We start from the raw sequence: 117,490 nt of genomic DNA on the forward strand, positions 1-117,490 counted from the left end.
AGGCAGCAGTGGGACAGGCACGGCAAAGGAAATGTTAATTCCCTGCGCAGGGACACAAATTGGCTGGAGGGATGTTTTCCCCTTCTGACCAGGCAGATGGGAAAAGGTGCCCTTCCCTTGCTCTGAAGAGATTTCATGTCCAAGTGCAATCTGGCAGCTCCACAAGCAATAAATTCTCAAGGAGAAGCGAAGAGGAGTGCTGTAGTTATGGCACGAGAACATTTTATGTTGTCATCTCTATATTGGTACAAGCCCTCCATGTAATTTTAGCTCAGGAGGAGGTTGCTTTTGAAGCAAATATAAAATGGCAAGAAGCAACGGAGCCTCCAACGAAAGGTGTGTACACACCTTCCAGTCAAGTGACAGAGCAAACCAGGAGCCAGGATTGTCACCTTTTTATGGATCACCAGGCAGCTGTGCTGGGAGGAGATCCTTCCATCCCGCTCTGTCCAAGTGCTGGCCTGCTCAGGCTCAGCTCCTGCTGAGCCAGTTCAGTGTGGTGGGACATCCTGCTGCGACCAGGCTGGCAAGGTCACAGCCCTGAAGGGAAACACAGGGAACTGGAAACCCTTCTGGGAGCTTCTGTCAGAGCAGGGGCAGCAGCTGCTCTGCAGCTGGGTGTTCCAGCACAGATGTGGGCACTGCCAGGAGCCTTCCAGGCAGTGCAGATCCTGTGCCCCTGACCTGCCTCTGGCAGATTTCTTCACTCACACAAGTGTTTTACTGATAGGGCCTCAGCCTGCCGGGCTGCCAAGGGCATTTTCCTTCACCCACATTCTGAGCCGAGTGTGTACGTACTTAGAAACCCTGGGTTCCATCTGAGGCTTTCTCAGGTCAAGCCAAGCCATGAAAAACAGGACTAAGAGCAGCCGAGTCCAGCTGTGCTCTGACAAAGCACTGGCCCCTCAGACACGGCGTGCAGCTCCGTGCCAGGGCTGCACCACTACAGCCCAAGAGGCAGAAGGTGATGAGGCTGGATGGTCTTCGGGGAAGCAGATCAGAGGTGGCTTTGAAGGCTCGCCAGCAAACAGCTGGATCAGGAGCTCCGCACATGCAGGACTGCTCCTTTTGGAAAACCAGCACCTCCCATTGCCCAGGAGATGCTCCCCTGACTCCCCTGGCTGCTGCAGCCAGGCTGGGCAGCCCTGGGGAACCACTGAATCCTCAGCAGCACGGGGCTCACAGGTACAGAGAGGTGTGTTTGTGCCTCTGCTCCCTGAACTCCCTGCACTTCATCTGCTTTCCTGGGCTTTAACTCTAAGCAGACAGAGCTCACAGGGGTGGATTTGTCCTATAAAGTCCATGGTTTGGAAGCATAAATATGAGTTTCCCCTAATCTGCCTGTTTCTTCTGCTCATTTCTCCTCTGCCACAACTGGCCAATTTACCTCTGCTGCTCATCCAGCCGAGCATCCACAGCATCTGGAAGACTCCAGAAGTGACTGAGGAGATAAAGGGAAAAGCTGTGCTACACCCCAAGGCCTGATTATGCAAAGCTTTGTGGAAACAGTGTTGCCGCTGCCTTGGAAAACAGGCTGGGAGGAGGGGATGAGAAAGCTTCACAGCGTGATTTAGCCCATTCCTGGGGCTATAATCTGGATTTAACCAGCACCCCCTATTTTATGTGCTGAAATAGGATTTATAAAAACGTACCAAGGGTCATTTTTGTAAGTTGCAATCTCTTTATTTGATTAAGTAGTCTGAGTCAACAAAGTCATACTTTCCTCTATTTCTGACAGTTTCTTCAGCATCTGGCTCAACTTGGCCTCATCGAACTCCAGGCAGAGAAACTCAGATTCCTACAAAAGAAGAGAGAACAATATTTGAGAAAAACAATTATGTTTGATCCCTGTGCAGCAGTTTGGTGAGGAATTTGACAGCTTAACTCCATTTGTCAATGGACTTTCTTGCATTTTCCTGTCTGATTAGGATGGATAATGTGTATCAGTGATAAAAATCCAGGTGGGATCTGCCTGTGGCAGATGCGTTTGCAGGAGACTCCGTAAGAAAGTGGGAAGAAAAACCTGGAGTATCTCTCACAGCATTCCTTGATTAGGAAGCACTGGAAAAGTCAGATCTCAAGCAATGCATGAGTTAACCCCTGAGGCTCTGAGGAGCACCATGCAGAAGACAGGCCACAGACCCGTGCTAAACGAGCCATTCTCCATGGACACCAGCAGAGCCGGGCAGCATCAGCCTACCCCGAGCAACTGCTGCAAGCTGGGACTGCAGAGCCAATGGCTCTTCAGCTCCTGCTGGATCTCCCCAGGTTTAGCATCCTTGCTTTTCCAGACCTGACTAGAAAAGTCCAGAGCAGGCTTTCAAGCAACAGCTCCTGCAGAAGGAGCAGCTTTTCTCACCACCCCAAAGTAATCCCAGTATCTGAAACACATTTCAAGTCTCCTTTCACAGACAAGATCCGACAGGAGCTCTCTGTAACCTGACCTCTCATTGCTCCACGTGTGTTCCAGCCATGGGCTGCTTTCTATCCTGACCTTTGGGGAAGGAGAGGCAGTGCCACGCTATGCAGGGACCTGCTCCTCCATGGGATGACCTCCACGGCCAAGCTCCTGGTGACTTCTCAGGCCTTCCAGCCACAGCTCTGCACCCCGGGCATGTGAGCCCATCCACAGATTTAATCAGGCCAGGGCTGCCCATGCAGCCTTTGAGACCTGCTAAAGCTGATTTCATGGCTTAATCACAGGGGGAATGTGAATGGACAGGTGGAGATGGAAGCACCTGCTTCTGGAGGAGATGTTTTTGCCTGAGCCTAAGGCATAAGGAGGACTTTTTTTTTGGTGAAAAATACGTATTGTATGATTGGCTCTTCGCAAATATTAAAATTAATACTATATGTGTTATGTTGGAAAGTTATACTGCATTAATCGCTTTTAAGTAATGTGGTAAATATAGTTTTAGGCTATAGCATAATATCAAAATAGAAACTATGTGATGTAAGACACTTTTTGCAACTAGCTCAAGGAATGGATAAGATAATTAAGAAATTCTTTGTGTACAGATAATGGCAACAAGACACTAAGATTCCAAGAGAAGAATTATTGCCTCCTTATCCAGAAGACCCAGACTTTGGGGGACCAACACGATTGCTTTACAAGATGAGGGGGGGAGTTGAAACTAAGCAGAAGAACTCTTGTTTGAAAAGAATTTTTGAATATATGAATCTGCAACAGGCAATTGCTTTTAAGGGTTAATCCTTTGTTAACAAGGTGTGCTTTGGGGCATAGCAAAGCACCAGGACTGTCTGTAATTTGCTTTTTATTGTCCTTTATTGTCCTAACTCTGATTGCTCAAATTCTTATCGCTCTAATTTTTATTACTATTTTTATAACTATTTTATTACTATTAAACTCTTTAAATTTTAAAACAAGCGACTGGCGTTTTTCACATTCCCCTTTTCAGGTTTTGTCAGTCAAAAGGAATGTAAGTTGATCAAAACAAAACTCTTTGATTACACAGAACCCTTTGGTTACACAAAGACACTGCCACTTCATACAAGTGTAAGTGCACTCACGAAACATTCTTTTAGCTAGAAAGCAGCTAAAACTCTCCCATGTGGGCTCCACGGTGCCTGGTTATCCGCTCTCATGTGGACCAACCTAAAACCTGACCCAAGAGGGCTGTAAATAAGGCTGCTCAGAACTGAGCTTCAGTTTTATTTAATGCTTTGTTAGTTGATCTCCCCCACGAAAAACGGAACAAAAAAATAAGATGGAGCCGTGGAATACAGAAATCCTTATTCCTTCCCTAAGGCGTCCTCCAGGAGCAGGACAAATGGTATCCCTGCTCATCCTCAGCAGGAAACAAGGTTCTTCTGATCCTTCCCACTGCTAAAAAAGAATTCAGCCCCCTTGGAGTTGAGCAAAACCAAAATCAGTCACAGACTCGGAGTCCTGAAGCCCGGCTGGAGCCTGGGTTCAGCTCCAGGCTGGGCAGCCGAGCTCGATGGCCCGAGGAAGGTGGGGCAAGGGACGCTCGTTTCCCGCAGCCGCCTTGCTTCTGTCCCCGCACTTTCCCACCCCTCCTCCCCTTGCACTGCCGAGCCCCGGCTATAAAAAGGAGCTGCAAAACAAAACATCCAAGAAACACAAACTGCCCCCAGCCTTGAATCGGGTTTTCTAGGAGCTGCAACAACAGAGTGCTGCAAAAATATTTACATGAGAGACTAAGAGAAGCACGACTGTGAAAAATGCATATTTTATGATTGGCTTTTCGCAAATATTAAATTGAATACTATATGTGTTATGTTATATTGATTAGAAGTGCTGTATTAACATTTTAATAGTATGGTAAATGTAGTTTTGTAGTTAAAATAGAACCTATGTATGTGGGGTTTTTTTTACTAGCTCAAGCAAGAGATGAGATAATGAAGAAACTCTTCACACAGAGATGGCAGTGATGGGGGCTGTGAAAAATGCATATTTTATGATTGGCTTTTCGCAAATATTAAATCGAATACTATATGTATTATGTTATATTGATTAGAAGTGCTGTATTAACATTTTAATAGTATGGTAAATGTAGTTTTGTAGTTAAAATAGAACCTATGTATGTGGGGTTTTTTTACTAGCTCAAGCAAGAGATGAGATAATGAAGAAACTCTTCACACAGAGATGGCAATGATGGGGGCCCATAAAGAATTACTGCCTCCTTATCGGAAAAGACAAACATTCTTCCACCTTCTCTCCGTCTTTATGGAACCACCAGGATGAAGGGGAAGAAGTTGACAAAAACCAGAAAAGTTCTTAATTTGCAAGGAATTTATGCATCATGTATGAGATGTATGAATATGCAACAGGCTACTGCTTTTAAAGATTATTCCTTTGTTCACAAGGCATGCTTATTGGGCTTAAGTGCCCGAGAGCATCCGGACGTCCGTAATTCTTTGCTTTTTATTGTCTTGTAATTGTCCTAACTCTAAATTTTCATTACTCTAATTGTATTACTATTTTTATAACCATTTTATTATTATTAAACTTTTAAAACTTTAAAAACCAAGTGATTGGCGTTTATAACAACGACCTTTTCTGTCTCAGTAACTATACTTAAAAACCTCATGTATCTTTTAGAAAACCGACCCTCACAAATTGAAAACTTAAAAAAATTACGATTGTTCTCTATTGTATCAGCTTGGCCTAGCGCTACTTAAAATGCTTTCTAGCTACTTTGATGCACGTCATATTTCTAAGTTTTAGCCACTACATTGGAACAACGGAGAGAAACCCCTCCGAATTCGCATATCATTGCATTCATATTCATTTCCCCTTGATTTGGAGGATCCTACAACAACATTCAGCATTTCAAAGGCACCAGCCAAGGCGCCAGACCCACTCTTAGAAGCCGTCTCAACTCGAGGCCGGTGCTGGTAAGATCATTAGTGGTTCTTTGGAAAGGAATTTGGAAAGGAATGAGCAGGAAAGCGCTCTTCAGCCAGAGCGAAAGCATCAGCTTCGGGTGCCTGCGTGCAAACACAGCCGGGCAGCCGAGGGCCTCGGGCACCCACGCCGCGGTGGGAGCATCGCAGGGGTTCAGCTCCGACCCTTCTGGAGCAGGCAGTGCAGCCATGTGTGCTCTGCAGAGCCTGCCAGTCAATGCAATCGCACTGCTCCGGGAGAGATTTTATTCTCTTCTATTATTTTACGTTTTTACTTGGAGTAGGATGTTTTAGAGATTTAGCTTCCCCTTGCATATGTAAAACTCCAGTCAGTAATGTCACCAAAGCTTGTCTTCAAAACAGCCTGGTACCCTTCATCGTGATTAAGAATCCATATTAATTTTCAGCCTCCCCAATTTTTTTTTTTTTTGGTCATCAGAGACAAAAAAGAAGTCAGAATTCCAATAAAAAAGTAGGAGAGTTCAGAGGTGCTGCCTTTTTGGACATTTTGGCCTTGGCTGGTACCAAAGCGCAGGGCTCTGGTTAAACCAGATGTGTTGGCACAGATGAATATCTCACTCTTCCCATTACCAGCAAATCAGGCTGAAACACCAAAGCCGGTGGGGGATAAATAAAACAAGGAGCTGGTGCCCAAGACATCACCGAGCCAGCACACAGAATTCACAGCACATCAGCTCCCCAGCAACACCCACGGGCACAAACAAATGGCATTTTGGTTCCAAGGCATTCATGAAACACAAAAGACAAAAGACTAGTTTCAGAATAAATCCACTGCTGATATTTTTTCTTTTTGGTCCAATTTTGCAAACAAGTGTTAAGAGATTGCTTCTCCGGAGTAAAAGAAAACACAGGCAGGGGCTTAGGCATAACTTGCTGTTGCCAAAAAGTCTGGCTTATCTGGTAATGTCAACTCTCCCACTTCCTCCAAATGTGCTAATTCCATGTAAATACTTTTCTAATGAAACACCTGCAGGGACTATCCTGTAACTATTATCCCAAGTCATAAGTGTAATGGTATTCCAGCAGGAAAATCAATCACAGAATCACAGGATGACACCTTCCACTAGACCAGGTTGCTTCAAGCCTCATCCAACCTGGCTTTGAACATTTCCAGGGATGAGGCATCCACAACTTCTCTGGGGAAAGTGTGCCTCACCACCCTCTTCCCAGTATTTACTCGAAACCATCTCTCTTTTAGTTTAAAACATTTCCCCTTCTCCTGTCACTCCATGACTGTGTCCTAGGTCCCCCTCCAGCTCTCTTGGAGCCCCCTTTAGGAATTGGAAGGGGCTCTAAGAGTCTTCTCCATGCTGAACAACCCAAACTGTCTCAGCCTGGCTGAGGTCTCCAGCCCTGGCAACATCTTCATCACTTTCCTTTGGACTCATCCCAGCAGGTCCATGAGGATCACTGGTCAGTAATGGTCAACTGTGAGCCGCCATCCTCATGGCTCAGCACCAGAGCAGGTTTTCCATGAGCCAGTACCTGCTCACAGGCTTGCATGGTACAAAAATGCAAATCTTAATTAAAAAAAAAAAAAAAAAGAAAGAAAAAAAAAGGGGGGGAAGGATTAAAAAAAAAAAAAAACCAAATGCCCTCTCCAATACCAAAAAAGACAAGAAAAAAGAAATTAAACACCACACCCCCTGCCCCCCAAAACCTCAACATATCCAGAAATTCAAAATGGAAATTAGACACTTTTTAACAGAGCAAGGACACATTCTCCTTGGAAAAGGCACATCCAGAAGTGATTTTTGCAATGATGCTGCCAAGCTCTATCACAGAAGCCTTCCTTGACTGCAGACTATTCTTACTCATCACTGTGGGAACTGGGTGTTGTGCTGCCCAATGGCAGAAAAGAAACCCTGAGAAATTCACCCCTGCACTATAAACTTGCTTCCAAACCTGGTGCTCCCCATTCCCAGGTGACTCCCCCTGGGTCAGAGGGACCTGTCCTGTCACACGTGCAGAGCTCTTTCCCATCCCCTCTTCCACGAAAACATCTGCTGCAGGAATGTCGCAATACACAACATCCACCTTGCATGAATGATCCAAAAAGAAGAAAACCACTGGAGTTTAGCTTGTATTTCCTTCAAAAATCACAGTAACAGGACATTAAACTGGGTAGTTCCACTGGGTGCAAATATTTCATGTAAGGAGTTTATGAGAGCAATTTATTTTTGCTGTTTAGATTCTCATCTTAGGAACATCTGATAAGTGGTGAAAAGAATATAAAACCACAAAAAGTTGCCCCAAACCAATGCAGAACGATGAAAGTGTGAGATGCTGCATCGATTCTTCTATCACATTGCATCAATCGTGATCCTGTTGCAAACTTCTGGAGTTATTTTTATATTCATTAATATTCTGCAAGATATATTGGGGCATATGATAATGACAGCAAAATCTAGATAATTCCACAAAAAATGCAACGGATTGCAATCCATTGATTTCACACTCCCACATTTCTGACAATACTAAGTTCATTATTTTTAATTCAATTTAGAGCTATTTTTGCTAGATATCTACGATCATGCCCTTCAAAAACTCTAATGTAAAGTGCAATTCATTTCCATAATATTGTATAAAATAAAGCACAAATATTTGTAACTGGGACTGCCTTTTAATTCTCCATTATTTTGGTATTACATGAACCAGGAACCTCTTAAGCAAATTATTATTACATCCCCTTCAAAAAACAAAGTTAACTCGATTGCAGACTTTTTAATACTTTTAATGTAACATCAAGCCTGTAATATCACAGATTAAGCAGATTAAGGATTGCAGAAAACGGAACAATTCCAAAGGATAAAAGTAGGTCCCTGATACTGCAAAGCAAATGTAATGTCATTCCTTTTACAGTATCAGCCTCCTGAAAATAGTCTACCTCATATTTTACATCCTACATGAAAAATGAGCATTATGGATGCAGCTTTAACTTGCTGCTCCCCGTGCCTTTTGGAGGTGCAGCTTTCTTTTCAGGAAGTTTTGAAGAAAAACAAAGCCCAAACCATAATTTAATCAGTGTAAATAATTAGAAGGTAGCATACTCTGTAGCTTTTATACATTTCACATTAAAAAGCTAACAAGAATGACATGATCCTTACTAACTAACAAGAAAAAAGGACAATACTTTCATGAAAGCCTCTACCTATATGGCTCTGGTGATATTAACTTCCATTGCTTTCTGCAGACCTTCCCATTTCTCTCTTTTTGATTTTTAAAAAAAGACCCACACTGATTCACACCAGTTTCTGGTTTCTGACCTTCTGCATTCCCCACATCCCACCCCGGGTGCCCTGCCCTGTGTGCTGCCCCTGCACAGACCCATCACTCCAGGGGTTTCTCATCCACTGTCCCCCCAGAGCCTTCCAGCAGAGCGTGCAAAGGCAGAGGCTGCCCATGAACAATGCTGGCTGTCCAGCACAGGTCTGGGGTTAGTGATCCCCGATTTCTGTTCACTCGGTGCTAACCACAGCTCCCAGATGCTCTGAGGACACCGCTCCTCCACGGGGGATGTCCCCCAGACCCTTGGCTGATCGGGGGAGGCAAACACTCCAGTGCTGAGGGCAGATTGCTGTGGTCAGAGAGGAAAGGTTAAAAAAGCCACAGTCCTGCTGGAACCAACACAATGCAGAAAAAAGGCCCTGTTAGTGCTGACAAAATGCAGATTTCGTCCTCATTTATGGATGACTCTTTGCCTGTGACTTTTTGTGTGGCCTCACCTGATCGATTGCTGTCAGCTAAGCCTGCTCACCTGGTTCCTCCAACACCCTTTCACAACATCTTCAGCTACCTGAGGCTCAGCCTACCCCACAAAATCTGCTGCAGTCACAGGAGCTTCACAGAACAGAAAACCCTGTGTGGCTCTCCCTCACTGAAGAGTGGTGGGTGTTTGACTCCTTATAATGCTGCATCTGCACTCTGGAATTTAGGCTAAATCCTCTTGGAATTGATCTGTTGGACAAAAACTCTACCTTGAGGTGCTCAGAGTATCCTAAATTTTTAAGGCAATTCTTTTTCAATAGGACATCAAGAGACACCTTTCTGACCTTGCAGTCACCTTGAGCTTACTATTTCCAAGGTTTGTTTTTTTTTCCTCAAAACCCTACCCCACCATTACAGCACTTCCTATTAAAAATAAATATATATTTAAGGAGAAACCTCCAAAGTATTTTTTTTTCCCTCATAGTCTTGATCTTGGATATGGACAAAGCAGTCTGGGGAAGGATCCAGCCTGGCATGGGAAATATGGACCATGTAAGCAGGTGATAGCTGAAAGCCACTAAATACAGGGCTGGGTAATCCCAGCCAAAGGCACTGCCACAACTTCTGCCTTCCTGAGATGGGAATGGAAATGAGACAAGGGAACAGAAAATGTTATGATCTAACTCCTGCTGCAGGAATGAAAAGTGAAACCTCTCTGTATCTGATCTGTTTCTAAAAAATAATGCAAAAGCACACACTCCTGTGACCCCCTCTCTGCCCCTACAGACACTGCTTTGTCAAAGAAAGCACATCAAATGCTTCCATTTGAATTCCAGCATCTTTGAAAGCACAGCTGAGCTCCAGCTCTTTCAAAGCCTAAAACAGGGAGTGTGGAATGTTTAATCTTTAACAGGAGCGTTTTTCCTCTGCTGCTTGAGTGGCTTGAGGTAAATAGGTGTGATGGCACACCAAATAAATCAATTAACCTGCTTGGGCTAATGACGCTGTCTTGGAGACCCGGTATGCAACTCTGGTTGGGTCTTGAGCCAGCTGCTATTTAAACAAAGGTGTAAACAGAGCTAAAAATCATTAACTAAGAGATGCATGAAGAGGTTTTAAAAGGAAAAAAAAAAAAAAAAACAAACCACAAAGCAGTGATATCTGCAAGCTTCATCAAACTGTACACGGAAGCACATAAAGCCAGCATAAAAAAAAGTATTAAATTACCTTTGTATCACTGTGAGATTTGAAACAAAACATGTATTAAAAAACTAAATTTAAAATGAAAACTATATATACCCATATAAGAATATATACATGTGTAGTTTATACAGTTATATATATTGCAGGGAAAACCATATAAAAACTATTTTAAAACTCCATTTCTGGCAGGGCATCAGGCTCTCTCACAAGGGTACCAGAGATGAGAAAGCTCCATCATCACTTATTCAAGCCCTGCCTGCTGTGTCAGCTGCTCACTTCCAGAGTCTCTCAGTGGAACCACTGCAAGGTGAGGTGCTCTCCCCTCAGAGTCCTCTGCAGGGGACCTTAGAGGGTAAATGTCCTTCCTCACTTATGATCTACATTTTTCTACCTTGTTTGACAACTGTCCTTGTTTTCTTGTGCTGTGTTTTGTTTGGTTGGTGTTTTTAAAGCTGCTTATGGAGCTGAAATTGCAGTCTCCAGCTTTCCCCAGACGTGTCTCATGTCCCAATAACTAGGCTAGCCTTTGTTTTTTCAGTCTTGTAGCACTTAATTGCAGTGTGAAATTAGTCTAAGAAAAAGAGTCCTTACTGATTCATCTTCTGGCTTTACACTAAATCCAGCTTTTCGAGTGAGAACATTCTTTAGATCCAGAATTAATTTTCATTACATTTACATCCACCTATTACCTAACATGGGAATCATTCAGCATGGCAAATATAAAATTAAAATCAAACATCACTCACTATCATAACCTCCCCCACACTTTCTCAGAATAAAGTTTCAACGACTTAATGTTATTATTTACCTTTTTCTTAAATGTTTCAGGAAGTACCCTATCACAGCATCAAACCCTCCCTGCCACTGAGGCATGTTTTTGTAACAGGGTATCACCAAGACCAGGAACTTGGTTAACTCCTAATGACAAGAAGAAATTTCTGTGCTTTTAATGTAACTTTTTATTTAAGCAAATCAAGTGTCAACCACATTCCTCTCTGTTACTGCAATAAACAATACCAGGAAAACAGGAATGAACTCGAGGGGATAAGAATTACTTTTATACCAAACCAATCAACACAGTCAAAGTAATCTGCATTTAGAAATAATCCCACAGTGAAAGAAGGCACTAAAAACCTGAGCAGAGAATTCCTGACCTTTAGGAGGCTGTGTGACTTGGGATTCTGGCATATTCTGGCTGAGAGTACTGCTGGCTTGCAGGCTGAATAATTTGGTTAGCAGCCCCAAAACAGATCACTCCTGCTCCTCCACAGCTCTTTCATGTTTATGTGTTACACAAATGACTCAGGAATCCATTCACGTCCTGCCCAAATACAAAAGCTGAGTAGAAATGAATATCCTCTCCCAACCCAAACCATTCTATGGTTCTGTAATATTGGGATACTGGGACACAAGACAGATGATGGAATTTGCACCTAGTTAACATAAGAGATTTGATAACGGGAAGCCCTGGCAATAGCAAACAGAACTTTGAGGATTAAATCAAGATTGCAAGAAGATTCAATCAGACTGGCTTGCCGGAAAAAGGAAATGACATCAAGACTTCTGCAAGCAAGAGATGTCTAAAATGTACAAGTTTGTTTATGTGATGATTAACCCAATCATTGTAGTAAAACACTACTGGCCTTCCTAAAATCCTATGTAAGCATTTGTACTTCCCAATAAATTTGGATTCTTTGACCATCACACCGAGTCCCCATCTCTCTCTTCATCACTGATATTGTAACCCTAAAACAGTTTCTTTTCCATGAGAGCAGACAGTGCTGGCTCCTGCTGATGGCAAAGGCCAGAGGATCCTGGCTTGTCCTCTCCAACCAGTCTTCAGTCACGGCCATACCTGGTTTTCTCAGAGAAGAGACCAAAGATGAGAATTACTCTGAAACAGCATTTTGGAGTAAGATGTGTTTAAAACCCTCTTTTCTGCTCCTTTCTAAACCCTGCACATTTGCCCTGTGGCCTGAAAGGCACCTGGATTGCCTGAAACGAGCACATGAGGGGTAGGTAGGTCCTCTTGCTGAAATGCTTCAACACCCAGAGCTGAACTAAAAGTACAAAGGTGTTTATTTTGGTTGCTGTAAGTTTTGCAAGTAGTGAGTAAAGGCCATGCAAACCCTCTGCTGATTTATGTGTCTTAATGGCAACAGCTAATGCCCTCAAAAAGCCTCACTTCAAAAAGTCCCTATATTCTTCACCTAAGCTCTGAGATCAGCATGACCCAGCTACAGCAAATACATTTTTTGCCCCAAAAAATGGCATTTTTCAGAAATAATTTTTGAAGGGCAGCTGTTTGAGCCCTTCTCTCCTGGCCCAGCAAGCAGCAATGCCAAACATCTGTTTGCTCCAGGGCATTTTACCATCAGAGAAGGGAGAGCACAAGGCTGGCACAAGAGACAGGCACACACACCACCAGCATCATCCCCACCTCCTCCCAGAAACATTAACCCTCTGTCCCTGGCACACTGATCCCACACATCTGGAATTACGAGCAAATACACCTTGAAATGGATGGTGAAAAGTCACTGGCATTTGGGCAGAACTGCTCATCTAAAAAGACATAAACAGGGTACCAAAGGCTTGAAAATACGCCTGCAGTCCAGCATGCATTCAGCTGGGCTTTCCTTCCTAAAATATTTAGTAAGACAAAGCAGTCAGACCAAATAGGCTTTTTATTTTTGCTGCTTTTATGGCATTTATCCATAACCTTTCTGATGATCTGAAAATAGAACTTATCAGGACAAAAGAATCTACTCAGAGTTATGTGGCCACTGCAAACACATCTCCTCAGTGGGACCAAAATAACTGTATTTGTTTCTTTTCTGCAATTTGAGTGTGTGAACTTACAAGGGGTCAAAAAAGCCAAATTAGGAAAAAAAAACAAAAAACCAAAACAAACCTGGTCTAAATAATTTTTAGTATTTTTTCCTCATTACTTTTAGAATGCAAACTGCTGTCTTTCAATTCACCATGAGAAACCTCCCACAGCAAAGGGGGCAGCCACGTGTTCAGAGTCCAGCCTGGTTTACAGCCCCTCCGACACTGCTGCTCTTGCTGTTCCAAAGCCTGGGGACAGGCATCACACTCGGATTTATCAGCAAAACAGCAGCTCCTGCTCTCCTGCTCAGTGTGGTGCAAAGTCCACTGAAGATACTGAGAATCTCTGCACTGATCTCAGTGACCTTCAGATCAAATGCACAGAAATATCAGCATTATGTGCCAGCAGGGAGACACCAGAGGAATACAGCTCTCTTCTGCAAATAAAGGAAAAGCTCCAGATTTGCATTTTTCTTTGCTGTTTGTTTTTTTTTTTTAAACCACAGAATATGTCCTTGGTATTATTTGCTGCAGAATACGTAATTCCTTTTTCTTTTTTTTTTTCAGCCTCTTTTCTTGTGTAAGGTGAAAAGCAAAGGCTCACAGTGAAAGCTGAAGCTGGAGGTGCAACCCTGAAGAGACGAGCGTGGGAGGACATTTCTGCCTGAGCAGAATCTCACTGCAGCCAAGGGACTGCCTGCTCTGCCCACACAGCTCTCCTTGCCTCAGTGAAAATTACAACTTTGTTTTATCCAATCTGTGATTTCACAATTCATTCTAGAAATGAATGTGGGCAATAGAATACCAGCTCTGCACTACAGCCGACACCACACCTGGATTAATCTGTCCTCATCAGGACAGATCAGGACACCAGTTCTCAGTATGATCCCCAAACCAGCTTGGCCACAAGGATTGCTTTAAGGCTGGAATGTCATACTCCTCTTGACAGGCATCGTGTTGAAGTGTACTTTTTTCCAGAAAGATAAAAGGTATGAAGAGGAGTTATCTAATTTTGGTTGACCTCCCATTCTCAATTCAAGGGCAAGTGGTACTGAAGTAGAAATCATTTCCATAACTGAATTGCACAGCAGTCATTTAACAATTAATAAGCAATCCACTCAGCATATGAAAACTGAATAGGAAAATAAACACACGAGAATCAAAGACACCTCTGCACAAGGAAAGGCTTCAGCTCTTCCACATCAGATATTTAATTAGTTGTCTCTTTCTTCTTCTCATCATGAACAAGGGGAGAAGAAGGCAATAAAAGACCTTAACCACTTCTCCTGAGGAAAATGAAGATGATGTGAATGGCTCATTTAGTTTTCTGTGCCTTTGAAGCAGAGGAGAAGTCTCTTTTTTACTTATTTTTTTAATTTTTTTTTTATTGTCCACAACAGCAACCTGTCTTTTTGGGCCTGCAGCCAGAGTCTGCACACCAGCCTTCAGCAGAGTGGGCACGTGTCTCCCCATGGCAAATCTGCAACGCCGCAGCCTGCTCCTCCAGCAGCAGGAAAATGTCCCAGTTGTGACTGGCTCCCCTTGGCAGATGTAAGGTCATTGCTTTTGCTGTAGGACTGGGAGAAATAAAATGTATTTCACCTCCTCCCCATTCCTGGGGTCAGGCTAAAGATTTCCTCCTGGGAGACCAACCTAAGCACCAAGGACTTTGCCTCATGGGCCTCATGCTGGCCTGACCACACCGAGGCCACGAGGGCACAGGGACACCACTCCTGGCTTCAGCACCACCCCTGCCTTCTCACTGCAGCTCCTGAGTGGGAGAAGAAGTCACGTAGCAGCTCTCAGACAAAAGCAAACGGAATGCTGCTGTGATTTCAGGCAGGGAGATGAGATGGAGAAGAGCATCACACAGCTCAGAGCCACCCCTCCTAAGGAAGCAGGGAAGGGGAGGATGATGTGCAATGCCAAATGCTGTTGCCTGGTTGTAGACAACTGTCCTGAAGTGGAGCTATAGTAAAAGCTGGGAGTGGACCTGTGTCCCTAAAATGCATGTGCTTCTTCTCTTTTCAAGCACCAAAACACTGCACAGGATTTTTAATCCTGCCAAGCCTAGGGGTTTGTACCGATGGCTGTTCTTTCGGCTGCTCTCTTGACCAAAAGGTGCTAACAAAGCCAGGACAACTGTGCAGCAATGTGATAAAAATAGCTGCTTTTGGTTTGAATATCTTGCTTTTCAAACCCTCTGCCTCTTGGGAAGCTAAGCCCTTACCTGTGAAAGGGCTGGGAGGTAGTGGAAACTGTATGGAAAGATTTTAATTATTTTGAGGGCTAGGAGGAAAAAAGGGGCCTGCATCTAAAGGCAAAAATGCCAGTGAGAACAGGGAATGTCTGTCTGCCTTCCCTGCCTGCCTGCAGGATTTTCATGTCTCTCCTAACCCTGCTAATGCCTACTACTTCTTTCCATGCCTATTACATCTTTCTTTACGGTTAGGAGACAGGAGCTAGCACACATTTTGCAGCAGCAATAAATAATTCAATTCTCAGGTTTATTTCTTCCCATTCTTTAATCTTGCTTTTATCTGCCCCCCTGCTGAATGCCTGACAGGGATTTTCACTGACCAGCCAACACTTGCACCCCTGGTTTTCCCTTCCTTCTCAAGCCTTTCCAACACACACAGAGCTCAGAAGGGTTTACAAAACCCAAATGACTGCTTCTCCAAAAGCATCGTTTCATGTCCCTTCTGGAGATTTTTTTTTTTAATCATACATTGATTAGCAAAGCTGGGTTCAAGTCTCGTTAGCTGTTGTCTGTATCCACCACAGAACAGTTGGAATTCAATTCCCAGAGCCTGCCAAGGCATCTGCAGGGAGAGCAGAGCCCAGGACACTGTGCAGGCACAACACCCACGGGACCTGCCTGCTCTGAGCCTGAGGCAAAGCCAGAAGTGGAGTTTCATTTCCAGAAGGGCCAAACCTGCTCAGAAATTGAAAACAAAGTTTGATAAACAGCTAAAAGGTTCTAGGAAAAAAAGGTGGCATGCTGGGTTCCCTGCATTCACTCTGCTCTGCTGTAGGCTTGGAAATATAGTGGATATTATAAAATGTGCCTTAATTTCCTTGGAGAAAAGGATTATCCTGAGATAAAGAGTGCTGGGAAGTAGCTTTACATTTGGAATGGCCTTTCATCCCACAAGCCCAATTAACATTTCTGGAAACAAGCTGCAGACATGTAAAGACATTTCTAAAATATCAGCCTGAGTTATGAAAAAGGTATTGGTACTGTGGTGCTCCTGAAATAACCAGGGAGAAAATTTGGCATTTCTGACCTCCTTTGATTGGATCCCCAATAAACAAGTTCTTGAAGAGAACTCAGCATTACCATTTTATGGGTTTGTGCTACTTCTGCATGCAGCCACTTAACAAAGGACAGTAATTAAATGCTGATGAAATACCTTAAATTGACATTACAGACCTCAGCTCCTCATTTCAAAGCAGTGCAGTGGCAGTGTTTGGTTGTGGTTTGGGATTTTTGTGGTTGTGTGGCAGCAGAGCAGGGGAGGCACCATGAGCATCCCCTGCACCAAAAAAGCAACAAAAAAAGAGTAACTTCCAAAACAGTAACTTCCACTATACCTTTTAAGAAAGCCAGGCAGTACACAAAGAAATCAAATACATCTTTGGTGTGCTGTAAAACCAGAACAACACACCCTGGCTGAAAAACATCCCAGAGGTGCTTTCCAGAAGGAACACTGAACCCACTCTTGGAATCCTGTGCTACTGCAGAGGGATTACTACAATTTTCAGGCTGAATCTCAAACAATAAAACAGGGACAGACAACATCAGATTTGGATTTCAGTTTTTTAACCTCACTGTTTTTTTTTCCTGTCACAGGGTCTTGCCAAGAGCTGATCCAAGGGGAGTGCAGTCATAGACCTTGGGCTGGAAAGAGTCAGGGGTCAAGCCTCAGCAGCAGCTTCAGGGATGCACCTGCAGTTCAGACAGCGAGGGGCTCTACATCACTTGCCCTCACAAGAAAAATCAAGCAGGGATGAGAATGGAGCTGCCTGTGAACCACTTGAGAGCAGTCATGAGGGATTTCCCTTGCTGGAAACCTCTCCCAGAGATAATGTTATCCCAGGTGGATAATGCACTCCCCTCCCTCCACTGTCCCCCAGCACTGCTCTTCAAGAACGTGTCTGATCAAATTTCCATCACGAAATCTCCAAGAAAACCAAAGTCTTCCAGAACAGGGGACTAATTTTAGTGCTCCCACTACAGATGAGCCTCAAAAACATGAAGTGGTCCTTGCACTGCATCTCTGTAGAGGAATTAAGGAGGAAGCAAGAGGGTCATTGGCCATGTCAAAAAAACCCACCCCACACAATATTTTTCCTCAGGACCAGACCTCTAATGCAACCCCTCTTTTCTTGCAAGTTTTTGGTTGCCTTGGATTCTGTGCCTCAGAATGGTCATGAATAGAAAATGACAAGGAAATACATCTCCACTCACTCCCACCACACATTACACTTCCTTTGTGAGCAAAACTACCAGGACTTGTTCAAAGTGGGGAAAAGCATATTTTTAACTGCTGCTAAAGATATGGTGAGTCATTAATGATCTGGGTGCCAGGAGACCGTGCTTTGTGAAGTCACTGCTGCTCATTATTTCCAGAAAACAATTAGTCAAAATGAAAAACGAAGCTCTAGAGCTTCCAGGAATTGGATACTGTTCTTTGGATCATCCATGAACAGGATGAAGACTGTAACAGCTGTCTGGACCATCCCCTCACCCCTTTAAAATGGGTATAATAACTTGACATAAGCATATCTGTAAGGGACAATAAAAATAAGAGATCCCCTTCAGGAGCTGTGGATGGGGAGGATGGAGGGATAGAAATGCTGAAAAATTATCCTTATTTACTGACCTGGCTGCATCAAACTCCAAGCTACCTACTTGTTATTTTTAAACAAGAGTCTTAAGCATGTAAAAATAATAGCCTGGGAGGGATACTCATGTTGGAAATAAGTTCAAATAACAAAACCCACAGTGGTTAGAATTGGGATTAGACTTTCAAAAGACAACACATTGAATAGAGACTGTATTACCAGAAACAGAACATTTGAAGACATTTTCTTTTCATTAAAAAATGAATCACCATACTTTCCCCCAGCTAACACCCATTTATCTAACTATAATGAGGGGCTGGCATTTGATGTTTTATTTGATGTCTACAGATTCACCCACCAGAACATAACTACCGCAGGAACAAAAAGAGCCTGGCACCTAGGTCTGAAGCACCAGTAGCACTGTGTAAAGTTCTTTAGTCTCAGAATAGCCACATCCATATGGACAGATGCACTCAGCTCAATGAGATTTATTGCTATGAGATAAAATGGCCAGAAAAGCAGCTTTCCTAATTTTTTGTCTTAGGTAAAAGCTCTAATCACTGTCCTCCTAGTTTTCAGCTATGAAGGGCAAAACAGAGTTGTTGGGTTGTTTTTCTCCCTTAACAAAACCCCAAACAAACCCCCAAAACCACAAACGGAAATTTTTGCTTTGGAGCCACCCGTGTGTGACACAGCCAAAGTGTCCAGCACTTAAAGCAAAATATTTCAGGCTTCACAACTCCAAAAAGATGATGCCATGCCACAGGCACTGTCCCAAGGCTGTATTAAATAGAAGGGGGCTTAATACCAGCATGTGCTACACTCATTTTGAGTCATGTCCCCTCTCTCCCTAATTCTGCTGTTCATTTTTTGGGCCCATTATCCATGGGTTGAGCATCCCAAAGCATGCAGCAACACACCACTACCCCCCAAATGCAGACCTGGAGCACTTAATAGCAGCAGTATTTCACAAGTGGTGTCCCACAGGTACCGGTGGATGTGCTGCTCAGTATTTACAGCTCAGCTGAAAGCAGCTTTGAAAAGGCCATTTTTCAGCCACAGGTACAAATGTTAATGATTAACGTGCTTTTGCATGAAGTGAGAAAGAGGAATAGATGTAGCAAAAAGAAAACAATAGTAGGAGAAAGGTTGTTGGGGAAAGATATGGTGTAGAAGTTGAAGAATGAAGGAACGGTCCATCCTTGGAGTAACCAAGTGTAGCAGCTCACAGTAAATGAAGGAGGTACAATTTCATTCTGGGGAAAAGACAACTTGCCATCAGTACAGATGCTTTCATAGGTGACAGAACAGGCCAGCACTCTTTGAAGTGAGTACAGAAATGTTTCTTGCTGAGGGAGAAGAAACCCCTTTCACAACCTTTACAACAGACACAAATACACCAAAGACTTCTGGCTGAAGAAATCAATACTATTTTCTTCTCTTTCCTTTTAGCAAACAATTAGACATGACAAGGCACAAAACTGAGCACTCTGAGAGACTTACTTCCTATAAAGGACAACACAACTTTGGATGGGAAAGTAAAATCTGAAGCAGCCTTTAAACCAAATCTGTCTCAGAAATACACTTCAATACCGTAGCATGATTTTGAAGGTTTGTTATCAGAAAAAGCCTGCAACACAATCAGACCTTTCAGGAGTTTGGTTCCCCGTGGTAAAACACCATGTCTGGCAGGGAGCAGAGGGCTCCTTCTGGATGGCCCTTCCTGGGAAAGGGCCACCAGAAAGCTGCCACTTCTGACTGCATGAGGAGAGCCATGGCAATGAATTACTCTGCTCGAGATCCTTCTCACCTGCCTCTTGGAAGTTTGCTCTTCCTCAACACAACAAGTTGTTTAAATTACCATGTCATGTGCCTGGAAAAGCACAGTCAGGAAGGCTTGTATGAAGCACCCCACTCATATGAGAACAGTAAGACAACCATATATTTTAAATATCGAATCAAGGACTGGGTTTATTACCAGAATTTTATGCTCTGCAGCATCTGAGCGGTCTGCACAAGAAAGCAAACATGCCCAATTCAATAATGTGAATTCTGCTGCAGCAAGGAAGTTCTTGCAAAGCTTTTTCTTTAATGCCTGAGCCGGGCTGGTTATTTGAAAGAGATGCCAGTTCACAGGGCAAGCGACCATGCAGAGAGCTTCAAAACCTGACATTCAGTAATCCATCAGTAGTCATTAGCCTCCCATTTAGTCTCTAATGCCCTTACTGCTCTGTTCATGGATTACTCACTTCTGCTTTAAAACTTGCAGGGATGACATAAGACTCCTGTTATACAAAGCTGTATCACATTCAGCATGGCAACAGTTTGTGTAAGGCTGCAAACCTGTTGCATAAGCTTTACAGAGAACCAGGTTGTATGTGGATTTTATCTTGCTCAATGTGTCTAGTCAGTTTCCAAAACCATCATTATAGTCCCTTCTTGAAAGAAAAAAGACCCTGAAAAGGTTTGAGATGAGATGATGCTACCTATGAATGTTTATATTGGTGATGCTTTCATGTTTGCATAAATGCTCATGTGATACTTGCTTTTTATCCTTCAAAGTGAGCTTTACATGAATTCTAGATTTCTTTACCTTCCACTAATGACAGTACCCATAAATCCAGACTGTTTTCCTTTGAAATAAAAAAAGGATTCTAAAGAAGCAGGGAAAAAGCTCACCAATCAATTGCCACCCACACAAATCAATTGCCTCTGTCAGATGACAACAACTGGACTTGTTTTTAAGTAAATGGACTTGTTTTTAAGTCATTGGTGAGCAAGACATCAATACAAGCAGGCAGCTCACAGCTAAACTCAAGCTTGGATGAATTTTCAGAGCTGCAAGATAGGCTTTGTGTCCTAAAATTCAGAGGAAGGTGAGAGGATGCGAAAGACCCAAGATTATGACCAAGGAATCTTTCAGATTCTCAAATTCACAGAAAAAAATCCCTGCATTTGAGACTTGCCACCTTAGAAACTGAAGGCTTGGCAGCAAGCAGTCCTGCCTACCTCTCCTCCCATCCAAAAAAAGGAAAAAGCCAGTGTCTTTTGAAGACCTCTGAAGCTCCCTATGCTGGGAGAGGGCTGATCATTAATGGCCAGAAGAAACACCAGGCAGAACTAAAAGCAATAGGACTGGCTCCTGTCTGCAACTCCAGACATTATTCCTAGAGCCTGAAGGAATTTTTCATCTGTATTTCAATTTTTTGGTTTTTAAAGGGATGCCATCCAGGCATCCATCAAGAACTGAGGAAAGCATCTTGCCTGACAAAGGCTTTTCTCCTGGTTTTCAGTTTTCTACAGCGTGTGCTTTTGAAATCAGAGCTGTAATCAGAGTTCTTTCCATGTCCATCAAAGGCCAAAGTACAATCCAAATTTTGATCCAAATGAAAACCAAGACTTCAAACTTTTGCTATTACATCCTGCAACCTTGATTAATTCAAGGCTTGAATATTCTCAGTAGAGCAGGGGTGAGTGTAATGCCCTGTGCTGGTTCTCATTTAGAGGTTTCATTAGCAATATTTACTTGTTTTTCTTAAGCCTTTACTTGCACATCTTGGAAAATCTAACAGGTTAAAGGTGGACAGAGCAAAGCACTCCACACCCTAAGCAATACAGCACTCAGTGTGCTGACTTTCAAAAGGTTGGTAGCAAATTTATCCATAAAGTATCACCTGGGAATCTCAGTGCATGGGTTAAGAAGGGCATGGAAGAAGAGAAGAGAAGAGAAGAGAAGAGAAGAGAAGAGAAGAGAAGAGAAGAGAAGAGAAGAGAAGAGAAGAGAAGAGAAGAGAAGAGAAGAGAAGAGAAGAGAAGAGAAGAGAAGAGAAGAGAAGAGAAGAGAAGAGAAGAGAAGAGAAGAGAAGAGAAGAGAAGAGAAGAGAAGAGAAGAGAAGAGAAGAGAAGAGAAGAGAAGAGAAGAGAAAAGAGAAATCTCCTGGTTTCATGTGAGGAGAGCACTTGGGCTGCAGCCCACTGGTCCCAGCCAAGGATTTCATCCCTCTGCAAATATGAAATTAGTTTAGGATCACCAGAAAGCTTCAGCATTTGCTTTTATAACTTTGTTTCTTGGTACCTCTTAAGAAGTTTGTCACAAAAAATGTAGGAAATGGAGGTCTATGGAATCTGCTAATGAAAGGTTTGATCGAGGCTGATGCTGCATCTGGGTTGGGTTTATTTGTTTATACTGCTGAACACTGATGAGCTCATCAGCAAGTTATGTAAAACAATCCATATTCTGTAACATGAAAAGCAAAATTACTTTCAGCAATCCATGTGAAAAAAAGCAAAATGCATCTCCAAAGCCCTTTCAATTTTGCTCCCTGGGTGCATTTGTTTCAGCAGCCTCGCTCACTATCTCTGTCCTGAATCTTCTCACAACTGTGATCCACAAAAAAACGGGGACAGAGTAACTAAACACTGATTCCAACTTACAAAACAAAATTGTTCACATTTGCTGGTTAAACAATCCCTATTCCTGTTGGACTGAACTTCAAAACACCTCCGTTAACTTACACCACAGATAAAGCTCTAAAAATAGCTTGGTGCCCTTAAGACCAAAACAAATGATCCAGTTTAAAAGGCATGGTTCCCTCCTTATCCTCTGAAGGTTATGCACGCCAAAGGAATTAGAAACAAAATTAGAGGGTTTATCCTCTATTTTCCTCAGAACTACCAAACCTACAGGCTCCTGAGAGTGCAGAGGAGAGTGCAGCAGCCTCAGCTGTACAGTATGGGGAAAGAAGGACAGAAAATGGTTGTTCAGCTCTTCAGGTACCTGGAAGTGCAGGATGCATTACAGTCAGCAACTGCCCAGGCTCAACCTGAACTCCTGGTCCTGGACTGTCAGCTGCTGACACTCTCCCCAAGGCACAGGATTACAAATATTCCCTCTGAAGCTTGTCATTAGGCATTCCAAATAAACTTCAGAACAACCACGAACCTGATGATATTTTAAGTAACAGATGACTATGGAAAATACAAAGATAACATAGGAAAAGACCATGACCTTAACAAGGCTTTTCCTTAAACCATCCTTTCTTGAACTATCTGCTTTTCTCCCAAGTGTTTTTAAAAGTTAAATAAAAAGGTTTAAAAGGTTAGTAAAACCTGATGGTTTATTCATGCCAAATATGTCACATAAACATTTGTTACAGGTGTTTTTTCTAAGAGAAATTACAGAGGAGGCAGAGATGGCTTTAATTAAAAGAATGTAAAATGGACTGTGATAATTTACATATGGTTTAAGTACTTATGGGAGGAGTGGGAAGACAGCTGGACAAATATTGAACACTGTCAGCTTCTCCCTCCTTTAGGACAAAGAGTACCCACTCTTACCTAATTCTAGGAACAAGTATTGTTTGAAGAATTACCAATTATTTCTGAAGCAAAGCTTAGTCATCAACTAAGCATGAAATATCAGAGTATTTTTCTAAACATGCAGTGAATTCCAGATTTCTTGAGCAACAGTAAAAATTAAATATTTTTGTATTTTATAAGATGTCGTACTAAAGAAACAAACAGTGTTCTTAGAAATAGGCACTTTCATTTAGAATAAAACATAAATTCATTAAAAACTCCAATTAGAAAATGAAGCTTAGCAGCTCAAGGATGGGTGATGGACACCTCACAGGGGTAACTTGAGGAGATTGCAGTATGTGCCTGACCAATAAACTGGTGTCTTAAATCAAAGGACTGTCATAAGTATGCATAAGTAACTTTACAAGAGAAAAACAAACACGTAATTGCTAATAAAAGCCTTGCCTCACAACTGATGTGTATTGTCCAAAAAACAAAGTCCAAACCAATTAAGTTTATTTGAACAGCAGTTGATGCAAACCTTCCACCCTCAGCAGTGAACACAGCTGAGCCCTGAGGGGTGAGGGGCTGGGTTGACACTCTGAGCATGGCTTCAGGTCACAAAACGTCCCTAAAGCTTTTCAAGTGACCTGGATATGCCTGGTTGAGGAACCACAAGGCATTCTGACACCGGGATGTGTCGTGGGTGGCTACCACAACAGCTGCCAGAGCTCTGGTGCAACAGGATGGTGGGCAACGCCTTGGGAAAACAAGCCCTGTCCCTGGGAAAACATACCCTGCCCCAAAACCTTCTGCAAGGATCCATCTGTAAACAGTCAGGCATCAGCACTGTGAAAAATGCACATTTTATGATTGGCTTTTCGCAAATATTAAATTGAATACTATATGTATTATGTTATATTGATTAGAAGTGCTGTATTAACATTTTAATAGTATGGTAGATGTAGTTTTGTAGTTAAAATAGAAACTATGTATGTGAGGTTTTTTTAGAAAAATGAGATAGTCGCTTTGAGAGAACAATCCCAAAACACCTAAATCTTCCAGAGAAGAGGAATTTATGGTTCTCTTATCAGAAGAAGGTAATTTCTTCAGGCCTTGCTCAGACTCGAAGATGCCGTGGGGATTAGAAGAAGGAGTTGACATATGCCAGAGTTTCTTATTTTAAATAGAATGTATGCATAACCATGAAGTATGTATGAATATGCAACAGTGTATGGTTTTTAAGGGTTATCCCTTTGTTCACAAAACATGCTTATTGGGCTTAAGTGCCCGAGAGCATCCGGACATCCGTAATTCTTTGCTTTTTATTGTCTTGTAATTGTCCTAACTCTAAATTTTTACTACTCTAATTGTATTACTATTTCTATAACTATTTTATTATTATTAAACTTTTAAAACTTTAAAAACCAAGTGATTGGCGTTTTTCACAAGCACCTTGATAGCCAATGTCCTCCATCAGATCCCAGCCCGGCAGCAGAGCTGTGACAATCCGAGACAGCGCTGCTCGGGGACTCAGCCACCAGCGCCTCACCAGACAAACACGCCTTCCTTGGCAGATGTGACTTTACAAGCAGGCACTGCAATAAGGACTGCAATTCAGTGCCCAGAAAGCAACAGGGGACTTGATCCTTCCCACACCAACACGAAGAAATAAAGCGTAAGGCAAGCCAAGCTTTAGCCGTGGTCTCATGGAGAAAAGGCTGGAGGTGCTGAATTGAAGCTCTGATAATAAAAGAGATGCTGAGGTGCTTCCTCTCTGTGAGTGTCTCCCCCACTACTCTTTCACCAGGCACTGAGCCAGCCACCATGAAAGGAGCTGAATTTTGTAGGGAAACATCTTCCCTGCTGGAATGAGGAGAGACTCCTCTGACCTCCAGCTGCCACAACATGAGGCAAAAGGGTTTCTCCTCTCTGCAAAGCATCATTTTGCAGAGGTAATTCATATATGGTTTAAGCCTGGTGTGGAACTCACCTCATGTAAGCACAAATGCTACAATAAATTACAGTGTGTGCTAAGGGGACAGAAGGCAGAATATCATGACAGAAATAGCCCTGCATCCAACATTGTTTACTGTTTTTCTTTCATTTTCATTTCAAATACACTTTAAAGATAAGCATAAAAGACTTTTTTTTTTTTTCTTTCCAGGTCAGATACAATGAACTTGTCCTGAAAGAATTTAACCTTGTTCTCCAGTAACGCTACAAAAACAAAGTTTTCCTCATGCTGAGAAGAACAGAAACAAAACCATAACTTTAAAATCTGGCTGCTGTGGGCTGAGCTCTCCTGTTCCAAAGCCAAACACTTTGCTCATCCTCACCAGGCTGCACCCAACAGCTACAGCTCAGCATTTCAACACCATCTTCTGCTCTCTTTTTTTTTGTCCATGTCAATGCATGCAATATTATGATAACACAGAGAGCTGCTAACATCAAAATGTGAGGATTTGGGAAGACTTTTTCAGTTGGTATCAGCCATAGTGCAGGATTTGGCCAGACAGCTCCTTCCTCAGAAAATCACACAATAAAATACAGAGGTTTCCCCTTAGCCATGAATTATCTGATACATCATTTCAAAGACAAGTATTTACAAATTTCCTAAGAAGCAAAGGCACACAGCTCTTGCTGGTTTATAAGCACAACATATATTCCTGTAAAGGAATATTAAAAATATTACTGATAAAACCTTGAGTAAAATTCCCCTCTTTTTGACCGATGTACTTCCTGGTACACTTTTTTCAGGCAGTTTCTGAATTCTGAGTATCAGCACGGCTGCTCCCTGGCATGAAACTCCCTCACCCAAGGAGTGCACAGGATAAACAGGGAAAGCAGGCCAAGTTAAGCTAGAAGTTCAAGACACAGAGGTCAGCAGGCATTCCTGTGGATTTATCCCTGGTGGAAAAACTCCATAGATAGTGCTGCCTGCTTCCTGCTCAGACAGAAAGGAATTCATGTTGCCATTGTAGGTGATGCTTCAACATCGAATAAATGGCTGGTTTTTAGAACACACTGACATTTTCCAATGAAAGGATAAAACAACCTGGGTTTAATTCTGTCTTCACAGCCATGATGTCAAATCCAGTCCCTCCTGCTCCAAACACCAGACAGTCAGCAACTGGATACATAACAGTTTCCTACAGTTTTGTAAGACAGAATGTCTAGGTAATTTTATTAACCCTATGGTAAACCTTTTATACAGTAACGGGTATTCACTGCAAAAATATTGATATGATGTTAAATTAATTCCATTTAATGATATTAAATTATTCCTTATTTTTAAGATATAAAAATACACTTGTTAAAGACTAATAAAGGCAAAACAGCCTCAGGCAAAAGAAAGAAAGAGAAAAGAAAGCAGAATTAAAGAGGTTTAATTGCTTTTGCAGAAGTGTTCACATCTTTGGTTGCAAGTCTAGAAAACTACTCAGATCCACTCAGAAATATTTCTGTGGGCAACAGATGATCAGTTGGTGGAGGAAGATTTTGTTTCATTTAGAGCATTAGAGATACAAATTCCCTCTTTTTTAATCTATACAAAAGTATTTTTCCATTATTAGTATAACAACTTTTATAAATGTGCAATCCTCACCAAAAATTGCACTCACCTTGAATTTCGTTCTTGTTTTTAAAAGTGAGAAATCAAAGTGTAAAAGACACAGGAGGGAACAGGACACCACTCCAGCTCTGGAGGGGAACAATCGGCAAACTCTCAGCTTTTACCTAAGGATAATGTTACAGGCACAGCTGTTACAATGTCACCGAGTTAACAGGAGTCAAATACCTCACTAAAAATCCCTTTCACAGCAAACCCTTTCATTTCACTCCTTCTCACCTCGAAAAAAGATTAAATAGTGTGACCTCCCAAAAGTGGCTTTGGAGGGATCAAGGGGCAGGACAGGAAAAGATGATGAACCCAGGATGGGCAGCATGGGTACCACAAACAAACTTCTCTGTGCTGCATCACTTGAACTTGGAAGGTGGCTTTTGGAGGTGCTGGCTGAACAACCGACAGGCTTTTACAAATATTTGTGCAATAAACCACACTGAGGAGTATTCACCCCAAGCCCCGCTGGCTGCAGTGCTTAAGGCAGTCTTTGTCAGGCTGAACCTGCCCTCGGAATCGACCCGGGCCACTCCCTGGAGAAGCCTCTCCCTCCACTGACCACACAAGGAACCTACAGAGACAAGACTCAACGCACACCATTCAGAAGCAATTCTGACTGCCAAAAATTAGGTGGGGAATAAATCTTCCCAGATGTCACCTTGTACTTCTTGGAGGCAACCGTTTGAATTTTGTGTTTTGTGTTGTTTGGTTTTCTTTGCTGTTTTTATTCTGACTGCCCATCAGGTCACATTAATTTTGTATCCTCCTAAGGAAAAGATCTCTTCCAAGGACACCTCTGGCACCTTGGATACAAGCTCCAGGAAACTGTTCCCACTATCTAAACTTGAAGAAATAGCCCAAAGGTGTGTATCAGGATCCATAGCACAGAGGGGAAAAACCACCCTGCTTGCAGAAGGACACTCTGTGGGTCCAGCCAAGCTGAAAAAGAATGACGTTCTGCCGTGTCTCAGGAGGACAGCATCTGTCAGCAATTTCACTGATGTGCTGGCACTGAACTTGGGAAACAAATCCCCTCCTTCAGCTGCTGGCGAGAGGAGGAACAAGCTGAACGCTGAGTAATTCCACTGCTTTCACCATAATTCACATTTTCTGACATCATCCCAAGCCCCTGTGTAGCAGGGAAACAGGCAGCCCAGTGTATGGAGGCTACACTAGGGAAGATGAGCATCACATAGAAAAGCTGGAATTCAAGTCCTCATGGAAGCGAATAAACCCCTGCAATATTTCCAGAATTCCTGCTGTAACAACACCTCTCTGAGGCAGCGATATTGCCCCATTTCAGCTACATCCTCAGTGAAACACAAGCCATTAGTACAACAGTAATTCATCACCTCGAGCCTTATCTTGCTCTCTGGACTCCTTTATAAAAAACAAGGCCAGCCTTAGAGACAGAGCTTTAGCTGAATGAACACAAAACCCCAGGGATTTGCCCAGGACGCTTGACCTCAGGTAGGTGTCGCAGGGATCAGCCCCAGGAAGAGCCTGTGGCCTTCTTTTTGAAGCAGGAGATAAAAAATAAACTATTTTGAATCTCAGATCCTGAGATTAATAACTAATAACCCTCTCAAAAATCAGCAGAAGTCCCTTTTGTTAGATGCTGAAAATTAGCCTTTGTCAAGCCAACACAACAAGCTATTTCGGTATTACAGAACCAGATTTTCTGTGTTTCGATATTTATATTTGTAAAAGTTCTCCCAGAAGAAAGCTCTCCCACTCAAAGATTTATTTCCAGCCCCTGCCCCAGCTTCCAGTAAATTAGTTTCTGGTGCTTCTGGCCACTTGATCCTTATGTGAGCCACGAATAAGGAGAAAAAAGAAACAATTATGGCATGCTTATAGTTTCAGTTGCCATTAACTTGTTTGTTGGCTTTCTCAAACTTCACAGCCCCTCAAAAGAAAGCTTTTTGGATTGCTGAAAACAAGATACGCTTCGGGTTAGGAAGAACTAGGAATTCCAACCTCATTGGGTTAGAGACAGCACAAAGCCTTGCCAGCACCATCCCTCACAGGATAGTCTCAGCTGGATCATGAGACCAACCACTCTCATAGCCCCAAGGAGGAGGATACTGTTCTACCTGGGACTCCAGTATGGTTCTGGAACCACAGGAGGCTTGGCCCTGTTCTGGGATCACAGGGAAGGGAAATGACATAGCCCTGGTGCCACAAGGGATGTCTAAACATGATTCTGAGTTGGTTCTGCTCTTCCACCTGTGGCCATGGCCTTGAGGTCTGTGTGCAAGGCATTTTCCACGTTTTAGAAAATCGTTTCAAGCCCAGAAACAAGACTGTAAAGAATTGCTTCCTGAACAGGTTAAAGGCCAGGGAAGTTAGGAGTATATTGTTCTGTATTTCTACTTTCAGAGAGTTCCTTACCAGTGTTCATTTGAAACCCATGTCCAGAAGCAGAGCTCCATTTGTGTTTCAGTGATCAGCACTTTTACACAGGCACATTCCCATGTCAGAAGCTGCTCTTGTGCAGCTACAGCAGCACAAAGGAGTACAGTGCTGATAAGCCCTAAGCATTAAAAATTAGTTTCTTCTCAGGTAAATAGCATTGACATTGTAGTGGGGATTAGATATGCCTCTTGTTTCAGCATCTTGGAATCAAAGCAATAAAAAACACCTTACAAAAATGATTTGACAAGTACATGCAGGCAGTGTGACAGTGTTTAAGATCACCATGGTACCTGACTGCAATGCTGTTCAATGATGACAGTGACAGCAAGCCAGAAATCTGGAGGTTTTTCAAACAAGACAAGCTCCAAGGCTCCCTTTTAGATTCTCATTTCCTTGCATGGCAAAAGAAAGGGGAGGAAAGTGTACAAAAAAAAGATGTGATGATGATGATTTTGTTGAGTCCCTGGGGGCTGAAACAATTCTACGGTGATGAAGCTTACACTAATAAGCAATTCAGAGATTTAAAAGCAGCATGTACTACCTCCCTTCCCCTTAAAACATTTCCTTAATATAGGAACTATTAGAAATTAAATGCTAGAGGAGAAGCAATATCTTTGAAGATACACAAATACAGTACAAAAAAGCATCTTTGTAAGGTTAGGATTGGTCCCATCCTTCATAAGCATCACATATGGGATTAACCCATAGAATCACAGAATGGATCAGGTTGGGAAAGAACTCTGGAAAGATCACTGAGTCCAACCCATCACCCAACACCACGGAGTCAGTCAGACCATGGCACTGAGTGCCACCTCCACTCTTTCCTGAAACACCTCCAGGGATGGTGACTCCACCACCTCCCTGGGCAGCCCATTCCAAGGCTCAGTCACCTCTTCTGTGAAGAAATTCCTTCTAAAATTTCCAGAAAATACCGCAGAAAGAAGCCAACAGCCTCTCCCAATTTACTTCCATCAACAAACTTCCTCAGTATCCCTTCAAGACCTGTGTGTTTATGGAGATGCTGAAGGGCTCTGGGCCTCAGTGAAACCCCACTGGTGACAGGTTGCCAGCCTGATGTCACCCCATGCAGTGTAACCCACTGAAATAACCAGACCTCTATCCTTGCAAGAACCTCAGAAGAAACACACTCTGGGCATCTCCAGAGCCTCTTCCACCCTGCAGATTTCTCTCCTTGTCAGTAACTGATAATTTGCTCCTGGCACACCCACACACAGCAAGGTGGCAAGGGTGCAGCCTTGTGAGTTTGAACACAAGTTTCCAAAAAAAGTCCATGGGCACGTATGTTTGTGAGGGGGTGAGCTACACGAATACCTAACACATTGCAGTGGCTCAAACGGGAAAATAAGACAAGAAGGAAGAGGGGACAAAGTGAAGAGCAGAAGAAGCCAGAACAGCTTGTTTTAGCCAGCTGTTTGTGCCAGTGGAAGACTGCACATGAAACCAAATACACTGAGAATTTATTAGGGGCATGAAGATGTGCCATTAGCTTTGTAAAGTGTGAGATTTTCAGCCCATGAGCACAGCACAGAACTTACAGTGGCAACTGTAAGATGCAACTTCATTAGTGGTGTAACTCACCAATAATCATAAAACCTTTTTTTTTTCTGTTTAGGTTCTTATGCTATTATTTTAATACTCAAAAATACCCTGGTAGGACATGAAAATCTCCTCCTGCTTAACCAGAAATTCAGACTGTATAGGTAAAGCACTTTGCTTCCATAGAAAAGAGCCCACATCTTTTCCTCAACATCTGACTCACTGTTTTTCACCTGATTTGTCTCTAATTAGTACCAGCCAAGTCTAAAGACTAAACATAAGCCCGAGAGATAAAGGTTTGCTTGCACAGAGGAGTGTGAAACCATGGACAAAAAACATCGTTATAATTTCAAGTGTCAGAGATCTCCATGTTCTCGTTTTCAGCACAAGAAGTCATGTTCCATCCACTCTGGTGACCCCAGCCTCTGCCTTCATCAAAAATACCATTGAGTGTCAAAAGGATGTTGGCATTTGCATTAACAATGTTCATACTGTGAAGCGTGTTTACCGCCAAGGACAGGAAAAGGAAAAAAATACTTATTTCCACGTGCAACGGACCCATTTGTTCACATTTGGTTCTCAAAATCTATTTTCAAGTCAGGCCAACTCACAATAAAGGTCTAAGGAGGGAGATTATTGCAGGCTACAAACAGATGACAGATGAGGTAAGGGGGGGTGAGGGAAGGGATAATGACCCTTTGGCTTGCTGATGCTCAATGAGGCATCTGAAGACTTCATCCAGCCCGTGCACAATCGATTCTCTCCGTAAATCCATCAAACCCCTTGACAGCATCCTGTTTGAAGCTGGGATTGCCACATGATTCACTGCTCCAAAGGGGAAAAACCATCAGTAGGAGGGAGCAGTGTCCTCATGCACCCCACAGCCACACGTCCTGTCGCCAGCGTGAGGTTCCACTGCTCTGGACTGACGGACAACTCTACCTGACAGTGGTGAGCACGTCTTCATGGCAACTACAGATCCCTTAAATGCAAACTGGCTGCTTACTTTCAGGCTGCCCTCTGCCCAATTCTAATCAAGTCTCCAGGGTAATAAGCCTTGTTTGTGTTCATGTGCACCTCAGCTAGCAAAGCCGGTTCTTAGCATAATCATGGCTATGAACAAAATTTTACAGCTTAGCTACACAAATGTACCACATAAAGCTCATTACTTCAAATATATGAGAAGATGCAGGTGCCAAGTAATTCTTCTGTATTCCACCCTTGTTTTTAAAGCTCTGTTCACTAAATCCACAGAATTTTAGACAAGGAGTTTCACTAAAAATTTCAAGTGAAGACTGCTTTAAAAAAAAAAACAAATACCAAACCACACATAACCATAGGAATACAGTCTATTCACAGCTTCCCAGAAAAATCAGCTGTGCTGCAGAGCAAGAACCACACACTGTTTCCATAACACAGTACTGGGGCTCAGCAGGATGATGTAAAGCAACAGCACAGAGACACCCTACAAACCTGAACCTTCCCCAGGACAGCCTCTGTGCCTTCATGTGCCCATGGGCAGCTTTAACCTGAGACACTTTGTGGTCCTGTGCTGTGCTGCACAACTCCAATAAAGGAAAAAAAGCCAGTAGCTCTGCTGATACAAAACAAGAAACCAAGTTCAGGAGTGAGGAGGAAGCTAAGGGAACAAAAAGATGGAGGAAAGAGGCAGAACAGCAGCCTGAGGGGCAGAAGGGAAAAGAGGAGAGGCAGAAGAAATGAAAGCAGAAGCAGCAGAGAAAAACAGGAGGGAAAAGAGAGGCAGAAGAAATGAAAGCAGAAACAGCAGAGAAAAACAGGAGGGAAAAGAGAGGTAGAAGAAATGAAAGCAGAAGCAGCAGAGAAAGAGAAGAGAAATGGGGTCTCACAGCAGCAAGGCAGGCAGTGCTGCTGCCCAGGGGTGACACCTGCAGCTCAGGACCTGCTGGACTCCAAGCCCACTGCATGGTTGCTTTCACCTTTAGCAAAGCCTGAGAGTGAGTGACCTGACCCATTAAAGTGCATGCCGTATAACCATAATACTACATTTTACTAAGTGCAAAATGTTATTGCTTCACACTTGAAAATTTGGAAAAAGCAAGATGTTCAGAGAAGGATAGAGGATGAATAATACCTGGAATTGGCACGGAGCACAGGTCTCTGGGGAAACCACTTCAGATAAAAGGCAGCATTTGATGTAGGTTCTAACAACAGGGAAAGGAAAGAGAAGCACTAAAAGTCATTTCCCAGATTTTGGATGGGCAGGATATTAATAATCTGCTCCAATATACCTCCATTTCAGATTTTTTCTGGCTGAAAAAAAAATCCCACTAATATTTTCTCCAGTGGCTTACAGATATGACGAGTGTTCTGCCATTATAATGCATGGAGCCATTAAATAAATTTCTTTGCCCACAGGTAAATGTTCTTGTGTGCATACAGGAGGCCCAAGCCAACATTTGTCCAGGTGATAAGTCACTGTGTGTTCCATGTTTTTTCCAGGCTTAGCCAGAGGTGCCTGGGGACTGGTTTGCAGGACTGATGTCCATCAATGCTGTGGCTGCACTGTCTGAGATGTACCCTGGCAATACCACAAAGGCTGTGCACTCTGGGAACTTGGGTTGAGGGTTTTTCACACCAGCCACCAGAATTAATGGAAATCCTTGTGTTTATGTTCTCTGCCTTCAGACTGTATCCTTGAAATGGGAATTAAACCATCATAACTGATTATAAGTATTAATTTATGAGATTTTTATGGCAGTAAGAGGGGTTGCATAGGAGCCTCCACAATAATAAATACCATTGAAATAAACTACAATGAAATTAATAATTTTGTATTCAAAGCACAGCGAAAACAAACATTACACAAAGAGAGAATGAATGAAGAAGACAAATTACTTAGAGCACCCTTTCAATAAACCTCTTATTATTCTGGGCAGTGAATGAAACAGAGTCAGCGTGGGAGAGAAAACAAACACACAACCAGAGCCAAGCAAAGGGCACAGGAGAAAGGAGGGCGCGGAGGAGCCACGCTCAGGCAGGGAATGCTGCCAAACGGGGAAGGCAGTGAGGCAGCAACGGGAGAGGCTTGGTGACAACTCCCTGTCTTCAGGAGAAAGCCCTGCCCTCTGCCAGGACACGGGGCTGCTGGACACTGCTGTCACTTCCTAGGATGGGACATGATGAGCCAGGCTGACCCGGAGCACAACAAGTATTTGAAGTCAGCGTAAATTCCTGGCTGGCAGCAAATCTCATATTGCCTGTTTGCACATGAAAGCACTGGCCATCCTCAGCCCTCTGGCCAGGAGCTCTGTGTGCTGCAGAAAGGGAGGGAAAGGCAGGAGCTGAAAACTCTCCTGGGAGCCAGAAGAGCTCCTGGAGAGCTCTACACGGTGTCAAGCAAACGCACCAAAAGGGGCAGAAGGAAGGACCAGGCTTGGAGCACAGCATCTCAGTTCTCACAGACCCTTCCAAAAAGCAATGCCAGAGAACAGCAACATCCAAACCTCTTTGAAAGAAAGTACTTGCCTGCTCAGAGCAAAAGTCAATGGTTTAGGATAAAAGACAAAGATTTGCTGAACACAGTTTTCTGACCAGGTAGCTTCTGCACAAGGGTCATGGCAAGCCAACATCTTTCAGACAACCCAAAGGCCACTGGGATGTGACAGCACCACTTAACACCCCAGCCCCTCAAACTAAGTTCTCCTTCAGCAGCTGTGGAGAACAGTCCCTTCAGAGGTGAGCAAGTCCTGTTGATCTCCAAGCTCTGTGCCTGGAAAAATAAGCCTCTTATTTTCTTCACTGCCACCTTCCCCAGAGAGCATCTTTAAGGTCTTCAAACCAATCCATTTGTCCATCATCTTCCAAACCCTCGCTCTCAGCTGCAGGTATTGTCTTTCTTCTCCCTTAGCATCCACCCAGCTTGACTTGGTGTGCTTGCAGAGGAAAGTGTCAGGAAACAAAGTGGCCCCGTCACATCTCACATCCAGACCATGACATATCTCAGTGCTCCTGGATCACAGCTTATCCATGCTGTTAACTGTCATGCAAAGCATTTGGTGTGCTTAAACCTGCAAGTACTTCTGCTCAGTAAACTCAGTGCTTGTTCAATATGACTTTAAAAAAAGAAACTCACATTTAAAGAGGTTGTCTTTATAATTTCATTTATAACTTGCATTAATTTTTAGCCCAAGAGTTTTGATTTAATGCAAATACAGGTCTCTCACCCAGCAGCCTGCACTTCTTTGGCTGACAGTTTAATGACATTCACTCAACTACACTTCCCACAGTGTAATGGGAGGTGCTGCATTTCTTTTCTGCTTTTGCTTCCTAAAAAATGAAGGCTGAGGCAGTTTGCCTCCACTGCCCTGAGCTGAACAAAGTGATGAGGTTTTGTCCATACCACTCATTTGAGAGGAGTTGTCAAGCTACATTAACCACCAGGCAGTTCAGACAGAGCTGGAATCTATCTCACCAAACCTTAGGCTCCTAGAGCTGACCTAGTAATGCTTGCTTTCCTTTGCAGTCCCTATTCTTTGAGGGAATAGTCCAAGGCAGACCAGATTTATCATCCCCTCAAGCAGCCTGGGTTTCTCCATCTCCTCTCTGGTGAGCTCTGGGTGACCACCACGATGCAGACGTGGCTCGTTGCTCAGCTCAGCCTTCAGTGAGAAGGAGCACGTGAATCCACACCTCTCTTTCACATTCTCACAGCAGCAGCTATCACAAAAGCCAATTCTGTCAAGTGGCGTGTCTCTTTGTATAATCAAGACATTTGTAGGCAAGAACAGGTTCCAGTCTAATGAAATTTGATCAGACTTGAGCTTTCTCCCAGAGAGCTGCACTTCATAGCTGTCTTGGAGCATCATGGTGATATTTACTGGGAAACATGAGAGTTCCCTTTCTGTAAAAGCAGGCGGTTTACAATTAGCTGCAGACAACTCAAAACGACTGCTCAGAGCAGAAATGTAATTTTCTGAAAGGGGTTATTGGTCCTGACCATGATGCACTGCACTCCTGATCTGTCACACCTCATTACCTCAGACCAAGGAAGTCAGGCCAGTGTAAATGGCTCTAACTGGATACTAGAGACTCTCCTCAGTGCCCGGTCCTTTTAAGATGCTGCCTTCCAGGCTGAAGTCTTCCAAAAAAAAGCAATTATCAAACTCATTTTCTCAAGTCCTGTGGCGTATTTACAGGTTAAATGGAATGAAATTTTTTAATAGTCCTTAAAGCACAGCTTCACTTTTGAGAGTGATTCAACAGAAATGGAATCAATTGACTGAAAAGTTTATTGCCTGTAAGCATTCAAATACCACTTCAGAGGCTTAAAAAAATCCTGATATTATAGCAGCTTTGCATGTTCAACCAAGATTCAGAAGCTGTCTAATTCTAATTCCAGTAGTAATTTGTATCTCATTTAGTTAGGCCACTGCAAATTAAATACAGGGCAAGCACATCCCTGATTTGCATTGGTGGAGCTTGACCATATTTGAACATGAGGAAACTTTTCTCTTTTCATCTTCTATCTGCCTGTCTAACTCCACTTAATGCAGTCTGGGAACTCAAATTACACAAATACCACAATCCTCACTAGGTCTCCACTGATGCAATTTATCACAATTCAATCATTAGGAATGGGACATTGTGTGAAAGGAACACTGATTCCCAGCACAGAGGTCCTTTGGTTGTGCATGGTCAGGGTAAAAAGCACCACAAAGTTATTTCTGTACATAAAACAAGAGGTTTTGTACTCTCCTTGTGATTTAAAAGGGAAAAAAAAACCCTGAAAAATTGTTATCAAGTATGGCTACTTCTAAAATTGGGACTGTATTTCAAGCATTTATTAACCAAATTAGGCATATGCAATTTAAATTATGCTTTCCTTGTCATATTAACATATTAATGAATCTACATCAGTGAGTTGAACTAAAAATATATTGACAATTTGCATGTCTGATTATCTCTGTGGAGTTTTGCAACCAACAATTTGAAAGGAGGACAGGAAAAAAAACCCCTTGTGTCAAGGTCTATGCAAAATTACAGCTGCAAGAGGTTTCTTAATCAAAGGATTGTCTTATATCTTTTGTAAGTTAGAATCTCTTTTTAAATGAAGAGGATTTGCTCCAGGAATTATGTTCAAAGTAGTAATTTCCTCAAGTAGTATATAGGACAAAGATATCTTAACCAAAAGCACTTGCCAGTGATTTCCTCCCAACCATCTCCTTTCAGAGAAAAGCAGGGAAACATGCTTCACCCCACTGCCTCTGTAAATATTTTCAAAACAAGCAAAAAGAAAAGAAATTGAACCAGATGCATGTAAGGAAACAGAGAAAGCTATTTTGAGGATGAAATTGTCAACACCAACCAACTTCTTGTAACTATTGAATGAAAAAAGCAACCCTGAACAATAAATGAGTTTATTTGTTAAAGCTGTGAGTAAGTCAGGACTCTGTTGCTGTTCCCAGACTTACAGGATCACTTCAGGCAACTCAGCCAAGCTCTGGCTCAGCTCACCACATTTCCCACTAACACAAGACAAAATAAGCAGGCAAGGAATAGGATCAGTATTTCAATCATGTGTGTCATTACTGCTGTCACAAATCCATGCAGCTGAGAAACTTTCTAGAAACAAAGAATATCAATGCTGTTAAAGCATCGAGATTCCCCCATTCCTGCAATCTGCACAGATTGCCACCTCCAGATCCCCTTTTAGATCATCTCCATATCAGATACCTTTTCCACCCTTCTCCAGATGAACTCCACCACACAAAACTCATCCAACAGCCGTGTCTCTCATTTTCTATTCCTCCTCCATTCTTGGAAGAAAAACTGGCACTTCAGAGAAGTTATCCTCAGCATTCAAGGAGAACTGCTTCATTTCTGTTCAAGAGATCACTAGCTAGAATTTAAAATGGTAGCTCTTTCAACATGTAAGCTTAAAGGAGCATTTTTTCCAAGGCAAGACAGAACTCTCAATTTCTTTTGCTCAATTTTGCCCTCAACCTGTCCCTTCAACAAACTGATCCACACTAAAAATAATGTGGGTGGAAAAAAAAAATAAAAGGGTGGGGAGGGAACAAAAAAAATTTCATTTGGACTCACTCAGCCACTTTCAGCTCCATGAACACGTCACTGCTGGGGCAGCACAAGGCTGAGGACACGCAGCTAAGGGCAGCAACTTTTCAAGCCCACCTTGCAGCAAGGAAAAGACCTGACACCAAAACCACCCTCGCAAAGCCACGTGTGATCTTCTGTGGCAGTTCCATTTACCGCCTTTCTTTCGGTCTATACTTTGACAAGATGAAGCCAGCATACCAAGGAGCTGACAAATCCATTTAATATAGAGGGAAGTGAACCTGCAAAAAAAGGTCTTTGTTTCCTACAGTCCTTCACTCCCTTGGGAAGGGGCATGAGCCTCTCCCAAAACTTCTCTGCTGGCCTCTAGAAGTCCCTAGGCAGCACTGCTAGTGGATGGAACAGCAACTGCAGCAGGAGTGAGAGCCTGCTTTTATCCAAACAGGGCACCAGGATTCCAAGTGCTTCACATGCTGCATTTATGTGCAGGGAGCTCACAGCACCTCAGATACCAACTGCCAAGGACAGCTTTGCACACCAGCAGATTCCAGCCAGCTACCTGTGGAATCACTCTGTCAGAGGTTTTGGAAACAGAATGATAAGAGGAAAAGGAGAAAAAAAAATTTATATTTTTTCATTTTTAAATAGGATGAGTAGAAGCTCTAAAGGGATGGAAAGCCCTAGTTTGCAGAAACTAGAATGGAAATATCTGCTCCATGAAAAGATTACACTGAGAAGTAGCCATGAACTGAAGGGATTTTGCTTTGCCACTGTGGACTGTGTTGTTTCTTCTGTTGCATCAATTCTTGCACAGCAAAAACTGGGGTCCATCTTTTATGAAAAGTATACTAATATATATAGATACACTCATATATTTAGGATAAAGAGAATCCAAAGGATTAAGCAGCAAAAAGAGTGTCATGCCCTATAAGTGTTTCTCCCCAGTTATGTGCTACCTTTCTCCTTTTGTAACTTCTAATACCGTCTCCTGCAGTAGCTCTTCCTAATTAAAAGAAATTAAGAACCTGGTGGTTCTTACTTGCACCCTGAATGCCAATGCTCAGAGATCATGACAAACCTGAAAGGATCCCCAAAGCACTTCTCAGCAGCAACATGGCATAGTGTCAAGAGGGGCAAGGCTGGTCAACTGGCAAAACAACAATTTAAAATGTATTTTGCCAGGCTAGGTCTGTAAAAACAAGATGCTTTGTTAGCCATGGCAGTGGGCATTTATGTTCATAACCAACTCCTTTTTTTCCTGAGTTTCCTAAGAAGAAATTGCTAATGTTGATACCCAAGTCCTCTGAAGAACACAGATGGACAACACCACCAGAGCTAAGAGCAAGCAAAGAGGCTTTGATTTGCTCTATACAGGCTCTCCAGCAAAGAGATTTCCCCTTTTAAAAATGTTTTTCAAGAATCACGCAAAACTTTCGACTTCTGTTAAAAAGATGCTAGTGGAGATTACAATTTTTTGTCCTTCAACTACATTTCACCTCAAATACAGACTGGCTTTGCTGCAAGGTCATGCAGCCAAATGGTGCCAGTGTGCATGTGGCATTCTGTGCAAATGCAGTGCTTTAATTTGCATGTTTGCAGACACTCTTCACACAGCCCCAAGTCCATGGTGGTGGGGAATTGCACAGACAGTGTGATTATTTACACAACAGCAGTGCAAGTGTCACACAGAAACTGCTCTGCCAACCTGCCCCAAACAGAACAATTCCTTTGGTGATGGGGGAGATGCAATTTAGGGTCTCTGAGTCTGTAGAGCCAACTCCAAGAAAAGGTATGTAGTGAAACACTTTTGCTGTGTCAACAGCCAGGTCTGTTGACCCCAGCTGCCCCTGTCCCAGGCTCGTTGCAATCTGTTTCTCAAGGCTGCAAGAGATGCTCTGGAGGACATTACATCAAAGCTATCCCATATTTTATTGCTCTGTGTGAATGCCAGATTGATGTCAGATTGCAAAATATTTGTTGATATCACTGATATTATATAAAACAGATTGCAAGTCCTCTGTCATAATGTGCAAGATATAAGAAGGTAAAAATTTCAAGGGTCTGGGACAGAATCTGAATTTAGGCAGATGATAGGCAGTAAACAGGCACCACTGCTGGCTTCATACAGCTCACCTTCAATTAATGCAGAATTTCCCCTGTAATACCCTGAGCTCAGCTACAATCAAAAACACTTATATCTCAGGTAACTTATTCTATTTAATTACTTCAGCAAATCTATTTCCAGAGTAAAGACAGGGAATATATGAGTATGTGTGCACTTGCACACCTACTCATAAATAAACCAGCATTGAAACTGTCAGCACTACTGAGTATAGAATATCCTTGCTTTATATAGGATGGATACATGAGGGAAAAAGTACTGTCAAATATACCCAGGGGAAAAGTGACAGCTTGAGTCAGAGTTATTTAATACCTCCATTTAATGCTCTTATCTCCTTAACATACTTATTACACTTCCACGTCCCAAGAACCACAAGTAACAAAATTCTCTTCTTGTTCCCCAAGTTTCTCTCCACTCCAAGAAGGTGACAAAAATTGACCTGTCAAAGCAAAGGACTACAGAGAGTGCCATGCAGAGGATTAAGTAAATAACTGAGTTAAGTCACTCAACCGTGTTCGTTTCCTCTCTGTGGAGTGACCTGCTGCCCTCTCCATTTTTTATTTGCTTTTGCACTGTACTGCCCTTACGTAACTGTTCCCTCCAGCTCATAAATTTCCAAGGTGAACAAAAGCTCAAATGATTGCATTCGGCTTGCCCACAAAGGTGATTTTTTTTCCAACTGACTTCTACTTACCAGATTCCATCATTTTAATCACATGAAACTATTAAGCCCATTGGGGTTAAGTTGATTAATTTGGCTTCTAAATGCTTGTGCTTCCCCATTTTCCACGGGAACATCATTTCTGATGATGTTAATAGCTACAGAGAGTAAGACAGATTATGGCTGGAAAGGAAAAATGGCTTGGTGGCTGCTTTTCCTTCCTCTCTGCAGGCCTGGCTGGAGTTATTTTGGTTTGGGTACCTGGAGCTGCTTTTCACCTCCCCACGCATCGCTTTGCCCACACGGATATCCTACAAAAAGCAATCTGCCTTTTCAAACAGCTCCTACATAAAAAAGACTGGAGATCCATTATCTGGGGCTATTTTCAGCCATATCTCTGAAGCAGCCTGAGCTGGAGTCACACAGAGGCAAAAGCAGGCACAGCCATAATCCTTCCTCCCCATAGCATGAGTGTACTCCTGATGTTCTCTTGGTCTGACCTCCCTGCAGCAGCAACAGCTATGGCTGGGGATAACTGCAGCTGACAAAAGCCAAGAGAAAAATGGCTGAGAAAAATGCACAAAACACCACTACGTCCTCGGCAGCATTCAGTCTGTACTCCCAGCAAGGGAATGAGTTTTTATAGAAGATGAATCCTAAGATTTTTTTAATTACATCATGAAAGCGTGCTCATGTGTGAATGCTAAAAATAAATATAATTTGTTTATAGCACAGATGATAGAAATTTCAGCCTAGATTTGTGTAGCACGGACATAATTAACAAGTCAGAAAAAAATTCATCTCCCAGAAGTTTACTTTGAGACCTAATTTACTCCTTCTCAAAACATTAATTAAACCTTTATAATCACTGCAACTAAAACTTGATGAAATGTCAAGCTCCAGACCTTCAAAATACTGGTAGCCTTTTACCTCCAACATACAGCACATGACAATTGTCTATACTCCTTATGAACTCTTTCCACACTTGAACTAACAGAATTATTACCTGAATTATTATTATTATTTTCTCTGAATTACCAGGGTTCTGGACCCAGCCATCAGCAGACAGTAGGCAAACTGCCTGCTGGCAGTTCCTACTTTTTCAGCATTAAGTATGCTGTTGCACTGGCAAAGGTGCACTTCACTTAGCAAGTCCTTTTATCAGAAAGTATTTTATCTCACTGGGGAGAGTTTAAAGTGACAATCAAAATATAATCATAAGTAATGAAAATTAGACTTTCACTGAAAAGGCTGTTACTAATGCTTGCCTGTTCTTTAGAGAAAAACACTTGTTTTTTGTGAAGATACATATCCCTGGTGATTTCAGACCAGATAAATATATGGAGTGAAAGGCTGCTTTCATTTGCCCTTAACTTTGAAAGAAATTTCTTTCTTAACTTTCTTACCTTGTATGCAGCTTCTGGTATTTGCTACATTGTAGTATTTAATTACTGTGTATCATTAACTGTTATGACCCCTCAGTCAGGCAGAGGCTTTTAGAAAATGAAAGAGCAGAGAGATATAATATTTTGGAAAAAAAACTCCTTTAATCCATAATTCTGATGTGATTATCTCAGGACTTTCTGGGAAGAATCCTGCAGGAGAATCCCAGCTGCATGTTAAACCAGGGCAGAAAATACTCTTTGATCATAAAACATGCTTTATGATCCAACAAAGCCCCAAGAGAAGTGATACTACATGGATTACTGGTATCTTAAACACTGAAAAGAAATGTATGTGGAAATACCCATTCTGTAAATAAGTGAAAGCAAAAAAAGCCAAAAACAAATTCCCAGCTAATCTGTAATATCTGATCAGTCTCAGACATTAAATTGCAAAACATATAATGCTATATATTTATATAAAGAAAGTAAAACTTATTGGTAAATCAGCCCACAGGAAGAACACAGCCCAGGGGAAAGGCAGATCTCACGAGGAAAAGAACACGACAAAGTCCAGAAAACTAGTTTAAATATACTGTTAGTGCCAAGCCACGGTGCAAAAGCAATGCATTAATTTTCTGTCAGGGGCAAGGTCAGCTATAAATCTGGAATGAAACGTGCAGGTAAGGCAACATTGCACAGCAGTGGCTGCCCACCACGTGGAGCAGTGCTGGTGCAGAGGGGCAGGAAGGGCATGAGAAGGAGGATGCTCCAGCTCACTCTCCCATCCCTCTGAGCAGATTCACATCTGGCTGAAATTTCATGCCAAAAGAGCTTTACAGACATGCTCAGAGAGGGAGAACAAGATAAAAAAGGACATAAAGAAGGGGACAGGTAGCTACAGATGTTTTAAGAGAAAGCCAGCAAGGTAGATAAAAAACCCAAGAGGATAAAACCATTGTGCCAAAGAAAAGATGAGCTGTTCAAATGGAAAAAATGAACCAGCAGCCATGAGCACTAAATATCACAAGATGAAGGCAAATGCAGGCTAAAGTGCAACTGCTTTATCATTTTATTTTTAGTCAAATTGTTAAAGAAAATAGGCTTTCAAAGCTGATGGCTAGCATGTTCATCTGCCTTTAATCTTAATATAGATCTGCCATGATCTATAAAGACTACACCACCAGCATAAAGGAAACTTCTAATGTTGTTGTAAAATCGTTACTGAAGAAGAGTTCAGACTCCAGTTTACAGATCTTGAATCACTTTTTTCAAAGTTCAGAGCATGGTATTTTCAAATGTTCCTCATTAGAAGTGTTTTTAAGTGCACGTAAGGAAAAGGGTTCATTTTTTTCTCTTATCAGTAATGGCAAGGCTAGCGAGAATTAATGCATGCAAGTTGTGATGGATTCTCAAACCCAAAAGCATCTCTCTCCAGCCAGATACCATTTACAAATTTTGACAAAATTCACTCAGTCTAAACTCAGTCTAGTGGCATTTATGAACCAGTGACTTCCAATTAATTCCCCATGCCCAACCACATCAGGTTTCACACACAGAGTCTTCCCCTCATGAAAGAGCTGACTAAAATTCAGAGAAGGCAAGCAGGAAGCAAAGTTATTTATTGAAGCAGAAGGAGCAGATGCTCCACCAAGCAGCCTGGTCTTCTGCTGGGCAGAGACCTAAATCCAACCCAGAGACACTGAGAAGAATCAGAGTGACTTCTGGAAAGGTACATTTTCTACAAAGCATTTCTTTGCTTCTGTTGAACCATGAAATATTCATGCCAATTCATTACATATCAATGCATTTGTATATTCCCCTGTTATCATGTGTCCAAATGAAAACAGTCTGTTGTGAATAATTTATTCCTGAATCATCAGCCAGCTTTCTTCTTCAAAGCCAGATCTTCATTATTCATCAAATCCTATCTATGGCTGACAACTGTGTAGAAAATGTGTTCTCTGCTAAACTTAAGAAAGGTGTATAAGAAAAGTATATGTATATTTGATGTGCTACAATACTTGATATTTAGAAGAGATGTTCTAACAACAAAGTAAAAATACTTATAAAGACTATAAAACATGAGAGTTTCAAATTAGTGGGCTGGATCCAGTGTGCAACAACAACTCTTTCAACCTGCAGTAGGAGTCTCTGCGACCAATCTTTCCAGGAGGTTCCCAAACCCCTGTGGCTTCCCAAAACTCATCCCATCACAGGAGCGTACAGCCTGATGCAGAGTGCCTCAACCCAAAGATTTACAGCAGAGAACTTATTTAATCCACAGCCAAAGGCTAGGTGAAACCAGAGCTCCTTAGAATAAATGTACATTTGACTCGAGAGGTGACAATGCTAATTATTCCATGGTTGTTCCAGTAAGTACCAGTTTAACTCACACCAAGTGTCAGGTTTGCCACAGCTCACTGGCATCCTCAGGGAAGGAGGCAAAATTGTGTTTGATGGCAGTTCCAAAAATGCATTTACACAACCACTTCCCTTTGCAGCATGAAGGGGCATTGCTAAAATAATTAATTTTGATTTTGTTGTGGGCCTCTTTGGTAAGAGACATTACAGTGTCTCAGAAATGCGTATTCTTCCTCCATCCCCTCATTCTCTCTGCAGAGGGTAAAAGAAATATAAATGTCCTTGCTGCTTGATGTTACTGTAAAATCCATTACTGGGGGAAAAATCAGTTTCAAAAGAGGAGTCACTAACTACATAATCCCCTTGTGAAACACAACAGAGATTCTGAGTTAAGGATGCATTTTTTAACGAATGCAGGTATTTCTCCCATTTGCTCACTAATGTACTCAATGTACTCATTATAATGTGCTCCCTGTAACCTTTTTATTCAAAGCAACCTTTTCTCCATTTGCTGCTAATAGAACCCAATCATTTTCAATCTCAAGACCCTGAGCAGAAAACTCCACTTCTCTAAGGTCAGGAAAAAACCCGAAGCCACACACCATTACAGTATTGGTCACTGCAGAGAACCACGAGTGGAAGGCTCAGGGAGGATCAGCTTCAACTGACTTCAAAGAAAAGTGAACTAACAGAATGACCTCTTCTGTCTCTGTAGGATCTCAGATTACACGTACCTTCATCCTGGTCTTGGCTTAGCCACACAGCTGGAATTCAATCATTCCTATGCACACACATATTCCAGGTGTATGGGCTGAGGTATTCTTAATTCAGGCACTCTTGCTATTAAAATACTATGAAATACAAGGAACCTTGCTAAATGTTAACTATTAACATCAAAATCCCCAAATCAGCTCATGGCATGATTTGCAGTAGCTACTGCTAAGAAATGAGGTTTTGAAATTTACTAAAACACTGCAGAGAGAAAAGAAACCAAATTAAAGCACATTTCCTGTTAGAAAACAACAGCTAATGTGAAGATGAGAAGCTGTGCCTTTAGCTGTACATTCCTATGGACTATAAAGATTAAAAAATGAAGGCAATGTTCAGCATTGATCGAGCTATATACATATATATATATATACACACATATAAAAATATATCTTTCAGGCAGATAAGGCCGGATTGCATAATGTGACAGGTAATTAGTAACATAAGAATGGGTGTTATATAAAATAAAAAGGAGTCTTACCCCTCATTTGTTCTAAAATGTAATTTATGAACTTTACTCTTTTTCAGCTCCTACTTTGCATATCTTAACTAATTTTAGTGTTTAATCAAAAGAAAAAAGGACTAATTGAATTTGCAGTGCACGGTATACAAACAGAATTATAAGATCACGTTTGACTTCTACATCCTCTGATTTTTCAAGCTTAATGAAAAGAGAGCTGTCAATACATATGTGAAGATATGAAAAAAAAAAAAAAAAAAAGCAAAAATTGCATTCACCACCCAGAATGTTTCTTTGTCTCCAAAGATGGACCCCCAACTTCTGGTCCATTAAAGAGCCAGTGGTGACGAATCAACTGGCTTGATCTGGATGCAGTGAATTCAGCAATAGGTAATATGCCTCAGTGACATGTGTAGCTACATCAGGTTCATATATTTTGCAAAAGGAAGCTTACCTGCCCATTTTTTCCCAGTTCCATTTCAACTATGGCAACAGGAGTGTTTATCTGATCAATGTGCCTCAACTGTGCCTTCAGGTCCACTCTCCAGTTCATGTTTTTCAGGACATTATCCCAGCGGCTCTGACTGATCAGGCTCTCGTGGATTTGAGTCCGGTGGTTCTTCCAAAATTTTGCAATGACTGCAGCCTGATCTGATGTGATGCCACCTTGTTTTTTGGTTTGGGCAGTGAGGAAAGCTTCCAGCTGATTCAAATCCATGTCTGCTGAAGCAATTGACTGTAGGAAAATAAAGGGAGTAAAAGGGAAAAGCTTGCTTAACTGAGGACTTCAAGGACACATCTTTAAGGTTTGACAAATACTGGATCTTAAAGGGGCTGTACAAACAAATACAAAAGGTCGCAAATAACCTGTGACCTTTCATTAAAACTCAATTTGCAAGTGCCCTACTACTTATCCCAGATTCCTGCCCCACAGCAGCTGGAGGGGAGTGGGTTGGCTCCAGCAATGAGCTGGGAGCACCTTTGGGAATTCAGCACTGGTATGGGATAGCTAGGAGGCTTCTCCCTGTCTCCTGGCCCTTTCCCCACTGCGCCACAGGCAATCCCAAATGCCCAATGCTACGAACACTCTGTCAGGTCTGGCACTGCACTGCTGCTCTGCTGGGCCAGGAAACAGGAAGGCTGGGACAAAGAAGGCATGCTCCTGGGCTGGAACAAGTGAAGGGACAGCCCAGCTCATTGCAACATCCACAGTTTCATCTGACACCTCCACACCACACACAAGGAAGCAAAACTGGTAAATGCTGCACCAGTAAAGCAGGGCCTGCAGTAGCAAGAGCACAAGCCCTTCATGGGAGAGTCAAAAATGCAACTGCATTTTTTCATCTGTATTATTCTATCCATAAGGCCCAAAAAGCCTTAACAATGCACCTGCAGGTTCTTTTAGAGCATTGGTGGACTCTGTCAGGCTTTATTTGTATTTTGCAACAGTGTGGAAGGGGTCACTTACTCCTTGTCCCTGTGCAGCAACAGAAATTATTATTATCCCTAAAAACCCCTTTTTATATAGATATTCAGTTTTCCAATCTATTTTTTCAAAACTGATAAATCCACAGCCTTACATCTGCATTGCCAAAGTGGCAATAGCTGTTAGTATACACGGCCACGAAGGGAGGATGGGAGGTAGAAAGAGGAAACTGTGGTTAAGTTTCCCCATCATCATCTCAAGCAGATGCTTTTGTTTCTTTTTCACACAAAATGGATGCAACTTCTCCAAAATGAACACAACACCTCCAAGCACACGCTGACACGGAGCACAGCAAGGTGAAGTGCAGCCAGTCCCTGGGATTTGCCTCGATTTAATCTTCTTGACGTGGTACTGCTACAGCTGCATTTCAGGCACTGGGGAAACCACAGCCTCATTCCTTTAGCCAGGGGTGTGACATCGTGTGGCTTTGGGCTGGACACACACACTGTGCACCTCACATTGCCTGTCTGCAAAACTGGGCAGTGCTGATCTAAAAACTGAGTGTTTTTTTAAGAGGGATGAGCTGCCTTGCCTTGCTTTCACAATAGATCAGCTGCCATCTGTTATGTGATTGAGAAAAGAAATGGCAATCAACACTAGGAGTAAATCCTCGGCTGTATTAAGGCTCCAGCTTAATAGGAGCATCTGTGATTTTATTATAAAATCTGAGCTGCCTAGTGCACCATTCTGGCTTTTCTATAGGGCATCTGACATATTGGTACATACTGCTTGCTTTATATCAGAAATATTTAACTTAAGAGGTAATTATCCTGTACTAACTCATTATGCTGGAAGTGAAAACAGCACTTCTTTTCGTTTTCAGAAGAAAAGCTATTCAGACTTACACTCCTTTCCTACAGCCACATCTTACACTGTCTACTAACAGCAGTGTGGAGTATTTTCTGCTTTAATATTTTTCACATCACTCCATCTGTGTTTGTGTGCTGTGTGACACCAGCTCCTGCTCGTGTACCCTTCCTGTGCTGGTTTATGTGAATGGAGGGAGGAGGGTAGGTGAATCAACAAGCAGAGACCCCAGCACCTCATGCAAGCCCTCTCAAGATCAAGTGGAAATGCAGACTTTCTTCTCAGTTCAGCTGTGCAGAAAATTGCCTTCTGTTTTACTCCTGTGCAGAAACCAAGAACACAAACTGTGTCCCCTGCACTGAGTGAAGCAAAGGTGTCATGGCAAAACAGCTCATCTGCATTAAATGTGAATCTAATGCAGGTTCATGGTGATACCAGGCACCCCTTTTCTAGGCTTCATTTCATAACCTTCAAGCATTTCACATTTCTAATCCTCTGGAATTTTTTTTTAAACCTCACTCTCTTCACAACAACCCTTTTTGCAAGATGCAGCAAGATTTCTGGCAGTGCCCTTCTAAGCTGATAAAGAACTGCAGACACAAAGTTCTTTATTGTGCTTGACATGTGATATAAATCTGACTTTGAAGCATATCCAGACAAGGAAGCTTATGACCAAACTGGAAATTTTAAGCATAAGGAACACAAAAGAATATTACTAGAGCATATACAGGACAGTTCAACATGGCTATTTGGTAAAGATCATCAGGAGATTGACAATTAATTAAGGTGTGGTGTGAGCTACATTTAAAAGCTCTGCATTATAAACACCCTGATATAATTTGCTACCAAAAGAGTGCCACATAAAACCAGAGAAAGGAAACCATGTATGATAATTAGCCATCATTTATACCTCCCTCATACACACATGTACGCACAACAGGGATAGTTTTATACTCTACACATAAAAGAAACTTACTGCACACAGCCAAGAACTCAAAAAGTAACAATCATACTGTATTTTGGTGGAGTATTCATCAGATAATGTATACCTTAAATAACACAGCCTTGTAATCCATCATTCAGACTAGAATCTCCTTCTTCTTGGAAATGTGACTGCTACTTCAAAATTCCTCTAAAAAACTAACTGGAAGTGGGTACAAACAATCAATGAGTTATATTTTGGTACAGCTGCATGAAGAATTTAATTAATGGACACATATTTTCTTTGAAATTCCTAAACAAATCCCACCGGCTATAATGGTTTTCAAGTCACATAAGAACAGTAACTCATTTTAGTATTCTTTTTCATCTTAACCTGGAAACATCTCACTGTGGACAAAAAATGAAAGACTATTTAAAGTCTTTGCTGATCTTTTTGGTCTCCTGTTGCATGAACAGTTACACAATTTATTCTTTAAACAAATGTAGTTCTACTCCATTGCTTATATGAAGGGACTCAGTTCAGAATTATTTTAAGCTTGGGGAAATGTTTTATTTTAACTTGGCAAAAAATTATATTTCAAATAATATTCTGCACAGCTTTACAAACACTTCTATTACTTTTATCAATGCTCATTCATTACATAGAATATCCAATTACAGTGAATACATCTGATTGGTATTTCTAAGGATTGATTTAAGTTAGAACATGAGTGGTCCTTCTGAGCTTATAACTAGAAACAGATCAAATATATCTAATTATAAGTCTCCCTCACATGCTATTAAAACCCCAGGAGCTTCAGATGAGCATTTATCACCACCAGGACAATGACCAGCTGTTGTTCAACTCCAACTGCCATGGTGAGGATTGTTTCACTGCTTGAATAAACAACATATCCTAACTGGAAAATTCTCAGAACTTAAAGGTATTGAAACCTTTTTTATCCATCTGCTGCTAGAGCTGAATCACTGTCAGCATTGGTTCTAAGAGTGAAACATCTTATTAATGCCAATTACTTAACCCAGACAGACCTTAAAGTGCAGAATAATTGCCATATCTTCAATCACTGTACTGTTAGTGACACATCATTATGTTATAGAGACTTTATACTCTCAGCTAATTTCAGTTTTTGTTGGTAATCACAAGTAATTTACCATTTCACATAAAAATCTTCAACTAACTCAAAGCAGAAAAGTTCTCTTAAGAATGTATAGAATCACAGCTGTTCTAAGCCAGTGCCAAATGTAAATTAACTTTACTGTGACTATTCACTTAAAGGTCTAAGTAAGAAAAGCCTATTTCAAAACCAGAGTCTGTAAGACAACACCATCAGATATTAAAAACTTCCTCACATTATGTATTTTGTGATTTGATAAAACACTTTTTCTTTTCCCTCCTAGAAAGCACAGCTTATGGACAGTATGTCACATTTACAAGCACACAAATCCTGCCCTTGGTGACTGGCAAGGCTTTCCTTTCCAGAGGCTGGGCAGATGCTTTTGAACAGCAAGAAACAGTTTTAGTCATACTGAATTCTCCTTGTGTTCTCCTTCAACACATACCCACTGTGTCTTCAAATACAATTCAGCCAATAAAAATATGACTTCAAATACCATTTCCTTAATGAAACAATATTTGGTAATCTGGAGAGTTTTGTATTAGCCTAATTAGATCCATCAGACATGTGCCCTGGTACACAGAACAGGAAAACAGACTTAAATTCATTATCTCGTTTGAGAAATAAAGCCTGACAAGCATGCAGTACTAGTGAGAAACAACAACTGGTAAAACCCACTGGGGAAAAAAAGAACAAATTTCACTTTCAGAAGAAAAACATTACTTGTCAACCATCACAGGAGAGCTCTAAGAGCTGGACATTGCAGCACGTGGAGGCATTTCCTGCAGCTGACCCTCAGAACTGCAGGCTGCTGCCAGCCTGCAGCACAAAGAAATCCCAAGCTGAAGGAAACAATTCAGTGCCATGGAGCGTGCTACTGAACTCGCCTCCTCAGGCTTTTGGGAGGTGGGGTAAAAGGTTATTCCTGCATCACAGCTCTTCTCACTCGTGTGCTTTTAGAAATAGAACCCTGCAAGCCATGTCTCAGACCCCAGGAATGCATGCAGGGAGATGTGGAAGCAGCCGCAGACAGGAGGAACATGCCAAGGAACCTCGCTCAGCTGAGCATCTTCACCACACAAAGCCCATTCTGGGTGACACCAACGTGCATCTCTTCCCTTTATCAGCCTAAGAAAAAAACACTTCCTGGATCTGGGGGCAAACAGCAGCTGCCTGCAGAGGAAGAGAAGCAGCTCAGAACAGCAGTTGACACTGTGCTGTCTGTCAGAATCAGCTCAGCACGTTCCTCTGCAAAGATTCCTCCTCTGACAGGAGGAATCCAACGTCTTCCCAACCCTGTGGTTTCTGGGTCTTCCTTTGTATGTTGGAGCCTGACTCTCCCAAGGGCTGCTGAGATATCCAGCCCTGTCATAAATGAGCTGTTCCCACAGATGGTCCCTGGATCTAAGTCCAGAAGACTTTCCCACGTTTCTGGAGACAGTAGAGGTTTTCAACTAGTTGGTAGGTTGTGCCTCACAAACACTGTTTTATTACAGTCCAAGAGGTCTCCTGAGAATCAGAATTAAGACAAAATTAGCTACAACAGCCTGCAGCCTGTCTGCACTTGGAAATGGTGATCCATCTTTCAGGGAAAAAAACCCCAAAACTAAAGGCTTCTACACCCCCCACAAATTTATAAGCCAGAAATCTCAAGTGACCTTAATACATTTAGTATTTCTATCACAAAGTAGAAAGATTTTAACTCATCTATAAGTCTTCATTGAATCCATGGGAGACCACATGAATTCTTTTATTCACATTCCATACCACGTGCAACATTACTTTTATTTGTCTCTTACAGAGCAGTAGTGAAAGCCAAAAGTGAAATGAAATAGTTTGCTTAGAGAAAAGAACCATTGAACCTGTGAACCATTAAGAAGTTAATAAATACATTTATTTAAATCCTATAGCTTACTTTTCTCCTAGTATGTAACAGGTCTTCTGCAACAACTACTGTTTTTATTCCAACCTTTTGGTTCCTTGCCAAGGAGGCACTCACCAGGTCAACAGGGGTTCAGTAAACTTGTAAATATTTTTGAATTTGACTTCTGATTTTCATCAAGCTTTCTTCTTGGGTGGGAAAACTCGCAACACACACCAACACAAAAATTATGGAACTGCTACTGCAGATGGGAAAAACGTGTGTGTGGATGATGAAGCTTCAGGCAAAATTACATCCTTCCTGTGTTCCTGATCTTATTAAGCTTGATTCCACACAGACTTGTCAATTGTGCACATGGAAGGAAAAAACTCTCCTCAAGGGGTCACTTCCATGTTTCTTCACTGACTCCCCCATCTTCACTCCCACAACTCCCAGGCTCCCACCAAGTAGAAATCCCCTAAACACCAACCTATTTTTTTTTTTTTTGCAAACAAGCTCAGCAAACTATGTTCTCTGTTAAAATTACTTTTTTTGCTTGAAAGTTCAATCACATGGGAGTGAATACTCTACTATTTTTGACCTAGCTTACAAATGAACACAAAAGAGATCTTAGCATTAGTTTTTAAAAGCATGTGAAGCGACCACAACATTTTTTCTCCAGCCTGCCCCTGCCAGGAGTCTTTGCAGCTGCTAGAAATGTCCTGTTTGAACTCTCAACATCATAAAATGCCACTTCCTAAATTTATTTGCAGAAGGTGTCATTTTTCTGTGCTGTGAAGATGCATTTGATGACAAAGGAGGATGAAAGGCTGATGAAAACAGGCAGCCACCATCGATTCCTGCAAACCCCAACGAGTGTCTCCCCCATGCCAGAAAACATCTTAGCTGAAGGAAAACTGAGAATCATCAGGATTACTCAGTCTGGACCTACTCTGTCTAGGCCTTCCAGCGCTTAAAAAACAAGAGCAAACAATAATAACACGAACAGAACAAGCCCACCCACAGATAGAATCACTCACAGGTAGATATCCAAATAATGCCTGCAGTCTCAGATTATGAGTAGATACTAAAAGCTTGGGTTTTAAGCAATAAACATTAAAAAAAAGCAGCAGCCCTTCCTTCCTTCCTAAGTTTTCAAAACACTTTAAAATAACACTATTATTTAAAATAGAAAGAGGAAGAGTTATACAAGAAAAAAGGCAATGGAAAGTGCTTCTCAAGAGAGCATAGATAGGTTGGACTGGCTGGAGGGAGATAAAACATGGAACAAAACAAAAATTCTATTAATAGCAGATATACTTGCAACAACAACGGTGATATAGGAGGATTATAAATATAAACATACTGAAATGAAAAATACAAATATAAATTGCCCAACCTGATCTGTACTCTACTGAATTACAGCAAAGAAAAAAAAAATCCCAGACTTCGTCATCAGTTTTCTCCCCACTCAAGCCCAATTCTTTGCTGTGGTTTAGAGAGCATTTTGCCACTTGGGGTGGAGGGAAAGAAATGTCACATTTCCAGTAGTTCTTAAACATGCAACCATATTACAGACAAGTTTGAGAGGTTCAACCTCTTTCAAAATGAATGTGTACACACATGTGCTCCCTGAACTCCGCTTCAGCAGAAGGAAGCTGTTTTCTTGGAGAACACACAGATCTTTAGAGGTTACATTATTCAGTCTAAAATGGTTTCTTCTTCAGTCCTGAAGGAGCTGGATTCAGAAGCAAGAACCCTCAATAGATGAAAGCCATTTAATGGACTATTGCCAAAGACAGAGAGCTAAATAAAAGGAAGAAGAAGAAATCCAGATAGGACAGAAAACACCAGACGATAAATTAAAAAAAAAAATTCAAGGGAGGGTGTAAAAGCAGGAAAAGAGAGACAGACACAGTGACAGTCCTGGAACTGGTGACATGACCTGTCATTCCCTTAGGAGACCACGAGCTCAGCCTTTTCTTCTCCCCCTCTGCTCTCTTACAATAGGAGAGATCTGTGTTTATCAGGTTTCTACAATCATTCTGGGAAAATTACTTGCTGCTGCAGACTACTGCTTCATGTCTAATCTCATTTCACTTAGGAGAGCTAAAAATAGAAGTTGGAGCACTTCACAATTTGAAGACATGGAAAAAAAAAAGTTGTAGCCCTACCCTGAGTGCAGTAACAGCACAGACACTAGCAGAGCTTGTTGGAGCTTTGCAAGCAGTGATCCTGTCAGTGAAATCAGCACAAACTTGCTTTATGAACCAAGCACAGAAACAGAATTGGTATCATGAATTAAATTTCCACTTTTACTCAGAGTACCTTGATTGTCTGCATCTCAGAAGTAAATGGCTGACTCAGCTAACCTGTCCCTTGGCTTGCATTTGAACATAAAGCAGAGATGCTCTAGCAGTGAAAAACATGAGCCATATGAGTCTCATCCCTCCACTGCTGCCATATATTCCCTTTTAGTGACAAACTCGGACCCCAACCTCTGCTTTCCTTCTTTCCCAGCACTATTGTGCATTACTGGCTACTGCCACTCTGAGCAGCAGCTGGAGCTCCATTCCCTACCTGGAAGAAGAAGGTGGGAGTGCTGGCTGCACTCCCAGCCCAGGCTGGGAACACATCCCTGCTTTAGCCATAACCCTGCAGACCCTGTGATTCAGAGCAGCAAACAGATGAGTCAGGAAAGCAGGCAAGCTTACAGACTACACTGCTTCACAGGAAGCAAGCAACAGTCCTCTGCCAGCTGGTCCTTCACCACCTATTTTGACAGCTCATGTTACATGCTGACAGAACTGACAGGTGAGAGGGAAGCTTCCATTCTCAGGATCCCAGCCACCAGGGCTTCCTTTCAGCACAGGGAAAATGGTTTTCCCTCCTGTCAGCTCAGTGAAACATAAAACATGTTCCCCAAAGCAGCAGCAGCCACGGTGGCTGTGAACAGCCCAGCATTTACAAGGAGAAAGGAGCAGCAGGTCAAACTCCTCAGCAGAGGAATCACAACTGTAAAGCCTCCTCTCCATCCCTGTTGCTGGAAAACATCACCTGAGCAGAAGCAAAGGCCAAAGCAGGGAGCTCAGAAGAAACCAACTCTCACTTTCCCATAAAGACCTAGTTGCCATTTCCTGTATCAAAAATTATCTCTGCACTAAATATAATTAACATTTTGGGGAGAGAAAAAGCTGAAGACGTGATGAAACAGCTAAGACATCAACCAAAGCCCTCTCCAAGAGAGTCCCACTGAACATTAATGACTGCTTTGATTAGCCCAGAGAGGGTGGTTCTCTGTCTCTATCAGGTTGGGCTGCTGGAGTCATCCATCAGTAGAGGATCCATCAGGTTTTCCCAAGCTTTTAGGAACCCCTCCCCAGCCCTGTGCCACCCCAGCCTTAGATTTCACATTTTTAGTCCTCAACTGCTAGAAACTTCCGCAGTCAATTGCTCCAAAACACTGCAACCCTTGGCATCAAAAAGAACTCAATTAATTTTCCCCGTGTTTTTTGTCTTTTAGACAAATTGAAGGCTACTCACATTCAGTAAACTCCCTGCCATTTGTCCACATGAACTGGACAACTTCATTAGAGCTTTCTGTTCATTATGAGGCTTTTTACAGATTTCCTGACATGCCATAAAATGAACAAACCCACGTTCCTTGCCAAGCAAATGCTAATCATAAATGTACCATTTTTTCTTTGACAGAAAAAGGGAGTTACACGCATTTTTCTCACTTCAAAAATGTTAAAAATTTGAGCTAAATGAAAAAATAAAAAAGGAATCACAACTAATCCAAATACACAAAATATCTCTGCCATGTGTGACTGTGTAAAACTAAAAGGTACTTATACAAACAGCTTGTCAGAAGAGAATAAAAACTACTCTTGAACCAGAAATGGCAAAAAGAGTCTGAGAGAACAGCACATCTGATGTGACAGTCTGAAGAGAGACAACAAAGCCGTGTGTAAATGTCAGACAAGGAGTAAAAATGTCTGTTGATTACTTGCCTTTCACACAGATACTACTGCAGTGTCTGCGTGTATCTTCAAAACATATTTCATAATCCTGGCATCACAGTTCAGAGAGACTGCAAAGAAAGGAAAGGAAAAACTACCCACCAAGCTGAGGTAGAAATCTTTTGGCAGAGATCCCAAAACATCTCAACCAGAAAAAAAACTAACCTTATTTGGAAAAAAACCCACAGAATTTGCTCAAACTATATTTGTATTGCCACTTTTTACTGTTAGGGAAGAGAGAGAGATGTGAAAAAACATGCTTTCAGAAATGTATTAACATATGGACAATGACATGACACAATGACAAAAATATTTTAAAAATAGTCAGAAAAGCACTTAAGGCTAAAAACTGGACAAGTTGGCTGTTATTTCACATTTTCTCTCAACAGTATATTTTATGTCTTGTTTTGATGAGATTGTTGCAGTCTATTTTTGCTTACATGAAATCACATATAAACCAGCATTGTAAAGAGGTAAATATAGAATATGCCAAAGAATTAGAAGGATAAAAAAATGCATTCCAAGATCACTGCCACCTTTAAAAATTAAACTTGCAGTCCTCAGGCACAGCAGATGAACAGGTACTGAACTCCACTGGGAACTGAGAATGAGGAGGGCGTCCCAGGCTTGCTATACAATTCTAAAACTACCAACTTTATAAAAGACAGAATACTCTGAATTAGATCTTGGCTATCAATCAGAACCAGGTGCTCGTGCACTGCAAACAAAGCAAAAGGCAAGTCCAACTTACTTGGCTCCAACAGTCCAATTTTTAAATAGTTGGGTGGCTAAAATAAGTAAAGGAAAGTTTGGTTTCCTTGTTTATGACTGGTCAATACAATGGTAAAAAATTATGGAAAACTACTGTGCTTAAGCTTCAGGTATTGAGAATAAAAACCAAAAATACCTTCCTCTCAAAACAAACAAACTGCCAAAACAAACCAAACCAAACCAAAACAACCACACAAAAGAAACCAACCAACCAAAGCCCACAAACCAACCAAGCCAGTTTGGTTTTCCCAATAATAAACTTTTAATCCTTCTCAGTGGAGGCCATCAATGTTCCACTCAATCTTACTTACTCCATAAATTAAATCCTATCCTTAAAACTCATAGTGTAAAACATACATTTATAATGACAATTATAAAATCAAAACCTAGGTATTTTAGGCCCTGCCTTTAAATAAAGTCACTCAATTCATCTTGTTATAAAATAAATCATCCCCCAGGGATATCTTGGAGCCCTCCCAGGATGCTGCAGCTAATCCTGACTGCCCAAGGAGGCTCTTGGGGAAATACAGAGGAGCCACTCAGCAGCTCAAGCTGTCAGATGTTCTCACTTGATAACTTCTGTCCATTGGGTTTTAGGACTAAAATATAAATGAAAAAGGACTTCATGTAACATTTGCAGTGCCTGGTACTTTGTGCAACTAAAGCTTTCCCTTTTTCTTTTTTTTTAATTAAATATACTATTGAAAAAAGAAATGTCATCAAAATGTTGAAGAAGGCAGGCTCCATCATATTTGGTCACCAGACTGGAAGAAATCCAGAGCACAAGCTTCAAACTGCAATAATTCTAGCCATACAAGCAGATTCTAGCCATACCATACAAAATTTTCAGTCTGGTCTGCATTTTTTTCTTTTTAATAAGTTTTTGGATATACTGCACCCAGTTGCTACGCACCAGCACAGTCAAAAATCTAAATTACATCATGCCAAGATTGTAGCTAAGTGTTACAAGGAATTAAAAAATTCAGATGTTCAGCTTGTAAAAAGAGTGAGATGTGTCATCCAAATTTCCTTTTCATACACTAGGTGTGAACTTCACTGGCTGAAGCGCATACCACAGCTCCTGCATCTTTGACAGAGTTCTGTTCAATGTGTTAACCACTCTGAAGAAAGAAAACAAGCAAGAAAGGTCTATTATCTGCTCAGCTGTGGCACATTCACATGAGACCACTAAGGTTGAAATGAATATTTTTACTTCCTTGACACCACCAGTTGGCTCCTGGAGTAAGCAAGAACTAATCTTCCTTAACACCAGTTGTAGGAGACACCATTTTTAGAGTATTATACAATAAAGAACAAAATTTCAGCATTGAGCCTTTCCTTTTACTCTTTCTTTATGAATCAAATTGAAGACGAGACAGCTCAAGTTCTCCTCTTTTCAGAGTCCCACATTTAAAAGAAGAAAGACAACTCAGAATAGTCCAGAAAAATCACCAGTGCTGTGAGATGATAGCACTGAGCTTCATTACTCTCTTCAGCATTTCCCACACCCTTTGGGGAATGGAGCCTTACTGGTACTGAAATAAAGGCATGAAACTACATGTGAAGCCTAAGGGAGTCCTTCTCCCTTTTCAAATATATTCCATACAGCATGTGTTTGATGAATACTAATTAAGCATAGTAAAAGCATTTGATTTGGAATAATGATCTTCAAAGGCAACATCTGACTCCCTGTTCCTCAATCAGAGTAGACTCTTGTTCAGGTCAAGAGAAACACCATGGGGATCAGGTTGGAATAATGAATTTCAGCACAACCAATATATTTCCCTTTCTGTGCATGGGAGTGTTTGTGTGCACACACCCCTCTACATACACAGAATATGTTGCTCACAAACACACACATATCTGTGTGTAATTATGTAATCACACCTGTAGGGTTTGGGGTTTTTTGTGAGAAATGGTGCCATTAATGATGAAAAGGCTACGTACTTGCAACAAACTAAACCATACCTTTGGGTGGGAATGTGGGAATCAGCAGGACATGAAGCACTGCCACCACCAGGGAATCCACCTTTCTCAGCAGCATGCTGTTCTGGAAGTCCATTAATTGGCAATTAGCAGATTTAAAATGCAGTAGGGCATTCTAAAACTCAGAGGTAGTGCAGAGGCATTAGACAGAAGAGCCAGTACTGACCTGCCTGCTCTAGAAACACACAGGTAGCACCAACCTCCACAACTGGGGCAAGGCAACCAGATCTCTGCTTGCAGAGATGTAATCAACACCCTAATTAGGGGAGGGAGAGAGACAGAGAGAGATCTGATTCTTGTTTGGGCAATACCGAGTCTACCACACCTGTTATACATCAGTGATGCAGATCTGATGACGTTTCTTTAATTTACCACTTTTCCGTAGCTAAGCTTAAAAAAAAAAAAAAAAAAAAAAAAAAGCACTGCAAAAGGTCAGGTAAACCATTAAACCATTAAACTTCAGGTGAGCCATTTTCACTGAGGTGGCACAGTCACAGAATATCAGCACTTCACAATCCCAGATAAACGAGCCTCTCACAGAAAATACCACTCATTAAATGGACAATGTCCAAAGGGTGGAAGCCCTTCTGTTGGTCTGCCTGGAGGATTTGCAGATGTAGTTGAGGTTTGTAATGCACAGGCTCCTTGTTCACACCCTGCTGTTTAAAACAATGCTCGTGGTACAGAGCAGCATCACCTCCAAATCCCACAGCCACCAGCAATACCACCACCTCCTACACATCTCCTCAGGAATCACAGTACCACTGAAAACAACACCGCAAATGTCAGAGGCTCTAACAACACTTTTCTCCAACTTTTGCAACTTGAGAATTCACGAAAAAGTCATGAAAAAAAAAATCCCTAATGATGCAGGCACACTGTTCTTTCTAGCTGACATACCTAAGCAACTGATCTTATCACTCCTGGCAATGTTCTTCAACCTGTTCTGCACCCAACCTTCCTCTCCACTTCATTGCTTTCAAGTATTGTATCCCTCCACTTTATGTGACCTGCCAGCTGTGCCAGCTCCCTTGCGAAGTGACCACACGTACACCAGCCTAAAAGCTAAAATAACCTCCATGAAAAGCTGCAGGAGTGCTCTGGGATAATCCCGTGCACATTTTCATCACTGCAATTCCAGTAAATGTTACATTTTCTACCCTCCTAAGACAATGCTGAAAAAGGGGGAAAAAAGAAGTAATAACTGTGGGATTAGAGTTCATACAAGAAAATGTATGCTGCAACACCAGGCACTGGTGAGCTGGCAACTGAGCTGTGCTCAGATTTGCTAAATTAAAAAAAAAAAAAAAAAGGCTAGGATTTTTATTTAGTTGTTCCAGGCAAACATTAATTCAGATCATAATAATTTTCTCATGCATGTCCTATTATAACATATAGACATTCCCTCCCTCACAAAATTCTGTGCAAAGTTATTAATACATTTTCACCTAGCCCAAAAACAAGTAGAATTATGCATTATAAGCCCAGCCATTCACTGGAGTGAAAAGTGTAACACTACATGGGACACATTTTTGGGTAGAAAATAGGGGACAAGTACTTGTTTCCTTTTCCCTGAATCAAGAAGAATGAGTTTGCTTAAAAGATTTTCTTTTTAGTTAGCAGATGCAGGCACAACTGCAAATCTAAGTGGCAGAAAGCAAGCACTCTTCCCTATTAGCTCTTCCAAAATTATTTTATCTCAGATTGAAGCTGCTCTCCATCTCAGCCTGCCAGAAGTTTGGACAACTGCAAAGCGCTCCAGAGTTCATGACCCAGCCCACACATTTGAGGAATCACAAGGTATCTGAGGAGAGGGAAGACCAGCAACTCTTTTCCCTTATTAAAAAATGCAAGAAGTCATTTCTTTTCCACCAGTTAGCAGCAGAAATTGTTAGCAGAACTTGTTTCTGTTAGCAGAAATCCTTGCTGAAGAAGCAGAGGCCTTTAAAATCCTCCACAGCTGAGGGAACCTTCCAAGTGTTTTTCTGCTGTGACTTTTCCCATAAGGGCAGGTCCCTGTTATGAAGATCGAGTTGCCTTTTCCTTCTCAAACAGGGGTAAAAATGGCTTGGAAAACCCTCTCGAGGTCACAACAGCAACTTCATAGGGAAAGGGCTGCAGTCCCTAGCAGGAGGGTGACAAACTTAAGGGACAACACATTTTATATGCTGGATATCAAACTCTTCTTATTACTGATATAATATTATTTAGAAATAGAAATATATTTAACAATATAGAATATATAATAATATATATATAATACTGTAATATGTTATAGTATTTATATAGTCTATATACCATTATTATATTGTATAATATATATTATATTATATAATATTATATATATTATATATTATATTATATAATTATATTATATTACATTACATTATCTATATACCATTTACATACCAGGATATTTATTACAGATGGTAACTTCCTCAGTACTTTTGAAAAAAAACAAACAAAAAAAAAAAACACCCAAACAAAACAACTTCTAAATCAAATACACTAAAATAGTTCTACTCCTCACGCTGAAATTTTTATTATTATTTAGCCTACGTAAAGTTTGTTCCGAAGCAGAAGAGTGAAGGAGGACACTTGAAACCCAGCAGCAAAGGATCCCTTTCAATAAATGCAAGAGGTTACTGCCACCAAAAGGAAAACAGCGGGATTACTCCACGTGGAAAGGAGCTATGACCGGTGGACTAATACTGTAAATTAAACTTATGTAAGAAGCAGACAAATGTAGTGCTTTAAGCAGGATGAAATAACCTTTGAAAAACCCAAAAAAGCTGGGGGTGAGAATTCACAAAAGCTGCTCTCCCCCAGTTTCTCAATGATTTGCAGCCTTAAGGGACAGGAGGCTGGGAAGGATGAAGGCAGAGGGCAAAATTAACAGTACAATATTGGAATTGTATGGTTCTCCAGGGCCAGCCTTCCTAGGGTTTTGTCCTGCCTTCCAGGATATTCCACACAAGAAATCAGATTTTTTTTTAAAGTAAATTTAATGAAGAAACATGATTTCATTACAAAATAAATGTGGCATTTTAGAAAAGAGGTCAGCTGATCCCTGCATATTCAGCAGAGGGATGGGCAGCAAAGGAAGCAGGTGGAAGAAGTAGACCATAATTACATATTTTATAAACATAAACTCAGCACTACTGTCTGTATAATCCAGGGGGAGAAAAATTTCAATATTTCATTGCTACAGTAAGACTTTTTATTCATCCCCATGCTTTGCACGGGTGGAATGCAGAAAGGTACTGGGAAATCTTGTTTAAGCTCAGATCCAGTGAAAGCAAGAAGTTGATTTATGGTCCAGACCCATGTTTACTGCTTAGAAGTCACCAACTACTACACCAATTAAGTCACAGGGGAAATAAATCTCTTTGCTTCTAGACTTTCTGTTGTCATCCTGCTGTTTGCTCCCCTTCCTCCACCACCCAGAGGAGGAAGGAAAAAATAAAACCACAAAATGTAACAAAGACATGTTTTTCCTCCAGCTTCTGTAAATTTAATCATGCAGATTTTTTACAATCCATTTAGCAGCAAAACTGGAATAAATATGCTCAGAAATTCACAAGGCAATTGACAAGGAAGGGAAAAGGCAGATCTTGCAGTAAGTTTTGCTTCCTCGGGTGCTGAGGAGACACCAGCACCCAAGAGTGCATCCAAACACCAAGATGTTGTAAGCACAGAGGATCCCTTTTGAAGTTTGCTGCTATCAGCAAATACACTGTGACACAAAACCCCTCCAGGTTTCAAGTCAGGGAGACACTAAAAGAGGAAGATAAGGTTAAGCCTCCCTACTTCCAGAGCAGAGTCCTAATATCAACCTTCTTCCCCAAAGTTGGCAGGTGGGAAGGAAAGAGGACCCTCAGAGCGACCAGAAGGCCAAGGGGTTCTTTTAGGATGCTCTAGAGCACAGATCCTATAAGGATCCACAGAACTCAGGTGTCACTTCCTTTTAGTTACCCACCAGAAAAAAGCCCTCAGACAAAAGCAGAGCGCCCTAAAGGCATCAGTGTTTAGGATTCAGCTTCCACTGCAGGCTTCTCGGGGCACCACGTGAATCCGACCATTAAATAAACAACAGAACCTTCACAAAGGCAGAAAGCGAGAGACATCATCCTCATCGAATTCCAAATCTCTCAGATCTATTTAAAACTAGAGCACTTTTATAAAGCTGGCCAATCCAAGCGTGCATTTACCCACAAGGTGGCGGTGGCCATCCAAGGATTTAGCACCTGGAGGCTCCCTGAGCCTCACGCAGCTCTCGGGAACCACACAACGCCCTTCACTTTGAACGGAGACCAAAAGGCTCCATATTACGGGGAAAAACATCTTCTCTCTTGCACAGAAAGTAAAACGTGTTGCCTAAGCAAACCGGCTTGCCTCATGGCTGGCGGTGCAGCTGTTCGCACAAAGGAACGGTTCGTGCTTCCACGAGCGCAGACCCCCGAAGTGCCGCCCCTGCCGTGCCCAGCGCGGGGCCCGAGGGGCGGCCCAGAGCCGAGGCGCGGGCTCGCACAGGGAGCGGAGCTCTGCGGGGCCAGGCACCGCGGCTCCCGGCGCTGCCCGGCGCTGCCCGGCACCGCGGCTCCCGGCGCTGCCCGGCGCTGCCCGGCACCGCGGCTCCCGGCGCTGCCCGGCACTGCCCGGCACCGCGGCTCCCGGCGCTGCCCGGCGCTGCCCGGCACCGCGGCTCCCGGCGCTGCCCGGCACCGCGGCTCCCGGCGCTGCCCGGCCCCGCGGCTCCCGCCGCTGCCCGGCACTGCCCGGCACCGCGGCTCCCGCCGCTGCCCAGCCCCGTCCCGTCCCCAGCAGACACAGCCTGTGCTGGAGAGCACTGCCCAGGCGCTCCTGGAGCTCTGCCAGGCTGCTGCTGTGCCCAACCCCCGCTCCGGGTGAAGAACCTTTTGCTGATATCCAACCAACCCTCCCCTGACACAGCTTCAGGCCGTTCCCTCGGCTCCTGTCCCGGCTGTGCCCGCTCGGGGATGGAGCCGCAGGTGTCACCGCGGGCTGGGCTGGGCAGGGCACAGCACTCTGGGCCCTGCACCCAGAGCCCCCCGGAGGGGTGGGATGCCGAGCACCCGACGGAGCGGCTTCGCCCAGAGCGGCGCCTTCCCCCCGCAGCGGCCCGGGCCCGCGCCGCCGGTACCTGCAGGAGGCCGCCCATCTTGGCGCGCAGAGCGCGGAACTCCTCCGGCGGCGCCTCGGGGTAGAGCTGGGCGCGCAGCAGCTCCTCGGTGATGCCGGCGGTGCCGTGGAAGGCGGCCTGGGCGATGCCGCTCAGCAGCGCGCTCAGCGGCCTGGAGCCCTCGGGCGGCGGCGGCGGCGGCTCGGGGGCCGCCATCGCGGGCAGGGCGGGTCCGCGGTACGGCGGCCGCGCGGGGCCAGAAACGCTCCCCAAGCAAACGCCAAGCACATGAACCAGAAGCCAACAGCAGCAGCTGGGTACAATGAACCTCCGCTCCTTGAACTGGCCCTGTCACGGAAAATACTCCACTGCTCATGTAGTTTAAGGAAACGTCCACACGTTTTGTCCTCTATCCTTTGCTGAAAGGTGCAGGGTTGGCTATTAAAGACAGTTAAAACAAAGGTACTAATGAAGAGCAAGTGTTTTCTCTGTGCACCATTTTATACAAGTTTCGATATAAAGAAAGCATTCAAGTGCTTTGTATATACAAACACAGTCACAAAAGAGATTGTTGTGCTCCCCTACAGAAAGTTTTCTCTGCTAATACAACAGTGGTATTATTTACCTCCTGATTTCAGTCATTGAAACCCTTCATAATTGCACTTTTTTTTTTTTTATGACATAAAAGAAAAATCATGTTGCCCACAAAGAGAAAATATGAGCTTATGATCAACTTGACCTGTTCTGCCTTGTTCTTTCCTCGGTTTTGTAGGCAGAGAACAAGTTGTCCTTGCATGAGGGGGAGCACAGAGCACATCTTGAAGCTGGAAGTACAGGAAGAAATAACAGCAAACACATCTAAAAGTTTCTTCCACCATCCCCATTCATTTAGACAGTATTTTAAATGTCCTCTTCAGCCATTGTTATTTGGATTAAACAACATCTTTAGAAGCTTTAAAGCACCTGGAGATTACAGGATTTCTTTCAGTCCCTAGAAATGAACATATAGGATGAGAACCTTAACTCCGTTTGGGTACAGACTCCTCACAGCAGCATGGACCTTTCTCAAAAACCCCGAGTACAGTTCATCACTGCTCATCTTTAAAAACCAAAGGGAGCAGGGCAGGAGCTCTTCATGGCTTATCAGTATCACCCATGGAATATAAAGGAAAATTTCTCTCTGCTTTGAATTTCTGAAGACACTGTCCCTCGCTGACATGCTTTCTTCTGCTGCAGCCTGAGGTGAGTCATTAAGTCCTAATGAGCAGTGCTGGTTTACTGACTTGGGCTGAGGCACAGACTTGTTCCTGTAATTGCCTTTTCTTCTCAGATACCAGCGTACTCAGTGCCTTGCATGAATATGGCAAAAGAAATCTGGTGCCAAGTGTGTGTCTTGACTTCAAAACCAGCATAGAATTACTCAGAATGCACATGGCAGCAGCAAGTAACCCGTGTTTTTAAGAATTATTTATTTGTTTTTGTAAACAACCTCATTTTTTAAGAAATTAAAAATACATCAAAAAGTCTGTCTCTACATATATACACAGTACATGTTCAATTTTCACTTCATTGTGATGCCATGGTTTAAGCAGAAAAACAAAGAGTGCTTTGATCCAAAACTCAGCTGCAATACCACCACCTCTAGGGGCACAGCACCTTCCTGCCTTTCCAGGAACACTTCAATTTTATCACCTGGACCCCTTCACTTGTTCTTGATCACCTGGACAGTTTTCCTGCCATAGTGGTAATAGCTGTAGGCAGACGTCACCGTTGTGAAAGCTGTGATGCACCTTTGGGGAAAAGAGTTCCTCTAAGTCATGTGGCTCAACGGACAATAGAAAAAGTGCCTTTTTTTTTTTTTTTGTTTAGCATCTGTTTTTAACTACACAGTCAGGAACTGTGCTCCACAAAAATGCAGCTTACAGTTTATAAGCTGAAATTCAGTGCTATGGGGAGGATTAGATAAACAAAGGCTCTGCCATGCAGTGGTAAGCAGCATTCTTCAGTGTAACTGCATACCAGGACACATTATCACCACACCAGCACTTGCTTTAGGGAAGGGAAAATAAAAGATTCAGCATTTGCAGTCTACATAACTTTTACCAGCTTGAGAACTGACAGATGTGAGAAACAATTCCTTGGTAGCATGAGCAGGGAGCATTCAAACCAGTCAGGACTCAAACTTACCATTTTCACCAAGTCCCAAAGCTAAAGAACAAGTTCCTGCCTCAGCCTCTTTTGTTCCCCCCAGACCACAGATATCCCTAAATGAGCAGTGCTCCTCTGTCTGAAAGGCTGAGGAGTCACTGCTACAGCCCTGCCTGCCCCTCTGAGCTCCCTGAGCACTCTGCCAGGGAGTTTCTGAGAGTATCCACAGAACACCCTGGCAAATTACACCCAGAGGCAACTCTAGATTTTGTCTTACCACCAGGATAAAAAAACCACAGAGTGTTAAGATCAAGGTTCATTCATAGTTCCTTAAATGCTTCTTGGTTTGGGGTTGGTGGTTTTGGTTTCTTTGGTTTGCTTGGTTTTTTTATTTCCCTAGAAGACAAGTAACACTGGATTTTGCACTACTTTAAACTAAGTTACCAAGTAATTCTGACATCTGCCATTCAGAACTCTTTGTTCTGAACTCTTGCCAAATAGCCAAGGAAAAATAACTGCACTCATAACAGCTGCAGTTCAGACTCAGTTCAGCTCTCCAGTGACAGCAGAAGGAACAGCATTTCTTAAGGAGTGAAGCTCCTTTATGCCTGCTCTTATTCCATCCCTCCCCTTCCTTCCTAAAGTCTAGCAGGAATCACCATTTCCCCATGTGCTTTTCAAAGAGGCTGCAGAAACCTGGATTTCGAGACAGCAGCATAAAGCAAAAATAAGAATGGATGTTATTACTGACCCCAAGGTTGCTTTTTCAAGGACACTTTTGGCATGAATAAATGAGGAATCCATGCAGCCTTTCTCCCTGCTCTTATTTTCTCCACCGATCTGAACTTATGTTTTGCCTGCCTACCCCAAAGACTTGTTTCTAAGCTGTAATTCCTGGATCTTAACTAGTTTCATTAAGTACCAATAAATATCTAGTTCTGGTGTCATTTAAGAGGAAAGGTGTAAAAATTCAGGCATATGGGCTTTTTGCATCTTCTGGGCACAGTTTTTTTTCTCGATTATCAGTTTCTTTAGGAGCACATTAAATTATCTGGGGAAAAAAAAAAAAGTAAGACCTTAGTTACCATAATGTCTGCAGATATATGCTGTCCACATAATTGAAAACAGGTGCTGCTAAAGAAGCTGCCACCAAAATCAGCTGAACGGCTGTGTTCATCTGAGAAAAGCAAAACAAGAACTGTGAGCAACATGAGGAAGTACAGTGCAAGAAACACCAACATACACTTTTATAACTGCTTTAAGGATTAGTCTACATAAAGAAAATGTATTTAGAAACCTCCTTAAAATAAAGCATCTTACTCTCTCAAAATTAGCACGTGCTCTGACAGAGTATAGTTGAAAACATTTCAGGATCTATGTACAGTTGGCACAATTTTGAAATTGTACTCAGCATTAGTGGTAAATTATCCCCACCCTCCAAAGCACACAATTCCTCAAGCACCCGGAGTTATCTTTTGTAACGAGTTATTGCTCTTACCTTGCTGATGAATGTTGGTTTTAATTGTGCAGTAGCATAACAGGGGTTAAAATACCTACTCAGTGTTCTCTGTTGGGGGAGAAAAGAGGAAAAAAAACATGCAGCCCTTGTACATTCAATCTGATATCCCTGTTCACATGATAAAGAAAAGGCAAATGAAGAATTACACTGCTCTTTTTTAAGATTTATTATTACACATCACACACAGGAAAAAAGTTATGAGCAGCTCTGACTTATCTTTACAAACCATATTTTATTAAAACACTGCTCTGCTCAGAAATCTGCTTGGCAGAAGAACAAGCATTACACCTTGCAGCCGTCAAGTCTCAAGATGACAAATCTCTTGGTCACAACTTTGCTATTAATTAAGCTTATTAATCTATTTTTTTGTTATGATTACAGGTCTTTAATGCTGTGCACTCACCGGTGGAGAAAGAGTTTTGTATCGCACGTAAAAAACGGCAGCAATGAGCGCCGCATCCCGCAGGATTATCATGGAAGTCAGGGGAACTGCAAGACCAAGCCAACACCAGCCAGTGAAAAACTGTGCCCATGACTGAAGGGAAAACACAACCAAAAAAACAGAAAACTGGAAGCAGGACGAAAACAACCACTCCCAAATTCCCCTGAACGAGTTCTATGCGTTGCTGAGGATGTTTAACACAACTCCTGAAAGGGTTTAAGCTGAAGTCTTAAAACAATCCAGTCCATGAAAAACAACTTTATAGGGCTACTAACTCCCATCGCTTTAAAGAAAGAGCACTTAAAAATGGCAGTACATGCTAGTTGCTTTTGTATGTGGCAGCACTTGCTTCCTGTGGGGTCCCTTTGGAAGTGTTTAATGGGAGCAGAGAGCAGCTGGCAAAGCAAGAGTTCCAAGAGATACGGAGTTTTCCTTCTAGAAACACAAGAAATGTTGCTACACATCAACTGAGCTTCCTTACCGCATCTAGAGCACACAGCTGCCATTTCCTCACCTGGGATAAGATTTGCACAAGTTAAGCTCACGTAGAGCACGCTGATGAGGATTTTATCCGCCAGGGGATCGAGAGCACTTCCCAGTGCTGATTTCTGATTAGCCCAGTTGCGTGCAATAAATCCGTCCAACTAGGAAAACCAAAATTCAATAGCTCTCTGTTAGAAGAATATGAAGCAAAATAGCTCAGGTACGTTACTTTAGAGAAGTATTTAATGAATGACATCGGGTAAAACAGCGAGTTTAACCAGGATAAAATGTGACACCTCTTAGCTGATACTTGTACCATTTAACAGACCACCAGGAGCACAAGCACTGAGTGGCCAATGCCCACCTGGGGCTGCTCAGGGAGCCCTGACATTCCCCGTTCCTCCCTCAGCATTAAGTCCCCTTCAGGCACCCGCAAAAATTCCCTTTGCAGCACCACAAAGGATAAAGACAGCATTCCTAGCAAGCAACACATCTAACACCAAATCTGTTTTATCCGTTTCCATTCTCCACCGGAGTCTGTTCCAATGCGTGCCCACGGGGTCCCCGCGAGCCCGGTGTTCCCGAAGCCTTTCCGAACCGATGCGGACATACCAGGTCTGTCACGCCGGCCAGGACAAACACACCGAGCGCAACGTTGAAGTTCTCCTCAACAATCAAATAGCCTAAAACTGGCGCCAGACCCATTCTCGCCATGGACAGGATATTTGGGATGGTCCAGGGGTTTTCATACTGTAAAGCAAGAAACGAAAAAACTTCAGGGCAGGAACTCCAACCCCGCCTTGGCACGTAACAGGAGTTTTAATCGCGACAAATACTTTTTCCGCTCAGCTAGCCAGAAAGCCTGGAAAGTTCTTGGAAGCAGCCCGCTGCTTTCGCAAGGCGCACGGCCTCCACCTGCTGAACATTAACTTCGCCTTCGAGAGGCCAACACGTCGCCGCCAGAGCCGCCCCGGGGGGAGCCTGCCCCGGCCTTCCCACACCTGTCCGCCCGCCCCGCGCCCGCCGTCCCTCACGTACCAGCTCGGCGTAGGGCCCCGCGGCGCCGCGCTCCCGGCGGGGCTCGGGCGGGGCGGCCCCGCCGCTGAGGAGGCGCCAGGCGGCGGCGGGTGCGCGCAGCAGCCGCGGGGGCCCCGCGCCCGCGGGCAGCCACGAGACGCCCCCGCCGCGCCGCCCCCCACACACCGCCGCCGCCGCACCGGGCCGGCCGCCCAGAGGCCTCGCTCCGCCGCCCGGCCGCCTCCGCGCCGCGCCGCGGAGGAGCCCCCAGGAGCCCCTGGCCAGCCAGGCGGCGGCCAGCATGGCGCGGGAGAGGCGGCGCGGCAGAGGCGCTGCCCGCGGGCCCTTACGCGCGCGGCCGCGCTGCCCGCGGGAGCGCGCGGCCTCGCGCCATCCGCGCCGCGGGACCGGGCACGGCGCGCCAGCCGCGCGCGCGCCGCGAGCGCTACCGGGGACGCGCGACCTTTTGCGGCGCTTTGCGTCAGCCCTCCCACCCCCCCACCCCCGCCGCCGCCCCTCCGCCGGGCCGCGCGCTTTACGGCAGGCGGCCGAGCTGGGAGCGCGGTGCCGGGAATGCGCTGTCCCGGTGCTCTCCCGCCGCTTTCCCGCCTGCCTGCCGGCCCAGGCTCTCCCCCGGCGGCCCGGGCTCATCCCGCTGCTCCTCGGACAAGCCCGTGAAGGAGGAAGGGGAAGGCTTCCTTTGCCCTAAGGCGCTTCAGCGCGGGTGCTCTCTGGTGCTCGGTGCCTGCTGCTGGCGCTCGCTGGCCCGCGTTTACTGTGTGTCGAGGAGAAACGGGGATGAGTTCATTTCGCAGGCGCAGCCCTTTGTTTGCTGCCGAGGCGCGGCCCGGGCCCCAGCCCTGTACTAAGCCGAAATCAGTCTCTAACACCGACTTGCGATTAGCTGATAGAGCACACCCTGCCCCTAAAGAGTTCCGATGGAGAACGATCATTTTGTACCTAAAGCATTTCATCTGGCTGGCCAGTTTTCCGTTTCAAGTACATTTGGTCCCTGATGTCCCTTAAATTACAGGGTGAGGCACTAAGTTTCAGTATTTCGGCTTTTGAAAGAGGGAGAACAGAAGAACCAGCACTGCAGTCCTGATTTTTAAAAGTATATTTTTCTTTGCTTTAAAAGTGTATTTTTTCTTTTCTGTTGGTGGTTTTTTAATTCTTACACTGAAAGCTGCTCGGTGCCATTTCACTGCACCAGACCATGGCTCTGATTTCATCAGTCAGGAAACATTCAGCACTCCTGCCCTGTGCTGAACACACACGGTTCTGTGTCAGGAACAGCTACACAGAAACAAACAGAACCTGCCGGTTGAACAAATGGTGTTTCTCATATATAAACTTTAATGGGAGTCAAAATCCAATCCCTGCTTTACAAATTCAATATTGCAATAAGGGTATTTTCTTAAATCACACTTGGATTTCAAATAAAACTTTGGCTTCAAACACCACAAAATCAAGTCAGTTTCAGTAAAGTGTCATTTGGTAACAGCTACAAAACAGTGTTGTCACAACATCCTGGAAACATTTCTAGACTTTAAGTGAACCACAGTGCTGAAAGTACAGCTCATACCATACTCTCATGAAAGATTTCTGGGCTGAAATGTGGGGGTGCAGCATCTCTTTCAGAAGTGAAGTCCCTCACGGCACTGTAACAGTATGGAAACACGACTCCTGGAGGATGGTGAGGTCCCATTTGGAACAGAGGGCTGGAAGATGAGCCAGGCAGCAATCCCACGGGCCAGTCTGTCCTGCTGCAGCTTTCCAGTTTAATTTTCTGCAGGGGAATCTCCAGCCCAGCAAAGCCCAGAGGTGCAGCTCAGCTCAGGATGTGCCTCCCTGTTGCTGGTCCAGCAGTCCAGGGGGACAATCATCCCAAGGAAGTTCACCACAGTGATTCTTCTCACATGGTCTGGAGCTGATAAATTCTTGAACCTTTCTTCAAAAGATAACCCTGATCATTCAGGGATCCAATAAAGCTTTCGAAATCAGATACCTGGGAAGATAAAGACAAAAATATCAAAATGGAGAATGACATCTTACCTGATGTAAAGCAACATAAACCATTTGAAAGAACTTGGTGAAATAAAGTGGGCTAAGAATAGGTCAGTTTCCTGAGCAAACTGTTCCCCTACCAGGAGGCCTCACACTGTTTTTACTGCAGTGTTACACAGAAGCAGAATTCTCTCCTTTATGACATGAAGAAAGGATGCAATATGTATAAATTCCAGTTCTGAAACAGAAGTATCTACCACAGAAAAGCACGATTTCTACAACTCTGCCTGATATCCAGGTGTAAAACTTTGAATGGGCAAAAATATTCTATATATGAAGGGAGAATTAGAGTTAACAAAATTAACTTTAATAAGTAGTTGATGGGAGCAAAAAGTAGAGTTAGCGGTCAATAGTTCTGTTTGTCTGAAGCCCCCACAAGTACAGAATGCAAACCAATGACAGGGCAGAATACATTTGTGGCCATGTGTCCTAGGTGATGTTCCTTTCAACACACAACTTCAGGATGCCTGAAGCAGGAATGAAAACCTGAAAGGCCTATTTAATCCAGAGGAGGCGACGCAGAAACGTCATTGCACTGCTGAAATAGAGCATGGACACCATTTTGGGAACAAAAAGAGGTGTGTCCTCTGGGGAGGCAGGCGTGCAGCCCTGGAAGCAACACTGCCGTTCACAGATCAAACCAGAACCTTGCTCAGAACCAGCCTCATCAGTCCAGCTCCTTGCCAGAGCAAGAAGCTGCTGTTGCAAACAGCTGTGGGGTGGGGAAGCTCACAGAGACACTTCAGGAGCTCTGCTCAGCCTAACAGCAGGACACTGGTTACTTCTGCCCCTGCACAGAGGCACACCAGAGGTGCCTTTGCTCTCTCCCGTTGGCAGCAGCAACGGGCTGTTGAAGGGGGAGCTCACCCGCAGCTGCAGCTCCCTGGCGATGTGGCGCAGCTGCTGCAGGTCGAAGAGGTTGCTGTAGGTCCTCTCTGCAACGCTGCTCAGGGCAGAGACGAAGCGCTTGGCCTGCGAGCGATTGCTCATCCCAGAGCCGTGCTGGGAGCGCTCGAAGTCCAGCTTGCCAAACTCATCCGAGTAGGTGCCCAGCATGCTACAAAGAGAGAGCAAACTCTCACCGGGAGATAAAAGCAAACGGGTTGGGGAAGATGAAACAGGAAAGCCTTATAAATAGGATTGCCTAGCAAAAGATTATTGAGAATATGGAAAGCTTTGAGATACCAAGCCTTAGTTACTCCACAACTAAAAAACAATGGTATGGCCAGCTGAAAGTAATCCCCTTTTGATTAAACAATACCCTCTACTTGCAGACAAGGCCCAAGGGTCAGAACAGACCCTACTAAATTAGCAGAAGGAGTCAAAAAAGTAATTTTTAAAGTTTAAACTGTAACACAGTATAGTAATGTAATAATTCTTATAAGCTATATATAAATACTATAAAATTTGTATCTTATCCTAAATTAGTTAGTAAAAATTAAAATATTCAACACAAAAAATAATTATTGTATTTTAACAAAAACTTCCTTCCTCTTACTCTTTCAAATTTCTCTTTCAGGCTCATCTTTCAAGCCTACTCTGAGCTGCAGCTGGCAGCTCCAAACAAAGCCCCTACACCCACACCCTTTACAATAAACTCCAAATTCCAAAACCTAACTTCAAAAATCTCTCGTCTCCATCCGTCCCAACCGTCCTGCCCACCACCACTCCTACACAAACATACATGGATTCGCTTCCCAAAACGGGACTGCTTGAGAGAGCTTTCAGAAGCCACACAGAAAACCAAACCCTTATCAGGTCACTCTCCAGGGAACTTAGACTAAGCATTCATCCAAATCACTTTTAAAACTTTAACTGTTCACCTGCATGGAAAGTAATCACAGGGGAGCAAAAACCCTTCAGCAGAGCCTCACGTCTGCCTTGCTGTGCCCAGACACACAGGAGCACTGTGACCACACAACTCACAAGCCTAAGCAGTTGTATTTGACTTAGGGCTGCTGGCAGCTTTTAAAGAGCAGCTAACAAATCCAAATAGTAGTATCATGGGCCTAAGCTTGATAAAGTGATTTCTTCACTGTGTTTGAATATGTAAAGAAAAGAAGTTTAAAGTAAATAGCACTGTGATGCTTTATTTTTAAAGCAGTATTTTCTATTACCTGTATTTCATTATCTCTATTACATCCTCAGCATCTCCCTTGGTAGATTTCTCTCTTAATTCCAGCCTTGATCGTGCCTTAAAACAGAAAAAAATACATTACAAAGGTTTAAGATAGAACTGGTCTGAAAAAGGGGTACAATCACTCTACCAGGGCTACAAGCACAAACTTTAGGAGCAGAGATAGAACCTAAGCCTACAGGATTAGAGGAAGATTTTTCTGTTTTTTGTTAGTGTATCAATGTCACCTTCTGCTTACTTGCACTTTTAGGCTGTGGCTTGGAGCTCATTTGCTTTTTTGCAGTGTAGCCTTGTGAAGCAGCAGATCACAAATAGTGTTGTTAAGGCAGTGTCAGGGAAAACAGAAGCAGTCTAGGTTGGAGGTGGGCAGCAGGTTGTTCCTTCCTGCACCACTTTTTCTCCTTTTGGGGAATGTGATAGGTTCTCTTTCCATCTCCTCAAGGATGTTTTGCTTTGTAAGAAGTTTTAAGGAACAGTAGCTCTTAAGCACTTCTAAGCCTCTTGCATTCTCACTTTTTTTTTAACAAAACAGAAAAAGCATCGGGGTGATTAAGCTGTAAAAAATGGCAGGATTTGGGTAGTGCCTTAGGAATAATCTCTTGCTTTCAATCCCTTAAGCATTCCAGCTTGCATTTACCTCTGTCAGTCGAATCAGGGACTCCAGCTGCCTCGTGGTGATGGGGGTGCTGTCTGCTCCTTGGTTCTGTTTCCGGAGCTCAAGGTAGAATTCCTGGAGGACTTGCGCAGCCTCTGGAGAGAGCTTTGGGTGCACGTACTGCCGAGCATACCCGACGTACTTCCTCAGCAGCTGATGGGGAATGGCATCAAAGTTTTCTCCTGTTGAGATCTAGCACCATTACAAAGAGTTAGATTTCTGTCAGAATTCTATACAACAAAAAATTTAATATCAAATCATCATCTTTATGCTTTATCTGGTGAAGTCATCATTATATGGGCTTTGGTGCTTTGCATATGTACAGTGTACTTCAAGTCCCCACGCTATGCTCAGACATGTAAACACACACACTTGGCCATTTCAGAAAAAGCAGCCAAGGGTTCTCATCTGCAATAGGGAGATAGGAAGTGCCAAACAGGATTCATTATAAAGTTAAATCCCTTCTCAGAAAGAGAAATCCCAATTCCCGTAGCTCCAGAGAAGACTAAACCATCACTGCTGATACCCTGTTTCCAAAAGGGCATGGGTTTACCTCCAGTAGGAGTATTTCTCCCAAGACCTGGCATTTGACAATATCAGTTCTCAAAGCCATCGCTGAAGTCTAATGAGAATCATGCTTCCTCTCCTATACTCCCCAAATCCATGGAGTTGCAGATGCCCAAGGATTTGCTTCCACACAGCTTTATTTGGATTCAACACTCTATCCCAGATCACGTTATACCAAATTATTACACCCAGCCCACCTCTGTAGCTCCTTATTGAAACCCAACACAGCAAATTTGCTTTAGAGCATCTCACGCAGCAGCCCCAGGACAAGTCCCACCTTCAGCCTCTCGAGCAGGGGTCGATCTGAGGTGGCCTGGAGGACAGAGTGCTCCTGGGAGCTGGCCCGGGTCACCAGGGCGCTGCTGCGGGCGGCGCGCCGGCCGGCCCGCATGGCCATCACGTGCTCGGACAGCAGGTGGTCGTGGTCCTCGTTCGGCGTGTCCAGCAGGATGAAAACCAGATCAAATCTGGACAGCAGAGCACTCCCCATTCTGGAGGAAAGACAAGGAACTCGGAGTGCTTGGAGAAGTGGAAAAAGTGTAGCAGCTCTGTTCCACTTCAAACACAGGTAAAAGATCCTGTCCTGCTCGTCCAAAATAAAGTACAAGAGCAATTTCGCTCTCAAAAGACGCTAAATATTATTAAAGTTTGTGTGTGCACTCCAAAATTCTAGAAAACAATTGTACATGAGCTACAAGACTGCCAGAAGCATTTATTCCTGAATGTGAATGATAAAAGCAGCATTTAAGAAAGGGCTCACTTTAGGTTCTCAGACACTGTTTTGGCTTTGTTGTAATGTCCTCCAACAGGGTTTGCTGCAGCAACAATGGATGTCCGAGCCGGCAGACTGCAAACAATGCCAGCCTTGGCCAGGCTGATGCTCTGCTGCTCCATGGCTTCCAACAAAGCCTGGTGCTGGTTTCCCATCTTATCAAATTCATCGATTCCACAAATTCCTGGAAGCAATTAAAACAGGACAAAGACTTATCAGACAACAAAGCAACTGAAGGACAAGTGTGTCCTACAATCCAGTGCTACATGAGAAGTCCAACTCAGAACTCTAGGAACTGCAGGAGACATTGGAAAATCTCCATTTCAGCCAGCTTTGTTTCCATTCCATGGTAATGCAACCAAACCACTATGAACTCAGCCTGACTTGGGGATGCAGCATTTTGGTGATTCATTAAGATGATGAAACAAGCTTTTTAGAAATAGACAACATATCTCATAAGCGAGTCCTTTTTCAAGACCAGTAAGAGCCCGGCAGCTGACATCAAGTCAGATCCCTGAACAAAAAAAATCCTAGTTCTTTGGCACAGTAAGTCTGGTATATGAACCGGAGAACTGAAGTTTCCCTACACACTAGGAAAGCAGGAATTGCCCCCAGAGAAGCCACTGGAGAAGCTCAGAACTTCCCATGGTGTGGAATCCCAGTATCATACTTCAAATAGACATTTTTAGTCCACAGTTAGCCGAGCACTTTGGCTCAGCTGAGACTCAGCAGCACACACACTCCTGTCCCTCACACGTGGCTACACAGAACCTGTGCATTCCATGGATTACCTTGATCTCCAAGCACTAAGGCACCAGCTTCCAAGGCAAAATCTCCAGAAGTGCCATCTCTGGAGAGTGTAACAGTCAGGCCAGAGCTGGTGGAAGTATTACCACAAACATACACACCTCGAGGAGCGACGTTACACACGGCCTAGAAGAGAAACAAATACTTTTTCCCTCCCCAAAGTGAAGAATTTCAAAAGCCTCATTCTAGAGAAACAATTCAAAGTAAACCCAAATTTGTTTCTTTCTATTGAATATGGCCCAATAGTAAAGCTCTAACTCCTTGCAACTCCAAGACACACACTTCTGCAAAGCAGTAGGAGTAACTTTTCTTGGATGGCATTCTTTTTTTAATTAACAATGTGAAAAAACAAATCAGTTACTCTATGCTGGAGAGTTCTCATTCAACAGAAGAATAATTTAAAAATTTTGTTTGTTAAGATGCTTGCATGCAAATCCATCACTTTGGCTAAGTGCAAATCATATCTTAACACAACAGGTCCACGTTAGAAAGACTTTATAAAGAAGGTCTAGGTGAATTCTTTCCCTCTTGCACTTCACAGTAACCATGGAAAAAGACATGAAATTTAAAAATCACTCAGTTTAAGGAACAAAAAAAAATCTATTACTAATTACCATAGTCATGCAGAAATACTTACTGAGATCAAAACCCAAAAACAACATCAGGTCCCTTTCCCAAAAAGCCAAGATCTGTGCTAGCAACATAGAAATAGGGCAAGGAATGGAAATAAACCTCACAGGAGGAGAGTCACAGGGTATTTGAAGTTGCATTTGTTCTAAGATTAATTACTTTATTTCATAACGGACCAGCTAAATGAAGACAGGAAGGAGTGAACCTCCTCAGTGGGTAAAAGGGGTGGTGACAGGAACTGTGTAAGGCCAGGAGAGCAAGCCTGTAAGCCTGTCCTTGAAAGCCCATGGACCTGACCAAGGACACCTGCTTTGGTGTTTTAACAGGCTCCCTGGATGGCAGGAGAGCCCTTTGGATACTCTCTTATACTTGAGGCATCCTACATAAAAAGATAGCTCCAGCCAGGCTCAGTCAACCCTTTGGTCTCAGCACAGTTATCCTACCATGGTTGCAAGACAAGATAACAAGGAAACAGAGGAAAACAGAAAATAGTAATAAAGGAAACCATACTTGCAACATTTGACTTTTTCCTAATCCTGGATCTCCAACAACCAGAACATGTGGATCTCCTCGCACTGGGATTCTGTTCTTGTCATCCACAAACTTCTGACATCCTCCAAACAAGGCCAGGGCCAAACCTGCCTTCACAATCTGTTGTGGTAGAGGCCAACATTGGTAAGTATTTGTTCGTGGTGACCAACACTGACAGCTCCCTAGAACAGGCTGCAATAACCTTTCCCTCTGGATCACTGAACTTAAGGGTATAAGGCTGCCACTCCCCTGACACCAAAAGAGACTGTGAGCCACAGTCACCTGTAAAACAGTCCCTGCTCCCTCCCCCTGTCCTAGACAAGCTTTGTGAATTCTTTAGGAGTTAACTGTGTCATATACATTTCAAACTGGAATCACAAGTAGAGTTTTTAGATGACATACCTCGTGGCCATAGATTGCAGGACAAAGAGAGCTGAAAAGCAAAGCACAAGGTAACATAAGTGGAAGATAAATCATGTATTACTATAAATAATCACTTGTCCTCTCTCTCATCACAGAACACCTTAATAAACATAAAACTTTTGGGGGAGTGTTGCTGAATTCCCAACAGAAATCAGCAGCATCAAATTTCTTGAAATTTTTGGATAACCAGAAATGACTGAAATAAGAAAACCTTTTCACTTGAATCCCCACAAAGACAAAGGAAAACCAGCTTCCCAGTGGTATCTGCACCTATTCTTGTCTTCATCAAGTAACTACCTGTCACCCTCCTTTTAAAGTGCTGGCTTTGTGTTCTTTGACTCCACTGGGAGGGCCTGAGGGACATCCCAGGTAGAAGAGTACTTTTTAGTCTGAACTGAGGGTCTTTCATACCCTCTGCTCAATTCTTGCATCTCTTTCCTCTACTGTGGAAAAGCAGGGGATAAAATGGTACTTGTAAGTTGAATTGACATGGTGAGGAACAAAATTAACTAACTGCTTTTTTTACCCAGAGCTTTCTGTCTAAGGTTAAGCTAGAACACAAGTAACTTCTTGTATCCCTAAACCACTCCCAAAGTCCCAACATTCCCACTGCAATACTTCCATCACTCCCTCCCAAGTCCCTTGCCCACTGCAGTTTGTTAGATCTCTCTGGTTTCTATTGCACAAGGCTCAGACATTCCACAGCTTTAGGATGAGCTGTCACATTTGTCTGAAGGTGGTCACACTGATTCATATCTAATCCTAGACCCAGTCTAGGACTGATACAACTTACTTCACAATGAGCCTGAACAGATTTTCCTCAGCTTGAATTTCTTGGATAGCATAGAGGTCTTTAAGGGAAAACTCCATGAACGGTCTCTGAAAGGTCTCATCGTCAAAACTCTTCAGTTTTTGTCCTTTACTGTTGCTGACAGAATTTGCCTCAATGTACAGTAAGAACATACACTTGTCATTCTTATTTTTAGAAGCTCCTGTTAGAAAAATTGAGAAAGGATGATGGAACATTTTTTCTTTCAATAAGCACTCATACTATCTACAAATGGCATAGAGCAAGTCTGAAACATGTACAGCCATGTTCCTATTTAAGTACTGAACATCTGCACGTGATAAAATTGATGCAAAATAAATTTCTAGTTACATTTGTCCTTTTAAGTTCCCTCCACTTATGTACACAGTAAGTATTTTCCTGAAATTGAGGATACATGTCTAGAGAGAACTTTGTCCCAGAATAAAAAAAAAATTTCCAGGGATTTAAAATTATTACATTACTGTTGTCAAAGCAAAGTTGAATATAAAATGTTTCCACTCAATATTTTCGGGAAAAAAAAGATGCATGGTGCAGAAGCATTAAACTTGTAAAGTAGTAATCACTCTAATTATCAATTAATAATTAATCATTTTCTATATAGATTGATTATTGAGCAGAGAATGAAACCTCAGAGTAAAACAGTCTTGCAGTTATCTGCAATGTATTCTTTCAGAGCAGTGCACAACATATTTCTTCATTTTGGGAAAGAAGAGGAAAAAAAGGGTTGAAAAATTTCTTTCGGGAGACTAAACTAAGATAACTCTCCTTCACAACAGTGTGACAGTTCTCCTAATGTCTGAAGGAGATACTAATGAGAAAATGTTAAGCAAATAATGCCCTAAAATAACTCTTCATTGTAAAAGTTTGGTAACTTCCAAAGAAATTTACACTTTATGGACTTATGGCACCGAGAGCTCCAATTAAGGGGAGTGACTGTTGTTGTTCTTGTGTAAGCACTACCAAAAACCCCACCGCAGGAAAGAGGAGCTCTCAGATGCTGCACTTCACCTTCCTCAGTGCTTGCCACCTTCACTATGCCTGTGACTGTGACCATGTCCCCTGGGACGCAGCTGTCCACCAGATCCTGGACCAGCTCACACTCGATGGTGCGCGGGATCCGTCCTGCTTCCCGCTGCTCGTCTGACATGAGCTCCTGCACCCTGCAACACACCAGGGGGAGCTGGGCACCACGCAGCACCTTCCACTGCAGCTGCAGCACACAGCACCTGCAGCTCTGGGCATCTTTTTCAGGCCACGCTTCGCTGAATGGGTGTGAACCACGCATAAAACCCAGAAATGCTGTAACGATGAACCCCCAGTTGAAATTCAGATTTTCTACTGCTGATGAGCATGTTCATGTAGAAATAAGTACAGTACATAAAGTAAAAGGCACTCATATTAAAAAAAAAAAGAAAAAAGAGCTCAGACATTATAGCCCCCATTAGTTCTTAATAGGTATTCCAGCCCTGGAAAAACACAAGGAATTTCTCAGACCATAGCAAGAAGAGCAGCTGACTCCCTGTTTGTGAGAGTTCCAGCTCTGCACCTGGAGCTCAGCGATTCCCTGGAAGCCAAGCTAAACTTTACCGAAGAAGCTGTGATAAACAGCGCCCTCTGGAGCTGCTAAGAACTGTTTTTACACAGATTTTTTTAATCACTTCAAACTAAGATTTTTAACCCTCCAGTTTACTTCCAGCTCATTCAGGTCAAGTGGCACAGCTGACCAATATTACCTAATAGGGTTTTTCTAGCTGATTTACAGCTCGTTAAAGGGAATAATGAAATCTGCAATTAGAAACGATTGAGAAAAGCAGCAAAAGAGCACAAACTGAGCATCCCTCCAAGTGCTCAGTAAGGGCAGAAGGAATTTCCAGGAAATTATTACAGGGTGGATTACAAAGTATATCAGTACTTGGATAAAACAACTGCTTTGTGATACAAATGTTGGAGAGTGCTTGCTGCAAAAGAGCAAGATTATTAAAATCACACAGTGTAACATGGGTTGGGCCATCCTGTCACTTTTTGAGTGTCCTGTCACATCACATTTTTGTGCTTACTTGACAGACTGCCAGTCCACTGTGGTGGTTAGAGGGGAGCTCCTGTCAGCTGTGAAGGATCGGCCCCGGCACTCGGGAACGAGGCACTGCAACAACAGGAATTGATTCATTCCCAGCCTTTTTTAAAGTCCTAGGGTGAAATTGTCTTATTTGATTAAAAAAAAAATAAAAAGAGGAAAGCAAAGCAATATAATTCAGCATCATTCCAGGAAAAAATCCAGTTTAATTAGGGCTACAAATTAGGAAGTACATAATTAATGAGGATCTATCGAGCACAGACACCTGAACTGTGAGTCACAGCTGTTAGAGCAAACACACCTGAATTGTGTGATCCCTTCAGTGAACTGGTTTGAGAACAACCAGGCACTGTCCTGTGTTCAATGACTTCTTAAGTCCAGATAATAAAAAGTTAAATTAAAATAGAAAGTTCTTAACAAAAAAACAATGTAAGCATAGAAAACCACCACAGCAAGGTGGAAGGGTCTTTTTAAACACAACTGGTAAAATGGAAATTAAAAGAGATAATATTTTTTCCAGATTTCAGGGAATTTCTACATATTTTTTGCCACATATCCTGTTCCAGCAGCATACATTCTTTGCAAGTAACAAGGGTCTGAAGTAAGAAAAGTTGCATGGTACGTTTAATTATTTTTTTCCATGTGTTTCAGTTGTTTAACCTAGCTTTAAAGACTTTTTTTCCCCCCTTGTTTTTAACACCTGCGGTGCTGCTTTTTGTGAAAACAACAAAGAGCATGGAGCTCAATGGTTCTGGCTTACCTTGGTGGGAAGGGTGTACTTCCCATCAGGGAGAGGAACACCCTGCACATCCCCACAGGCAGCACAGACGAAGGCCAGGTTGGTGCACAGGGGTTTGATGTTGCTGACCCTCACCACGGTGCCACGCAGGGCGATGTACTTGCCATAGCAGTTGGCCCTCACGTTTTTCAGCTGGGTTAGAGGCTCATAGTTGTACACCCTGCATTGGCACACAGAAAAAAAGGACAAAAATAACCCCCAAAACCATCCAAACACAAACAGACAAAAAATCCTACTCCTAACGAAAAAGGGTAAAATCCAGGAAAAAAACCCAAAAAACATTTAGAAGCATTTTTTCGACAGACCCATGGTACAGCCTTTGATTCTTGCTCTAGAAAGCAGCAGAGCATTCAATATTCTTCACATGAATCAACCTCAACAGCCTCAGACAGTACAGTTTGTTTAGCCAGTGACACCTCTGGCCTAGCAATACATTATTACTTTAAGATCATGCATAACTGTCTCTTTCCATAGCTTCAGATAAAGCCTGGAATTTAGACTTGCGACACAAGAGGACCAAAGTTTTATTACGGCTCTGCTGCCACCAGCAGGGAATTAAAAGCAATAATAAAAAAGAAAATAATTTTTAAAAGGTAATTTGAACTCCAACAGAGCTTACACACCCACTTCCCTCAGACCCTTGAAGTGTGAGGTGCCATTACATCTAATAAAGAAAAAAAAGTTCTAAGGACTTGTTTCATTAAAAACTTCTCCAGTCAACAGAAATTAAATAATTCTGCTTTTAATCAATATATATTTTATAGAGTAGTAGTTCTACTTATAAGCCACTTCTCTACTTACAAGCTTTTCTAGTTCAAGCTGTTTTTTCAGCTTATAAGGAGGTTTCATTTCACTTTTTTCTTCACAAGGACATGAAGTCCCAGCAAAGAGAAAAAGCAGAATGTAGAGTGTTCTGGAAAAAGCTTCACAGAGCCAGTTTTCCCTTCAACAGGTAAGCCATGCATGGACACTGGCAAGGATTAAGCAGGAAGCAAACAGCTCTTCCTTGGGAAAGAAGAAGTGCCCAGCGCTTACCTGGCATGGATGAGAGGCACGTTTATGATCGGTTCCCCATGCAGGGGCAGTCCCTCCTGCACCTGCAGCTCTGCCGCGTGTCTCTCCAGGTCCTTGGTGAGCACCTGTGTGGAACAGGAAGGGGGACACAGACACCCACAGGACTCAGAACGCCCAACAGGGACAGACACAGCTGTCACAACCACATTTAGTTTTAGTCAACTGCTCCAATGATGAGTAAGAAAAACGCACCAAGACCAAAGCAACTTCAAAATGCGGTTTTGCGGGTCATACGGGAAGGGGAGAGATTGAAGGATTTGAGTTTTAAACAAACAGTAATTTTCCCTAAGAAAGAAAAACACAGAGAGATTGAAGGAGTTGAGTTTTAAACAAACAGTAATTTTCCCTAAGAAAGAAAAACACAGAGAGATTGAAGGATTTGAGTTTTAAACAAACAGTAATTTTCCCTAAGAAAGAAAAACACAGAGAGATTGAAGGATTTGAGTTTTAAACAAACAGTAATTTTCCCTAAGAAAGAAAAACACAGAGATGTGGGGCTCATAACGTAATTGCCTCTAAGTGTCACTGATGCTTTTTTGTTGTGAGAGTTCTGCTTCCATGGATCAGAACCTCGTGCTTACCTGGTGAATTGCCAGACCCATACACTGCAGTATTTTCTGAGGCATGTCCCTTAGTTCAGCAGAAATATTTGGAATTGATTTAGTCAGCTCTCTATCCTGGATTAGCTCCTTATAATCCACAAGAATGCTTCCTTTTCTTTCTATTTCATCCTGGGAAACACCATAAACGATAAAATACACTTCAAATTAGAAGCGAAGCACCCAAATTGTGTCCCCAAATGTTTCAGGTCTCTGATGTAGGTTACTTTTGATGGGGAAAAAAACCACTAAAAATCTGTAGTGTTCTTGTATCAACAACAGGTTGTTGGGGTGGAATATCTGGCTTTGTTTCTTACCTTGTCATAAAGCTCAATGCGCTGCGTAAAAAACTTTTCAAAGGCTTGAGTCTTCTGGACAAAAGGAGACTTGTCGTTGTATACTAATTAGAAACACACCACGTTAGTGACAGAAATAATTCTCTCCACTTCACAAAATACATCAACAGGTATTTTTCTTCCATTGTTTTTCTGCTTTGCAAAACTAAGGAGGATGATAGATCTCCAAAGTATCCCAATAATGATCACAAATGCTACGGTATATCACAAAAGTGGAGACTTTCTTGCATTTATGTTTTTATATATGAAATTTTGGTTGTTCTTTATCGAACTTGTAACTCTACTAACACTACACGTAATCAATTCTAGAAAAAAAAATTAACTTAAATACTTGCTACATGAAATTTTGGCTTAAAGATACCTTCAGAGAAATAAAGTTTCCAGCCCTTATAGGGAATGAATTGCTCCATCGTTGATTGGACTAGTCGAGATTTTGCTGGGGAAAGAAAAAAAAATGTGGATAGAAAGAATACAGAGAGTGAAATCTTGCCAGTTTTATTCTCAGCGATTCTTTTGACCACGGGAGACAGACAGCTGTAATTGCCTAGCACAGCGCGTTAAAAGAAAAGCATTGTGCCTTCAGAAAGCAGGCAGAAGCACAGGGGCTGGCTCACCAGGTTCGGGCATCCTTTTGGGCTCTCCCTTCTGGCCTCTGCCTCGCCATCCGCCTCCTCCTCGCCATCCTCCTCGCCATCCCTGGAAGCCTCTGCCCCGGGCGCATCCCCTGCCTCTGAAGTCCCGGCTCATCTCCCGCTGCCGGTGCGGGGACGCGACAGCAGACCCAGGTGAGGAAACAAGCGTTACCAGAAGAGACCGAGCCGAACGCAGTGCTGCTTTCCACTCTTTCCGCGAGGGGCCCCCGCGGGAGGCAGGCCCTCTCTCCCCTACCCCAGCGCCGGGCAAGGCGCGGAGCAGCCCCGCCGCGGAGCCCCGGGGCCGTGGCCGGCGCTCGCCGCCCTCACGGCGGCTTCCCGCCTCCCGCGCCGCCGCTCTGCGCAGGCGCGCCCGGCGGCGCCCCGCCCGCGCGCGGGCTCGGCGCCTGCGCGCGGGCCCGGCGCGAGCGGGCGGCGGCCATGGAGGGCGGCCCGAGCGCGCGCATCCGCGAGGGCGACTGCGCCGTGCTCAAGCGGGACGAGGTGTTCAAGGCCGTGTCGGTGCTGCGCCGCAGGTGAGCGCCGCCCCGCCGGCTCCCGGTGCCGCTCGGCGGCTCCCGGTGCTGCTCGGCGCCTCGGCCGGGGCTTGCGCCTTCCGCCCGCGCCTCCCTCGGTGCGGCTGTGGCGGGCCCCGCCGGAGGGAAGGGGGTCCCGGTGCCGGTCCCGGTGCCGGTCCCCCCCTGGTGCCGCCGCGCCAGGCGGGAATAGCGGCGCCGTGAGGCTCGTGTGACAGGCGGCGGGAAAGGTTTTAATGTTGCCTCGGTCCCTATGGCAAAGAAACCCCCTTAAGCCCGGAAGATGTCCTGGCCGCGTTGCTGAGGAGACTTTGGCAGAGGTTTAAGAGGCTTTGGCGGTGCCGGTGCCAGACTGGTGCCGCTTGCAGAGGAGCCTGGGCGGCGTGTGCTCCTCAGTGCTAATCAGGGTTGTTAATTGCCCTGGCCGTGCTCGCCGTGGCCCGCAGATTGCGTGGAGTGCTAATCAGGGTTGTTAATTGCCCTGGCCGTGCTCGCCGTGGCCCGCAGATTGCGTGGAGTGCTAATCAGATTGTTAATTGCCCTGGCCGTGCTCGCCGTGGCCCGCAGTTTGCGTGGAGTGCTAATCAGATTGTTAATTGCCTTGAGCGTGCTCGCCGTGGCCCGCAGATTGCGTGGAGTGCTAATCAGGGTTGTTAATTGCCTTGAGCGTGCTCGCCGTGGCCCGCAGTTTGCGTGGAGTGCTAATCAGGGTTGTTAATTGCCCTGGCCGTGCTCGCCGTGGCCCGCAGTTTGCGTGGAGTGCTAATCAGGGTTGTTAATTGCCCTGGCCGTGCTCGCCGTGGCCCGCAGTTTGCGTGGAGTGCTAATCAGATTGTTAATTGCCCTGGCCGTGCTCGCCGTGGCCCGCAGTTTGCGTGGAGTGCTAATCAGATTGTTAATTGCCCTGGCCGTGCTCGCCGTGGCCCGCAGTTTGCGTGGAGTGCTAATCAGATTGTTAATTGCCTTGAGCGTGCTCGCCGTGGCCCGCAGTTTGCGTGGAGTGCTAATCAGATTGTTAATTGCCCTGGCCGTGCTCGCCGTGGCCCGCAGTTTGCGTGGAGTGCTAATCAGATTGTTAATTGCCCTGGCCGTGCTCGCCGTGGCCCGCAGATTGCGTGGAGTGCTAATCAGGGTTGTTAATTGCCCTGGCCGTGCTCACCGTGGCCCGCAGTTTGCGTGGAGTGCTAATCAGGGTTGTTAATTGCCCTGGCCGTGCTCGCCGTGGCCCGCAGATTGCGTGGAGTGCTAATCAGATTGTTAATTGCCCTGGCCGTGCTCGCCGTGGCCCGCAGATTGCGTGGAGTGCTAATCAGGGTTGTTAATTGCCCTGGCCGTGCTCAGGGCGTTAGTGTGCGGGAGGATGCTGGCGCTCCGCTCTGGCTGCCTGCCGCTTTGGAGGGGGTGCCAGGAAAGGGCTCCCGTTTCTTTCTCCCAGGCACAGCAAGAGAGCGCCTGCAGCCCGGCAGGGAATGCTGAAATGGCTGGGCACAGCCTGGGCTCTTCCCCTGGCAGCTGACAGTTCTGTAGAGCAGCGTGTGGAAGTCAGTGTTGGGTAATGTGCCCAGGTGTGTGATCCAGTAGGATGGAGATTTAAAGGTACTGTGCTTGAGCGGGACTGGTTTGAAAATGGTGTCGTTCAGAATTAGTGCTGAGTATTATTTGTATAATTAGGGCTCATGTTGGCAAGTTTTGATTTGAATGTGAGTGTGGCGTAGATCCTGGTACCCGTTTCATTTTCATTCAATACCAAGATTGGTATTTCCAGGGATAGCAAGGCAGCCTTTGTCGGTCAGCCTGAAATTTAAAGGCTTTGTGAATCCTGTTTTTAGTGAAGGAAGATAAAATGCACACCTGCCTTGGTGCAATCAAAATGAAAGGGGTGGTTAATTAAAATTTTTTTAATCAAACATTTCCAGGATTGCTGCCTGTTTTCTTCATAGTCTTTTGGCAAATCTTATTTCAGAGGAGCTTTGCAAAATACAGGACCATGCTCATCTTTTTGCTGCTACTCTGCATGACCCAGCTTGGATTTAATATATTTCTGACTTTATAAAAAGTAATGCTGACAAGTGCCATAGCTTTATTTTATCTGTCATTTGAAAATTCATTTGAACCGAAAAAAAACGTTCTTCCTATGTGGTCTATTTAAGTTCTTTGTTCTTTTCCTGACCAGTTTCAGTTTAATGTGGGTTTTGTGGTTAATTTCACTCATTGTGCTTGTCCTGCTTTTCTTCGGGGATATAGATGGAGATGTCATATATAAAGCTGTAGTTTAGGCTCAAGTATACTGGGTTTCAGATACAATAAAGATAATGCTTTAAGTATTACTCACTTTTTCTGTTATTTCAGAAAAATAATTTTTGAGAAGCAGTGGTTCTACCTGGATAATGCCATCGGACATATTTATGGAACTACGTTTGAAGTAACCAGTGGTGGAAACCTCCAGCCAAAGCAAGAGGTGGAGGAGACTGCCACAGGTATCCCAGAGCATTGACAGTTGGAAAAGCTGTTTCAAAATAATTTGTTTCTTTGATGATGCCAAAGAAATTGGGAAAGCTTTCTATTAATCAGTTGTTAACTACATGCTGCTTACATTCTTTCTGTCATAAAAGTGCATGGTTTGTCTTGATCAGTGGTTTCACTAGTCCTGTAACAAATAATCTTTTTAATTTGGGAGAAAATTTGAACCTTAGTCTGGGTGATTTTATCCACATTAAGTTTTACCTCACATATTACATTTCCTTGCTTAGGCTGTACTTTGCAAGGCCATGAAAAATGTGTGTTTAACCACGAGAAATCTGCTTTCTGTGACACTAAAATCATGTGTTTCTCCCACTGATTTGGAGCTAGATTTTACAAATCTGTGTCCTTTTCCTTTAGAAACAAAGGAAGCAGGGACAGATAATCGTAACATAGTTGACGATGGGAAGTCTCAAAAACTGACTCATGATGACATAAAGGCTTTGAAGGACAAGGGTATTAAAGGACAGGTAAAAATAAGGTTTTGGTGTCATTTCTGTGCTACCTTGATGGTTATATTTTAGTTTCTGAAAAAGGATATTCTTTTTTTCTGTGCATAGATTTCAGTGCTTTTTCTTTGTTCATCTGGTCGAGTCTTTTTTTTTTTTTTTTACAAAAATGCTAAACCTGTTTTCAGAGAAAACTTTATGTAAGGTTGTCAGAGGAGACTAAAGAATAAATTTTTGTGGCATCAGAAGTCATAACAGATAAAAAAGTACAGTGCACATAATCGCCATTTAGTTTTGCTTGTGTTTAAGGTTCAAAATACTATTTCTGTATTACAGAGATATTAAAATTGTGCAATGATTAAACTGTCAAAGGTGTAGGAAAAGATTGTGGCCAAGCAATGAAGTTTTATCAAATGACACTGCGTAACAAATGTACCACCACTGTGCCTGTAGGCAGTGCCTGCCAGACAGGGTGATGCTGGTGCTTTATCTGTACCTGGAAAACTGAGAGTATTCCCAAGAGATCAGTTCTGTTCTCTTAGAAAAGGGGTTGGTATTTAAGCCTGCACCTTTCATAAAGTAAGAGATCTTTAAGCTGTCTTAAATTGTTACTAAAGCATTGCAGCCAGTTCTGTTCTGCAGATGCTGTCAGGCACAATCCCCTCTGGTCTTTGGTTTACCCTTTCTAATAAAACCAGGGAATTGTTCATGCTTACCTCAAGTTCATCTCCTGTCTGCATCTTGCCCTTTGGAGCAGTTTTTCTGCTTTTGCCTGCTGGGTCCAAGGGGTTTGGAATGGTCCTTCTGGTTCCATGGTTGTGCTGCTGGTTGTGTGATCTCTTGGAGAAGAATGTGCTAATCAGGCTGACAGCTTTGATGGTTTTTGTTTTCATATCCATGGCAGAAGATCCCTCTGACTTTCCTGTGTGTCCTCAGCAAGTCTGTGCCATGCATCTCCTGTGCTTTTATTAACTCCTTTCTGGACTGTAACTGAATATTCATTTTAAGCTACATTAGCAGCAATAGGTATTATTCCTCCCTAAATGTCTGTTAAAATCTGAATTCCTCTTTGTGAATGGTGTGTCTTGGTGATGCAGGACACTTCCCTGTTTCCTCACTGTAAATTTTTCTGGAATATAAAAAAACTCCTACAAAGCAACATAACCCAGGCACTGGATTTATTTTTTTCCTAGAATAAAGCAAAAAATAAGAGATTCTGTTTCAAATTATTAATAACACATGTTAAGTGCTTGAAGGAATAATGGCCTGAAAAGCACAATAGGAAGCGAGGAATACTTGCACCACTCTGTTTATTTGAGCAGGTTTTTAAAGCACAAGGGGAGCTCCAGTGTCCAAATTGAAAATACTCCTTTTTTCATTTGTCCCCTCCATGTTTAATAGAACCCATAATTTTAGCAGTTATGCTACTTGGATCACAGAACCCATAGCAGCAGCATTTTTTTTCTTGTGTTGCTGGCATGGAGACAAGCCTTGAGCAAGGAGAGTCCTGTTGGATTGGTTTGGTTCTGCTGGAGGTCCTAGTGATCCCTCCAGCTGGAATCTGAAAGCATGAGAAAGAGTTGGGTTGGCAAAGGGTGGAGATTAGAACAGGGAGACCAAGAAACCAAAACTGGAATTCTGGGGAGACCTGGAAGCTAGAGAAGGAAAAAAAATCGGGAGGAGTATTGCAGGAATTAATAAATGCTAAGGAGTTGGACTTTGTGCAAGGAGTTGGTACAGTAGTGTAGCAAAATTTGTGAGACTGAAAAAATTATTGGAGTGAGGGAGATGTCTGGTGATTAACCAGAGCAGAGAGGAGGAACTACATGAAACAGGGAAAAAAAGGTGCCCTCAGAGATGCTGGAATCACAGAGACCCAAAGAGGGAGTTGGATTAAACGAAATATTACTGAATATTCCGGGATAAGCATTTTTATTTCTCGGATTTATATGAAAACGATGTGATTAAATTCCTACACGTAGTCAGTGTAATGCCTCACTGGTCCTGTTGGTTAACAGAGATTGACTTTGCCATTAGTGTCAGGAGAAGTTCATGGTATACATACCTCTACTGGATGATAAAATTTTCAGTGCTTGTTTAAAAAAATACTGTCTATGAAATGAATGAGAAATAAATGCTAGCTGTAACAAAAATGAATTGTTTCTTCCAAGGAAATAGTTCAACAGTTAATAGAGAACAGTACAACATTCAGAGACAAAACAGAATTTGCTCAAGATAAATACATAAAGAAGAAGAAGAAAAAGTAAGTGAATTTTAAAATGCGAAAAATACTTGGTAATTCCCTAAATAGTTGAGATTAAAATAAGATCATTACTATGTTTTTTTACAGATATGAGGCAGTTATTACAATTGTGAAACCATCCACTCGCATCCTTTCAACCATGTATTATGCAAGGGAACCTGGAAAAATTAAGTGAGTTTTCATTTTGTTTCTTTTTTCAAATGATAACAGAAAGATACTTTAATACTTTTTAAATACCTGCACGATACCAAAGTATGCAGTACTCACTTTTCTTCTCTTGCCCTTGAACATGAAGCTCGTGATTTAATGAAAGATAATGTGATACTGAAAATTAATTAATATGGCAGCAAACAGGAGAACTGTTTTGCATGCAGCTTCAGAATTCACCATTTCCCTATCAGCACCACCTTGCTAATTGCCCACACAGACAGAAGTTCTTTGATTTTCAAAGGTACCTCTTCCCTGCTTTGGCTGGTGGCCAAACTTCTCTGTTTTCTGGCTCAGTGACAAGATAACCAGCCACTTAGCACAGGCAAGAATTGTTGTCTTTATCCTGTCAGGGATTCAAAATCCTCAATCAGAAGTCTCCAGATTTTAAAAACCTGTGGATAACATTGGGGCTGGAGGCAGATGGGGCCATGACTACAGGGATCTGGCCCGGTTTGATTTTCACTCACCTCACCTAAGAGATACATTAATGGTGGACTGATACATTTTTAAATGAAGGAATAGTAGATCTAAGATGAGGGATTTAAAATCTTCAAATACATGTTATTTAAAGCTTCTCAAACCTTTTTTTTTTCTCCTTCCAACATCTCTGCACTTGGCTTTTTTTTACTATTGAAGGTTAGTTGTAATTTCTGTAGCTTTCACTGAGTCTCTTCAGTGCATGTGCTGGGTTTTGCTCCTGGGTTACAGGTGCTGCTGGCTCCTGCAAAACAGGTGAAAACCACAAGGGATTCATTATTGGATCAGGAAATGCATCCATACCACTTGTTCTTTACAAAGTTTACATGCCACACAAAAAACAAACAAAAGGTTGAAAACCTTTCTCTGACTGGCACTGCCCAAGGTGTCCACTTTGTTATGGGCACCCTACTGCATATCCTGCTTTTGCTTTTCCTGGCTGATTTCTTCTTGGCTTCAGTTCTACTTCTTCATTATCAGATGTGTAATTATAAGTTTCTGTGCGGTGATTCTGAAGGTCACTGATGCTTTTTTTGAATCCAACTTTTTTTGGCAGGCTCCTGGGCTAGTAGGCAGTACCTGTAAGCAAACTGCTCTTTGTTAAGTGCCTCTTGTCTTCCAGCCACCTGAGATACGACACCCTGGCTCAGATGCTGACTTTGGGAAACATCCACGCTGGCAACAAGATGATTGTCATGGAAACGTGTGCAGGCCTGGTGCTGGGGGCTGTGATGGAGAGAATGGGGGGTGAGCTACACCAAGGGGGGTGGAAATGCACACCTGTGGGACACTGCTGAAAGCAGCACACCAAAGTGCTTCCTCAGCTTTTGAAATCTGGTCTTACCACCACCAGGATTCAAGGAAAAACTTGTTTTTCCACTGGAGAAAGATTTTGCTCAGTTGGATTTATTTTTCAGTACTTTAAAAAGAAGAAAAAAATTGAGAATTAGATTTTATGTACTTTTTTAATATAATTAATTTTTATTCAGTTTATAGCCCTGTATGTAGATCTGTTTTAGTTCCTCTCAGCATAATGATTTTGAGTTCAAAAAAGCTGTAAGGAGCTTGTATGGAGGTTTCTCCCAGACAGCTGGAAATTCAGGAAAGTGAATGGCAGAAGACAGGAACGGTGCCTCTGGAATTCTGACAGCACTGGAAATGTTGCAGTTCCTCTTGTTCACTGCACCACATTCAGGGTGTGTTTTGAAAGTATGTGACATTTCCTTCAGCATATTCTAGGAGAAGTTTGACTCCTGATTTGTATTTCAAACTCAGTTATCAGTTTCATTATTCTAAGACACCAGGTGGAGGTGACAATTACATTCCAGAAGCCTGGAAAGGCGGGAAGTGACGTGATGTGCACAGAGATGTGCCGGCTCTTGTCTGGGAAGCTCACAGGCAGTGCTACTACACATTGGTTTTTTGGCCATAGGGCTACTTCTTCAAGTAAATAAGATACAACTTCAGTTAACTATTGAGAAGTTATTTTAACATCTCGCAGCTCTTCATTTAGGGCCTGGATGTTGAAGAAATTCTTTGCCAAATAAAGCTCTTTAAATTAACTTTTGGGTTTTATCCAAGCAACTCCATAAATAAGTAACGGAAAATGTACAATTTTGCCTTTTAATTATTTATTAAATTAGCTTTTTCTAGCAATTTGTCACTGCTTATATGAGCTAACAGCTCATATATTAGAAGAAAGAAGCTAATATTAGCTTCTAATCTAATCCTAAACACATGTTTAATATACAAATATTCCATGAGTTACCTTGTCCTTTTGTTTCAGTAACTGTTGTCCTTTCAATAAAGGTTTTCTGCCTTGAGGCATATTTCCTCAGCTTGTTAAATTTAATGTTTTGATTAAGAGCAGGCAATTTACTTCCTTTTTCTTAAATGGACCCTTAATTTAAGCATTTCAGAAAGAATTTAAAATTTTTAAGCATTCTGGCTTTCCAATGTGTTTTGATTCTTTCCCTCCCACAGGCTACGGATCCATCATTCAGATGTACCCAGGAGGGGGACCTGTGAGAGCTGCCACCAGCTGTTTTGGATTTCCCAAACCTTTTTTTGATAATCTTCATGAATTTCCTCTCAGCAAAGTGCAGAGTCTCCTGTCTGGGACGTTCAGTACAGAGACTCTGCCTGCAGACCCTGAGGAGAATGCACTGGTGGAAGAGGAAAGCAATGGACTGAGTGAGGAGAAGCAGACTTCCCTGCAGGAATCAGAGGAGGAACCTGCTCCTGAAGCACCTATGGAGATCAGTCCAACAGAAGAGCAAGACACGATGGACATGAATGCTGAAGATGTAGAGTTTAAAGAGAACAAAGACAAAGAAAATAAAGAAAATGTAAGAATATTTATTGTGGCCGTTCAGGTTTCACAATATCTGTAGACATAAAACTCTGCTGTCTAAGTCAGCCCTGCTGAAATGCAGCTTAGCCAGGTGTTTAAGTGGAACTCTGGAAGTTGGCTTTTGTCTTACATTAAGATTCAACAACTGAAAATGCAGTCCAGGCAATAATGATTTGATAAATAATTACCAGTTAAAGTGCCGACTGTTTGTTTTGTTGTTCAAAGGTTCGGGAAAAGCAAATAAAACAGTGGGAGAGAAGGAAAAAGCTGAAAGAAGCTGCTGCTTTGCTTAGAGAGAAGAATGCTGATGGGTGAGTCTGCTTAGAGCTGTCACAGTTTGGGAATGGCGTTCCCAATTTAGTGCTCCCACTGAAACACCCCAGACCATGGGGGCCGTGGGATGGAGCAGAGAACTGGGGGCACAAAAGGCACTGGTTGAGATTTTTTTCTTTCATTTAAATGGCTTGAAATGATTTAAAAGTCAACTAAATACAATTATTAAAAATGAAAAAAAATAATCTATCCAAAGAAAAACAGAACCCAGGTAGAATCTAATTCAAAATGACTTCCAAAAAAATAATAGGATTCTAATTAGCAAAGTAGAAACTGAGGTTTTAAGTTCATTAAAGTGGAACTAAATTTGTTGTTCTGGTTCTGGGTGGGTTTTTTTTAGTTTGTTTTTAGAAACTCATTTCCTTTTTACACAGGAAAAAAACCAACATAACTTTATTTAGCTTTAGCCAGGATCAGTTATTTCCAAGGAACAATTTAGCACAAAGATTTAATTTCTTAATTTTAAAACAAATACAATATATTCCTAGAAATTGAGCTCCAAAATAGTATAAGAACATTTGGTGGGTGTGACTTTCACCGTGCTCTTAGCAAATGCTGAAGTGATTCAAGTTAACCAGGTAGCATTAATTTAGTTAATTTAATAACATTCATATTAACTTTTTCCTTTAAAGAATATTGGTTCACTGGAAATGAAGCTGTTCTGCTTGGATAAATTTGACTGCAAATTTACTGGTTATTTTCAAAGGCTTGTGTATAATTTCTGGGTTTTATTACTATGAAATGTTTTAACTCATGCTCATTCATACACCTCGCATAGCAAATTTAAGTGGTAGAATTTATAAACATGCAGAACCAGGTAATTCTGTGTTCTCTGAAGCAGTGAAGTGGTCAAGGAGGTTTGTAAAAAGCTCTGCAGGTGCTGTGGCTGTGACCACGGAGCTGCCTGAATAGTGGCAGTGTTTCACTGCTGTTTGCTGCTCCATCACTGTAATTAATGTCTGCATGATCTGGCACAGGCAAAATTAATATTTGACTTCACCTGTCATTTTCTTCCGTGTAAATAGCACATTCTGCTGTTTGAGTTCAAGGAGGCCTCTTTAATATTTATCTCTTGTTTGTTTTCAATCACTTTTATCCTCCTTTTGTCCTCTGTAATGCATGAAAGCTGTAAAAAATGCCATTCCTGAAGGGATGAGTGATTCCTGGCTTTAGGAAGGCAGAATTTATGGTGCCTGAGAGCACTGTCCCAGAGAGCTCAGCCCTGATCCCCTTTCTTCAGTCATCTGCCTTTTATAGCCACTGCTCCTTGAGATCAGGAACCACAGAAAACTTGGCATGGAATAAGGAAATGCCTCAAATTAATGACTAGAAACAGACAGAGAAAATAAGGGTTTGGGGATTTTTTGCAGGAGAGAAATAGGGAAAGGATAGGGAAAAAGGTGGTTGACATTGGAGGTGGGGAGAAAGATGGGACTTAGTGGCAAAGAGAAGCTGTTCATTAGGTGAAGGTGGGCACCAACTTCAGGTACCTGAATTTAACAGTATTATTACTGAATGTAGAAGATACCATTCCAGTTAAATTTCCACCTTCTGTGCTGTTGTGTGGTAGAACATTGTTTGTCCTGGATCTGTTTGATTCCTTTGATGAGAGTTGAGGTCTGATGTTAGGCCACTGAGGGGAAAAAGGAAGATGTTCATTGGCTATTTGGCATTCTTTTCAAGAAGACTTTAGAGATAGACTATTCCATTTTCCTGACACTATGGAAGCAGAAATTTGTTCACAGACACACCAAATGTTTGGAATTAGACCATCTCCCTCCCTCTGCCCCTTCCTGTTCCCCCCTCACCCACTGCATCCATTCTGTGCCTGGCCAGGCTCCCTGCTGGCAGAAATCTGTGCTGCCATATGAAAGAGCAGCGTTTGATTTTGCCCAGTCTCTCAGCCCTCACTTCCCTTCCTGGAGTCTGGCAGAGCCCCTGGCAGTGCCAGGGCAGCATTCCCAGGCAGGGATGAGTCTTTCCTTTATGGCCTGCTGGGTTCATGATGGAGCACAGTTCCTTTGAGGTTTGCATTAGAAGTAAATGGTCTGCAAGGCCGTGGCTGGCAAACAACCGAAGTGGGAACAATTGAACAAGAATTCTCACCTCCTTATCTTTTCAATTTACAAAATTGAACATCTGTTTTTACCTCCCTTTTGCCAGGCAAGTTTAACTCTGCTCCAGTGCTACACATTCCCCTGGAGAACAAATGTTAATTGATGGGGCATCTCAGCAGTGTCTGTACACTGTGAAGGAGTTTAATTAGCCCCTTCTTTCTGCACAAGCACTCAATAGCTAATTAACTAATTATCAACTATTTCTTGCAGTGTAGTTCAGCAGTGACTTTTTTGGATTAAAACTGGAGATAGCAGTAGAGAATCTCAACCATCTGTAGATCCAACTTATTGTGTGATGTTAAAATGAGGATGCAGAATAGAATATGAAGCCTTTAGGGTATCAAGGACATAGTTTCTTTTTAAAAGGTTTTTAGTCGTGCCTTTTTTGGGTTTGTTCTCTCTTTAAATATTCTTTTTATATAAAACTATTAAATGAAGATTACTCAGTCTAAAGTATCAGGACTGAGGTTACATTCTAAGCAACATTTGGCAGTCACAAAACTTAAATTGTATTTGGAAAATGGTCTTGGGGCAGAACAAGCAAAATAAAATTTCTTAGATTGAAGAATTATTGTGCAGCCCAACACAGCTGAAGTGAGTGCTCCTGCAATGCTTTTAATATTCTGCACTTTGGGGAGCAATGCTTCAGCCTCCTAATTACACCAGCAGGAATTAATGACTTGTTTTTACATTTGGGGAGTTGTCAGAGCAATGAAAACATGCTGATGAGACACTTCTGAGCTGTAACTGATTGCTGTGCTAAGTAGGAGGAAATGTCACTAGGTGAGTAGCTTTCAGAAGCACAAAACTAATGTGCATGAAACTTTTCTTGCAGCTTAATTGTAGCCAGCAAGTTTCATCCCACACCCTTGCTACTTTCTTTACTGGAATTTGTTGCTCCTTCGAGGCCTTTTGTTGTCTACTGCCAATACAAAGAGGTAAATCAGGATGTTTCTTCAGCTGTTACAGTTCAAGGCTGGTGCCATTCTGCTGTGTAACCTCCCCTTTGGTTTTCCTAAGCCATTATTAGAATGTTACACCAAGCTGAGAGAAAGAGGTGGAGTCATCAACTTGAAACTGTCTGAAACCTGGCTACGGAACTACCAGGTAAGGATGGCAGCAGGAGGCTGCCAAAACCACGGGAATTCTGAGGAGCAAAACGTTCCCTGAAAACAGGGGGGAGGTTGTTCCGACTGAATGTCTAAGCTCAGGCATTTGCTCTACCCTAGAGCAGTGGGTGTTCTGAAGAGCTTTAATGCTTCACTGTCACCATTTCCAATGCAAAGGCTTTGCTTTCTTGCATTTTATTAAACATTTGCTGAAATATTTCTAGGAGAGTGACAGGGTTAGTAATTCCTAGCTGTCCACACAAGGTGGGCCTGACCAGGGGTCCTGTGTTCAGGTGCAGTGAGAACAGCACTGCGGTATCCTGGACACAGGTAAAACCTCTGAGAGCTGCAGTGACAGTCGGGGCAAGGAGGGGGCACAGCTGGAGGGACAGTCCTTACACAAAGGTGTGATGTGGCTGAGAGGGATGGCTCAGTGCTGTGGCTGCAGAAAGGTGACAGGGCCAGAACTGGAAATGACAGAATCCCTTCAGGCTGCTTTGTGCAGCAGCTGTGGTTTCTTGCAGACTACCACTCTCACTTCTGAGCACATCATGGCACTTTCATGGGCCTCAAACCTTGGCTTTATAATATATATTTATTTATACAGATCTAGATATTTATTATATATATTTATTTTTGCTGGCAATGCCATGAAGAAGTAACCAGTGAGGCAGTAGCTTGTATTATTATGGATTTCTACAACTGGATTCTCCTCTGCAGCTACTTTAAAGATAAATACACTTCCCAAATGGCTGTTTGTTGTTGTGGCTGGGAAAAAAATTTACATCCTATCCTGTAAACTGAAATTACTCAGCATGATGTGCACACATAGAGTGGATTTTTACAGGTGCTGCTTGTGGGGTGTGTTTTGTTGTTGTTTGTTTGTTTTAAAGGTTTTACCAGACCGCAGCCATCCCAAGCTGACCATGAGTGGAGGTGGAGGGTACCTCCTGTCTGGCATCACTGTTGTCTTGGAGAAGGGCAAATCTGATTCCAGTAACTCAGAATCACTAAAGATGGAAGAGCCATCATCTAAAAGATGCAAACTTCAAGACCTTCCTTGTTAACATTTGGGAATGACTCATGGTTTAGATCTCAGGAGTTTAGTGAAATAACAAGTCCTTTCTGTGCTGTTGGCAGCACAGGGCTGTGCCTGTCGTGCATCTGTCAGAGGAAGCAGCAGAACTGCAGGGGAGGGAGGACTGTCCTGCTCCTTAGCAGTTCACACCAGCTGAATGTCAAGGAAAACCCTTGGGAGCAGATGTCCCACTGAACTCACAGGAACTCCAAAAAGGAGAAGATCAAGAGCAGACAAAGCCTCAATGCAGGCATTCTGTTTGTTGCCAAATCTGAGTATGAGGTACTTTTTTAAAACACATCCAACTTAGCTTTCCATTCTCCCAGAAAGGCAGCAGAGGATTCTCCTCAGGATTCCACGTGGTGAACTGCTCCCACTTGGGACACAGAACTCAGCTCTGTTCGGTGATTTAAGAAAGTAGAATGAACAACAAAAATCATACACTTATTTTTTCCAGAAGAACAATAAAAAGAGAAATCTAATAGTAGAGATGACCCCATGCTTACAATGACTCCACATTTTCCTAAAATAAATACAGAGGAGAAAGTGCATGTTCTTAAATTAAAATACAAAATATTTAAATAGTGTTACTATTAATATTGTCTGTCATTTTCCGAGACATTTTCTGAGAGTTGCTGTATGTTTTTAAGATATTACTATTTTGAAAACTGCTGTATGTATATTTATTTATTCCACTGTTAGGTCTTTCAGATGTCAGGCTTTTTTTATTCTTTTTTTCAGCTTTGCATTTGCCATTTCAATTAAACTACAGGCTGTTTTCCCTAAAGAGGTTTATCTTTTTTCTTACTTTTCCCTCTTTTTGGAGGGAATAGGCTTTAGGAGGACAATACTCTGTTGGCTGCACCCCATTACATCCCAGTGGGAGCTCGTAGGGCCAGGGGGGCTTGGCCTCCATTCTGGAACTCCCTCATCAGTGTCTGGACTGAGTGGACAGAATCTGGAGCTTTGGGATCAAATGCTGAGACTTGATAAAGCTGTAAAATTCAGTATTTTGAGCAGAGTTCTGCTCTTTTAGGGTAGCCTTAGCTGAAAACAGGGGTTGTGTTTCATGGAAAGAAGCAGTTTAAGGTTCCTCTTGGGAGAACACATACTCTACATCTTCAGGTTTTATCTACCTCTGCTTTTTGTAAACTTCCCACTGTTGTTTTTCTGCTTTTTGGGCAGTTTCTCTCTTTTCTTCTCCTCCTTATGTGAACAGCTCATAAAAGGAGAGGATGTCGATTTCACCATTTCTTCATTCTAGACAGCTGCTTATCCTAGATACTGTGACAATAAAAAACAATAATATGGGAAAAACGTATTTGCATTAGAGATCAGTTTGAGAAATAAACAGTGTTGGGACACATGAGGAGTGAAGTTGGATCAAGGCCAAACTGGCTCCATTTCACCAGCAGTGACTCTGACACAGTCTCAGCACTGAATCCCAATTTTCAAATGTGCCATAATACTTGTAAAATGCAGTGAAAATGAAGAAGGAAACAAGAAATAAATCATTACTGAGATTTCAAATTCCTTCTTCCCTCTCATGCTCATGCAAACTGGCAAACAAAATGAACAGATGGATTCTGTGCACAATCTCCACACCTGACCCAGCTCACTCTGAGATCACCCCATCAGCCACATGAACAAGGAGAAGGTTTGGTCCAAGATCAATGGTTTTTATTATTGCAAACTCAGACAAACATATTCCTGAAGAACACTAACACAATTATCTCCAAAAGCATATTAAAAATACCTGCCCACATGGAAGGTTATGTTACTAAAATTCATGCCATTCAGGTCTCAGGAGCATAACAGCAAATTAAAGACACTTTCAGCTGTGTAAATCACTACACGAGAGTGGACAGTGAATAGAATTTCCTGGGTTTAGGGCAAACAACAATCCAGTGGCAGTGACTTTACCACAGAACACGGGACACCTTCAGCCTCTCCTGAGGCTGTTGATCTTCTCTGCTATGTTCTGCAGCTCCAGATCCATGGTGGCCAAGTTTTCCAGCTGGTTTTCCTGTGAAAATACAGAGAGCGTTTCACACATCAAAGTTAACGCTGGCAAATGTTTGGTTCCAGGGAAAGGAGAGGAAAGGCCATTTCTAAGGCAGATTCTGTCCTGCCACTTCCCACTCCCTGTGCAGAGCAAGTGGGAACAGCAGCGCAGCAAAGATTGGGAGATTGGTGCAATTCCCTGCTTTGGACTGAATATAGGCTGGGGAAAGCATCCAGATTTTAATTGTGAGAGCTGGCCCTAATTACAGCCTCATCCTTGTAGATTTAAAGCACCATTACCCCTCCATTAGGCGGCCTCCTGCCATGTCACAGCTGCAGGTGCTGTCCCTGGGGTGTCCCACAGGGCACAGCTCCACAGGCACAGAGAGCAGGAGAAGCTTTATGCAGCCAAGTCTTTACCGTGATGACTTGTTAACAGCAATGAACACCTGTATAAATCAGTGTCCAGCCTCCCCTGCTCCCAGCACAGCTCTGTGCAGTGCACAGACACAGTGACGCACGCCAGGAGGATCTGGCTGATGGGAGATAACTGATGGCTCTAGGCTCAATTTTCCTGGATACTGGAGCAGAGCAGGAAGTCCAACCAAAAAAAAAAAAAATATTCACTTCGTGTGAACTACACATAGGAGGTGCAATGCAGGTTCTGCTCCGCAGCTCTGGCTGGGAAGTCCATGGGCAGCTGATTTCCCTCTGAATACCCGACTCCCTTTTCAGCTCGGTATTTTAAACAACCCGAGAGCCCAAGTGGTGCTTGTCAGTCTCCTCTGCTCCTGCTGCGGTGGCACCTTTGTTCTGTCAGTCTGTAGAGCCTCAAGGGAGAGGCAGGGCCCAAAGAGGAATAAAATCTTTCCTTTCCTGCCTTGCAGCAGACAGGAGCTGTGTCTTTATCCCACAAATTGGGCCCTGGGGTAGTTCAGCAAACTCAAAGTTCCTCTGTTCAAAGAAAGCAGATTTTTAAATCACTGAAGATCTACTCTCAAACTGTGACCTAATCTTGTTTGTGTTTTCCTATGCACAGTTTCCCAGCTGCCTTGGGAATGGATTTGGAAGTGTGTTTCCCCCAGCTTTTCAGAGAAGCTGTGCACTTACCTCCTCTTCTGTCAGGGGCCTCTGGCTGAGGCTCCTTCTGTCATTCCCAGCCACGTGACGTTTCTTCAGGTCTTCTCCAGAGCTGTACAGCCCTGGGAGTTCAGCCGACTTCTTCCTGTAGTTGAGAAGTTGTGCAAGTTGATCCATCTTGTTGTACTGCCTTTCCACATCGTACCTGTTCGTTTTGCCAGGATTCCTCTTCTCGGTGCGCCTGTGCTTCAGAGCACTCTGGATTTGCTTTTCTGACCACCACTCGTAGTCATTGTATTCAGGGAAAAGGCTCTTCTCACTCAGGGCGGGCCTGCCTTCCTCCCTGCCCTCCAGAAGCTGCTCCCCTGCACTGTCCCTTTTGTCCAAGTGCCGGCTTTTCCACCACAGCAGTGGGTAGAAAGGCCTGTAGGATGCTGCAGTTCTCTTCTCTTTCTCTGCGGGGAGATGGCCTCTATACTCTCCTCTCTCTGCAAACCTTTCCTCCTCCTCATTTTCCACCTGGTCACTGCTGTGATGCTTCTTTTCTACCACCTCCTGCTCCTCCTCCAGGCTGTCCTCAGTGCTGTAGTGCCTGCTGGCCTGGCCCTTGTGCTCCCGAGCCTGCCGGGACCCGTCCCGTTCCCTGCTCCGTAGGCGGGCTCTCCCTCCCTCACGGCGCTGCTTCTCCTCGCTGAGGTTCCTGCCCAGCTGCTCCTGCTTCTCATCGGCAGGGTACATCCCCCCCTCAGAAGGGTGGGATCCATGGTGCTGCCTCCTCTCCTCACTGCTCTCCTCGCTGTGGTGGTGCCTCTTGTTTTCCTCTTCCCTGCTCTCCTGGCTCTGCTGCCAGCTGTCCCTGTGCTCCTCGCTGCCCTGCTCTGCAGGCCTCTCCTCCTGCAGCTCCTTGGGCCCACGCCTCCCAGCAGAGCCACCCTTCTCCTCAGACTCTTCCTGATGTTTCTCACGGTGCTTCCACTGCTCCCAGAGCTTGGCCTCCCCTGGGTGTGATCCCCCTGCTGGTTCCCTCCTCTCACCACCATGGCCCCTCTTCTCTTCGTAGGAGTCCCCCACTCTGTGCTTCCCATGATAACCTTTGGCTTTGAAGGGTTCCTTTCCCTCCTCTCTTTCTTCACTCTCCTCGGAGTCTTCACGCTCCTGCTGGTGGGAGAAACCACGTTCCTGAGACTCATGGTGGTATTTCTCACTCCTTTCTTCCTCTCCCTCCTCACCTTCCCGAATTTGCTTGGAAGGGCTCTGCATTCCCTCCTCCAGGTGCCAGCGGCCCCTGGGGCTCTGATCATTCCCACCATGGAACTCATCCATGCTCATGCCCTCAGAGTGGGACTTCTTGGTGAGAACAGCAGCCTCTACATCCTCACAACACCTGCCCTCTTTGCTTTCCTCTTCACTGTGGTATTTCCTCTCCTCCTCTCTCCCAATTTCCTGGTACTGCTTTTTTTCTTCCGTGTGAAGTGTCTCATCCTGAGCAGGTGTGTGCTGTCCAGCCTCCTCCTCCTCGCTTTTTCCTTTCTCACGAGCAAGTTTCTCCTCATCACCTCCTTCCATGTACGTTTTAGATTCCTCTTCTGCCTGCCTCTGTTCTTTCTCCACACTCCCAGCTGGATGCTTTTCAGTCTCTGCTGAGTCCTTGGGATGCCTCACTTCAGGCTGTTCGTTTTCACTTCTCTCTCTGTCATTTTTATCACCTACAATAACAAAAGCAGCATCATGGAGTAGTCCAAGCCTCCACTGAAATGTTATTTCAAAGAGGTAACTGGCTTCCCAAAGTACCAAGGAAATTTGGACAGAATTGATTTCTTAATTCTGCTTTCAAAATCATTAATTTGCCACTGTTTTGTATGCTTGCCTGGAAAAGGATTAACTAACTAACTAACTCCACTTAATTAGGCATTTTACAAATTCTCCTGGAATTTCCAGAATAAATTTCCTTCTTTGGCATTTTTTTGTGATCACATTTTTAGTTCTGAGTCAAGCCAGCTCTCATTCCCATTAAAAATCAATGGGATCTGGAGTTGTGCTCAGTTCTTTGAATGTCAGACCAGGCCCATCACAGATGCTCATTCACAATAAAAAGACAACCATCTATTCCAAGCTACCCCAAAACACTGGGGACTTTTAAAAACAATTTTTTTTTTAATTGACTGAAAAAAATATCAAAGAAATCTGAGGCTTTGCAATAGTTACGTTTCATCTTCTCAGGCTACCCAAAGAGTTTGTCAAGTCCTCTCAGACTCTGCAGGTGGTTCAAGGGGGGAACAACAAGTGTCAGGCAAGAATCCTGACAATTCCCAGGTCAGGCTGTTTGTTCCCTGAGCGAGACAGACTGAACAGAAGGAAACCAGAATTCTGGCACGGAGATTTGGAGGCACCAGTTTCACACAGGCTGAAGTAACAGTTCACCAGCTCCAACACCAGAGAGAAACCAGGCACCAAATTCCTTTCCCAAGTTCAGGTAACGTTTTACTTACTCTTCTTCAGGATTTCTTTGCATTCAGGATTGATGGGGGGTGCATTTGGCTTAGACAGAGCGTTGGACAGGACCTCCACAATGCACCGGGTTACCTGGAAGAGATAAAACAGGACAGAAAATCCTCATAGCAAAAATGGAACCTTTACTTCTGACCCAGCTGGTAGAAAAGCCTCTTGGAGATTATTAATGAGTTTTGAGTAATCCTCTGCATTTGGGCTTTGCCTCTCACTCCTGTACCAGCAGGAAGAGAACAGACAGGCCTTTTTATCTCTCCTTTTGTTTGCAGAGCTAAGGGGCTTCTTTTGTACCTTTTTAAATATTAAATACCCTACTCAGTACAAAGGAGAGTCAAAGACCATGTGGTAACACACCCTATAAAATAAACAGACGCAACACACATTCAAAGGACGAGGATTATCCTGTAGGATCTGTCCAGATGAGGATGCTGCAAAGGCAGTTTGGACTGCCAATACACTCAAAGCCCTCCATGTCCTCTGTAAGGGACACACTCCACACCTTTTCACATGTGTCTGCTCTGAGTCCTGCCTGGTTTCTAGCACTGAACACTCAACTGGATTGCCTGGAAGCAGAGAAAATGGATTGATTTAGGAAAGTCACGCAATGTACTCTAATTCTAAGCACTGCCAAAGTATCTCCTCTGTGTAAAATGATTTTCAGGTGCTGAAGGTGATGGTGAGAACAAGTGCTCCCTTTGCTGGGGCACAAGAGCCTCAGGCTGATGATCTGTGGGGATGACTGGGAGGAGACAATGAAACATTCACAGAGCCATTTGTCTTTTAACTATTTTTGGTTATTACCAGGTGTTTGCTGATGTAAATGATCACAGCAACAACCAGTGCAGGGGGTCTGGTGTCAGGTCTGGGAGCAGCTGATGGCATTTATTTAATCACACAGGGTAAGAGCTCTTTCCAAAGCAGGAGAGGAAGGACTACATCAGAAAGCCTGTTACACAGTTGGTAACTGTAGGTATTTCATCTTTCCCCAAAGCTGTCAGTACAATAACATCTACTGTGCAGTATTTCAGATCACTTTTCAAGCAGCTGTACAATGCAGAGCTTCACAAGGACCACGCTGCCGCAAGAGCCAGCTCCCATTTCCACCAAACACAATGAGGTGCAGGCAGGCATCTCCTGGCAGCTAAAAGCACTCTGAGTTCCACACCCACCATGAGCTTTTATAAAAATTTTATCCTTAGGGGAAAAAAAAAAGAAGCATTGCCCTGAGAGTTTAAAGAAATGGAGAACACGTCACTGATATTTTCTGAGGTTGGTTTGACAAGCAGCTACTCACCATTTCTTCAGTATGGTCTTTTTCCACTGGAATTGTGCTGGCACCTGGAAGAAAAACCAATTATTAGAGATTCATTAACACAAGCATCACTGACAGGAGTCCTCAGTCACACTGGCCTGATGAGACAGCTTGGGTTTTGGATTGGCACACAGCTAAACCAGGCACATTCCACATTAAATCTTTCCTTATTTGGATGGAAAAGCCATGTAAAATTGAGGCATAGCATGAGAGAAGAGCCATGGTAACACTTGTAGCACTAAAATAATTTACACCAAGAATAATCCCACCCACAAAAAATGCAATACCAAAGAAAGCCACATTTAAATTCCAAAATGGAACTTTACTTCAAACCAGGTCCTTATGTAGTTGCACCTGTTTGATGGTAAAAAAAAAAAAATAAATCAACCCCAAAAAGCAAGGCCTGTTTGCAGCCCAAGGATCTTTTGGCTTCTTAAAGAAGCTCTAGGTGCACCCCCTGCCAACAGCAGAGCATTCTTTAAGACTTTAAAGCAGCTACTGTCCCAGTCCTGCTGGAGAAACGCTGCCTCACTTGGAGGTGGCTCCTGCAAGGATGGAGAGAGCCAGAAGGGACAGAAAATTTCCATTCACTGAGTGGTCCGTTATCATTCCAAGAAATGAGCAAACCCCCCTCAAATCTTAGTGGAAAACTACTCTGGAAGGAAGCAGTACAACCCATCCCTCTCTCTCTGCCCTGAGGACATGTGGGATAACTCACACCTCCTTACACCAGTTCTACTGCACCTGGGCCAAGGAATTTGCTTTTGGAAAGAAGCTACTGCCAATGAAACCTCCGTGCTGCCTGATTTTGCCATCGCTGCTGCAATGTCTCCAGCTGGTTAATGAGCTTGGCTGCTGTGTGTTATTAATAAACTGTGTCAATTCCCATCCACCTGGAGATTTCCAGGTTAAGCACCTCTGCCAGCCCCACAGCAGTGTGTGGAAGCAGGGCCTGTTGAATCCTGGCTGTGCAGGCTTCCCACACGGTGCAGAATCACAGCACACACACACAGAGCTTGGGCTGCAGCTCTGAACGGGTCAGGAGAGTCCTAGATACAACCATGAGCTCTCTCTGGCTGGGTCAGTGAGAGACCTCCTGAAACAGATGAACACACAGCACATCATGGAGATAAAGGAGGTCAGTTTTACCTCTCAGCGTCAGGAGAATGAACACTGCCCCAAGGAAGACAGGAGCACGTAGCCTTATGCTATTTAAAGCAGCACAACCTTTTTGTGGCAGAGGAAGCAGACATCCCCTGGAGCACTGACTCAGAGTGTAATAGCTGAGCATCACACACCAATAACTCCTGATATTTCTGTGCTCTCCCCCAAACACACATGCAGGGATGTGCTCCTCCAGCCCCCATCCCTTCCCTGCGTACCCAAGTGCCATCAGAGAAGGGAACCCACACAAGGAGAGCACAGAAGGGATTCCCCTAAAATAGCACTGCATCCCTCCCCCAGAGTGCCAGGTGGTGTGTGAGGGGAGATGGTGCTCGGAGCCAACGCTCTCCCCCATCTCTGGCGTTCGGAGCTGACTGAGGCAGCTCCGAGCTCCTTTACTGACCCAGGATGCAAATGATCACCAGGCAGGCAGGAGGAGCAGCAGTACATACACGGGGCCAGGGGACAAAGCCCCTCCCACCAAAAGAAGTGTTATTCTTAAAAGGACATTCCTGGATCCCACAGGTGTTGGGGATGTTGCTCTTACAGCGGGAGCTGCTCCCAGGCTCCACTCACAAGAACGCACAGAGCCCCTTCATGGGCTCTTTTTGGGGAGGCTCCTCTGCTCCTCCAGCCCCTGAGGAAACCTGACAGGCTCCAGGGCAAACATCTGATTTTGTCCTTTTAGTGATGCAGCCACAGCACATCATCTCCTGCGAGTGACACCCAGGTGATGGGATAAAGCACAGAGCAGACAAACTCCTGGACATCTTTTCCTACTTCAGGCCACCCCGTGAATGCTGTCAGTGGCACAGGAAGACAAAGTCAGGTTGTACCCACTTTCCTTGCTGTCACTCAAAAGCTCCCAAGAGCTTGGTTAACAGTGAAAGCCAGCATGAACAGAGAGGGAGCATCATAACAACGGCAGGAGAACCAAATGCTATTGGACAAATGTCCTATTAACCTGTCTGGAGAAACAGAATGAGCCTCCAGTCCATGCCAGAGCCTGAAATACCACACTGAGGCAGCTGAGCCAGGAAGGCAGTGGGGAGCCAGCAACGCCCCACTTTAGCCAGGTGTTGGCAGTGCCAGCCCACGCCAGCTGGCAAGAGCTCCCGTGGGGCCACCTGCCACCTGGAGGTGCTGGCCAACACGGCTGCCTCCCTCTTCAGGAGGGGTGAGGCCATCACCCTGAAGGGACAGCAGGCTCAGGCAGCGGGGCACCCACCCGTGGGCTTGCAGAACACAGCAGACGGGAGCACGGCAGGGTTCCAGAGCAGAGCAGAGCAGGTGCCAGCACCTGAACACACCGCAGGAAACAAACCACAGCCCCGCTAAGCAAAGCTAAGCCCTGGCTCTGCTGAACCCTCCTGAACCAAGTCTGCCCAGGCAGCTACGGTCAGATTATTTGAATTTGCCTGAGATGATGAATATCATGAGAAATGACAAATGCAGGACAAATTCACACTGTTTTTGCTTGCATCTCCAAGATGAGAACAGATCTTCAGGTGGGTCCCTGATGAAATCCCCACATGGCTTTGTTTCATCAGTGCAGATGACTCAGTGCAGTGTCATTCCTCATCAAAATGTCACAGTGCCTTCCTAGGCAGGATCACTGAAATTTAGGCATATTGATTTGCAGGAGTACTAGAAAGTTCTTGAAGTTAATGTTTAACCAGTTCAACATTTGAAAGTATGACAGCCACAAAGGATGTAAAGAAGTACCTGACCTGTTTGATGGCATAAATAGGAAAAAATATTTGGTAATAAACCTCCATAGAATTTATGGTATAAGTGTGGCGAGCTCCTCTGTGTTGGGGTCTCTTCCCCTCCGTATCCCACCCTCCCTCTTTGATTTCAATAAAGGCACATGAAGGCAGACAACTTCCTCACAGTCTCTGTACAAGTCCCAGAAGCGTGGAGACTTCTAACAGACCTAAAGCCAAAATGCTCAACCCAGAACGACACCGACTCTTTCAACCAATGATGTAAGTATGCATAAAACACTATAGAGCCAAGCCACCACCTCATTCTATTGTGTTTAAGGTTCATTTCCCTTGGGGTTTTAGTATTGAATACCGCGTGCAAAAGAGAAAACACAACCCTGTTAAACCCGCAGAGCCGCTACTTTGCCATCGCCTCTCAGCATCCAGCACCGGCTGGCAAAACCCCAGCAGCAGCGCTGGAAGGAAGCGGCACCGAAAGTCTTTGTGCAAACACGCTGCGCTGGGATAAAAATCAAGGCGGAGCAGCCGGGGAGCTCTCGCCCAGCGCCATCCCCACCGCCCCTTGCCGAGGGGCGAGCCCGGGCTGCGGGTCCCGCACCCACCGCGGCCTCCCCGGAGCGAGCCCGTGCATCCCTCCACCGCTCCCCGCGCCCGCTGGGGCCGCTCCCCGCCTCTCTCCCGGCGGGATGCGCCCTCGCCCCGCTCACCTGCCAGGGCGGCGGCCGCCAGGAGGGCGAGCAGCGCCCGCGGCCCCATGCTCGGCTGGGCTGGGCTGGGCTGGGCTGCGCTCGGCGGCTCCGGCGCGGTTTAAAGGGGAGCGGGGGCGGAGGAGCAGGCGGGGGGCTCGCCGGGAGCTGCGTCACTGCGAGCCCCCGGGGGCGGTGCCGCCGCCGCCCCCGCCCGTCCGCGCCTCCCCCCGCGGCCCGGGACCCGCTCGGCCCCGCCGCCCCCTGCCCTCCGGAGCGGGGCAACTTTCTCACAGCTCTGGGCGAGCCGAGCTCCTTTCCCTGCCTCGGCAGCTACCGCAGCCGCCCTTCCCGCTCCCCCCCCGACTAATACTTCCAGGACCCCTGTGCATCCCCCCGCCCCGCCGTGCCTCGGAAAAGGGGGGAAGCGGGGCTCCCCTGCCGCTTTCTCCAGCTCACAGGATGCGGAGGCATCCTGAGGTCTTTCCCACCGTCAGAGGATGCCGAGCCTGTGCCGAAGCGAGGAGGTGCGGTAACCCATCCCTCTCACACAGCTTCCACAAGGAATCACCGCCGCGCCTCCACACCCTTTTCCGATCTAAGCCTCTTCAGGTGCTGCTGCAGCCTTTTCTTCCTGCAAGGTTTTTGTCCCTTCCCCTCCTCTCACAGCCTCCCCCCACCCCCTATCCAGTACACCCAGACCCCGAGAACGACTGGGAAGTAATCCCCAGTCACCTGGGGAGGCAATGATATGCAGTATTCCCCAAGAGTTCCAGCAGGGGAATCACAGCTCTCAGCATCCATCTCCGCAGGCAAACCTCTTATTTACTGTGATGATGCTCTGGGGAGCCAGAGGAAGCGCACAGAGATCAAGTTTTACATCGTTTCCTTTAACAGCCCCTGCTGTCCCAATTAGTCCTTAGTGGAATAAAAAGCTTAAATGACAAGTTAAAACGAGGAAGTCTGAATGTTCCACCCGGTTCCCTTCAGAGCCAGGCAGAAAGCAGAACTCCTTTTGGTTTTCATTAACCCTCAGAGGGCCATCTCCAATTTTAAGTGTATTTATAGTTTTCTTTTTTCTTTGTCTTCAGAGCCAAGCAGATGGCCCTCCAACTGCCAGTGTTCCTGGAGGACAATGGATCTATACCCCCAGCTGGCAGCTCCCTCTGATATCATTCTGTGTGCCATTCTATTGTCCATTAACAATGGCAGGCTGCTACAAGCACACAGCCTTTCAAGACAGAGGACAGGACACAAGCACAGCGCTCCAATCCAACTCAGCAGCAGGGAGCAGGAATTCCAGCTCCCTTTGAAGCCTGTTTCAGGAGACAGCCTGGAGGAGACACCAGGAGGCAAAGCCAGACACCTTGCTCACCTCACATTCGGTTTACAATTTCTGCAAAGTAACAGAAGCCAGTCACCTGGCCACCGTGCAAGACAAACTACCTCCAACATCTCCCAGTCTCCCTCCTGCATGCTCTTCTGTCCTGCCTATGCCAGCCCCATCTCCACAGGCAGGTGCTTCTTTGGAAATCTCCAGCTTTGGCTTTGGGAAGTCAAGAGCCCGTTTCAAAAGACTGACAAACTTCCCTGGCTCCAAGGCCCCCATGTCTTCTCCTGTCTGTGTGAGGATTCAGCCTGGCCTCAATTTCTTCAGCTGCTCATGAGAAAGAATTTTAAGCGAAACATTTGCCTTTTATGTGTTCTCTTCTTCTGCAGGCATATAAATAGCATGTTTTGCCATCAGTTACACCAGGGTATGCATGGGAGCACCTTCACACCTTCAGATTTGATTTTTCAGATTTCTTCAGATTTGATCTTTCAGATTTCTTCAGATTTGATCAGGCTCGAGGCTGCCAAGACCTGCAAATGTTGTAGGAGGTCTCTGACAGGAGTAGGGACAGAACTGGCTGGAATATATCCAACTCTTCTTCAGGGTAGGATTCCAAAACAGGATCCCACAGACTTTTCTGCCAGCACTGGAAAACCAGAGCATCCAAGCATCTCGCCCACAGTGAATTAAATCAGCCTCTGTTTTCAAAGCAACGTCACTCCACATGGACTTGTACAGCCAGGGATCAGCTGGGATGAGTTTCTCTGCAGATCAGGAGAGAGCTGTGACCGCACTAAATCAGGATTACTGCAGGCAAAGGCACATTTCATTTGATCAGCTGTGAGTGGCACACCCCAACCTCCTTTCTCAGATGTGTCAGTACTCTGATTGCAGTGACATCCACGCCTCACAATGTTGTGACAATCTATTGCTCTATGAATAAACAGTATTTATCCTGCGGGATTCTCTCAAATACAAATGCTTTAAAAAATTACACATTTGGCTCATGCTAGAAGCTGGAACTTCAAAGGATGACAAGCAAATTTCTGTGCCTGAGCTCCTTCTAAATTGAGAGGAGACTGCATGAGGAAAATGAGGATTGCTCTTCTAATTAGGTGTGCTAGTGGGGATTATTATCTTCATTCTTACATGCCAATTAGTTTTCACAGCATTAATCACTGCAGCCCATTTCATGAACAAACTCATCTCTTTCATTCAGGAGGATGGGTCTGGAGAAAGACAATTGCACCTAAAGGCCACCATCTATCCAGTTTCACTAACAGAACCAAAATCCTTTCAGGATTTTGCCACATCCAAACCTTGCCATATGCAGTGATCATTGCAACTTAAGGGATGATGGAGCTGCACAGCTGAAGCATATTTGGGTCCTTCTTCCACAAAAGTGAAACATGACTGTCAGCACCTGTGGCCTTAGCACATGGTACCAGTGCCCAGCAAACTGAGCTGCAGCTGAGAGACCCTGTGTGGTGCAGATGGGTGATTTCTGTAGCACTGGCAAATATCTTTTTCTTTCTTTTCTGTATTTATATAGCACCTCACAGTGTGGGGTTTTATTCATGCCAGTGCAGAAACAGCTGCTAGAAACTGCCAGTCTTTAGTGTCAAAAACTTTCTCCATAAAAAACAATCCAAAGAATTTACAGGGTATTTTTGCTTGAGAACCTTACAAGTTCAGTCCAAGTCTTCCTGAATTGTCTTTCTTAGTCTTCTTAAAAAAAAAAAAACCAAAAAAACAACAAATTTTCTTCACTTGTAACCCTCTTCTCTTCCATGAAGGGTCCTTCTAGCTCCTGTTTTTCAGTGATGTATCTATTCCACAGAAATGAGGTCAAATATTATATGGCCTAACTGAAAAGAGTTTAAAATAAGCCTACAAGGGGTGTCATAACTATTAAGTGGTATGAAAAATATATGCACAGACCCTGCTGTGGTCTTCCGGAAAAATCCCTCTGCCACCTGATATAAATCCTCAGGGCTTCTGGATACACTCACAGGCTGCAGAACGAAAGGAAAGAAACCACCAAACCCAAAACAAAGCCAAACCCAAAAGAGAGGTGAGAGAGGGAAGACCAAGTATAAACACAACCATTTATCCAGCATCCCAGGTTTTCCACAGAACATTTTCCCATCTGCTGCTCACACATACCTCTCTTCCTCCCCAGTCATCCTTCTCTCAGTTTGTTAGGTCAGATGGCAGAAAACTGGATTAATGCTGCAATACAAAAATAAGTTTAAAACAATAAATAGATAGAGAAATAAATAAATAGCATACTTTGGAGCCTAGGGGCAATTTTTCCACACTGCAGTCAGCATGAAATGCCATTTCCTAGGTCCTTCCCCAGTAGCAACTCGCTGGCATTGCTTGCTCCAGGCAGGAAATGCAAGTTAGCTCCTGCAATTCCACTGGTAAATGTCTCCATGGGGAAGATGACACTGAAGGGAACCAACAGGCACATCTCCTCCTAGAAGAGAAAGTTGGAGTTTGCCTAATATATGTGGGCACCACTGGTATTTTTAGTCACAAGACTTCCTTTTTTCTGTGCTCACACTTCTCACCCGATTATCTGTCCAAAAATGATCTGCTGGACTCCAAATCAAAACTGGCCACTCCAGATGAACTGGCCATCAAGCTAAAATGCAGCTTTTGGATCTTGAGCGGGGGCACAAGCAGCCCTGACACGATTACTCATGGCTTTACAAATTTGGCTATGACTCAACCTTCTCCCAGCCTCAGCTGTCATCAAATTGCCTTGCTGACAACAGAAGCAACCTCCACAGCCTTGGGCACCTCCTCCTCTACCAGGGGGGAAGTAAGAGCACCCAACACCCTCCTGACCAGACCAGGAGTCCTGGACAATGAACAGTGCCCAAAAGCTGCCACCACACCTCTCTGGGCTGGCTTTTGGAGGATTAGCATCACTGCAGGACTGGAGTTTATTGTAAAATGCAGGCGAACCCAATGGGAAGAAATGAGGATGTCCAACTCCAGTTCAGCAGGCTGAATGATTTCTTTATTATAACTATGCTATAATACATTAATATCCTATATACAGGAAGAGACTAAAACTACAAACCTGCTTTTCTCACTACCATATCTAACTAACTCACAACTCGTGACCCTGTTCTGGAGAGTCCAGCCACAGGTGGGTTGGATTGGCCATCAGGCTCCAACAATCCTCACCAGAATCCAATCAAGCAATCACCCCAGGTAAGCAATTCTCCAAACACATTCCACATGGGAAAACAAGGAGCAGAAATAGAAATTGTTTGCTCTTTCTTTCTCTCTGTGCACCTCTATGAAAAGTCCTGAGAGAGAGAGAGAGAGATGTGCTGCCACAGGAGTTCCCAGGCAGTTGATGCCCAGGGAGCAGCTGGAGATTGCTGGAGCATCTCCCCCTGCAGGCTGGGCACGGCTGAGCTGCACACCCAGGTGCTGCCCCAAAGAAAACCCTGCATGAAACAACCCCTGCCAACCCCACACCGCCCTTTTTTTTCCACTCCCACTGGTTAATTAACCACCCTGGTGAACTCTGGGGCCTCCACAGTAGAATAAAAAACAGGATAGAAATTTCTTTGAGCAAGCAAAATGTGGACTTTTAAGCCCCCGTATTTTGAGTACTGCTTGTCATTAAGCAAAAATTACTTTAATAGTTGCCTTTGCACTGCAAATAATTACATTTAGGCCATTAAATTGCCCCATTCAGTGTTTCTGCCTGCTTTTTGTCAACTGTACATGTTCCATTTAATATTTAAAGACTGGGGCATTACTCTGGCTTATTTAGTAATTAATTTCTTTAAATATTTATAGCACTTTGACTCTCAGCAAGGGTTCTGTTTGGTAAGAACAATACTGTTCTGTGGTTGATAGTGTCATGGAAATTTCAGAGGCAAATTTCCATTTTGTAAAATAAAAACATATAGATTTCTGCCACAGACTGTAATGATTTCAGAATAAAGTTTTTATTACTGAACAATGTGTGTACTGAAAAAAATAATCCAATCATGCCCTTGCACATAATTGCAGACTGAAAACACAGTGTTGAGAGATCTATTTTATGACAGCAGTATTCACACAGCAAAAGGAGTCGCCCAAGAAATTTTCCATCACCTTTTTTTGAATCACCACTGGCACAAAGATCAAAACCCAATTGCAAAAAAAGCCTAGGAATGAGAGAGCAAAACCTACAAAATGCAGGAGGATATTTTGCTAGCATCTTTTCCCCTTAGAATATCCTTTTCCTTTTGCATACCCTGATTTTAAGACTTTTAGGCCCTTTGTGTGAAATGCTGTGAGCTTATCAAAATACCTTAAAAGGCTTAAGCTTCAAGGCAGCCTTGGGAAATGAAAATAGCAGGAAGGTGCTCCATGTGTATAAATTTATCTAGTAACCCTGATGGTGGGAAGGTGATTCAAACAGGAAAAGAGACCTTGAAAGAGACTCTGCTACCCTGGATATGAGGAACGGCAAGCCACAGTGAGTGGCTTTCCCAACACTGAGCCTGAATTATTTTTCTGGGGAAAAATCAGCTGCAGAAGCACCCCATGGGAATGGGAACAGGAGGAAGTGGCACAGGAATCAGTCTGATGCTTGTCCAGCACACCATTGCATTTTCAGCTTAATTCACTACTGCCTTTGGAAAGATTCCCCCAGCCCTCAAAATAGCAGTCTGCCAGAAGAATTTCTTTTCCTACTAATTCACGTGCAACCAGTCTATTCTTGAACAGCAGACAAGCAGCATGAACACTCCTAGAGACAGAACCCAGCCACGGCATTTGTCTGCACTCACACGTTTAACATGTGCTGCTCAGCTTGTCCCAGGGACCACTCAGACCCAGGGAAGATGCAAAAACAAGGATCAAAACCAAGCTGGCCTCACAGAACGCTTTAAACAGGGGGGCCTGGACCACGGATGCAAAATCTCTATTATTGTTTGAACCTCTAACTGCAGGGTTTTAAGGGGAATTGCTGTTAGAGATGTGGGTGTAAAGGCCCAGCCCCTTCACTCTTTCTCTGAAGCTCTCAGATACCCAAAACAAGGTGCTGGCAACTTAGAAAAAACTGATTGGCAGAAGTCACACCGCAAATGTGTTGCAGGGCACAGCATCCCCACCTCAGTACCCTTAATTACAGAATCACCCTGCTTCCCTGGCCGGGAGGTGCTGATTTTAGCACCCATTTAGCACCATCCCTGGCTCATCTCTCACAGCAATGCAGGGAACACTGGAAAGTGACAGCTGCCCCAAGGCTGACTGACATTTCCCATTATAGGAACCTACCTTCCAATGCAAGTGAAAGTTTGTTTGGCTTGTACTGAGGGTGAAATTTTCTATGACAATTGCTCTTTCATTACAAGACTTTCCCTCCCAAGTCCCAGCACCTGCAAACAAACAGGCCATTGCAAAGGCAATTTAAAAAAAGGTTTGACCTTTCAGCCACAAGTTTTCTGGCTTTGCTTAGCTCCAGCTATTGCTTTAGTCACATCTTATTATTTCATGCTCTGTGTGCTATGTGCCAGATTTTACTTTTAAGGAAGAAATGCTGGCATATGCTGTTGCCTAATCAATGTGTGTGGGAAAATAGTCATTAGGGAAAACCTACAGAACAGGGTATTTTTAAAATGAACTTCTGTGTTGTGGGAAAACATATGTCCCACACAAAATCACCAATGCTCAGTAATGGAATAGCCACATTTATACAGGATGTACACTGCCTGCCATATAGCAGTTTTAACAAGGTATGTCCTGATATATCCAGGCACACCAAGGCACCTTAAACTCCTGGGAGAAAATCCCCTGTGGTGTAAACAGCCACACTCCATTCACTTCACTGAGGCCAGCTCAGGGCTTGTTTCAGCACCCTTGGCAGGAGCCCAGCCCTCCCTGGCTGCAGGACTGGGGAGGTCGCTGGCATGAATCAGCACCTCCCACCAGCAGCCGTGTGGGAGGGAAAATAAAGATGCTGTCGGAGTAAGCAGCAGAGAGGACATTGATAGCAAACGTCCTGGAGCAGCTCCCAGCCAGGGAATGACTTCACAGCAGCAGGATTCAGCAAGGATGACGACAGAGCTTGGATCAGGGATTTAGGGAAGGGAGGAGAGGCAGCACTCTCAGCCTGGATCAGGCATTTAGGGAAGGGAGGAGAGGCAGCACTCTCAGCCTGGATCAGGGATTTAGGGAACAGAGGAGAGGCAGCACTCTCAGCCTGGATCAGGCATTTAGGGAACAGAGAGGCAGCACTCTCAGCCTGGATCAGGGATTTAGGGAAGGGAGGAGAGGCAGCACTCTCAGCCTGGATCAGGGATTTAGGGAACAGAGGAGAGGCAGCACTCTCAGCCTGGATCAGGGATTTAGGGAAGGGAGGAGAGGCAGCACTCTCAGCCTGGATCAGGGATTTAGGGAAGGGAGGAGAGGCAGCACTCTCAGCCTGGATCAGGGATTTAGGGAAGGGAGGAGAGGCAGCACTCTCAGCCTGGATCAGGCATTTAGGGAACAGAGGAGAGGCAGCACTCTCAGCCTGGATCAGGGATTTAGGGAAGGGAGGAGAGGCAGCACTCTCAGCCTGGATCAGGGATTTAGGGAAGGGAGGAGAGGCAGCACTCTCAGCCTGGATCAGGGATTTAGGGAACAGAGGAGAGGCAGCACTCTCAGCCTGGATCAGGGATTTAGGGAAGGGAGGAGAGGCAGCACTCTCAGCCTGGACCAGGGATTTAGGGAAGGGAGGAGAGGCAGCACTCTCAGCCTGGATCAGGGATTTAGGGAAGGGAGGAGAGGCAGCACTCTCAGCCTGGATCAGGCATTTAGGGAACAGAGGAGAGGCAGCACTCTCAGCCTGGATCAGGCATTTAGGGAAGGGAGGAGAGGCAGCACTCTCAGCCTGGATCAGGGATTTAGGGAAGGGAGGAGAGGCAGCACTCTCAGCCTGCCAGGCCTGGTCCCAGGCTGAGCCCCGAGGCCATGCTGGTGCAGCAGCACCCTCACCCCTCTGAGACTCTGGGGATGCTGGTCCAGCTCAGGTGCCAAACACCCAACCCACAGCACACACACCTCTAACAGACCTTGGGTGGGATTTGGATCTGGGCTGTGCAGCAGAGAAACCCCTGGGCCAAAGCAAGTCCTGTCTATGTCCTGTGTTGCTCCTGCTTGGCAATTTTGGCCTTGCTTGCCCTACCTTATGGGACTGCTTCCCTGTCTTTTACTTCACTTACACACTTTGCTTGAGGACCTTGTGGGATCTTGTACTCCCAGAGCCCTGAAAGGTGGTGTAGGTTTTCAGGTGTTGCCCTAGGTCAGGCTCAGAGAGCTGCTCCTCGGCTGTGAGCCTTGAACAAACAGAAGAAAAAAGAACCCCTTGGATTTGTTCTGCAGTGTAAGCCCCCAAATGCCTTTGCTACAGCAGCCTCCACACACAGAGGGATGAAAGAGGTGACAGCAGCGGGTTCTGCCAGCAGAGGTGAGAACCACCAGTGCTGGGGAGGCCAACAAGTTGGGGAGCTAGGGTGAGCTGCAACCACAGAAGTGTCAAAACTAAGTCAAGTGCAAGCCAGGGAGAGAGGAAGGCACTTCACCGCTCAGGAATAAACTCAGTTTCTCAGATTACTGCACAGGCTGGGGGGAAATGGACAGAACATGGGACATTTCTGTGAGGGCTTCATACCACTCTTGGTACTTGCCATTCAAAAAGACTCTTTACCTTGAGGAAGCCATGGACAGTCATATCCATGATTCACTGGAAGTGAGCAGTGCACAGAGCCGCAGCACTCCTGATTCTGAGGGGTGCAAACTTCTCAAAAGACTGCATCTTTCAGCAG

General features: G+C 43.8%; 5 protein-coding genes and 1 long non-coding RNA gene across 12 annotated transcripts; 1 reads left to right on the forward strand and 5 right to left on the reverse strand.

Moving 5' to 3' along the window:
* Positions 1 to 1,661: 1,661 nt before the first annotated feature.
* Positions 1,662 to 64,081, reverse strand: COMMD1 (copper metabolism domain containing 1). 4 transcript variants are annotated; one of them, XR_010997897.1, is made up of 4 exons: positions 63,863 to 64,081; positions 46,163 to 46,444; positions 16,586 to 17,432; positions 1,662 to 1,798 (listed from the first exon to the last, which is right to left on the reverse strand). XR_010997897.1 is itself a non-coding variant. In XM_068186452.1 (4 exons), exons 3-4 carry the CDS (start codon positions 46,424 to 46,426, stop codon positions 1,691 to 1,693), a joined length of 372 nt encoding a protein of 123 aa, XP_068042553.1. In that variant the 5' UTR covers positions 46,427 to 46,444; positions 55,775 to 55,864; positions 63,863 to 63,922; the 3' UTR covers positions 1,662 to 1,690. The 4 variants fall into 4 exon arrangements, 2 of the variants coding, with proteins under 2 accessions (XP_068042553.1, XP_068042552.1); XR_010997896.1 differs by having other exon boundaries at positions 16,566 to 17,432; XM_068186452.1 differs by lacking the exon at positions 16,586 to 17,432 and adding an exon at positions 55,775 to 55,864 and having other exon boundaries at positions 63,863 to 63,922.
* LOC137471847 (uncharacterized) lies at positions 34,661 to 38,337 on the reverse strand. The gene is made up of 2 exons (XR_010997895.1): positions 37,610 to 38,337; positions 34,661 to 37,498 (listed from the first exon to the last, which is right to left on the reverse strand). It is a non-coding gene; the product is annotated as an uncharacterized lncRNA (long non-coding RNA).
* A 1,212-nt stretch (positions 64,082 to 65,293) lies between the features above and the next one.
* On the reverse strand, positions 65,294 to 69,754 carry CRLS1 (cardiolipin synthase 1). Its single transcript, XM_068186450.1, has 7 exons — positions 69,472 to 69,754; positions 69,046 to 69,183; positions 68,465 to 68,594; positions 67,912 to 67,997; positions 67,488 to 67,556; positions 67,075 to 67,166; positions 65,294 to 65,631 (listed from the first exon to the last, which is right to left on the reverse strand). Exons 1-7 carry the CDS (start codon positions 69,751 to 69,753, stop codon positions 65,544 to 65,546), a joined length of 885 nt encoding a protein of 294 aa, XP_068042551.1. The 5' UTR covers position 69,754; the 3' UTR covers positions 65,294 to 65,543.
* A 1,381-nt stretch (positions 69,755 to 71,135) lies between these two features.
* Positions 71,136 to 84,551, reverse strand: MCM8 (minichromosome maintenance 8 homologous recombination repair factor). The gene is made up of 18 exons (XM_068186453.1): positions 84,385 to 84,551; positions 84,132 to 84,206; positions 83,732 to 83,814; positions 83,397 to 83,546; positions 82,777 to 82,880; positions 81,703 to 81,901; positions 80,926 to 81,011; positions 79,877 to 80,028; positions 78,833 to 79,031; positions 78,019 to 78,049; positions 77,596 to 77,736; positions 76,440 to 76,581; positions 75,637 to 75,832; positions 75,154 to 75,367; positions 74,292 to 74,501; positions 73,635 to 73,711; positions 72,385 to 72,574; positions 71,136 to 71,458 (listed from the first exon to the last, which is right to left on the reverse strand). Exons 1-18 carry the CDS (start codon positions 84,515 to 84,517, stop codon positions 71,366 to 71,368), a joined length of 2,475 nt encoding a protein of 824 aa, XP_068042554.1. The 5' UTR covers positions 84,518 to 84,551; the 3' UTR covers positions 71,136 to 71,365.
* Positions 84,552 to 84,792: 241 nt separating this feature from the next.
* Positions 84,793 to 98,637, forward strand: TRMT6 (tRNA methyltransferase 6 non-catalytic subunit). Of its 3 annotated transcripts, XM_068186456.1 has the most exons (11): positions 84,793 to 84,938; positions 87,288 to 87,415; positions 87,819 to 87,928; positions 90,079 to 90,170; positions 90,258 to 90,341; positions 91,480 to 91,604; positions 92,841 to 93,205; positions 93,436 to 93,521; positions 96,496 to 96,598; positions 96,681 to 96,767; positions 97,663 to 98,637. In XM_068186456.1, the coding sequence occupies exons 1-11, from the start codon at positions 84,844 to 84,846 to the stop codon at positions 97,834 to 97,836; spliced, it is 1,449 nt and encodes a 482-aa protein (XP_068042557.1). In that variant the 5' UTR covers positions 84,793 to 84,843; the 3' UTR covers positions 97,837 to 98,637. The 3 variants fall into 3 exon arrangements, with proteins under 3 accessions (XP_068042557.1, XP_068042558.1, XP_068042559.1); XM_068186457.1 differs by lacking the exons at positions 84,793 to 84,938; positions 87,819 to 87,928 and having other exon boundaries at positions 87,284 to 87,415; XM_068186458.1 differs by lacking the exons at positions 84,793 to 84,938; positions 87,819 to 87,928; positions 90,079 to 90,170 and having other exon boundaries at positions 87,285 to 87,415.
* Positions 98,638 to 99,505: 868 nt separating this feature from the next.
* CHGB (chromogranin B) lies at positions 99,506 to 108,470 on the reverse strand. Of its 2 annotated transcripts, none has more exons than XM_068186455.1 (5): positions 108,350 to 108,470; positions 104,734 to 104,777; positions 103,421 to 103,514; positions 100,962 to 102,637; positions 99,506 to 99,873 (listed from the first exon to the last, which is right to left on the reverse strand). In XM_068186455.1, the coding sequence occupies exons 1-5, from the start codon at positions 108,396 to 108,398 to the stop codon at positions 99,790 to 99,792; spliced, it is 1,947 nt and encodes a 648-aa protein (XP_068042556.1). In that variant the 5' UTR covers positions 108,399 to 108,470; the 3' UTR covers positions 99,506 to 99,789. The 2 variants fall into 2 exon arrangements, with proteins under 2 accessions (XP_068042556.1, XP_068042555.1); XM_068186454.1 differs by lacking the exon at positions 108,350 to 108,470 and adding an exon at positions 105,901 to 106,057.
* Between the last annotated feature and the right edge of the window lie 9,020 nt (positions 108,471 to 117,490).

The sequence above is a fragment of the Anomalospiza imberbis genome, chromosome 3, assembly GCF_031753505.1.
Source record: "Anomalospiza imberbis isolate Cuckoo-Finch-1a 21T00152 chromosome 3, ASM3175350v1, whole genome shotgun sequence".
NCBI classification, from domain to species: Eukaryota; Metazoa; Chordata; class Aves; order Passeriformes; family Viduidae; genus Anomalospiza; species Anomalospiza imberbis.

What these genes read in the sequence shown, in the direction of transcription:
- TRMT6 (XM_068186456.1), top strand. Translation starts at nt 84,844, where the DNA reads ATGGAGGGCGGCCCGAGCGCGCGCATCCGCGAGGGCGACTGCGCCGTG. An exon ending in ACAAAGAAAATAAAGAAAAT is followed by an intron (nt 93,206 to 93,435) that starts GTAAGAATATTT and finishes TGTTGTTCAAAG; the next exon opens with GTTCGGGAAAAGCAAATAAA. An exon ending in AGAGAGAAGAATGCTGATGG is followed by an intron (nt 93,522 to 96,495) that starts GTGAGTCTGCTT and finishes CTTTTCTTGCAG; the next exon opens with CTTAATTGTAGCCAGCAAGT.
- MCM8 (XM_068186453.1), bottom strand. Translation starts at nt 84,517, where the DNA reads ATGAGCCGGGACTTCAGAGGCAGGGGATGCGCCCGGGGCAGAGGCTTC. An exon ending in GTGGACTGGCAGTCTGTCAA is followed by an intron (nt 80,029 to 80,925) that starts GTAAGCACAAAA and finishes GGTGTGTTGCAG; the next exon opens with GGTGCAGGAGCTCATGTCAG. An exon ending in GGTGGCAAGCACTGAGGAAG is followed by an intron (nt 79,032 to 79,876) that starts GTGAAGTGCAGC and finishes TTTTTCTAACAG; the next exon opens with GAGCTTCTAAAAATAAGAAT.
- CHGB (XM_068186454.1), bottom strand. Translation starts at nt 106,042, where the DNA reads ATGCTCAGCTATTACACTCTGAGTCAGTGCTCCAGGGGATGTCTGCTT. An exon ending in CATTCTCCTGACGCTGAGAG is followed by an intron (nt 104,778 to 105,900) that starts GTAAAACTGACC and finishes TTTTTCTTCCAG; the next exon opens with GTGCCAGCACAATTCCAGTG. An exon ending in GGCCCCTGACAGAAGAGGAG is followed by an intron (nt 99,874 to 100,961) that starts GTAAGTGCACAG and finishes GTATTTTCACAG; the next exon opens with GAAAACCAGCTGGAAAACTT.
- CRLS1 (XM_068186450.1), bottom strand. Translation starts at nt 69,753, where the DNA reads ATGCTGGCCGCCGCCTGGCTGGCCAGGGGCTCCTGGGGGCTCCTCCGC. An exon ending in TGGCCGGCGTGACAGACCTG is followed by an intron (nt 68,595 to 69,045) that starts GTATGTCCGCAT and finishes TGGTTTTCCTAG; the next exon opens with TTGGACGGATTTATTGCACG. An exon ending in ACAAAACTCTTTCTCCACCG is followed by an intron (nt 67,557 to 67,911) that starts GTGAGTGCACAG and finishes CTCCCCCAACAG; the next exon opens with AGAACACTGAGTAGGTATTT.
- COMMD1 (XM_068186451.1), bottom strand. Translation starts at nt 64,057, where the DNA reads ATGGCGGCCCCCGAGCCGCCGCCGCCGCCGCCCGAGGGCTCCAGGCCG. An exon ending in AGATGGGCGGCCTCCTGCAG is followed by an intron (nt 46,445 to 63,862) that starts GTACCGGCGGCG and finishes ATTTTCCTACAG; the next exon opens with TCAATTGCTTCAGCAGACAT. An exon ending in AACTGGGAAAAAATGGGCAG is followed by an intron (nt 1,799 to 46,162) that starts GTAAGCTTCCTT and finishes CTTCTTTTGTAG; the next exon opens with GAATCTGAGTTTCTCTGCCT.